Consider the following 144,179-nt stretch of genomic DNA (forward strand, 5'->3'; position numbering starts at 1 on the left):
ATCAGGTCGATTCCGTCGTTCAAATTGTGTCAGTCGTTCAGATTGTTTCCGTCATTCAAATTGTGTCAGTCGTTCAGATCGTTTCCATCAATGAGGTTGTTTCCGTCGTTCAAATTGTGTCAGTCGTTCAGATTGTTTCCGTCGTTCAAATTTTGTCAGTCGTTCAGATCGTTTCCGTCAATGAGGTCGTTTCCGTCGTTCAAATTGTGTCAGTCGTTCAGATCGTTTCCGTCAATGAGATCGTTTCCGTCATTCAAATTGTGTCAGTCGTTCAGATTGTTTCCGTCGTTCAAATTGTGTCAGTCGTTCAGATCGTTTCCGTCAATGAGGTCGTTTCCGTCGTTCAAATTGTGTCAGTCGTTCAGATTGATTCCGTCGTTCAAATTGTGTCAGTCGTTCAGATCGTTTCTGTCAATGAGGTCGTTTCCGTTGTTCAAATTGTGTCAGTCGTTCAGATTGTTTCCGTCGTTCAAATTGTGTCAGTCGTTCAGATCGTTTCCGTCAATGAGGTCGTTTCCGTCGTTCAAATTGTGTCAGTCGTTCAGATCATTTCCGTCGTTCAAATTGTGTCAGTCGTTCAGATCGTTTCCGTCAATGAGGTCGTTCAAATTGTGTCAGTCGTTCAGATCGTTTCCGTCAATGAGGTCGTTCAAATTGTGTCAGTCGTTCAGATCGTTTCCGTCAATGAGGTCGTTTCCGTCGTTCTAATTGTGTCAGTCGTTCAGATCGTTTCCGTCAATCAGGTCGATTCCGTCGTTCAAATTGTGTCAGTCGTTCAGATCGTTTCCGTCGTTCAGATCGTTTCCGTCAATGAGGTCGTTTCCGTCGTTCAAATTGTGTCAGTCGTTCAGATCGTTTCCGTCAATGAAGTCGTTTCCGTCAATGAGGTCGTTTCCGTCGTTCAAATTGTGTCAGTCGTTCTGATCGTTTCCGTCAATGAGGTTGTTTCTGTCGTTCAAATTGTGTCAGTCGTTCAGATCGTTTCCGTCAATGAGGTCGTTTCCGTCGTTCAAATTTTGTCAGTCGTTCAGATCGTTTCTGTCAATGAGGTCGTTTCCGTCGTTCAAATTGTTTCAGTCGTTCAGATCGTTTCCGTCAATGAGGTCGTTTCCGTTGTTCTAATTGTGTCAGTCGTTCAGATCGTTTCCGTCAATGAAGTCGTTTCCGTCGTTCAAATTGTGTCAGTCGTTCTGATCGTTTCCGTTAATGAGGTCGTTTCCGTCGTTCAAATTGTGGCAGTCATTCAGATTGTTTCCGTCAATGAGGTCGTTTCCGTCGTTCAAATTGTTTCAGTCGTTCAGATCGTTTCCGTCAATGAGGTCGTTTCCGTTGTTCTAATTGTGTCAGTCGTTCAGATCATTTCCGTCAATGAGGTCGTTCAAATTGTGTCAGTCGTTCAGATCGTTTCCGTCAATCAGGTCGATTCTGTCGTTCAAATTGTGTCAGTCGTTCAGATTGTTTCCGTCGTTCAAATTGTGTCAGTCGTTCAGATCGTTTCCGTCAATGAGATCGTTCAAATTGTGTCAGTCTTTCAGATCATTTCCGTCAATGAAGTCGTTTCCGTCGTTCAAATTGTGTCAGTCGTTCAGATCGTTTCCGTCAATGAGGTCGTTTCCGTCGTTCAAATTGTGTCAGTCGTTCAGATCGTTTCCGTCAATGAGGTCGTTCAAATTGTGTCAGTCGTTCAGATCGTTTCCGTCAATGAGGTCGTTCAAATTGTGTCAGTCGTTCAGATCGTTTCCGTCAATGAGGTCAATTCCGTCGTTCTAATTGTGTCAGTCGTTCAGATCGTTTCCGTCGTTCAAATTTTGTCAGTCGTTCAGATCGTTTCCGTCAATGAGGTCGTTTCCGTCGTTCAAATTGTGTCAGTCGTTCAGATCGTTTCCGTCAATGAGGTCGTTTCCGTCGTTCAAATTGTGTCAGTCGTTCAGATCGTTTCCGTCAATGAGATCGTTTCCGTCATTCAAATTGTGTCAGTCGTTCAGATTGTTTCCGTCGTTCAAATTGTGTCAGTCGTTCAGATCGTTTCCGTCAATGAGGTCGTTTCCGTCGTTCAAATTGTGTCAGTCGTTCAGATTGATTCCGTCGTTCAAATTGTGTCAGTCGTTCAGATCGTTTCCGTCAATTAGGTCGTTTCCGTCGTTCAAATTGTGTCAGTCGTTCAGATCGTTTCTGTCAATGAGGTCGTTTCCGTTGTTCAAATTGTGTCAGTCGTTCAGATTGTTTCCGTCGTTCAAATTGTGTCAGTCGTTCAGATCGTTTCCGTCAATGAGGTCGTTTCCGTCGTTCAAATTGTGTCAGTTGTTCAGATCATTTCCGTCAAGGAAATCGTTTCCGTCAATGAGGTCGTTTCCGTCGTTCAAATTGTGTCAGTCTTTCAGATCGTTTCCGTCAATGAGGTCGTTCAAATTGTGTCAGTCGTTCAGATCGTTTCTGTCGTTCAAATTGTGTCAGTCATTCAGATCGTTTCCGTCAATGAAGTCGTTTCCGTCGTTCAAATTGTGTCAGTCGTTCAGATCGTTTCCGTCAATGAGGTCATATCCGTCGTTCAAATTGTGTCAGTCGTTCAGATCATTTCCGTCAATGAGGTCGTTCAAATTGTGTCAGTCGTTCAGATCGTTTCCGTCAATCAGGTCGATTCCGTCGTTCAAATTGTGTCAGTCGTTCAGATTGTTTCCGTCGTTCAAATTGTGTCAGTCGTTCAGATCGTTTCCGTCAATGAGATCGTTCAAATTGTGTCAGTCGTTCAGATCGTTTCCGTCAATGAGGTCGTTTCCGTCGTTCAAATTGTGTTAGTCGTTCAGATCGTGTCCGTCGTTCAAATTGTGTCAGTCGTTCAGATCGTTTCCGTCAATGAGGTCGTTTCCGTCGTTCAAATTGTGTCAGTCGTTCAGATCGTTTCCGTCAATGAGGTCGTTCAAATTGTGTCAGTCGTTCAGATCGTTTCCGTCAATGAGGTCGTTCAAATTGTGTCAGTCGTTCAGATCGTTTCCGTCAATGAGGTCAATTCCGTCGTTCTAATTGTGTCAGTCGTTCAGATCGTTTCCGTCGTTCAAATTGTGTCAGTCGTTCAGATCGTTTCCGTCAATCAGGTCGATTCCGTCGTTCAAATTGTGTCAGTCGTTCAGATTGTTTCCGTCATTCAAATTGTGTCAGTCGTTCAGATCGTTTCCATCAATGAGGTTGTTTCCGTCGTTCAAATTGTGTCAGTCGTTCAGATTGTTTCCGTCGTTCAAATTTTGTCAGTCGTTCAGATCGTTTCCGTCAATGAGGTCGTTTCCGTCGTTCAAATTGTGTCAGTCGTTCAGATCGTTTCCGTCAATGAGGTCGTTTCCCTCGTTCAAATTGTGTCAGTCGTTCAGATCGTTTCCGTCAATGAGGTCGTTTCCGTCATTCAAATTGTGTCAGTCGTTCAGATTGTTTCCGTCGTTCAAATTGTGTCAGTCGTTCAGATCGTTTCCGTCAATGAGGTCGTTTCCGTCGTTCAAATTGTGTCAGTCGTTCAGATTGATTCCGTCGTTCAAATTGTGTCAGTCGTTCAGATCGTTTCCGTCAATTAGGTCGTTTCCGTTGTTCAAATTGTGTCAGTCGTTCAGATTGTTTCTGTCGTTCAAATTGTGTCAGTCGTTCAGATCGTTTCCGTCAATGAGGTCGTTTCCGTCGTTCAAATTGTGTCAGTTGTTCAGATCATTTCCGTCAAGGAGATCGTTTCCGTCAATGAAGTCGTTTCCGTCAATGAGGTCGTTTCCGTCGTTCAAATTGTTTCAGTCGTTCAGATCGTTTCCGTCAATGAAGTCGTTTCCGTCAATGAGGTCGTTTCCGTCGTTCAAATTGTGTCAGTCGTTCAGATCGTTTCCGTCAATGAGGTCGTTCAAATTGTGTCAGTCGTTCAGATCGTTTCTGTCGTTCAAATTGTGTCAGTCATTCAGATCGTTTCCGTCAATGAAGTCGTTTCCGTCGTTCAAATTGTGTCAGTCGTTCAGATCGTTTCCGTCAATGAGATCGTTTCCGTCGTTCAAATTGTGTCAGTCGTTCAGATCGTTTCCGTCAATGAGGTCGTTTCCGTCGTTCAAATTGTGTCAGTCGTTCAGATCGCTTCCGTCAATGAAGTCCTTTCCGTCGTTCAAATTGTGTCAGTCGTTCTGATCGTTTCCGTCAATGAGGTTGTTTCCGTCGTTCTAATTGTGTCAGTCGTTCAGATCGTTTCCGTCAATGAAGTCGTTTCCGTCGTTCAAATTGTGTCAGTCGTTCAGATCGTTTCCGTCAATGAGGTCGTTTCCGTCGTTCAAATTGTGTCAGTCGTTCAGATCGTTTCCGTCAATGAGGTCGTTTCCGTCGTTCAAATTGTGTCAGTCGTTCAGATCGTTTCCGTCAATGAGGTCGTTTCCGTCGTTCAAATTGTGTTAGTCGTTCAGATCGTTTCCGTCGTTCAAATTGTGTCAGTCGTTCAGATCGTTTCCGTCAATGAGATCGTTCAAATTGTGTCAGTCTTTCAGATCGTTTCCGTCAATGAAGTCGTTTCCGTCGTTCTAATTGTGTCAGTCGTTCAGATCGTTTCCGTCAATCAGGTCGATTCCGTCGTTCAAATTGTGTCAGTCGTTCAGATTGTTTCCGTCATTCAAATTGTGTCAGTCGTTCAGATTGTTTCCGTCAATGAGGTCGTTCAAATTGTGTCAGTCGTTCAGATCGTTTCCGTCAATGAGGTCGTTTCCGTCGTTCAAATTGTGTTAGTCGTTCAGATCGTTTCCGTCAATGAGGTCGTTTCCGTCGTTCAAATTGTGTCAGTCGTTCAGATGGTTTCCGTCAATGAAGTCGTTTCCGTCAATGAGGTCGTTTCCGTCGTTCAAATTGTGTCAGTCGTTCTGATCGTTTCCGTTAATGAGGTCGTTTCCGTCGTTCAAATTGTGGCAGTCATTCAGATCGTTTCCGTCAATGAGGTCGTTTCTGTCGTTCAAATTGTGTCAGTCGTTCAGATCGTTTCCGTCAATGAGGTCGTTCAAATTTTGTCAGTCGTTCAGATCGTTTCTGTCAATGAGGTCGTTTCCGTCGTTCAAATTGTGTCAGTCGTTCAGATCGTTTCCGTCAATGAGGTCGTTTCCGTTGTTCTAATTGTGTCAGTCGTTCAGATCGTTTCCGTCAATGAGGTCGTTTCCGTTGTTCTAATTGTGTCAGTCGTTCAGATCATTTCCGTCAATGAGGTCGTTCAAATTGTGTCAGTCGTTCAGATCGTTTCCGTCAATCAGGTCGATTCCGTCGTTCAAATTGTGTCAGTCGTTCAGATTGTTTCCGTCGTTCAAATTGTGTCAGTCGTTCAGATCGTTTCCGTCAATGAGATCGTTCAAATTGTGTCAGTCTTTCAGATCATTTCCGTCAATGAGGTCGTTCAAATTGTGTCAGTCGTTCAGATCGTTTCCGTCAATCAGGTCGATTCCGTCGTTCAAATTGTGTCAGTCGTTCAGATTGTTTCCGTCGTTCAAATTGTGTCAGTCGTTCAGATCGTTTCCGTCAATGAGATCGTTCAAATTGTGTCAGTCTTTCAGATCGTTTCCGTCAATGAAGTCGTTTCCGTCGTTCAAATTGTGTCAGTCGTTCAGATCGTTTCCGTCAATGAGGTCGTTTCCGTCGTTCAAATTGTGTCAGTCGTTCAGATCGTTTCCGTCGTTCAAATTGTGTCAGTCGTTCAGATCGTTTCCGTCAATGAGGTCGTTTCCGTCGTTCAAATTGTGTCAGTCGTTCAGATCGTTTCCGTCAATGAGGTCGTTCAAATTGTGTCAGTCGTTCAGATCGTTTCCGTCAATGAGGTCGTTCAAATTGTGTCAGTCTTTCAGATCGTTTCCGTCAATGAGGTCAATTCCGTCGTTCTAATTGTGTCAGTCGTTCAGATCGTTTCCGTCGTTCAAATTGTGTCAGTCGTTCAGATCGTTTCCGTCAATCAGGTCGATTCCGTCGTTCAAATTGTGTCAGTCGTTCAGATTGTTTCCGTCATTCAAATTGTGTCAGTCGTTCAGATCGTTTCCGTCAATGAGGTCGTTCAAATTGTGTCAGTCGTTCAGATCGTTTCCGTCAATGAGGTCGTTTCCGTCGTTCAAATTGTGTCAGTCGTTCAGATCGTTTCCGTCAATGAGGTCTTTTCCGTCGTTCAAATTGTGTCAGTCGTTCAAATTTTGTCAGTCATTCAGATCGTTTCCGTCAATGAGGTCTTTTCCGTCGTTCAAATTGTGTCAGTCGTTCAGATTGTTTCCGTCGTTCAAATTTTGTCAGTCGTTCAGATTGTTTCCGTCGTTCAAATTTTGTCAGTCGTTCAGATTGTTTCCGTCGTTCAAATTTTGTCAGTCGTTCAGATCGTTTCCGTCAATGAGGTCGTTTCCGTCGTTCAAATTGTGTCAGTCGTTCAAATTGTTTCAGTCGTTCAGATCGTTTCCGTCAATGAGGTCGTTTCCGTCGTTCAAATTGTGTCAGTCGTTCAGATCGTTTCCGTCAATGAGGTCGTTCAAATTGTGTCAGTCGTTCAGATCGTTTCCGTCAATGAGATCGTTCAAATTGTGTCAGTCGTTCAGATCGTTTCCGTCAATGAGGTCGTTCAAATTGTGTCAGTCGTTCAGATCGTATCCGTCGTTCAAATTGTGTCAGTCGTTCAGATCGTTTCCGTCGTTCAAATTGTGTCAGTCGTTCAGATCGTTTCCGTCAATGAGGTCGTTCAAATTGTGTCAGTCGTTCAGATCGTTTCCGTCAATGAGGTTGTTTCCGTCGTTCAAATTGTGTCAGTCTTTCAGATCGTTTCCGTCAATGAGGTCGTTTCCGTCGTTCTAATTGTGTCAGTCGTTCAGATCGTTTCCGTCGTTCAAAATTGTGTCAGTCGTTCAGATCGTTTCCGTCAATCAGGTCGATTCCGTCGTTCAAATTGTGTCAGTCGTTCAGATTGTTTCCGTCGTTCAAATTGTGTCAGTCGTTCAGATCGTTTCCGTCAATGAGGTCGGTCAAATTGTGTCAGTCGTTCAGATCGTTTCCGTCAATGAGGTCGTTTCCGTCGTTCAAATTGTGTCAGTCGTTCAGATTGTTTCCGTCGTCCAAATTGTGTCAGTCGTTCAGATCGTTTCCGTCGTTCAAATTGTGTTAGTCGTTCAGATCGTTTCCGTCGTTCAAATTGTGTCAGTCGTTCAGATTGTTTCCGTCGTTCAAATTGTGTCAGTCGTTCAGATCGTTTCCGTCGTTCAAATTGTGTTAGTCGTTCAGATCGTTTCTGTCGTTCAAATTGTGTCAGTTGTTCAGATCGTTTCCGTCAATGAGGTCGTTTCCGTCGTTCAAATTGTGTCAGTCGTTCAGATTGTTTCCGTCGTTCAAATTGTGTCAGTCGTTCAGATTGTTTCCGTCGTTCAAATTGTGTCAGTCGTTCAGATCGTTTCCGTCAATGAGGTCGTTTCCGTCGTTCAAATTGTGTCAGTCGTTCAGATCGCTTCCGTCAATGAAGTCGTTTCCGTCGTTCAAATTGTGTCAGTCGTTCTGATCGTTTCCATCAATGAGGTTGTTTCCGTCGTTCTAATTGTGTCAGTCGTTCAGATCGTTTCCGTCAATGAGGTCGTTTCCGTCGTTCAAATTGTGTCAGTCGTTCAGATCGTTTCCGTCAATGAGGTCGTTCAAATTGTGTCAGTCGTTCAGATCGTTTCCGTCAATGAGGTCGTTTCCGTCATTCAAATTGTGTCAGTCGTTCAGATTGTTTCCGTCGTTCTAATTGTGTCAGTCGTTCAGATCGTTTCCGTCAATGAGGTCGTTTCCGTCGTTCAAATTGTGTCAGTCGTTCAGATCGTTTCCGTCAATGAGGTCGTTCAAATTGTGTCAGTCGTTCAGATCGTTTCCGTCAATGAGGTCGTTTCCGTCGTTCAAATTGTGTCAGTCGTTCAGATTGTTTCCGTCGTTCAAATTGTGGCAGTCGTTCAGATCGTTTCCGTCAATGAGGTCGTTTCCGTCGTTCAAATTGTGTCAGTCGTTCTGATCGTTTCCGTCAATGAGGTCGTTTCCGTCGTTCAAATTGTGTCAGTCGTTCAGATCGTTTCCTTCAATGAGGTCGTTTCTGTCGTTCAAATTGTGTCAGTCGTTCAGATCGTTTCCGTGAATGAAGTCGTTTCCGTCGTTCAAATTGTGTCAGTCGTTCAGATCGTTTCCGTCAATGAGGTCGTTCAAATTGTGTCAGTCGTTCAGATCGTTTCCGTCAATCAGGTCGATTCCGTCGTTCAAATTGTGTCAGTCGTTCAGATTGTTTCCGTCATTCAAATTGTGTCAGTCGTTCAGATCGTTTCCGTCAATGAGATCGTTTCCGTCGTTCAAATTGTGTCAGTCGTTCAGATCGTTTCCGTCAATGAGGTCGTTTCCGTCGTTCAAATTGTGTCAGTCGTTCAGATCGTTTCCGTCAATGAGGTCGTTCAAATTGTGTCAGTCGTTCAGATCGTTTCCATCAATGAGGTCGATTCAGTCGTTCAAATTGTGTCAGTCGTTCAGATTGTTTCCGTCGTTCAAATTGTGTCAGTCGTTCAGATCGTTTCCGTCAATGAGGTCGTTTCCGTCGTTCAAATTGTGTCAGTCGTTCAGATCGTTTCCGTCGTTCAAATTGTGTCAGTCGTTCAGATCGTTTCCGTCAATGAGGTCGTTTCCGTCGTTCAAATTGTGTCAGTCGTTCAGATCGTTTCCGTCAATGAGGTCGTTTCCGTCGTTCAAATTGTGTCAGTCGTTCAGATCGTTTCCGTCAATGAGGTCGTTCAAATTGTGTCAGTCGTTCAGATCGTTTCCGTCAATGAGGTCGTTTCCGTCGTTCAAATTGTGTCAGTCGTTCAGATTGTTTCCGTCGTTCAAATTGTGTCATTCGTTCAGATCGTTTCCGTCAATGAGGTCGATTCCGTCGTTCAAATTGTGTCAGTCGTTCAGATCGTTTCCGTCAATGAGGTCGTTTCCGTCGTTCAAATTGTGTCAGTCGTTCAGATCGTTTCCGTCAATGAGGTCGTTTCCGTCGTTCAAATTGTGTCAGTCGTTCAGATCGTTTCCTTCAATGAGTTCGTTTCTGTCGTTCAAATTGTGTCAGTCGTTCAGATCGTTTCCGTGAATGAAGTCGTTTCCGTCGTTCAAATTGTGTCAGTCGTTCAGATCGTTTCCGTCAATGAGGTCGTTCAAATTGTGTCAGTCGTTCAGATCGTTTCCGTCAATGAGGTCGTTTCCGTCGTTCAAATTGTGTCAGTCGTTCAGATCGTTTCCGTCGTTCAAATTGTGTTAGTCGTTCAGATCGTTTCCGTCGTTCAAATTGTGTCAGTCGTTCAGATCGTTTCCGTCAATGAGGTCGTTTCCGTCGTTCAAATTGTGTCAGTCGTTCAGATTGTTTCCGTCGTTCAAATTGTGTCATTCGTTCAGATCGTTTCCGTCAATGAGGTCGATTCCGTCGTTCAAATTGTGTCAGTCGTTCAGATCGTTTCCGTCAATGAGGTCGTTTCCGTCGTTCAAATTGTGTCAGTCGTTCAGATCGTTTCCGTCAATGAGGTCGTTTCCGTCGTTCAAATTGTGTCAGTCGTTCAGATCGTTTCCTTCAATGAGGTCGTTTCTGTCGTTCAAATTGTGTCAGTCGTTCAGATCGTTTCCGTGAATGAAGTCGTTTCCGTCGTTCAAATTGTGTCAGTCGTTCAGATCGTTTCCGTCAATGAGGTCGTTCAAATTGTGTCAGTCGTTCAGATCGTTTCCGTCAATGAGGTCGTTTCCGTCGTTCAAATTGTGTCAGTCGTTCAGATTGTTTCCGTCGTCCAAATTGTGTCAGTCGTTCAGATCGTTTCCGTCGTTCAAATTGTGTTAGTCGTTCAGATCGTTTCCGTCGTTCAAATTGTGTCAGTCGTTCAGATTGTTTCCGTCGTTCAAATTGTGTCAGTCGTTCAGATCGTTTCCGTCGTTCAAATTGTGTTAGTCGTTCAGATCGTTTCTGTCGTTCAAATTGTGTCAGTTGTTCAGATCGTTTCCGTCAATGAGGTCGTTTCCGTCGTTCAAATTGTGTCAGTCGTTCAGATTGTTTCCGTCGTTCAAATTGTGTCAGTCGTTCAAATTGTTTCAGTCGTTCAAATTGTGTCAGTCGTTCAGATCGTTTCTGTCAATGAGGTTGTTTCCGTCGTTCAAATTGTGTCAGTCGTTCAGATTGTTTCCGTCGTTCAAATTGTGTCAGTCGTTCAGATCGTTTCCGTCAATGAGGTCGTTTCCGTCGTTCAAATTGTGTCAGTCGTTCAGATCGCTTCCGTCAATGAAGTCGTTTCCGTCGTTCAAATTGTGTCAGTCGTTCTGATCGTTTCCATCAATGAGGTTGTTTCCGTCGTTCTAATTGTGTCAGTCGTTCAGATCGTTTCCGTCAATGAGGTCGTTTCCGTCGTTCAAATTGTGTCAGTCGTTCAGATCGTTTCCGTCAATGAGGTCGTTCAAATTGTGTCAGTCGTTCAGATCGTTTCCGTCAATGAGGTCGTTTCCGTCGTTCTAATTGTGTCAGTCGTTCAGATCGTTTCCGTCAATGAGGTCGTTTCCGTCGTTCAAATTGTGTCAGTCGTTCAGATCGTTTCCGTCAATGAGGTCGTTCAAATTGTGTCAGTCGTTCAGATCGTTTCCGTCAATGAGGTCGTTTCCGTCGTTCAAATTGTGTCAGTCGTTCAGATTGTTTCCGTCGTTCAAATTGTGGCAGTCGTTCAGATCGTTTCCGTCAATGAGGTTGTTTCCGTCGTTCAAATTGTGTCAGTCGTTCTGATCGTTTCCGTCAATGAGGTCGTTTCCGTCGTTCAAATTGTGTCAGTCGTTCAGATCGTTTCCTTCAATGAGGTCGTTTCTGTCGTTCAAATTGTGTCAGTCGTTCAGATCGTTTCCGTGAATGAAGTCGTTTCCGTCGTTCAAATTGTGTCAGTCGTTCAGATCGTTTCCGTCAATGAGGTCGTTCAAATTGTGTCAGTCGTTCAGATCGTTTCCGTCAATCAGGTCGATTCCGTCGTTCAAATTGTGTCAGTCGTTCAGATTGTTTCCGTCATTCAAATTGTGTCAGTCGTTCAGATCGTTTCCGTCAATGAGATCGTTTCCGTCGTTCAAATTGTGTCAGTCGTTCAGATCGTTTCCGTCAATGAGGTCGTTTCCGTCGTTCAAATTGTGTCAGTCGTTCAGATCGTTTCCGTCAATGAGGTCGTTTCCGTCGTTCAAATTGTGTCAGTCGTTCTGATCGTTTCCGTCAATGAGGTCGTTTCCGTCGTTCAAATTGTGTCAGTCGTTCAGATCGTTTCCGTCAATGAGGTCGTTCAAATTGTGTCAGTCGTTCAGATCGTTTCCATCAATGAGGTCGATTCAGTCGTTCAAATTGTGTCAGTCGTTCAGATTGTTTCCGTCGTTCAAATTGTGTCAGTCGTTCAGATCGTTTCCGTCAATGAGGTCGTTTCCGTCGTTCAAATTGTGTCAGTCGTTCAGATCGTTTCCGTCAATGAGGTCGTTTCCGTCGTTCAAATTGTGTCAGTCGTTCTGATCGTTTCCGTCAATGAGGTCGTTTCCGTCAACGAGGTCGTTTCCGTCGTTCAAATTGTTTCCGTCGTTCAAATTGTGTCAGTCGTTCAGATCGTTTCCGTCAATGAGGTCGTTTCCGTCGTTCAAATTGTGTCAGTCGTTCAGATTGTTTCCGTCGTTCAAATTGTGTCAGTCGTTCAGATCGTTTCCGTCAATGAGGTCGTTTCCGTCGTTCAAATTGTGTCAGTCGTTCAGATCGTTTCCGTCAATGAGGTCGTTTCCGTCGTTCAAATTGTGTCAGTCGTTCAGATCGTTTCCGTCAATGAGGTCGTTCAAATTGTGTCAGTCGTTCAGATCGTTTCCGTCAATGAGGTCGTTTCCGTCGTTCAAATTGTGTCAGTCGTTCAGATTGTTTCCGTCGTTCAAATTGTGTCATTCGTTCAGATCGTTTCCGTCAATGAGGTCGATTCCGTCATTCAAATTGTGTCAGTCGTTCAGATCGTTTCCGTCAATGAGGTCGTTTCCGTCGTTCAAATTGTGTCAGTCGTTCAGATCGTTTCCGTCAATGAGGTCGTTTCCGTCGTTCAAATTGTGTCAGTCGTTCAGATCGTTTCCTTCAATGAGGTCGTTTCTGTCGTTCAAATTGTGTCAGTCGTTCAGATCGTTTCCGTGAATGAAGTCGTTTCCGTCGTTCAAATTGTGTCAGTCGTTCAGATCGTTTCCGTCAATGAGGTCGTTCAAATTGTGTCAGTCGTTCAGATCGTTTCCGTCAATCAGGTCGATTCCGTCGTTCAAATTGTGTCAGTCGTTCAGATTGTTTCCGTCATTCAAATTGTGTCAGTCGTTCAGATCGTTTCCGTTAATGAGATCGTTTCCGTCGTTCAAATTGTGTCAGTCGTTCAGATCGTTTCCGTCAATGAGGTCGTTTCCGTCGTTCAAATTGTGTCAGTCGTTCAGATCGTTTCCGTCAATGAGGTCGTTTCCGTCGTTCAAATTGTGTCAGTCGTTCAGATCGTTTCCGTCAATGAGGTCGTTTCCGTCATTCTAATTGTGTCAGTCGTTCAGATCGTTTCCGTCGTTCAAATTGTGTCAGTCGTTCAGATCGTTTCCGTCAATGAAGTCGTTTCCGTCAACGAGGTCGTTTCCGTCGTTCAAATTGTGTCAGTCGTTCAGATCGTTTCCGTCAACGAGGTCGTTTCCGTCGTTCAAATTGTGTCAGTCGTTCAGATCGTTTCTGTCAATGAGGTCGTTTCCGTCGTTCAAATTGTGCCAGTCGTTCAAATTGTTTCAGTCGTTCAAATTGTGTCAGTCGTTCAGATCGTTTCTGTCAATGAGGTTGTTTCCGTCGTTCAAATTGTGTCAGTCGTTCAGATCGTTTCCGTCAATGAGGTCGTTCAAATTGTGTTAGTCGTTCAGATTGTTTCCGTCGTTCAAATTGTGTCAGTCGTTCAGATCGTTTCCGTCAATGAAGTCGTTTCCGTCGTTCAAATTGTGTCAGTCGTTCAGATCGTTTCCGTCAATGAGATCGTTTCCGTCGTTCAAATTGTGTCAGTCGTTCAGATCATTTCCGTCAATGAGGTCGTTCAAATTGTGTCAGTCGTTCAGATCGTTTCCGTCAATGAGGTCGATTCCGTTGTTCAAATTGTGTCAGTCGTTCAGATTGTTTCCGTCGTTCAAATTGTGTCAGTCGTTCAGATCGTTTCCGTCAATGAAGTCGTTTCCGTCAATGAGGTCGTTTCCGTCGTTCAAATTGTGTCAGTCGTTCAAATTGTTTCAGTCGTTCAAATTGTGTCAGTCGTTCAGATCGTTTCTGTCAATGAGGTTGTTTCCGTCGTTCAAATTGTGTCAGTCGTTCAGATCGTTTCCGTCAATGAGGTCGTTCAAATTGTGTCAGTCGTTCAGATTGTTTCCGTCGTTCAAATTGTGTCAGTCGTTCAGATCGTTTCCGTCAATGAGGTCGTTTCCGTCGTTCAAATTGTGTCAGTCGTTCAGATCGTTTCCGTCAATGAGGTCGTTTACGTCGTTCAAATTGTGTCAGTCGTTCAGATCATTTCCGTCAATGAGGTCGTTCAAATTGTGTCAGTCGTTCAGATCGTTTCCGTCAATGAGGTCGATTCCGTTGTTCAAATTGTGTCAGTCGTTCAGATTGTTTCCGTCGTTCAAATTGTGTTAGTCGTTCAGATCGTTTCCGTCAATGAGGTCGTTCAAATTGTGTCAGTCGTTCAGATCGTTTCCGTCAATGAGGTCGTTTCCGTCGTTCAAATTGTGTCAGTCGTTCTGATCGTTTCCGTCAATGAGGTCGTTTCCGTCGTTCAAATTTTGTCAGTCGTTCAGATCGTTTCTGTCAATGAGGTCGTTTCCGTCGTTCAAATTGTGTCAGTCGTTCAAATTGTTTCAGTCGTTCAAATTGTGTCAGTCGTTCAGATCGTTTCCGTCAATGAGATCGTTTCCGTCGTTCAAATTGTGTCAGTTGTTCAGATCGTTTCCGTCAATGAGGTCGTTTCCGTCGTTCAAATTTTGTCAGTCGTTCAGATCGTTTCTGTCAATGAGGTCGTTTCCGTCGTTCAAATTGTGTCAGTCGTTCAAATTGTTTCAGTCGTTCAAATTGTGTCAGTCGTTCAGATCGTTTCTGTCAATGAGGTTGTTTCCGTCGTTCAAATTGTGTCAGTCGTTCAGATCGTTTCCGTCAATGAGGTCGTTCAAATTGTTTCCGTCGTTCAAATTGTGTCAGTCGTTCAGATCATTTCCGTCAATGAGGTCGTTTCCGTCGTTCAAATTGTGTCAGTCGTTCAGATTGTTTCCGTCGTTCAAATTGTGTCAGTCGTTCAGATCGTTTCCGTCAATGAGGTCGTTCAAATTGTGTCAGTCGTTCAGATCGTTTCCGTCAATGAGGTCGATTCTGTTGTTCAAATTGTGTCAGTTGTTCAGATTGTTTCCGTCAATGAGGTCGATTCTGTTGTTCAAATTGTGTCAGTTGTTCAGATTGTTTCCGTCGTTCAAATTGTGTTAGTCGTTCAGATCGTTTCCGTCAATGAGGTCGTTCAAATTGTGTCAGTCGTTCAGATCGTTTCCGTCAATGAGGTCGTTTCCGTCGTTCTAATTGTGTCAGTCGTTCAGATCGTTTCCGTCGTTCAAATTGTGTCAGTCGTTCAGATCGTTTCCGTCAATCAGGTCGATTCCGTCGTTCAAATTGTGTCAGTCGTTCAGATTGTTTCCGTCATTCAAATTGTGTCAGTCGTTCAGATCGTTTCCGTCAATGAGATCGTTTCCGTCGTTCAAATTGTGTCAGTCGTTCAGATCGTTTCCGTCAATGAGGTCGTTTCCGTCGTTCAAATTGTGTCAGTCGTTCAGATCGTTTCCGTCAATCAGGTCGATTCCGTCGTTCAAATTGTGTCAGTCGTTCAGATTGTTTCCGTCATTCAAATTGTGTCAGTCGTTCAGATCGTTTCCGTCAATGAGATCGTTTCCGTCGTTCAAATTGTGTCAGTCGTTCAGATCGTTTCCGTCAATGAGGTCGTTTCCGTCATTCAAATTGTGTCAGTCGTTCAGATCGTTTCCGTCAATGAAGTCGTTTCCGTCAATGAGGTCGTTTCCGTCGTTCAAATTTTGTCAGTCGTTCAGATCGTTTCCGTCAATGAAGTCGTTTCCGTCAATGAGGTCGTTTCCGTCGTTCAAATTGTGTCAGTCGTTCAGATCGTTTCCGTCAATGAAGTCGTTTCCGTCAATGAGGTCGTTTCCGTCGTTCAAATTGTGTCAGTCGTTCAGATCGTTTCCGTCAATGAAGTCGTTTCCTTCGTTCAAATTGTGTCAGTCGTTCAGATCGTTTCCGTCAATGAAGTTGTTTCCGTCAATGAGGTCGTTTCCGTCGTTCAAATTGTGTCAGTCGTTCAGATCGTTTCCGTCAATGAGGTCGTTTCCGTCGTTCAAATTGTGTTAGTCGTTCAGATCGTTTCCGTCAATGAAGTCGTTTCCGTCAATGAGGTCGTTTCCGTCGTTCAAATTGTGTTAGTCGTTCAGATCGTTTCCGTCAATGAAGTCGTTTCCGTCAATGAGGTCGATTCCGTCGTTCAAATTGTGTCAGTCGTTCAGATTGTTTCCGTCGTTCAAATTGTGTTAGTCGTTCAGATCGTTTCCGTCAATGAGGTCGTTTCCGTCGTTCAAATTGTGTTAGTCGCTCAGATCGTTTCCGTCAATGAAGTCGTTTCCGTCAATGAGGTCGTTTCCGTCGTTCAAATTGTGTCAGTCGTTCAGATCATTTCCGTCAATGAGGTCGTTCAAATTGTGTCAGTCGTTCAGATCGTTTCCGTCAATGAGGTCGATTCCGTTGTTCAAATTGTGTCAGTCGTTCAGATTGTTTCCGTCGTTCAAATTGTGTTAGTCGTTCAGATCGTTTCCGTCAATGAGGTCGTTCAAATTGTGTCAGTCGTTCAGATCGTTTCCGTCAATGAGGTCGTTTCCGTCGTTCAAATTGTGTTAGTCGCTCAGATCGTTTCCGTCAATGAAGTCGTTTCCGTCAATGAGGTCGTTTCCGTCGTTCAAATTGTGTCAGTCGTTCAGATCATTTCCGTCAATGAGGTCGTTCAAATTGTGTCAGTCGTTCAGATCGTTTCCGTCAATGAGGTCGATTCCGTTGTTCAAATTGTGTCAGTCGTTCAGATTGTTTCCGTCGTTCAAATTGTGTTAGTCGTTCAGATCGTTTCCGTCAATGAGGTCGTTCAAATTGTGTCAGTCGTTCAGATCGTTTCCGTCAATGAGGTCGTTTCCGTCGTTCTAATTGTGTCAGTCGTTCAGATCGTTTCCGTCGTTCAAATTGTGTCAGTCGTTCAGATCGTTTCCGTCAATCAGGTCGATTCCGTCGTTCAAATTGTGTCAGTCGTTCAGATTGTTTCCGTCATTCAAATTGTGTCAGTCGTTCAGATCGTTTCCGTCAATGAGATCGTTTCCGTCGTTCAAATTGTGTCAGTCGTTCAGATCGTTTCCGTCAATGAGGTCGTTTCCGTCGTTCAAATTGTGTCAGTCGTTCAGATCGTTTCCGTCAATGAGGTCGTTTCCGTCATTCAAATTGTGTCAGTCGTTCAGATCGTTTCCGTCAATGAAGTCGTTTCCGTCAATGAGGTCGTTTCCGTCGTTCAAATTTTGTCAGTCGTTCAGATCGTTTCCGTCAATGAAGTCGTTTCCGTCAATGAGGTCGTTTCCGTCGTTCAAATTGTGTCAGTCGTTCAGATCGTTTCCGTCAATGAAGTCGTTTCCGTCAATGAGGTCGTTTCCGTCGTTCAAATTGTGTCAGTCGTTCAGATCGTTTCCGTCAATGAAGTCGTTTCCTTCGTTCAAATTGTGTCAGTCGTTCAGATCGTTTCCGTCAATGAAGTCGTTTCCGTCAATGAGGTCGTTTCCGTCGTTCAAATTGTGTCAGTCGTTCAGATCGTTTCCGTCAATGAGGTCGTTTCCGTCGTTCAAATTGTGTTAGTCGTTCAGATCGTTTCCGTCAATGAGGTCGATTCCGTTGTTCAAATTGTGTCAGTCGTTCAGATTGTTTCCGTCGTTCAAATTGTGTTAGTCGTTCAGATCGTTTCCGTCAATGAAGTCGTTTCCGTCAATGAGGTCGTTTCCGTCGTTCAAATTGTGTCAGTCGTTCAGATCATTTCCGTCAATGAGGTCGTTCAAATTGTGTCAGTCGTTCAGATCGTTTCCGTCAATGAGGTCGATTCCGTTGTTCAAATTGTGTCAGTCGTTCAGATTGTTTCCGTCGTTCAAATTGTGTTAGTCGTTCAGATCGTTTCCGTCAATGAGGTCGTTTCCGTCATTCAAATTGTGTCAGTCGTTCAGATCGTTTCCGTCAATGAAGTCGTTTCCGTCAATGAGGTCGTTTCCGTCGTTCAAATTGTGTCAGTCGTTCAGATCGTTTCCGTCAATGAAGTCGTTTCCTTCGTTCAAATTGTGTCAGTCGTTCAGATCGTTTCCGTCAATGAAGTCGTTTCCGTCAATGAGGTCGTTTCCGTCGTTCAAATTGTGTCAGTCGTTCAGATCGTTTCCGTCAATGAGGTCGTTTCCGTCGTTCAAATTGTGTCAGTCGTTCAGATCGTTTCCGTCAATGAGGTCGTTTCCGTCAATGAGGTCGTTCAAATTGTGTCAGTCGTTCAGATCGTTTCCGTCAATGAGGTCGTTTCCGTCAATCAAATTGTGTCAGTCGTTCAGATTGTTTCCGTCGTTCAAATTGTGTCAGTCGTTCAGATCGTTTCCGTCAATGAGGTCGTTTCCGTCGTTCAAATTGTGTCAGTCGTTTAGATCGTTTCCACCAATGAAGTCGTTTCCGTCAATGAGGTCGTTCAAATTGTGTCAGTCGTTCAGATCGTTTCCGTCAATGAGGTCGTTTCCGTCGTTCAAATTGTGTCAGTCGTTTAGATCGTTTCCGTCAATGAGGTCGTTTCCGTCAATGAGGTCATTCAAATTGTGTCAGTCGTTCAGATCGTTTCCGTCAATGAGGTCGTTTCCGTCAATGAGGTCGTTCAAATTGTGTCAGTCGTTCAGATCGTTTCCGTCAATGAGGTCGTTTCCGTCGTTCAAATTGTGTCAGTCGTTTAGATCGTTTCCGTCAATGAGGTCGTTTCCGTCAATGAGGTCGTTTCAATTGTGTCAGTCGTTCAGATCGTTTCCGTCAATGAGGTCGTTTCCGTCAATGAGGTCGTTCAAATTGTGTCAGTCGTTCAGATCGTTTCCGTCAATGAGGTCGTTTCCGTTGTTCAAATTGTGTCAGTCGTTTAGATCGTTCCCGTCAATGAGGTCGTTTCCGTCAATGAGGTCGTTTAAATTGTGTCAGTCGTTCAGATCGTTTCCGTCAATGAGGTCGTTTCCGTCAATGAGGTCGTTCAAATTGTGTCAGTCGTTCAGATCGTTTCCGTCAATGAGGTCGTTTCCGTCGTTCAAATTGTGTCAGTCGTTTAGATCGTTTCCACCAATCAAGTCTTTTCCGTCAATGAGGTCGTTCAAATTGTGTCAGTCGTTCAGATCGTTTCCGTCAATGAGGTCGTTTCCGTCGTTCAAATTGTGTCAGTCGTTCAGATCGTTTCCGTCAATGAGGTCGTTTCCGTCAATGAGGTCGTTCAAATTGTGTCAGTCGTTCAGATCGTTTCCGTCAATGAGGTCGTTTCCGTCAATCAAATTGTGTCAGTCGTTCAGATTGTTTCCGTCGTTCAAATTGTGTCAGTCGTTCAGATCGTTTCCGTCAATGAGGTCGTTTCCGTCGTTCAAATTGTGTCAGTCGTTTAGATCGTTTCCACCAATGAAGTCGTTTCCGTCAATGAGGTCGTTCAAATTGTGTCAGTCGTTCAGATTGTTTCCGTCGTTCAAATTGTGTCAGTCGTTCAGATCGTTTCCGTCAATGAGGTCGTTTCCGTCGTTCAAATTGTGTCAGTCGTTTAGATCGTTTCCACCAATGAAGTCGTTTCCGTCAATGAGGTCGTTCAAATTGTGTCAGTCGTTCAGATCGTTTCCGTCAATGAGGTCGTTTCCGTCGTTCAAATTGTGTCAGTCGTTTAGATCGTTTCCGTCAATGAGGTCGTTTCCGTCAATGAGGTCATTCAAATTGTGTCAGTCGTTCAGATCGTTTCCGTCAATGAGGTCGTTTCCGTCAATGAGGTCGTTCAAATTGTGTCAGTCGTTCAGATCGTTTCCGTCAATGAGGTCGTTTCCGTCGTTCAAATTGTGTCAGTCGTTTAGATCGTTTCCGTCAATGAGGTCGTTTCCGTCAATGAGGTCGTTTAAATTGTGTCAGTCGTTCAGATCGTTTCCGTCAATGAGGTCGTTTCCGTCAATGAGGTCGTTCAAATTGTTTCAGTCGTTCAGATCGTTTCCGTCAATGAGGTCGTTTCCGTCGTTCAAATTGTGTCAGTCGTTCAGATCGTTTCCATCAATGAGGTCGTTTCCGTCGTTCAAATTGTGTCAGTCGTTCAGATCGTTTCCGTCAATGAGGTCGTTTCCGTCGTTCAAATTGTGTCAGTCGTTTAGATCGTTTCCACCAATGAAGTCGTTTCCGTCAATGAGGTCGTTCAAATTGTGTCAGTCGTTCAGATCGTTTCCGTCAATGAGGTCGTTTCCGTCGTTCAAATTGTGTCAGTCGTTTAGATCGTTTCCGTCAATGAGGTCGTTTCCGTCAATGAGGTCGTTTAAATTGTGTCAGTCGTTCAGATCGTTTCCGTCAATGAGGTCGTTTCCGTCAATGAGGTCGTTCAAATTGTTTCAGTCGTTCAGATCGTTTCCGTCAATGAGGTCGTTTCCGTCGTTCAAATTGTGTCAGTCGTTCAGATCGTTTCCGTCAATGAAGTTTGACGTAAATGACGTCTCCTGATGACACACAGCTGTATGTGGCCGTATCTCATATATACATATATATATATATGTATATATATACATATATATATATATACACACACAATACTGTGATAAAGTCCTTTATTTTCTGTAATGCAATTAAAAAAACTAAAATGTCATACATTCTGTGTTTTTAAAGGCTCAGGGAAACCCTTGCAGGTGTTTCCAGTTAATTAGACGATTCAAGTGATTAGTTAAATGGCCTGCTAGGATACTTTTTCATGATATTGTAATATTTTGAGATAGGTGTATGCCATAATCAGCAATATTAAAATGACAAAAGGCTTGCAATATTTCAGTTGATGTGTAATGAATCCAGAATGTATGACACTTTCATGTTTTTAGTTGCATTACAGAAAATAAAGGACTTTATCACAATATTCTAATTTTCGGAGACAGTCCTGTATATCTCCTCCAGGGATTCATGTCAGTGGTTGATGATGATGGTTTCCACTAACAGACAGACGTCATATTGGGTCAGATCAATACAACATTTGTCACCATGAACTCTTCACAAGGAGCAAAGGCTCTTTAGTCCAGTCCCATCAAAAACACGTTGCCATGGTAGCTTCATTCATTTTGGGGTCAAATCAAGTCAGTGATGGCTGAAAGAGAACATTAGCAGAATGTTGGTGCAGCATTTTGCATTGGTTGATGAAGGTTAGGAAGGAAACACAGAGACACTGGAGGTGTCAAACTTGCAGACATTAGTGTTGTTGAGCTTGGAGGCCGGCTGCAGTGGAGGTTGGAACACTACGCTAGTATTTTGATGTGGACACCTAAAAAGCCAGTGTCTCAGAGCAGCACCAGTTGCTTTGAGCTAAAAAACCCTCCACAGTCCAAGCAGCTTCACAGCAGCTCCAGTCTCACCTGATCCAGTGTGCTGAAGTCAAATATGAGCATGTAGAAACATGTAGCGGTGAAATAACAGCAGCCAGATCAATGAAAACACGCCACAGAAAGAAAACCTGGGACAGATATTGTGGTCCCAAGTGAAAGTTGTCAAGTTGTGGCTCCAGCGGCCTGCTATAGCGCCACCTGCAGGAAGGCTCTGTCAGTCCTCTGCAGTTCCGTCTTTCACAGTCTGGCCACAGAGATGAAGGAAGCAGCTCCACTCACAGTTGATGTTGTTGTGCAGCACACGGACACACTGTTCTTGTGGGTCCTCATCCTGGACGCTGGGCCGTCTTTCAGCCACAGTTTACCGCCGTCTTACTGTTCATTGCTTCCCTGTGAAGCCGCTGCTGTCCTCCTTGCTGCGCAGGAACTGAATGAGAAGAACAAAAGCATGTAACATCCAAACAGAATGTGTGTATGTCTACAATGTTCCTGTGGACGTCTGCAGGGATGCATGGAAATGTCCCGCTGAGCAGCCGTGATCTAATTACAGTGTTTGAGCTCAGGCAGTGTTTTGTTTCATTGGGAACTGGGCTAAAGTGTTCAAACTCACCATGTTCTCCCCCTTTCTTGCTGCGTTTGGCAGGTTGATGAACCAGACTTCCCTGCCTCATCCCTTCTTCTCCTCATCTTTGTCCTGGCCTCGGTGGCTGTGGACAAGAGGAGAGATGAAACAGAGGAACACCCTCTCACTCCGATCACTAATATGTTGAGGCATGGAGAATGCAGCAGGTTCCTGTGTGCAGATTGAAGAATGAGCTTCTTCCATTTGGCCACAAGGCTTTTTGCAATGTGTCCAACTGCTTCATGTTTCCTTCAAGCCAAACATGTTACGAGAATAATGATAGAAACACTGGTACTCGTGGTTCTTAACATCAGAAATGACTGAATTTATGGTTTCACAGCAGTAAATATAAACACAACTGATCACACTTCTAATAAACATGAACTGCAATTAAATATCTATAGCAACAACTAATGCTACAAGATAACTCAATGTAAGATAAATGTTTAAAATATACTGAAATGCTACAAAATTAACTCTGTCTAAAGCTTCTGAGTGAAAACACAGTGTGAAATGTTTTTTTTATAACTGGATTGTAATTTACAGCATACAGCTTGATTTAAACTGACAAGAGATGATCAGGAAAGTCACAAAAACTGCGTAAAGCTGCTTGTGTATGAACTTCCTCTGACGAGTGACGCTCCGCTCTCTGTTTTCACTTCCAATCATGTATTTAGGATAAAACTTCAAACACCTTATAACAGTTCAACCTGCTCAAAGGCCCAGAACACGTCAACAATCCACCCTGGTCACTTCTGATTATTGTCCAAAAATATGTGAAAGCTTTGACCTCATACTGTCTTTATCAGCCATTCCTGATTGGAGTGTAATAAGTCCAGTAGGATGTGGCAGTATGTCAGAGTGTTTTTATATATATAGTTTCCATATTCATGCTTAATCTCAATCTTATTCCTTCTGTCTTTATTTCGCTACATAACTCAGACGCTGTTGTTTTAACTTTGTATAAACATGTGTTCTGCCTTGGCAGGGGCACTGTGACGGAGGCTGATAAGTAAGAACACTGCAACCTTGCCTCAGCTGACGTCTTGGTAGCATCCCACGCCTCCAGGGGAGACTGCCATTCTCTACAAATGTCTAGCATAGCAATGTGTTTCTTTTTCCTGTGTAAACCCTCCCATTTGTTAATCTAAATAAAAGCGCAGGAGAGTGGCAGGGAGCTCAGAGTGGGTCGGAGGTGGAACTTGGGCGCCTCCTGTTCATTCTCCTCGCGAGTAAAACCAATGTTCATTCTTGTTGTCTTCTTCTTATTTGCAGATTTAATAAATGTCTGTAGCCTAAACCTGACATTTAACTTGGTCCTTCGAGCCGGATGCCAACAACGCCTGGTGGTTCCAGCGCACACGGTCGTCGTCAGCAAGCCCACGGCCGTGGCGGGCCTCACTAGGTGAGACCCAGCACCCTTTCCAGGAACTGACACTGCTTCGTGTGCTGGGACCCGCAGGTTGAAGGCATCCAACGGCGAGAGGAGGGAGACTCCGAGGGGTGAGCATTGTTTTGGGTTAAAAAGGAAACTGTGCGACTGAGGGTTGCAGGATAGTAAAACCCTGTGAATTCTAGACTCTGACAGGTAAAATAAAAGACGCTGAGGCAAATGGATGCCTGTGAATTGTTCATGTTAAACGGACGGCGGAGTCCACGGTTGAGCGTCTACCGAAAATTCTGCGAGAAAGAAAATAAAAGTGTGCATGTTGAATGAGTGGGTGGACTGTGAACCACTAGGTTGCAGCCACCATTTAAAACAACAGGAAAGTAAGTAGTGGGCTGGCGTGGATGCACAGGCAAGAATTCTCCACCTGAAAGGGTTGAAGTGAGAATTACCACGATCAGTAAAAATTAACCACTACCCTGTTGAAAGGTCGACCAACGGTACCATAGAGTACCCTACGTAGTGTGGTCCGTCCAAATTTAAAAACAAAATGGGACAAGGGAACACCAAAAAAACCTAAACCGCGCAATAAATGAACTTGTAAAGATTGTAAATATATAGAACGCTGCAGCGAAGAAAATGTAAAACATTTGGATAACTGGATTACAAAATACGACTTCGACGGGAGCCTCAATACACAAAAATAACAGTTTTACAAGATGCGATTAAAGAAAAAACTGAAAAGGATCCTAAAAAGATGCAAAAAGGTTATGACAGCACACAAAAATGGTATGCGTTATATAAATAAAAACAAAAAGTACTCGAGTGACTGTGACTGACCAAAGGACTGTGTGTATGAAGAGAAATTATTTTCGAAACCCAGACGATCAGTAAAACCTCACGGTGTCAACTGAGCTCTATCTGGGGAGTAAAAAACCTCTTATTGCTGACTCATCAGGTGAAATTGTGGGAAAACAGTAAAGCAAAAGAAATACGGATTTAAACGAAAAACTGCAATCAGAAGAGTGTGTAAAATTAGTTATACAACTTAAAGTACAAGTGTGTGTGTTTTTGTGTGCGTGTGTATGTGTGTGTTTGTGTTTTTGTGTGTGTTTGTGTTTTTGTGTGTGTTTGACATGTCTCCACACTGAACGGCTTTAGACGAGATAACACAAAAACAAAACAAAACTGCTCTGAGTAATGTGTCGGGACTACTTTAGTGTGTTTAGTGAAGAAATAAACTTATCTAAAGTAAACTTAAGTTATTTGGAATTTAAACTTAAAAAATCTATAAATAAAATTGCTAAATTAACTGAATAAAATAAATGGATGAAATAAATGAATCAATAAAGGAATCCTTGAACAAATACTTTGGGTGTATATGCATAAATCAGAGCTCCTCCTTATCAAACAGCTGTTATGGAGACCAAGGACATTGAATGAAAACACAGATCCACAGCTCCGATCTCTACTCTGCTGGTGGAGGAATGAGAGGCTGTGGAGGCGGTAGATTGGACTACAAACATGGAAACTCTCAACGTAATGACGACATGCCGTGTCGCGACGTAAAATACACTTCAGCGTGCCAAGGTCGTACCATGAGAACACACACACACACACACACACACACACACACACACACACACATAGTGGGAGAATGAAGGGATTCAAATACACAGTGTTGAACATTCCAGTAGGAACAAGTAGACATGAGTTTAAACTTGAGAGTTTGAGGATCAAAATTAGAATTTGATGTGTGCAATGAAATTTAAGACCTTTTACAGAGGTCCAGGAATTAAATGGTTTCTAAAATCAACAATAGATTAGTGAAACTAAACTAAACTAACATGGTGACTAAAACTAGACTAAACATTTAGATGAAGTTTGGAAAGAGTCAGTTTACAAGAAAACAAAACCTCAAACAAGAAATTAAAAAATAAGAAACTAATAAAATTATTCTCAATTTTTTTAAGATAATAGATTGTTACCTTTGCATGAACAAATAATGATTAACAAACATAATCTGGCTAGTTTATGATGTGCTGCTATAAAGGGACATGGAAGATCTCATGTCTCAACAGGAGGGAAGACACACATCATAAACGGATTTCTAATCACTTGAAAACATTTACCCCAAATCACATGCGCTGTCTGTGTGTACAAGAGGTGGGAGGAGCCTCGGTGGAGCACTGCAGGCTTCATTGGTGCTGTTTCACCCACTAACATTGAAAGTACTGCACACAGTGTCTGTGATATTAAGTCAAAACAAACTATCTTATCATGCGAGACATGACAGTTTGACTGTCTACCAAAAACGTACATCCTTGACCAGATTTAAAAGGTGCGTCTAACAAAATCAGATTTAACAATATTTATAGATCATATAAAAAGAACACAGATGGTTAAGAGGTCAAAAAGCAATGTATTTGCAGATTAACCAGCCAAAGAAGTGGTAAAATTAAACCAGGAGCTAGATGGTTATCTTCGGAATACAGGAGTAGATGAAGAAGTTTTAAATATAGATATGCAAAACCCGGTTCCAAAACAGAAAAACAATATTGGAATAGAAAAATAGAATTAAAAAATGAATAAATAAATAACTAAAAAAAAAAAAAAAAATGTAGCACAGCAGAAAGAGAGTATCTATTTCTGACCAGAAGGAAAACCTCCTCCCAAAATCACTATATAAATAGGCAGCAATAATGAGCCATGGGCTTCACCATGCCTCAACAGGAGGGCTGGTACACTAATAAATAAAAAATAATAATAAAAATATATATTTTTTTTTTGAGCAGTATGTACAATCTGTACAAAACAGAAGACAAAAAAGGAGGTAAATTTCCAAAACCAGAATAGTAAGAATAGACACACGCTCTAATTGGGTAGAAATAATACCAACATAACATCCAGATACTGTAACATTAGCAAAAGCACTTTGCAAAAATGATAATCCCAACATATGGAATAGCAAAAACAATTTACAGCGATAATGGAAGCCATTCGGTAAACAAATTCACATAGAAGGTATAAGAAAATTTAGGACAAAATAAAATAAAATAAAAAATCGTTGTGCTTTTTGTCCATGAATAGCTGGTTTAGTGGGAAAATATTCAAAATAGCAGAAAGGCAAACTTAGATACATTTATCACATTGTAAAATCATCACTGCTGAGTCTCCGACCCCACCTAGCGAGCAAAAGACTGATAATAGGGTGGATTCAGACGTTTAGAGCCTGGGTAGACCTGAAAGTCAGCAGAAGAACCATTACAAGCCGTGAAGTGACTTAGCGGAAGCCGAACTGAGCAGTAATGACAAAGTCAAACGGTTGTGTGGTCCCCCGGACCCTAACCGTCGTAGCAATCGCAATAATGCTTTTTATTGCCTCAACACAGCGAAAGAAACCAAACCAGATCAAACACACGACCAGCCATTATTCTAAAATAATGTTTTTAACTGATGTAGATTTAATCTAACAAGTAAAATAAATGAAAAGAAACATGGTTAATATAAATTGATTAAATTAAATTAAATTAAAGTCATGACTTTCAATCAGCAGGTTTAGTTAAAAGAACTAACAGAACAGGTTCTAGTTAATACTGTCTACCTGGCAGACTCTGTCGTCTCGTTTAAAAAGGATTTGAAAACATGTTTACTTAGAAGAGCTTTTGGTTGATGGGTATTTTTTCACTAGTGTCACTTAAATTTTACACATGTATATACATTTTATATTGTTGTTTTTTACCTTTTCTCCTGTACAGCACTTTGTGGTTTTTATCTGTGAAAAGCGCTTTATAAATACATTTTACTTACTTACTTACTTACCAGGAGTAAAAGTTTCAGAAAGAGACCTTGTGGGTCTCGTACCAATTTATATCAAAAGAACTGAACTAAAAGTCCAAATAACAAACCATCAGATGCAATTTAAACAGACCACCACCAGGGCAATACTTTCAAACTCCAAATTTAGTGATTCAACTTTCTACAGGAAAAAGTGTATGAATAAAGTTAATAAACCAATAAATGAACCAACCAGGAAATAAATAGAAAATACTTTAAATCAAAAGTAATGTTGAATTAAAGGTAGCAGATTATTTAATGTTTTCTATTTCTGTTATAAAAAGGGGAATGTCAATAAATATATAAAAGCAATAAAAAACATGATGAGAGTTAAAAGATAATCTTCAAAAGAGACATTTGGTAATAAGGAGCACATAGAATAAATTCTAATGACAATAATTTAAAGTCAGTATTTCTTTGGTGGTTGATCATTAATAAAATTATCGAACTGTCTAATCTGATGTGAGATGTTGCAGGTGGATCCTGAACTGATGTTGCTGCACCGCCAACAAGATCAACTTCAATTGTTTAATATTAATAAATTCAGTTTCAATAACTGTTTAAGGAAAAACAGATACTTAGTTTGCATTTATATTTTTGGGGAAAATAATTGTCGAGGCCGGGACAGGTGCCTTAGATAGGAGGTACTTTTGATTTTTTTTTATTTCTCTTTAGACTGTCTCATTGTCAGCATATGAAAATGTGCTGTACTGTTATTCCAAACAGAACTACCACCATAATTTTGCAGCCACAAAACCTAGAGTGGAATGGGAAAAAAGGGGGGTTATGGTGTGCGGTGGTACTTAACTAATGACATAAAAGATACCAGCTGGGGAACTTTAGTAGCGGAAGATGTGGGAGCAGACTGGTCGGGGTACACAACTACTACATATCCAAAATATCATCAGTCAATCATCGTGATTCAGGCACCAACCGCATCCAGCACAGCAGTAATCATAACAGTAGACTTAACAAAAAACAGGACGATCGCCCCTCCCATGTATTCAAGACATGAAAATGCAGTGACATGTTGGGGGTTCTATTTATGGGAGTACAAAGTAGGGAAAGACGTGCCTTTCCAGCTACACCTATGCGACTATAGTTCCAAACAAACTAAAAAACAGACCAAAGCTTGGATGACCTCAGCAGCAAAACATGTAGGGATAGTGGCGATTGATCAGGATACTGGAGCTGATGATTACTTTAAAATTACCACAGGAATCTCAGGAGATAAAAACAACTGGTTGTTAATGGTAGAACAAGCAGCAAAAACTTCACAAAATCCAGACAAAGGGTCATGCTTAGTTTGTATGGTAGCTAGACCCTTACTTAGAAGAGTTCCGGCTCCAGTAAACTCGACTTGTGTAATCAACCTGATGCAAGAAAACAACCCTAACGCAACCTGCAAACACCTAGACAGAACCTTTCCACTCACAACCATGACAAAGCTCAAGCCACTCTTTCATAACACCGTAGCACCTCAGAACTTCACCTGCATAACCATCACGAGCACAAACCACAAACATTTCCTTGGAAGCCTAAACAACTCCTGGTGCCTTGAAACAGTTCAAGCTCCAGCCAGATTCACACCATGAGCACGAGCAGACGTGTGGTGGTGGTGTGGCCCAAACAAAATCTATGATAGCCTTCCTAAGCCAGCTCAAGGATTGTGTGCACTCATAACTTTAATCATTCCAGTAGACGTCCTTCCCCTGGATGTAACTCAAATCTCTGAGAAATTGTTGCAGATTGATGTTTACATGATTTTTCCTATCATGAAAAATTCTAATAAAAATGTTGACAGAATAAACTACATTCACTATAATGTTCAGCGTTTGGGGAATTGGACAGAAGTGGGTTTTTCAGCAGTTCATGAGCGGCTTTCAGCAACATCGACAACGGCTTTTTCAGACGCGTATCGCAGTTGATGTGTTGTTGGCGGAGAAGGGGGGAGTGTGCGCAAACACAGCAGCAGATGGAACGCTCACGCGCGCCTTGGAGGGTCTTCGTACTTTGAATAAAAAGATGAAAGATCACTCTGGCGCCGACACATCGATGTGGAATGGTTGGGTTGACATGTTTGGGAGATACAAAGCTCTAGTAATGTCTGTTTTGATGTCCCTGGCTACCTTCACTGCCATTCTCACTCTGTGTGGTTGTTGCTGTATTCCATGTATCCGCGCCCTCCTCACCCGCCTAATCAACACTCCTATCTCTCCCATGAAACAGGACTTGGCGCAGGCTTATCCGTTGTTGGGGAATGCTGACCATAACTCTGAAATTAGCGAGGATGACAATTTTCCATCCTTGCCCGACCTTTTCCCAGACTCTGAAGATTACGAGTAACAGTAACATTTGTGTTCTTGCAAAAATGATCTTACAGCTGAAAATCCATAGAGAAGTGGCTGGTTATAAGTGATGTGAGAATGTAGGCAAGAATATGAAAAACAGGGGGGATATGTCAGAGTGTTTTTATATATATAGTTTCCATATTCATGCTTAATCTCAATCTTATTCCTTCTGTCTTTATTTCGCAGCGTCACTCAGACGCTGTTGTTTAACTTTGTATAAACATGTGTTCTGCCTTGGTAGGGGCACTGTGACGGAGGCTGATAAGCAAGGACACTGCAACCTTGCCTCAGCTGACGTCTCGGTAGCATCCCACGCCTCCAGGGGAGACTGCGATTCTCTACAAAAGTCTAGCATAGCAATGTGTTTCTTTTTCCTGTGTAAACCCTCCCATTTGTTAATCTAAATAAAAGCGCAGGAGAGTGGCAGGGAGCTCAGAGTGGGTCGGAGGTGGAACTTGGGCGCCTCCTGTTCATTCTCCTCGCGAGTAAAACCAATGTTCATTCTTGTTGTCTTCTTCTTATTTGCAGATTTAATAAATGTCTGTAGCCTAAACCTGACACAGTAGCAGTAGTAGTAGTATGTAGTTAATCCTACTGATATCATCTTGCTATTTATTTTCTCAGGTTCTATTTAGTAGATAATGTTTGCCTTCACATTTAGAGAAAAACAAAACAAAAACCACACATTACATCATGAACTCCTCATTGAAAATGAGTCCAGAGCCACGGCTCCTTTAACGATGAACCCTGATAAAGTATTTGAGGAAGAATCGAACAAAAAAAGGTACAATTGACATCCAAGCAGTTCGGCTGCATTGGGTTGCACAGGCGTGTCTATGACTTCTACGTCTTCCTAGAATATCCGGGCCGTGAGTTTGCAGTAGCTGTGTAAAGATTAGTACCTCAAAGTTAATGAGCAGCGACCTGCTGAGGGAGGACGGGGGCCGGCTGGGTGGAGCAGGGCGGCGGGTGTCTGTGTGGCTGGATGTGACACAAACACACAACACAGGCCGCTGGTTAGTGCTGAGGATTACACGGAGTTCATCTTGGCCACACGTTGATTATAAATATGGAATTGTTTGCAGGCCTCAGTTCAGCTTACGTGCTCCTCAATCACAACTTTCTTCATAAATCACACTGTGGATATCAAAGAACACAATGATGGTGGGTGACTCACCTTTTAGCTTCCAGACCAGTCTCTGGTTGTCGCCAGGACTTTAGGAGGTCTGTGGCCGTCTGGAAAAAGACACACACTATTATTATTTTCTCTGATATTCAGGGTTCCAGCCCTGAAAGTGCTGGAGGATCCTGTTGAAACCCAAGAGTTTATTACTGACATTCACATTCACATTATCCTGTGAATTAATCATCAGGCCCGACGAAAAATGTGATAATTTGGAGGAATCACACATGACTGGCTCAATGCACCACCTGCAAAATCCTCAAAACGCAGCCCCAGAACCACGTTTCACCCAGAGCTGTGATCATCGCCATACGTATGTAACATTGCAAGACGCACAAAACAAGAGTCTCTTACACACGTGCCGAAAACTCAACAGGAAGTCCACAATTTTGAAATATATACTGGATTTTCACCAATCTCGGACCAAATTGAATTTTCTAAAGCAAAGTCGTCCCGGGTGGTAATTCCAATTGACCTAAACATGGTCGTGGTGATTGAAAAGGAATTATTGAGCAAAGCGTATTACTCTGATATTATGCGTGGCCAAATATTTAGGTTTTCATCATGTAACAGGAAGTGTCATGTAAAAACAGGAAGTGTAGTACAACATGGCTTGACAAGTTGTACCAGGGATCCAGTCCTCATCAAAACTATATGATGACTGACCCATAGCACCATTTGAGGGCGTGGCAACGGCCAAGCACACCATGAAACATGAAGACCAGGTTGTTTATTATCCTCCTATTCTCGGACAGCAAAGTGTTTGGTTATAAACCAGGAGATTCCCAACTGGGAGCTGTGCCATGTTTCTGTCAGCTCCCTGCTTCTGGCATCAAAGCATTTTAACAGGGTTATCTTCACAATAGGAGGTTTTCAGCCGTGTAGAATGACTTCCTATGAGAGCTGTTAGCTTGTATTTCAGCTTGAACAATTGGTAAACACATCTGTTTTGGTCATATTTGCTAATTGAACACCAAGTGTTAAGAGGGGTGAGTGTGGGTGTCCTAACCTGAGGTTTGTCCGGTGCAGAGGGCAGGAGGTGACCGGAGGAGGGAGCAGCCTTTGCACCGGTGCTGCAAGATGAGGTTGGCCCAAGTCCTGGAACAGCGATAACAAAGGAGATTAAACATAATTTGAACATTTCTGAAGTAGTTTTGAACGTGACTGCTGCTCGGTGTTGACTAGTATCACTTCTGGACAACATGTACATATTCCAAAAGTGTGTCTGAGAGAGATGATACATATATGTGTGCAATTATAACAATAATAGTGGAAAGGTATCAATAATATTCCAGTAATCATGAGAAAGTAGAGTAAAAACGGCAGATGTGCATGCGTGTTGTCATGGAGACCAAGTCCAGCGCGTCACAGGTCAGCTTCAGCAGCCAGCGGTCAAGCCTTCATTGGATTTGTAGCCTCAAACTAATGATGTAGGCCTCAAACAAATAATTAAAATAATCGGCCTCAAACCAATTTGAAGGATTTTTGAACTTACAGCGTCAGTTTTACAATGTGAAATGTTACTTTCCCTCTATCTTCGTCAAAACTTTAATTATAGTGAGTTTTTTAGTATTTTAGAACTAAAACATTTCGCATCAGAGTTAAACCATCGAAATATCAGACATGTGGAGTCAATAAAGTGTGAGTGCAACTAAAAACATAAAGCATCATTCATAAACAACACGATCTCACGTGACTATGGAGCAACATCACGATTAAGTGACATGAGTTGATCAGACGAGTAAAGAAATAAAGTGTGTAAATTCGCTGTGCAAAAACTTACTGTGATTAGTGATGCCTCCTTTCTGTTTTCGCTCGTTTCTCTCGGATAAAATGTTGAAAAGTGGCTCCGCTGATCTCCGTGCTGCACTGACGGCTCCGGCGACGCTGAATGCTAGCGGGGATGCTAACATGTAGCAGCGTCACAGTGGAACGTCAGTTAACGTCAAACTGTACGTTCCCTTGGCAACAGCGTCAACATGTCCACGGCGAACGTGTCAAAAACATTGATTATGTGTTACTGCGAAGTCTTATTATTATTTACTAATTAATAATACGGCTTTTTTTTATATTTAGGCCATTTTAATGTTTGTAAAAAAAAAAAAAAAAAAATTACCAATTTTTAACAATTTAAATATTTCAAGAATTTGTAGATATATGTGTATATATATATATATATATATATATATATAATTATATGAATTGTATCAAATAATAATTAGTTAATAATTAATAATAATTAATAATAATAATTAATTAGTCAGACGATAGATACCGGTAGATAGATAGATAGATGTATACTGGTAGAAAATTAGATAGCTACTGGTAGATAGATAGATAGATAGATAGATAGATAGATAGATAGATAGATAGATCGATAGATAGATAGATAGATAGATAGATAGATAGATCGATAGATAGATAGATAGAGATTAAAAAAAATATTAGGTCATATGGTCATAGGCCCTCACTAAATATATTAAGTGCTATGTTGTGTGACACTGATGTTTAGTATTGGCTGGTTTTCATTGTTGCTCTTTAAATTAGATGTTGCTTTTATTTTATGATAAGTAAGCATTAAAGTCGTAAAAACAGTGTTCTGTATCTGTTTTATTTAATGAGGTTTTAAGGAATGTTGTAAAGTTGCCCGAGTGGCTCAAAATGAGTTCTTTTATTTTAAAATGTGACGTCATCAGAAGAAAAGCTAAAGGATTAGGAATCTCCCCATTCTCGTTTGACAAACTAAGGTTCTCCAAACAGCTTCTCGTCCTGTCTATGATTGAGTGTTTGCCCTGTTATGGATCAGTTCCCTTCCTTTTGCTTAATGTCAGCAGAGATGAGCTCCAGCTTCAGACGCCTCTGTTCAGATAGGTGAGGTTTCACACTGCAGAGTGGAATTGTTTGTTTTATGTGACAAGTTTATATAAGTACTTAGTAGGTCTATATATCTATAGTCTTTCACTATTGTTTCACAGTTTATGCTTGGAATTGATCTTCATCACACCGCTGACAGATTCAGTCATAAGTGTGACTGCTTGAATTGAATGATTCATGGTTTCATCAACCCTGGCTCCTTCACCACCCTGAACTGGCACAGTGGTCCTGCTGCTGCTCTCCTCTAAACGTCCCTGGCATCCCCTGGGGGGGGTTTCGCCCACACTTTGACAACCAGAGGGTCATTTGGGGATTCTAAAGTAGCCTTACTTGTTAACTTCACGACCAAATGATTGTTCTTTGTGTTGTTTGGTTTTTTTTGCAGTGTAAGACCTGTGGAGGACATGAGGACCTGTCAAAGTGTAAACGTTTCTTCTTCCAGAAAAAAAGTGCACCGAAGGGAAGAAGTTTTGTTGTATTTTTGTATTGTATTTCCTGAACACTCCATCTGAATAACATATTTTGTTCTACTCTGTTCTGGTTTTTTTCACACTTTCTTCATTGAATAAAAAAATCCAGACATTCCAATGTATGGGAGAAAATGGATTTCTTACTGTTGTTTAAACATTTTTATTATGATAAATTCAATGAACAAACATTTTTATCATGATAAAGTATTTTGTGTTTACCTACAAACTAATTCTGTCCAAAGCAAAAGAAGTATCTTTAAAAAATGTAAGGGTCAAGAAAATGTATATCCCGATTTATCCGTTTGATGATGCATTAACCTTGAATGTTAAAAAGTATCGGTATGGGATCGGTACGGGCGATACTGGCTCTGTATTTACTTGGTATGGGATCGATACCAGATCAGAGATGGTTTCCTGCAGGGGACAAAAAGCGAGAGATGATAATGACCTGAACTCTAAGAAGAACAGCTTTTATTAGTGAGTGTGTCTGAATGGATTCAGCAGCCACTCTCAGGGTGTCTCTTCTCCTCAATATTCTCATGATAGGGCAACAGATTCTCACCTCCTCATCTTGAGACGCGTCTCCAGTGGGTCTGTGGCCTCCCACTGCATGATGGGAATCTGTGGTCCCTTTGCTTCTCCGTCTGATCAGCCAGCCGACGTTCATCGTTGAGCCGTCGTTGTTCGTCCTGCTCCACCAGGTGGCGCTGATCAGCTTGATGGTGCTGATCAGCCTGACAGTCCCTGGCTTGATCAACTGGATCATGATTCTCGGCCTTCTGAGGCTCTTTAGCCGCCTGAAGCTGCTCGGCCCCCTGGTGGTTCTCGAGGTGTGGCTGCAACTGCTGCTGCTATTTGAGGAGAACATGAGAGGAAAGACACCGTTAACGTCCACAGAAGGACACAGAGAGGAAGAAGTCACAGTGATCTTCTTCAAAATCAAGGGCAGACCTGGTTTGGGCTTTTTTTTACTTCATTTTATTTTACAAAGTTCTAATTAGCACAGCATATTTTTTGATACCTCATCATTTATTTAAACTGCATGAAATGTTCATTTAAGCATTTATAATACTGGTCTACATTCTGTCTTGAGCTCACATACTCGTCATAAGTTGTATTTCCAGGTCATTATTCAAATTCTAAACAGCACTTCCCCGTGGAACAGGAGATTGAGCCTCTGTGACCTTCTGCTGAGCAGAATCAGGGAAGCACTCCGCAGACTGGGGGACGCAGCATTCAGCACACTGAAAGTAAGACAAAGTCCTGGTTTCCAGCGTTGTCATGGGTTGTTGACTGTCGATTCTATACTATTAAAAGTCTAAACATCACTAACCTGAGGAACATCAGACTCAACTTCCTCTGTGACACTCTGCTGAGCACAATCTGGGATCAAGCAATCAGCAGACTGGGGGACCCACCACTCAGATTGGGGGACCCACCACTCAGACTGGGGGACCCACCACTCAGACTGGGACACCCACCACTCAGACTGGGGGACCCAGCATTCAGACTGGGGGACCCACCACTCAGACTGGGACACCCACCACTCAGATTGGGGGACCCAGCATTCAGACTGGGGGACCCACCACTCAGACTGGGGGACCCAGCACTCAGACTGGGGGACCCACCACTCAGACTGGGACACCCAGCACTCAGACTGGGACACCCACCACTCAGACTGGGGGACCCACCACTCAGACTGGGGGACCCAGCACTCAGACTGGGGGACCCACCACTCAGACTGGGACACCCACCACTCAGACTGGGGGACCCACCACTCAGACTGGGGGACCCAGCACTCAGACTGGGACACCCACCACTCAGACTGGGGGACCCAGCACTCAGACTGGGGGACCCAGCACTCAGATTGGGGGACCCAGCACTCAGACTGGGGGACCCAGCACTCAGATTGGGGGACCCAGCACTCAGACTGGGACACCCAGCATTCAGATTGGGGGACCCAGCACTCAGACTGGGACACCCAGCACTCAGATTGGGGGACCCAGCACTCAGACTGGGGGACCCAGCATTCACCACACTGAAAGTAAGAGACGTTGTGACAAGGTGATAAAACTCGTTCAAAATGTGAGGAGCCGATTCCTGTTTTTATGTTGAATCTGGTTCCAAATCCCAACCCTCTGACAAGGCCTGTTTTTTGTGTTGTGCTTTTTCAGGGGACAAAAAGAAGATCAAATAAAGTGATGCATAGTTCTAGTAGATTATCAGCAAAAGGTGATGATTAGTATACGTTCAGTATAATTGCTTTACATCCTGTTGAATCATATCACACCAAATCACTTTGTATTGCATTGTGTAGAATTGAATCTCTATCAAATTAATATCAAATCGTATCGAATCGGGAACATGGTGAATCAGATCGGATCGTATCTAAGCTATGTATACAAGATTCTTAAATTTGCTGTGTTGTTAAAGTGTCACAGAAATGTTTAAAACCTGCTGGTTAGGAAGGTTTTACATGAACTCAAACATGGATGTTACCTGACCACCGTTCATCATTTTATATGTTGTTTTTATTTATAAATATGTATATATATATATATATATATATATATATATATATATATAGTATATCAAGTGTAGTGAGGCTCCAGCATGAGATCGTGACCTGCTTTCCCCAGTGCAGGCAGTGGGGAGGCACTGTATACATCTCTGACTTTTACATACAGCAGTCCACATGCTGGGTGAAAGCAGGAAGTGTGGAGTCGCCATGTACATGATTGACGTCACCACATATTAACATAATAGCCTCTGGGCAACAGTGGAGTGGAGGACACCACACCTTCCTCCGTGTTGCCACCAGGTGGAATATAAGTGCATGTACATGTCACTAAAACCACAATGACTATCTTTTCACAGTCCAGATGTGACCTGAGAAAACTGCTTGTTGCTTTGAGGATGTTTGTGAGTCCGTGTGTTCCTCTGTTTGGCTTCACATTGTTGCTGAGTTGGAGGTCAGACTGGATGTGAGGATTATCTGAGGGGTTCGCTCAATCAAAACAATTCTTAACTGCCTAATGTGAAATGTTACGTCTTCAAGATTAATCTCACTAAAACATTAACTCTCCATCAAGACGGGAAACAATTCAGTAGTGGTTTAATAGAAGGTTGACCCAGTCTTTCTAGGTACAACAGACAAGTTCCAAACAACTCAAAAATACAAGATATTTTGACTTTGGATCAGCTTTTTGGCTTTTTGGCTCTGAATGAATTCAGACACATTGATTACTAAAAGCTTCTCTTGTCAGAGTTCAGGTCAGCCAGTTCATCATCTCTCGCTGTTTGTTCCCCTACAGGAAGTTCAGTGGACCCTGGAGAGCAGCGAAGCCACCCTGGACCACGTGGACTAGCACCAACAGGGCCTCCACCACCTCCACCTCTCCACCCCAACACTTCCATAAAAAATAAACAACACTTATTTAAAGTAATTTGTGTGGCTAAATTTGCATCACCAATGGTTTGATAACAGTTTTGACAAATATGTATTCTATGTTCAATTATATCCACGTACTTTCACAAGTTTTACAATAATATTAATGTCACGATCCATTTCTGAGAAATATTAGTGTTTTTATCTCGTAACCACTCCATTTCTGAACCACTACTTTACTTCGTCCATCTCAAACAGAATCCAATCAACTTTAAAACGTTGTTTAACGTGTAGATAGAGAGCTGACTCGGCTCCCAGCGCACCACTGGGGTTTGGCTTCACTAGAATGTTTTGGTGAAGGCCAGATAGACCGGTGGAGGCTCCAGGGTTGTAATGAAGTTGAAAACCACTGCTCTGACTGACCAGCGCTTTATTTACTGTATATTTGATCATCATTATTGCTACCATTATTAGTAGTACTATACACGAGTATTATACACTATTACACATTATTATCTGTATTATTATATAATGCCAACTTCTAATGGCTCTGCCACTGCAACTTAATATTTATTTATCTTGCTTTTATCTCGTGCTTATTTCCGTTCTGTGTTTTACTTTATACCCAGATATTTTTATTTTTTACTTTTATTTCTATTCTATTGTATTCTATAATATTTGTATATACCATATTGCTGCAACAAAACAGTTTTCCCTTCGGGGATGAATAAAGTAATTATCTATCACTTGTTTCTTTCCATGGGTTTGAGAGCGACCCTGGTTCAGAGTGACTCCAGGTCTCTGCTGTGTTTTCTTCTTCAGAGGTTTGATGGCCCCCGCTCAGTGTGGAAGTTTACAACCTCTTTAAACTGTCATCAACGATCCCTTTGAAATGGTTCTGACAAGAGGAATATTGATAGATTGATTGATGGATAGATGGATAGAGACTGAACGCAGTCTTCAAACTGTGGTGCAACATCTCCCCCTGCTGGCTGGAATCGAGCACTGCGCCTCACAGCAGAACGAACCCAATCGTTAGAATTTATTATATATTACTTGGACTTGACACCTAAAATGAAATGAGAGTTTTCCAAAAGAAGAAATGGCAACATTTGCAGGCACTGAGCAGGATTTGAGCTTGTACCGTTCGCCCTCTCTTTTCTACTGTCTTCTCCAACAATTGTGCACAAAAGACATAATTACTACATAAAAAAAGGAATAATTCCAGAGGCACTCAAGGCCAGACCAGGCCAGGGGTTTGACAGCTCCGGTGGTGGGCGTTGGTTGGCTGTTTGAGCAGGAGGGACAACGGGAGCCTTTGGTCCCACCGCACTCGTTTGATTTACATTTAAGGACTCCTCACAGGGTTACTCAATATATTGTGTTCAACTTTATCTCAGACCTTGAAGTCTCACGTCAAAAACATGAAAATCACCAGACAAAAGAGCAGGATGCCTCTTGTTGCAGAAACCTGAACATGCCCTTGGCCTTTATTAATTCATGATAAAACACCATAATAAACAGAGTACTGTGCTACTGGAGCTCCACAGACGTCCCGTCATCATTCACTCAGTAAGGCTGCAGACCAGGAAGAACGTACAGTAACAGTCGCTGCAGGAAGGGACTTTGCTTTTGGCCTCGATGACCAAATTGAGTGAGAAACTGTGTGTCAGTTTGTAACAGATTGTTTACAAATGACGCAAAGATTTAATGCCACTTTGGAATAGTTAAAAAAAGAATGAAAAAAACCCCAAGACAAATCAAGAAAACATCACTGTTTGAAGTTACGTTTCTACATTCCTTTCACTTAATGCAGGCTAAAGGGCACCTCAGAAGAAATATCGAAAACAGAACGAAACCCAAGGCAAAGAACAAGAAGAGCCCAAGATGCAGCTTTAAAAGAGGTATTTGGAAGATGTTAAAGGATGGCATCCCTAAAAGAAAAGTAATTTCAACAGCTGTAGAAGTACACTTGGGCATTTTGAAACAGCGCAGAGAAAAGATTATTCACATCTTGTGTTTGAATTAAGACACACGACAAAATATCCAACCACCACTGCACAGCTTGGCATAGTAACAACCCACCACGGTTTAGAATAAACGTTTTAAAATATTATATTTGTACAAAGTATAGCTTTGGTCCACTGTTTTTATGTAAAGATGTAACGAACGGAAAGAATGCTCAAAACTGGTATATAGAGAGATATCTGTCATTAGAGAAACAATATAGCAGTCATATGCACACAAGAAGGTTAAAATCATCACAGAACAAGAGATTCAATAATGTCAGAAGTGGTGGAACAGCGATAAACTGGCTAAAAGTAAGGTTTAATGATTAAAATCCTGAGTTAAACAACATTGATGGTCATGCAGAAGCTGTGTGACCTCTGACCCTGGTGATGTCTCTTTGGTGAGCATTTGATATTTCCAGTTTGTGCACAGAGCGGAGGTGGTGGAGCCTCGACCACAGCCTCCAGCGGCGCCTCATCAATGTGTCCGTCTCATCAGGCTGGTCGTTCCTCCAAGTCGGGCGACGTTTCAGACGCGACTCCAGAGAAACGTGGAGTGATCACACTGAGCACTCCTCCCGGCTCGGCTCAGTCTCTGCTTTCAGATGTTCTCGGCGTCCCTCTGCGGGACCTCCCTGATGCTATCCTGGTTCGCTCCTCGGCCCGCCGGGCGCCGTCGGATGCTCCGTCCCGAGGCGATGAGGTCGGCGTAGCCGCGGGAGTGCGAAAAGGCGTAGGCGGACCGGCGGGACCGCCCGCCGCGCTGGAAGGCGGAGGGCTTCTTCTTCTCTTCCCGTTCCAGCTCCATCTCATACTTCTTCCTGTTTCTCTGGACCTGCAGGATGAAGGAACATCAGCAGAGTCATTGCAGAGACACACGTCCAATATTTCTTCTCACTCCCACAAATACTACTGAGGTGGTTTTAAAGGGCCGGGACACAAGTTAATGTCACTGTGGTGCATTAAGGCCGGATTGAGCGTCTGCTGACCGTACGCACAATCCTGTCCAGGCTCCACTTCTGGCCTTCAGCACTGCTTGTCGCATGCATGAGCATTGGTCCACCATCCCCGTCGGGAGGAGCTCTGTGTTGGTTTGGTGCATGTACGGGTCACGCCATCACAAAATTGGGGCTGCACACGGTCCACTGCAGAGGGGCCGGAGCAGGTCCTATAGCACACGGTCCACTGCAGAGGGGCCGGAGCAGACCCTATAGCACACGGTCCACTGCAGAGGGGCCGGAGCAGGCCCTACAGCACACGGTCCACTGCAGAGGGGCCGGAGCAGGCCCTACAGCACACGGTCCACTGCAGAGGGGCCGGAGCAGGCCCTACAGCACACGGTCCACTGCAGAGGGGCCGGAGCAGGCCCTAGAGCGCTCAGGGGCGGGGGACCATTTCCACGTTCCATGTACTTTATGCACACGCTGACTTGGAAAGCATGGAGGGCCTTTAGAGGGAAGTAGTGAGTCAATACCTTTTTTTTGTTTGTTTATCCAAAACCTTCAGCATTTGTTGTGTTTACTGTTCAATCTCACATTTTGTGACTGGACTAACAGATGACACTCAACTTTACAAGCTATTTAGCTTTCTAACAATTCAGTATGAAAACTTTAAAGAATGGGAAGTTCTGGGATTCACGCTCTACAAAGTTTATCTCTCTGGTTTTTCCACCAAAACTCATTGGTCATATGATCCTCGATCAGATCGTCTTTGTTTTGCAATCCAGTCAAAGGATTGCTGAGATGTAAGGGTTGCACCGACCCATGTTTTTTCACTTCCAATCTGATCCCGATACCCGATTTTGGATATCTGCCAATACCGGCTCTCTGTTTTCTGTAATATTATTATTATTATTGTTGATTTTATATGAGGCAGTAAGAAACTCCTCTCTACAGTAAAGTAATAAATGTAGGAATGTTTGCATGTATTCTGTCAAAAGACAACTTGAGGTCAGTAGAAGGTGAGAAAAGGAAGCAGTACAAAGTATTTTATTCCATGTGGACAATGTGGGGGTCTGAGTGACGTCATCACCTCATAATAAACTAGTTCTATCTTTAAAACCTCACAATCACTTTATTAATTCCTGGAGACATTATTTATCAACGCAGCACAAACTGCAGTGTTTCCAGCTCTAATGCAACACAAACTATTGGGACTATTTTCAGTGAGTTTAGCGTGGAGGAGGACGCAGCTTCACGGAGGTGTGAATCACCTGTAGAGGAGCGAGCTCATCATTGTTGTGATGCAGCCTTCAGTGAAGTTCTCCTCAGCGAGCTGGCGTTTTAAAACCGTGACGTCTGGCGGCAGAGCATCTGCCTCGCGGTACAACGGCTTTACAAACATCCACGTTGATGTTTGCTTTGCAGTGGTTTGAGTGTAAAATACGTCCAAACAGCAACATGTCATGAAAAGTCAGATAGCATAATGCTAACTTCCCGAGCTACAAACTGTGGAATAGATTTCCTGACTCATACTGTGCGTCTCATTAAAACCCGCCTCCGTTCAGGAAATCCATCCCACATTTTGCAGCCAGCGGCAGAGAAACACTAGTGGAGTCATTTCAGCAACAGTAAAACACAGACGAGGCTTCATGGATCAGAAATCTCCGCAGGTTGGATTGGACATTTTTCGATACGTGAATTATGTTCATATCAAAACCCGAGACTGGATCAGATCCATCCCGAATTATAATTCTAGCTGCTGGTAAGGAAGGAAAAGGAAATCACATCCCAAGCCCACCCCCCTGAGAGGGTCTGAGTTGGTCCCTGTCTCCATCAGAGATCTCACCTTGTCTCCTACAGAGGGCCAGATGGTTTTGTGGAGGAACTGGATGCAGATGACCGGCAGCAGGCTGATGCCCACAGTCAGGATGATGGTTAACCACAAGTAGGGCTGACGCAGAGCGTTCGATGCGGCGCCTACAAACACAAAATACAGGAATGTTGACAGGAGGATGGCGGCTGCATCACATACTGAAGATCTCCTGGCTGCAGGAACAGGATGAACAAAAAGGAGGGTGCATTTCTGAATTCCACCAACTAATGGAGACGGATACACCCTCTTTTGTGTTTATCCTGGCGCTGTAACAGTTACAGCCAGGATTTATTTTCAGGGAGTCTTTGAGAAATTGCTTCGAGCCATCAAGTCAAAATATGTTCCTACTAAGAAGGAGAACATTTAAGCAAACGGTATAAAGATAAGAGGTTAGAAGAATAGAAAAAGAATAGAAAGATGATACAGGGGCCTCCATGTCCTTCAGCGTTCTGAGACAAGCTCCTTTAAGCTCTCTCCTGAAGCAAAGACTTCAGTTGTTGCTGCTTTCAGAGCAGAACCCAGTGTTGGAATCAGAAACACACTACAGTCCACTCATTTCTTCTTCCAACTGTACAACTGCCCTCCGAACCCTGGCTGTGGAAAAGGAGGTGTCCTGCTGGGAGACACATGTGATCTGGCCCTTCCCTATATCCCAGCAGTCCACAACCTCCGGGCCGCGGACCGGTCCGTGAGTCGTTTGGTACCGAGCAGTAACTGTGGCAACACTGACAATGACGTATGGACCATCAGGGTCAAGTACTGATGGATCAAGTTCAAAGGGAACACCTCTCTGTTTAACAATACCCTCGTCCTGTCACAGTATCTTGACTGGAAGAAACGTCCCATCCATTTCTTGATACGTGACACTTCAGAGGTGTGAAGCAGACGTCCCCCCCTTAGACGTGGGAGATCACCTTGTAGTCTTTAGTACTTCATTTACTACCTTGGCGTTCCAGGAAATGAAGGAGACCTTCTACTACTTATTCATATGTTGAACTTTCACCGACATACCTGAGCAGAGCGAGATCGAGGTAGGAATGAGGCGGAGCAAAAAAGGGTGTGTGTGTGTGTGTGTGTGTGTGTGTGTGTGTGTGTGTGTGTGTGTGTGTGTGTGTGTGTGTGTGTGTGTGTGTGTGTGTGTGTGTGTGTGTGTGTGTGTGTGTGTGTGTGTGTGTGTGTGCGCGTGCGCGTGCGCGTGCGCGTGCGCGTGCGCGTGACATACACCCATTCAAACATACATTCACTCAAGACAAAGGTCTAAATAGACCCGTTCCTGAAGGCACGGTCACAACCCACCCTGCTTATTTTTAATCTGTACGTTTTCTGGCGAGGCGACGGCGGCCATGTTTTTCTGACAACGTGGGGAGGGAGTGGCAAGGGCAAAGAGGGAGTACGTCAACGCACGTCACTGACATGGTTGAGCAAGGTGTAAGTTTCTGGCCCCCGCGCCACGCCAGGCCGTGAGCGGTTGCGTGCATGGTGCGTTGCACACGTGGTAAGTGAGTTGTACGTGCTCACAACGTGCTTACAACATACCATCACCGTGCGGAAGCCACGTTATCGTATGGAGGCTGTACTTACACGTGCTGCTCGTGTATGAAGTCCTTACTCACTCACATGTTGTAAGTGTGTGCAAGTGTGATCAACGTGAGTTTTTCCGCACGATGTCGGGGGGGGGGGGGGGGGGGGGGGGCAGAGGACGACCCTTCCACTGCAGAGACTTCGGGTTCTGATGCTGCAAGAGCAGCGTCAAGTGGCAGTGCATGAGCTGTCATGATATACTTAATAAAAGACAACAGGGACGCTGGTGCAGGAGATGACGGTTCCAGTGGCGCTGCCAGGATTCAATTTCATAGTACGCACCCCCCCCACCAGATGTGCGGCCCAAGAGTCGCTAAGCAGCAGCTTGTGTGATTCGCAAACGAGCCACAAGAACGCTCCGCTCCACTCCGCTCCGAGGACTGTAACTGTCACCTGGTTCAGAACCCTGGACAGCTGCCAGAGCAGGAACTGGAGGTGGGAACTTCATGCACTTCAATCCTTGACATGTAGGTCAGAAACTTTAGTTTTTGATTAGCCTCCCTGTTAATATAAAGTTCAAATTAAAATGAAACACATAGGAGCGTTCTTTTTAGTAGCAACTGAACACAGGCGAAGATCCGACGGAGAAAGCTGGACGGTACTGGATGTGATCTGAGCAGACTGACCAGTGAAGGTGAACACTGAGGGCAGGAGGACATGGATTCCTGCGCTGTGGATGTCAAACATGATCCCAAAGTAGATGGCGATGCTTCCCAAAACCGCAAAGCAGTTGACGAAGGTCCAGTACGACGTGTCCAAGGAGATCTGATCAACCAGAGGTGAAGGACAAGACACATAAAAAAACAACATCCATACATCCACATACAGCCGCATTCTGCAGTCTTTAAAAAAGATGCTCTACAGCTGTGGTTGCATGGACCAAAATTAATCAGATTAAATGCCAACCCGATTAAATTTGCACCATATAAACACTTCATTCTGATCATATTCGCACCACCCGATTGAAAATAGGATTGGATCAGAGGGCGTGTTGTAGTCCGGGCTTTCATTTGATCATAGTCCAAGTATGTTTACGGCACAAAATTCGGATTATTTTGTTCAGTGTTCATGTAAAGGGGCCAATGTGATTATCTAATCCGAGAGAATTTAATCTGATTAATAAAAAAGTGACCATGTAAATGCAGCTATTGACTGAAAACAGAAATAAAACTTAAATTTTTCACATCTTTGAGGCAATAATACAAAGTACATTTAATCTCAAGCAGACTGAATAAGAACCCATGAGAGTGAAATGTCAGGTTGAGCAGAACGTCTGACCTGCAAGTTGACGGTAAAAATCAAGGAGGAGGCGGTGACCACTGCGAAGGACTGGTAGTCTGAAGGTGCCTCTCCGTCCTGCCCCATGGTTTGCAGGAAAGCTCCGTAGGGGATGAAGAAGATGATGAGCGAGACGAAGATGCCATGGAACAAGCTGATGAAGAAGTTCTTGTAGTTGAACAACAAGCCCTGCTGCCCAGGAAGGTAGAGCTTCGGGAACTTCAGGCTCAGTCTGTCATTAACGTCCTTGAGGAGGAAGAAGAGTGTCTCTCAGAAAAGAAATAGTTTGAGGGCCAATATAGTCATATGATCTTACTTTGTCACGTTTGTTAGAAACACTTCACGTTTTGTCTCATTATGGTATTTCACATTAGCAATAATGTAGACGTTTGAAACCAATGTCCTTTCCATGTTTAAGAGTTTCTTTACCTGGTCCAGAAGTCCAACCAGCAGAATGGGCAAGCTGCTGTAGCAGAGATTGTAGAGAGTGATGAACATGTCCTCAAAGACGACCTGCAGGAAGAGGAGAGTGTTCAGTTCGCATGAACCAGCTGAAATAGCTAACATGTCACTGCTGAGCATTTTCAAGTGCAATCACTGTATGGAGACAAGGATGTATACAACTGTCCTCTGTGACTAAGACGTAGTGACGCTACATTAAGGCAGGGATTCACTGTGTTCACAGCTTGTGTACAGATGGCAGGAGCAGAAAACAAGTGCTGACCTGTGCTGAATATCCATTGAAGAAGGAGTACCAGAAATGAACCAGAGTGAAGGCAAAGTTCTTGAAGAAGAAGAAGCGCAGGAACTTGCACATGCGGATGTAAGACCAGCGTCCGTGTACCAGCAGGAGGCGCTCCAGGTAGCGGAACTGAGCGAAGGCATAGTCGCTGGACATGACGGCCTGCATCCCCTCCTGACCACTGATACCCACTCCAATGTCTGCAGCTAGATTGACAAAGGAGGACGGACACAGATCAGAATGAATGAAACATGGAACTGCTCAATAAACTGGAGTCGTGTGGCGTGAGGTCCTCACTCTTGATCATGTTGACGTCATTGGCTCCATCTCCAATAGACAGCGTCACGGCTTTCTTGTACTTCTTCACCAGACTCACCACATTAGCTTTTTGTTTGGGTGTAACGCGACAGCAGATGACTGCCTCGCACTCACAGGCCATGTCAACAAAGTCCATCTGTGGGATCAGACACTCTTGAAGCCAAGCAGATACTTTTCCTTTCACCGTGTATCGGTAACCCTTCATGTGAAGCGTTTGCTGTACCTGTCTCATCTCTTTCTCCCACTCATTCAGGGGCTGTCCATCCTGAGGGTTGCTTGGAGGCGGTCTTCTTCCCAAACGACGAAGACGGAGACGACGGCGTTTCTTCTTCTTCTCATAAAGAATCTCATTCTGAAGAAATGCAGCAAGAAAACACCAGGATGAAACTTTCATGCAGGAGTGATTCAAAAAATATAATATATAAATATATAATGGTCACTCAGGATTGATTTGGATGAGCGAGTGTGTCAGCTCCTTCTCTGAATACATTTTCATGACAGAACCAATGCTGGTAAAGCTTGTATGTGATTGGACCTTTGTCCTGAGGAGGTCCTGCGGGTCATTGTAATGAATCAAAAAGCTCCATTGCTTTATTTTCTGGCACTTTTTGAATGATCTAGATAACAAATGGCTGAAGGATTGATGATTATGCTGAACATCTGGGTTAATATTGGGACTGAAACCCACCAGCCACCCTCCAGTGATGACCAGAGCGTTCTTGCCGGGCTCGGGGAAGAATGGCTCCTCCGGTTTCTTTTTCCTGCGGCTCAAAGTTGGGAGAACGTTTCTCCTGGTGGCCTGTCGGATCCTCAGCTTCTCACTGCAGATGGAGACATCATTACAAACGGCTTACTGTTGCTTGTGAAAGAGACAAAATGAGTAGCGAGGGATGAACCCTCTGCCCATTTGAGCAACTCAGACTCTGAAAGTCTTATACTATCAGATTGGTCTTTCATTTTTCTAACATAAAACACACCTATTTAAATCAGTACTAGCATCTCTAATGTAATGGTGAATGGATTTCACGCTCTTCAAGCGTCCTAATTACACACTTACCTGTACGTATGCTTCTCTCCCTCATTCAACTGATTTATGTAACATCAAATGAAACTACAATTGTAACCTTGCAAAAGAAACCACAATAAAGCAGCAGAAAAGCAGAAATGAGGCCCTTCCAGCTGTCTCCATTGGAGTGCATGATGGCGTGAGCGTATGTTTGAGTGTAACACACGTTGAGGTTGCACTTAATGACTCATGATCACATGGACACATTCTCCCTCACACACAAATGGGACAGCTGCCATGCAAGGTGTTCAGCCACCAGTGACATGCTGGGTTTTAGTTCTGCTCCAGCGACTCCCGTTGTGCTGCATTTGCATGGTTACAAACATTTCCTGGTTTTGGATACAACATGTTGAGATGTGAGCGTTGTACTAAGTGTTTGCGTTTAACCTGAGAAAAGTTAGATTACCGTATTTTCCGCACTATAAGGCGCACCGGATTATAAGGCACACCTACATTGATTGACATAATTTACAACTTCATTCATATATAAGGCACACCGGATTATAAGGCGCATGGAATAGACCAGTGGTCAGCAACCTTTATAGCTCAAAGCCATTAGGTTACATTTTCCACTGATTCTAACACCCAGAGAGGTGCACGCACTTTATTTTGATAGTCCTACCTGCAGCCTATGCCAGGACGACACTACACACAAAACCTTCTTCACTGCTGGTTGACAACTTACAACTACCGGTAATAAACTAAACTACATGAACTAAGCAACAAAAACACAACACAACACAATTATTACCGACACCACAAACCAAATAGAACCCCCAATAATTGCATTTAAAACACCACAAACAGAAACTCCCATAATTCATTGCAGCTATCGGCTGCACTGAGGAGCTCAGGATGCAAGGCATGATGGGAATTCATGTTTTGTGTTGTTGGAGGTTATTGTGGGTTGTTGTTGGGCTTGGTGTTGTGTTGATTGTGTTTATGTGTTTTTGTTCCCCAGTTTAGGGAGTCATTATTTCATCTAGTTTATTTTGGTTTGTTAGAATGTTGGTGTGCAACCATGAGTGATGAAGGTGTTGTGTGGAGTGTCGTCCGCTCTGAAGATCCGGTTGCCAAGTTAGAGTTGTCAAAATAAAAGCTTCTGGTTGTTCAGCTGTCAAATAGCAGTCTTGAGTAGAGCAATTCTTCCATATATAAGGCGCACCAGGTGATAAGGTGCACTGGCAGCTTTTGAGAAAATTTCAGGTATTTAGGTGCCTTATAGTGTGGAAAATACGGTATATTCTAGCACTTTTCATCAGCTGGATAATGTTCCATGTCCCGAGTGAAAAGCTAAAGATACTGAGGACATGTCACCTGTCCGTCACTGGACTAAACGTCTTTGAGAAACATAAACAATGTCAGATTTAGGAGCTGGATCATTAAAGGTTAACTATTTATTAACCAACCACAGATTTGAAGTTAACTTACTTGACATCTTCTCCGTAGTGAATGCTCATGTCGTCCGTCAGGAGCGAGCAGGAGTAGCCAATGTTTTCTGCCGTTTCTGATATTTCATGTGGAGAGAAAGAAATATGAGCCGTCTATCAGCAGAGGCATGCTGCTTCACTCCTGGCCTCTCCACTAAATTCTACATGCAGTCCTCTCTGTAGTACCTTTCTTATCTCCAGTCAGGACCCAGATCTTGATGTCAGCCTTGGCCAGTTTGGCGATGGTCTCTGGTACTCCGTCCTGGAGTTTATCCTCAATAGCAGTGGCTCCAATCAGCTAATTATAGAAAGACTGATCTTTAGACTGAACAGAGTTAACAATAGTCCCTGAATTCGATTGGAGCTTGGATGCTTTAGTTATGTAATAAAATGGACTTTAAATGTTTGATCCATCTTCCACTCACCAGCAGGTTGTTCTCGATCTGCTCGTACACACGGTCCAGAGCGGCGTCTCGGTCCACCATGGTCACCTGGGCGTCTTTGTGTCTCCTGGACCAGGCTTCATACTCGTCCCTGGTGATGTCTTTGTAACACAAGCAAAGCGTCCGCAGGGTCTCGTTGGCAAAGGCCTGCGAAGCAGGAATACAGAAACTTGTTTCCATTCAACAGGCAGACGATCCAAACGCAGCCGCATCAAGTGGAGGAAGACCCTGAACACAAGAGAGAAGGTGAACTCACATCCAGAGCCGTCTGTGTGCTCTCCTTGTATCTCGTGTTTGGAGAGAGTCGCTCATACACAACAGTGTCTGCTCCTTTACAGTACAGACGAATACGACCATCAGGAAACTTCACTGGAGGAGAAATGACAGGATGAGGAGTGGAGGATGAGGGATGAAATGGCACCCTTGAAAATATACTGCAGGGTGTGTGTGTGTGCGTGTGTGTGAGTGCGTACATATGATGGACATGCGCTTGCGGTCTGAGTTGAAGTCGAGCAGTGCCAACATCTCATAAGTTGTTTCTTGCTCCATCTCCCTGATGGTGATGGTGTCTTGTGTGCGGGAAAGGAAGACGTAGCCGAAGTTCCTGGCTGCCGTCACCAGAGCGCCCTCGTCAGGAGACGCTGCCTGGTACACCAGATCGCCTGACAGAGACGCAGGAAACTCATTTAAAAAGTGATGTATGGATCAGTTTTACAAGGTCTCCTGTACAGTTTTACACTGAGCTTCTCTGAATGCTCATGGTGGAAAAGCGAGCCAGTGATAGCATCAGTGGATGTTCAGGTTTTAGTGAATTAACACGTGTTAAACATGCTGCCGACCTGGAATCTTTCTCACCATGTTTGTCTAAATATTACAAGTGACGTGCAATAAAGACAACGACAGCATCTTTACAGCCCTATGCAGGGTAGTTTGGGTTATCTGCCCTTCAGTGGGACTGGTTTCTTCTCTCAAACCGTAATGAACTGCAGTATTCACCATCTTTGTTTTCCACCATCACCGTGTGACAGAGGGACAGCAGTTTGAAGAACTCATTGGCCTCTTTATCCTTCTTGGATCGGACATTTGCTACCAGTAGATGATCCATGAAGGGGAACTTTTTGTCAGCCAGGCGGTTCCAGCTCCAGTCCACCGGCTGATGAGACCACAAAGGTTTTTGTTTTTAAGATGATATTCTTTCTGTCAAACTTAAATCATCCTTGTATCTCACCCTTCCTCGGTCCAGAGACACTCCCTCTGCTGTGGTTGGATCACCTGTGTTGGAAGAGAGACAACGTGGAATGAAAACCTGCGGAGGTGTTGACGAGAAGCTAAACCAGAACTGGTCCAGAAGTTCTGCTTACACAAATAAACAACTTGTCTCCATTAGTTCCTAGCCTGCTGCTCCTGTCTTTGTCAGCTTGAATTGTGTTGCACACAGTAATTGAATCATATGTGCTTTGTCCCACCAGACGTCCTTTGTAATGCATCTTTCAGCTCCCTTTAACCTGTTGGCTCTGCTTTCCTCACACAGATTACCACTGGAATATGTTTCTCCTCCTTGCAACGATGCAGGCTGCTGCAAAACAGATTCTTTGCTTATTATGAACCAAAAGTAAAAATGTGTTTATATCTAGAAAGCAATACATGTGACCACTGTGGGCCAATAATAGGACCAACTGTCATTGTAGCCGCAAAGACATGATGACATTCTAATGAAAACTCCTCACATCAATACACCAATACAAATACTGACACTGTACTTGAGCTGTGAGGAGTGACGCAGTTCATCTTTCAGTAATGATACTTACTAATGTGTCAAAAACCTCATTTCATTGGAAAGAGTTGAGGTGGTGAAGCTGACTGAGCTTCATGAAAGTAGATAAAGATAATCTTTGATTCGGGAACCAATACAACATTTTCACAGCTAAATCTTGTGTTTTGGGGTTTATTGAAGGATCCGCATTGTGGATGAGAAATCCAAGTCTTTTGCTACAAAACACTTTCATAGATGAGAGAGGGGTGATGGATGGATACTTTATTTATCCCCACAAGGAAATTCACAGTCATTGAAATCATCTTTTATGTTTCACTTCCTTGCAGGAGTTAAACAGCCGCATGAGGGAGGAAACGTTTCCTCAGTGTCAGTGGAGCAGGACAATAACAGCAAACCACCACTGACACTGCTCCTTTGTTTGGACATGGTGCTGTACAGTGGATGCACTGGGTCGTCCATGACGGACAGGAGCCTGTCCACTGGGTCGTCCGTGACGGACAGGGGCCTGTCCACTGGGTCGTCCGTGACGGACAGGGGCCTGTCCACTGGGTCGTCCGTGACGGACAGGGGCCTGTCCACTGGGTCGTCCGTGACGGACAGGGGCCTGTCCACTGGGTCGTCCGTGACGGACAGGGGCCTGTCCACTGGGTCGTCCGTGACGGACAGGGGCCTGTCCACTGGGTCGTCCGTGACGGACAGGGGCCTGTCCACTGGGTCGTCCGTGACGGACAGGAGCCTGTCCACTGGGTCGTCCGTGACGGACAGGAGCCTGTCCAGTGAGTCGTCCATGATTTTTTTTTTCCCCAGCACATTAATTAAAATATTTACTCAAATTCAGATAGCAGAATCTCTTCGATTAATTTTTCCAATTCCCTTTAATTTCATACAAGAAATAATGAGAAAAAAACCTACTTGATTTCCCAGTATAGATTGATGGTCTGAGCTTTTATAGTAAATATACCTGTATCTAGTACCGTATTAGAAAGAGGTCAAACATGTGACGTTAAATTACAAATTCTGGTCAATTGAATGAAAAATTGGATTTAGGATTGAATGAAGCTCAATTTACAGAAAGAAATAATTATCAAAGTAATATTACTGCTTTTAGCAGTGTAAACACACACTGTATATATGTTTCAATCTGAAATGAATTCCCTTTATTGTTCCTGCTCAAGGTCCCTGACGGTCGGATCAGTACTTCTAGCCAATGTGTCATCTCTGGAGTGTGAAGAAGTTTGGACAGAAAAGTGACATCTTCAGTACCGTAGCTGCGTCCAGCGATGGTGCACTTCTTGAACTGCATGACGTTCTGCGTGAGAGTGCCAGTCTTATCAGAGAAAATGTACTCAATCTGACCCAGCTGCTCATTCAGGGTGGTGGTTCGAGCCTGAGGAGGAGGAGAAACATCACGATCAGACACTGGAGCTTCACTCACACACTGACTGAAAAATATAAGTGTAGGCTTTTCATGGGCAGAATGTTAAAATGTGCATGTACTTGGTGGATTTGATTGTTTTACTGGATAAAGTTCAAGGTCAGAAATTGACTCATTGTTTAATTGTAGTTAAAAAAAAAGTGTTTCAGTAATGCATCTTTTCTAATGAAAACTTCACAAAAAGTGAATACAATTCGGACATGGATCATGTTTAATATTTATTAATTTCCTTCATTTCCAGCATTGCTTACATTAACATCTTAGTCATAGTGAAATGTCATTGTATCTTACCTATATTTCTGTGTACAACTCCTTTTTGTATTATTTTGAGCTATATTAAATCACTTCTGTAGAAATCACATTAAAACTGTAAAACTATTAAGAAAAAAAGTACGAGAAAAGCTCCGCCCAATCAGAGCGTGTATATCAAGTGGTTGTGCAATAGGAGCTTACATAATGACGAGGGAAAGAGGAAGGCGGTTTGGGAAAGAAAAAAAAAAAGAGCACAGCTTTTAACATTTAGGCAGTGCTGCTTCCTCCGGTGCAGATTAGTGTCAGTCTCACGTCAATGATGTGGAAGTTGCATATATGCGACTTGACTGTTCTGTGAGCGGTTGCACTGAATGACATCAGATACAAATCCGATTTGGTACCACATACGATCGAGGGCTGGGTCTTGTGTGCAAAAATTGGAATTGCAATGTTCACGCTCTCACAAAACAGACGGGAAATGCATCAATTGTGAGCAGAAAATCAGAATTGGGTGGCATCTGCCTGCAGTGTGAATGTCGCCTTAGACATCATCAGAAAACTTCACCTTGTCGAAGAAATTAAGATTTTGATGTGGTTTGATGTGGTTTCACATCTTGAATAATATTGGTATGATTACAAGGAGCACTTCAACCTCCTAAATATGTCAAAGTAAAAATAAATAAAAAAATCTCCATACCTTGGCTGGTGTGTCCTTCTCTGCAAAATACATCTGCAGGTCCCAGTTGATGAACTTACTCTGACCGAGACGAATCACCTCCACACTGTACACAAAAACACACAAAACAAGAGACTTTATGAATGAACCAATCAAACTTGTGTCTTCAGGTGCATCATGTAACGCCACCCTGTGTCCGTCTCTGTCTCTCTCGCTCTCTCAACTTTGTAGAACAAAAAAGAAGATAAGTTATTGGAAAACAGTACAAGGGGGTGGAGTGCGTTGTAAGCTCAGGGAAAGGAGCCTTGATGACCACCTCAAACTTCTTTCGCTGCCAACAGTCCTTACAACAGTCTCCTTGCTTTCACTGAGATGGAGCTCAGTGAATCCGACCGGGATGAAGACCTGTCACTGAGTGGGTTTGGAACCCATTTTGAATGGACGGATATAGAAGGGAAAACAATTCAAGGGATTCCAATTGGAGCCTTGGTCGCTGATTCCAAGCTGCAAGGTCCGGCGGTCTGAAGGCCCTTCCATGCTACCAATGTCCGCCAGTACGCGCGGTACTCGTGACCTCAACATCGTGCAGACCCAAATTTTGTGACCGTGTGTCCTGTGCACGACTGTACACGCTGGCTGCGCATGTGCCAGAGCTTGTGTGAGGACATCCTCCGACTCCCCATCTCAACAATCACAATTTAAAAGCAAATAAAGAGCCAGAGGCTCAGAACCACTGAAAAATTAAGTACTTTAGGAAAGGTGTAGAACGCCGGGCAGCAGAATTGGAGATATTTTACGTAGCGTTATGGAAGGCACACAGAAGTAAGCCCGAGTGGAGCATGGCCACAGTCTCGGACACTCACGTACTTGCGACACTCGGACATTGGTAACATGGAAGCGTCAAGTCAAGTTTCAAGTTTATTTGCCATTTGTGGTATGGGAACCACATTGGAAAAGAGTGTGCAAAGAGTTCAGAAAGTGTGCTGTCAACATTTAAATGACAATTCACGATAAGAAAACAAAAAACAACAAACGATCAGTGCCACATAAAATTTCAATTGTTAAAATACAGTGCAATAAAAGTCCCTGTAAAATAAAATGCAAGTGTCTAAAAAAAATACCCAATCAAACAAACAATCCGTCAAAGCCTTATAAAAATGTATAGATTAAAACCGCAATAAAATGTCCATACAAAATTAAAGTGCCTTGTTTAGAGTCATCACTGCTTGTGGGAAGAAACTGTTTGAATGGCGAGCAGTGGAATATTTGATCGAGCAATATCTTTTCCCTGAAGGAAGTATTTCAAAGACGGCCCTGGCAGGGTGGCCTGAGGCCTCATTTACTGTCCGGAGAGCTGATTCAAGAGTCTGGCTCAGTGTGTGACCTCCAGGAGTGGCAGAGAGCAGCCAATAGTGCGGCTGAACAAACTGAACCACTTTGTTCAGTCTTTTTCTTCTTTGAGGGGGAGATTTTCAAACCACACAGTAATACAATTCGTTAAGACACTCTCGATAACACAATAGTAAAAGTTTAAAAGAATCTTTGTATTTTGAGAAAAATCGCGGAGCTTGCGTAAAGAGAAGAGGGGCTGTCTGGATTTCTTAGCGATGTCTCTGGTGTTTGAGCTCCAATCAGGTCATGAGAAAGAGTCACGCCCAAGACTTTACATTCCTCTTCAATCTGTACCTCAGAATTGTTGATGGTAATTGGTGCCTGATTCTTATTGTGATGAAAGCCGATGACAAGTTCACATGTTTTTGAGGTGTTCAGAAGCAAGTTGTTTTCTGTACTCCATTTAACTACCTTTTCCACCTCGTCACGATAATGTGACTCATTTTTGGAGCCAATAAGCCCTATGACGGTTGTATCATCTGCATATTTTATTATCACATTGCTTTCATGAGATGCTACAAGGTCATGAGTATACAGTGTAAACAACAGGGGGCTCAAAATACATCCCTGCGGGGAACCAATACTAGTAAACAGCTCATCAGAAATGCAGCCATTGACCCTTTGTGGTCGGCAATTAAGAACATTTAAAATCCATTTACAAATGGCATCGTCAAGTCCAAGGTGTTGGAGTTTGTGAATAAGATTTGTTGGGAGCATTGAGTTAAAAGCTGAACTGTAGTCTATAAATAGCATTCTTGCGTATGATTTCCCATTGTCCAGATGCTGGTAAGTCAAAGCAAAGGAAATGGCGTCCTCAACACTTCTGTTGTTTCTGTATGCAAATTGGAGCGGATCCACAGACACAGGGATTTGATCTCTGATAAAATGCAGCACCAACCGCTCAAAGGTTTTCATTAGTACGGATGTGAGGGTCACTGGCCTATAGTCGTTCAGACACGTCACAGGTGTCTACTTGGGCACAGGAATTCTAATAGTTTTTTAGAACTAAATGGGACAGTGCACTTCCTGAGTGACATGTTAAAAAGATCTGTTAAAACGGGGGCAAGTTGCTCAGAGCACAGTTTAAGAACACGGTTTTGGGATCTCACAAGACCACAGAAAATGTGTTCATTTCTAAGGAAAGACCATTTTTATTTGTCATGATATATGAATTCGGAAGCGGGAATGTGATTGACCATCATACCCAGTGGTGGGACCTTTTGCCACAGTAAAACCTCCCCCGCTTTCTGCTCACAAATGGCACTTCCCCCATGCACTCAGCCAGTCACTGATTGGTTGAAGCTCTCAGGATTTGACACCTTCGAATCCACACACTTTCAACAAAAGCCTGCCCAAAAAAAACAGTCTTGCTGAGAGTCTCTTGCAGTGAGTCTTCCCCGAGTAGGTGGGTTGCTGGAGGCAGCTCACCCAGCGTTAGCATACAGCTAACACCAGAGGCCTGCAACCAGGGGCCTTCACTTCTCAACTCTTCTGCTGACCCGACCACGAGGGTCAGACCTTCCCCAGATCCAGAGATCCGCATCCAGAGTCTGATCTCCCATCAACCAGGAAAACCATCACAGACCTGAGCGACCAGCTCCTCAGTCTGAACAAAGGAACAACCAGGGGCTGTAAAGAAGGACTCCTGAAACATCAACTCCATCTTCTTCTCCTCAGCCTGCAGAACCAGCAACCACAGTTAGCAGGAGGTGCTAACTACAGGAGAAGACACCAGCTTCCCTCCAGCAGGACAACAACTGAACTCCTTCAAGGAAGTGGTAACAACTGGGCATTACCTGAGATTAGTTAAACCTGATGCTATGATAGAACTGTTTAACTTCATGAAGATGTGTTGATTCTGTTACAGTGATTGAGTTCTTTTGATAATGATATTACCGTATTTTCCGCCCTATAAGGCGCACCTAAATACCTCAAATTTTCTCAAAAGCTGCCAGTGCGCCTTATCACCCGGTGCGCCTTATATATGGAAGAATTGCTCTACTGGAGACTGCTATTTGACAGCTGAACAACCAGAAGCTTTTATTTTGACAACTCTAACTTCTCAACTGGATCTTCAGAGCGGACGACACTCCACACAACACATTCATCACTCATGGTTGCACACCAACATTCTAACAAACCAAAATAAACTAGATGAAATAATGACTCCCTAAACTGGGGAACAAAAACACATAAACACAATCAACACAACACCAAGCCCAACAACAACCCACAATAACCTCCAACAACACAAAACATGAATTTGTCGCTGCAAGGCATGATGGGACATCCTGAGCTCCTCAGTGCAGCCGATAGAAACTCCCATAATTCATTGCAGCTGTTTGTGGTGTTTTAAATGCAATTATTGGGGGTTCTATTTGGTTTGTGGTGTCGGTAATAATTGTGTTGTGTTGTGTTTTTGTTGCTTAGTTCATGTAGTTTAGTTTATTACCGGTAGTTGTAAGTTGTCAACCAGCAGTGAAGAAGGTTTTGTGTGTAGTGTCCTCCTGGCATAGGCTGCAGGTAGGACTATCAAAATAAAGTGCGTGCACCTCTCTGGGTGTTAGAATCAGTGGAAAATGTAACCTAATGGCTTTGAGCTATAAAGGTTGCTGACCACTGGTCTATTGCATGCGCCTTATAGGGCGGAGTGCCTTATATATGAACAAAGTTGTAAATTATGTCAATCAATGTAGGTGCGCCTTATAGTGTGGAAAATATGGTAGATTCTATTACAGTGATTGAGTTCTATAGATAATGATATTAGGAGCAATTATCAACCTGCAAACCAACCTTAGCTCTTCCACAGACACAGGGTCTGCATGCTAATCTGCTTTACTAACTCGTTAACTCACAATCCTACACATATCACACCAAAGACAACATCACACAGTAACTGAACACCATCTGACGACTCCTAACGTTTTACAAGACAAGTCGATTGATCTAGATACGTAGATATAAATATATTTATTATGAATTCAATATGTTTTGACATGCACATAGAATTAATGTATCTAGATCTGTATATATTCATTGATCCAGCTATCTGTAGGTAAATCTCACAGGAAAACCTTCTCACCAGTTCTCAGGGCTGATCTGGGGCCAGCACTACGACCCCAGATAAACATATCCAGTGTTGGGATCTCACAGGACCACAGAAAGTTTGTTCATTTCTGGGGAAAGACAATATTCATTTGTCATGAGACGCAGTCATGACATATGAATTCTGACCCAGGAATGTGATTGTCTTTCACACCCAGTGGGGGTGGAGGACCTTCTGCAGGACCTTCCTCCCCCCCTTTCTGCTCACAAGACTCTTCCCCCATGCATTCAGCCAGTCACTGATTGGTTGAAGCTCTCAGGCTTTGACACCTCTGAATTCACACACGTGGAACAAAAGGCATTCAGCCAGCCTCCACTCGCTCTCTTGCAAGACTTGACCCTGAGTAGGTGGGTTGCTGAAGAGCTGCTTCCCAGCAGCTCAACTCATCCAGCGTTAGCATACAGCTAACACCAGAGGCCTGCAACCAGGGGCCTTCACTCCTCAACTCCTCTACTGACCCGACCACGAGGGTCAGACCTTCCCTTGACCCAGAGACCAGCACCCAGAGTCTGCTCTCCAGGGAAACGACGCCTCACAGAACTTCTTTGTGTTTTTCCTGAACAAGCAGGAAAACCATCACAGACCTGAGCGACCAGCTCCTCAGTCTGGACAAAGGAACAACCAGGAGCTGTAAAGAAGGACTCCTGAAACATCAACTCCATCTTCTTCTCCTCGGCCTGCAGGACCAGCAACCACAGTTAGCAGGAGGTGCTAACTACAGGAGAAGACACCAGCTTCCCTCCAGCAGGACAACAACCGAACTCCTTCAAGGAAGTGGGAACAACTGGGCTTTACCTGAGATTAGTTAAACCTGATGCTATGATAGAACTGTTTAACTTTATGAAGATGTGTTGATTCTGCTACAGTGATTGAGTCCTATAGATAATGATATTAGGAGCAGTTATCAACTTGTAAACCAACGTTAGCTCTGCCACAGACACAGGGTCTGCATGCTAATCTTTGCTTTACTAACTAGTTAACTCACAATCCTACACAAATCACATCAAAGACAACATCACACAGGAACCGAACACCATCTGATGACTCCTGACGTTTTACAAAACAAGTCTCATTCACATCAACTCATTCTAGAAATGGCCCTCAAAGTATGTGTCTTATTTCACATCACATATTGCATGTGATGCTCTCAGCTTGGAATAAGGCAATCAAGCTTTGGAATCTTGAAGACTTTTCAAAATTTTACATTGGTTTGCATATGATTCTGAATTTACCCCCAATAATTATGACAACAGATTTAAGAATTGGATCTCAAAATGCTAAATTAATTAGTCATTTGTCCACAAGGGGGCACTCCAAAGCTTTGAAAATCTAAAGCAAAAACATGTGCTGGGCCATGATGACTTCTTCAGGTACCTTCAAGTTAGACATTATTTTACCCAGAACATTAAAGTGACAGAGGTTGTCCAAGGAGTCCTATCAGGCGTTGTTAGCTCATAGGACTCCCGAGGCAGCTGACAGGTACCGGCAGGCCAAGCGAACCGCAGCCCGGGCTATGGTGGAGGCAAAAACTGGGGTCTGGGAGGAGTTCGGGGAGGCCATGGAGGAGGACTATCAGTCGGCCCCGAGGAAATTCTGGAAAACCGTCTGGCAACCACTCTTGCAGCACGTCGGCACACCAAATTCACATGTTTTTCTTCAAACCAAAGTTGTGAAAATGTCTTTATCGTCACGAGTGCCATCATCCCGCCTGTTAACCCACCAACTAGCTGGAGAGCGTTGCGGCTTTGTATCAATTGACTGATGCACTATGAACGAACGGAGGAGAGGATGTGGCCTCCACAGTAAAACAGTGCAGGAGGGAAGGACTTGTGCAGCCTCTGCCATACCAGAAGATAGAGGTGTTCAGCCATTAGGGCTATGAAAAGCACAAAATGCTTACACTTACAAAACAATAGGTATTGTAGGCTACCTGCAATTTTTTAATAAATTCTAATTATTAAAATAAATAATCAAAATGAATATTTGTTCATTTCTATTCACCCGTGGGTAGGTACTGCCTACCCCGACTGCACATCACTGCTCATGAGAAATTTCTCCACGCCATGGCAAAGCTGGGCCCACTGTCCCCAGACAACCGCTGGAGGAACTGCAGCACTGGAGAGATCAGGAATCACACTGCTATATTCTGGACACATTCTAAATTACAAAGATTTTGGGGAAAAGATCTTTGAGGCCGTTGGAGAAATCTTGATTTTTCTCATATAGACTGATGTGTAATTCTACAGTCTGTGTTCAAGGGTGACCTTTGTCAGCACTTCTGGAACCTCTGTGCTTCCATTGGTGTCTTTCAGTGCAGTGGATCTTTCTCAAAACAACTTCAGCCTTTAAGAAGACGCCGTCTGACTTCAGAGTTAGGCAAACTCCTGGACGGTCATGCAAAGGCTGTACTGTGACTTTGTCTCCCTCTGCTTTTTTTACTAGGAAAATTCTCCTGACAACTTTGTCCTGCGAGCCAGATTCCCACATCCCTCTCAAGATTTCAAGAGTGTTGGCGAACACTCCCATGAATGAGAACTGGGTGAATGTGGTTTCTCTTTCTTTCTGAAGTGGGTGCGAGATATTTCAGTGGTGTCCGAGTGTATACACATACTGCCTGTTGGAGTGTGGCAAATTGCTGAACGGTCTGGTTGCGCGGGACATAATTGCCATACAAACTTAAGACTGGAAAGCATTTGTAAGCACATTGACTGGTCTGGTTGCTCGGGAAGCAATTCCCATACAAACCGGTGGCTACTGAAAGGGAGAAAATATGGAAAAATATTTTAAAAGAACGAGTAAGTCCTCAAGGGGAGGCAACTAACATGAGAAGTGATGTAAAGTATGATGTAAATAAATTCAAAAAGCTCGACTTTCTTTTAAAATAATTCAAATATAAATAGTACCTGTTATTTTGAGACATTTTACTGAACAATGTTGTGTTTAATTGTGTCTAAATCTAACAAACGAGGCTGACAGACTGACTGGTTAGAGGAGGGAAGGAGAGAGAGCAGAGAGGGAGTTCATATCGTGAACACGCCTCATGGCTCAGACACAGAGCGAACAAGAACCTAACCCTCGCAATACTTCAACAAAATATTACAATAGATCCAAAAGGCACATACTTGGGTTTATACCAACAGATATTAATAAAAAAGCTCAGAAATATCGCTTCCAAATTCACCTACAACAGCAGTCAAATGTATCACAATTAAATGGTGAAACCTGGAACCACCAATCTTCCAAATGGAACAAGTAACATTCTTTAGGGCTCCAAAAATACGTTTTTGTTGAAAGATGGAGACCAATTTTGCAGCTACGACCACAGGCCCCTTGGCTGGACCCTCTGTGATACTCACATGGACCCGACCACCTCGCGGAAACCCTGATGTTGAGGAGATTCCTCAGGAACTCACTGACCTGACGTAGAGGGAAATGGGCACCATGGTGTTGAGGATGATGATGTATCCCCAGAAGCTGAGGAAGCCCCGCAGGGAGGCGTCCTGGTTCTTGCCGTCATACAGATACCAGGCCTTCGAGCCAATGTCGTCATACCAGTAGGTGTGACCGATAGCCAGACCAGCTGCTACCAGGATGAGCATCACAAAGATCTACAGTGAGGGAGGGACACAAACACATTCATACAATGAAGGTCTATCAAAGCATCCTAATAGATATCTTCTGGTTTTATGTTACAGAGACTCAATCAGAAAGAAAACGAGACCTTGTTTTTGTGGTATGCTAATATTAAGAAAGAGGTAAATAACATCAAAGACGAAATCCTAGTTGTGATCCAGACTCACTGTGTAAACCATATAGTTCATCAGCTCATCAATTTTGGTCCTCTTGAACCTTGTCTTGCCTCCGTTTCTCATGATTTTGGTATCAGCTCCTGGGGACACATATTGATTCATTCAAATATTCAAGCTGACAAGCTACCAACATGCAGACATCAAAAAAGAGAAGCTGTTGACGCATAAAAGCTTCTGTGAATACAGGCTAATGTCGCTAATAGTCACACAGGTTTCTTGTTGCTGTCAGGAACAACTGTTGAGCGACAAGTTTAATGAACTTTAATAACTGACAGTTTTGTGAACAGGACAGGGAGAGACAGCAGCTTTGCACCTCTGCAAAAGTTTGTAGTGATGCCAAAACTGACAAGTTATTCAAATAAAGTCCAGTGTCCTCATTCGACGGAACACTCCAACGAGCATGTCATCATCGCGACAAGAACCTGCCAAACAAGACGATGCGACACGTGAGGAAAATTCCATCAAACATGACCGTTTTGACGAGAGAGAACAATGCTCTAATTCCCCCCCGCAATTTCAAGCGGCGTTTATCATTGAGTCAGATGGCACAAAATCATGCTTCCGCATCAAACTATGCCTCCTAGTGTCTAAAGCAGGGGTGTCCAACATGCGGCCCGGGGGCCAGAAGCGGCCCGCCACAGGATCTATTTCGGCCGCCATGTGATTTTTTTTTTTTTTTTAAGTACAAATATGAAAACTGACAGAGGCTGATCTAAAAACACTAGATTGGCAAAAATGACATTGAAAACCGGCCTTGGTCAGAATTAATTAATGCATCTGTGGAGGTCACACAACGCAAGACCTTTCACAATAAAGGTGTCCAATTTATGTGAAGTGCTACTTCAGACATGTAAACTCAAAACTTTTTTTCCAGATGATGACAAATTCTTTTAATCCTGAATAAAAATATGATACCAGATACAGATATTGTGGGGGTTTTTTGCAAATATAATATCTGATTTCCTTGAATATGTAAATTTCAGAATAGACTGGCGAATTCTTGCAGTTACAAAAGGATCAAAAGAAGGAAAGACTTTGACATTTGTCCGTATCTGCAGTTTAACATGTTACGTTTGACTTGTTAAGAGCTAATATTTGGGGGAGTGGCCTCAAGGGGGGGTGAGGGTTATGGATCACTAGTTAATTAGCCGGGTCCCTCCCACTTTTGACCCCACCCTAGGGTGAGGGTTAAAGGACCAACCCTAGCTCAAAGTGTCTTGCTTTGCTTCACCTCAACACCACCCCACCATCCACGCCCACGATAGTAGATCCTTATCTTTGGAAACCAGAAAAATGAGGGTTTGGGTTAGGTGGTGGTCTATATGCCATGAGCTACATTAGAGTTTAGTTGGTTTCCAAAATAAAACACCCCACATCTTTCAAAAAGTCCCTTTTTGTTAAAACCTTCTAAATGTACATTTGATCAATATTTAAAAGAGGCCAGACGCCACGATTAGGCCGAGCCCGACGGGCCAGAGTCCAGAGTGCGAGATCCTGAGCAAGGCTGCTTGCAGGTTGAATTCTTTTATTTCTAACTGCTATGTCATCAGATTCAAATTAACTTTAGCAGTGATGAACAGTGTTTGACTAATAAAAAAGGTGAGGCACTGTGTTCTAAATGCTGGTACACAAAGCTCACCAAGCTTTAATTGTACTTCCAAGAACTGTGTTGTCCGCAATGAAGCCGTCTGGTTGGTCGTACCTGCAAAGATGACCAGGCCGTGACACGCCTCGGTGTTTCGGACCTTGCAGCCCCGGAGCAACATGTTGTCCAGTTCCAGAGGGTAACGCTCTCCTTTCCACAGCATTGTTCCAATGAACTTATCCAGACGGTTGTTTGGCTCCTCGCACTCAATCAGAGCTGTGAATCAAAAACAAGAGAAACGGGGAAAGCTTCAGTCTGAATCTCGGTGAGTTCACGCTGACAAAGCTCCATGTAATTTATATCAATGGTGACATATTTCACTCAAGGAAGGATCATAACTTAAAGGGGTCTGTAGTAGAGATTTATGTAACACCTTGATGGTAAATAGACTTTACTTATATATAGGGATGGTATCAAATTCAGTACTTTTATAGGTACCAACCTAATTCTGTCGGTACGACCAAGTACTGATTCACATAAAATCAAACGGTACCATGTTTCGGTATCTAAACACATCCATGTGACTGTGAGGGAGCGGAGGAGTAGGAAATTTTCTGAGCTGCACTTGAACACAGCATTGCACACACATGAGCATAATGAGGTCAGTAGCTGCAGCTTCATACAACGGAGGCTGCGGAGCAAGCATGGCGGAAAGAAGGTTCACCAAAGTACGGCTCCACTTCTGGAAATGTGATGTAGATGATGCTTGCAGCAATATTTGTGATGCAAAGTGCAAGGCCAGTGGCGGGAATACTTCTAATCCCAGGAAGCACCTGGCCGAGCAGAAGATTTTTCTCCAGGCTGAGAAGTGCACAAGTTTCACCAGCCTCAGATCTACCATCACAGATCTACCATCACGGATCTACCATCACAGATCTACCATCACGGATCTACCATCACGGATCTACCATCACGGAGCTACCATCACGGAGCTACCATCACGGATCTACCATCACGGAGCTACCATCACGGAGCTACCATCACGGATCTACCATCACGGAGCTACCATCACAGATCTACCATCACGGAGCTACCATCACGGAGCTACCATCACGGATCTACCATCACGGAGCTACCATCACGGATCTACCATCACGGATCTACCATCACGGATCTACCATCACAGATCTACCATCACGGATCTACCATCACGGAGCTACCATCACGGAGCTACCATCACGGATCTACCATCACGGAGCTACCATCACGGAGCTACCATCACGGAGCTACCATCACGGAGCTACCATCACGGATCTACCATCACAGATCTACCATCACAGATCTACCATCACGGATCTACCATCACGGATCTACCATCACGGAGCTACCATCACGGAGCTACCATCACGGAGCTACCATCACGGAGCTACCATCACGGATCTACCATCACGGATCTACCATCACGGAGCTACCATCACGGAGCTACCATCACGGAGCTACCATCACAGATCTACCATCATGGATCTACCATCACGGATCTACCATCACGGAGCTACCATCACGGAGCTACCATCACGGAGCTACCATCACGGATCTACCATCACGGAGCTACCATCACGGATCTACCATCACAGATCTACCATCACAGATCTACCATGTACAAGGTACCCACCCCTACTTGTACAGCGCTTTCCCACTACTTGAGCGGTCTTCAAAGTGCTTTGCATTGCATCACATTCACACACACAGCGTCAGTATTTGGGCTTTTTTAAAATGTAATAAAACCATTAACCTAAAATTTTGCCAATAATGCAATAACACATTTACATTATTGAACATTAATGAACCCTCATTAGCCAATGATGGGACAACAGACGCCAATAAATATTTAATACATAAATCATTCTGCATTGGTTGGAGATAAATTAAAAAATAAATATGGCAATGGATAGTTGACATATTCTGTCATTGAGAATACAGACTGTAGGTCTTGCTTTAAAATACGATTGTGAATCTTTATGATGTGACTGGCTTTTAAAATGTCCAAAATGACAATGCTATTGGCGGGTATTAAGTCACTTGCCATCATTAGGTTATTGGTTGCTACAAGGTCAACGCAGTTTCATTGTGCTGCGCTTGTCTGCTCCTAAAATATGTTTGAAATACGTGGTCATCTTTTAATTCATTTTCTCCACATTGTGCCAAAACAGCTCACTTCAAGCCAATGACAGAGTCAGGTTTCTGTTCACACCTTTTAGGAGAAGCAGCAGATACCTGGAATATTCAAGAGTAACTTGGTTCATGTACAATCGTAATCTTGGGACAAAAGAGCAGTCCAATGGCGAAAACAAACCAAACAGCATCAAGAGATTAAAAGTCATACGGTTTTCGGATTATTTGTATTTTCTGATTTGGAGTTTCCAATGTCGGTGTGTTCTCACCATCAAATTCAGCCAGCTGCCGCTCCTCCTGCAGCCTCTCATCAGTCACTCGCAGGCCCAGTTTAAACTTCAGGTTGGTCTCTCTGCATGACGACAGTGAAAGGTGAGAAGCTGTTAAGCAGAGCTGGACACCAGGGGTCCTGTGCACAAAGGGTCTGCATGCATAAAAACATGGTATACGTTCTTTTTCTCCGGCGATTTTCAGATGCATCAAGGTGTGAAACAAGGGTGCAAATGTGCCTCACGCCAGCGTCATGGCAGGCATGTGCACGTTTCTAGATCTGTTGATGCGTCGGTGACATGTAGAGGTGAAACTGGGAATAAATACTGTAAATGTGATACGCCGGTGACGAACTGGTCAACATAAAAGCATCATTTGCAGCGAGAACATTTTTGTTTTATGTAATCTGAACCATCGACTGCATGTCAAGAGGAAATGTCTTAATGTCATCAATGTACAGATCATAGTTGATTCGCAAATGCAATCAACACACATTGTGGTGAGGTGTGGCTTCTTGTTGAGTAAATGTATTAATTAAATCATGCTAATATTAATCCCCATCAAATGAAATGAGCATGTCTTCACTGCATCATTACTAGTTAATGGTTAAAGTTTGTGGCTGGCTAAACTACAGCTTCAGATCTTTCTCACAAGCCCCTGATCATCTCTGTGTACTTACAGTATATCAAGAACCCCCAGTGTGATATATCCATATCTCACACTTTCCCTGGCACACCACTGCATTCATTTGCAACAATAATATTTGATTCATGCAAGTGGTGTATAACAATGATTCAGTGTGTGTGTGTGTGTGTGCTTTTGCATTGACAGCTTCACACACAGCCTCCCATTCACTCCTCTTGCATGATGGAGCACCTGATGAAAAGGTGGAGTAGCCACTGGGAGCTAGTTGACCAAATAAAACAAAGAAAACAAAAAAAGACTAAACATAACTGCGTTTTGGCCGGGAATTGAACCCGGGACTCCCACGAGTGATATTGCAGTTACATCATGTGTACTTGGCGCCACGGCGGCGTTATCACGGATTAAACTACCTCATTCTCTCCCATTATTAACTTCAGGAAGCGACTGATTACATCGTTCCCACGCATTATTTTTATTTTTTTCTCTATAACCACTCTGGGGCTCTGCATTCATTGTAGATTGGTGAATGTTTTTAAAACACACTCTGGTGCTCCGGCCCCCTATTTTAAACCAGTTGTTACAAATCTTGGGGTAACGTTCGACAACGGTCTTAAATTTGATAAACAGATTAGTTCTGTGGTCAAAGCCAGTTTTTATCAGCTCCGCCTCCTGGCCAAAGTGAAGCCGTTCCTGAATCAACAGGATCTTGAAAAGGCAACACATGCTTTTATTAGCTCCAGACTGGACTACTGCAATGCCCTCTATGTCGGCCTCAGCCAGTCTTCTATTACACGTCTTCAATTAGTGACCCTGGCAGGGCCCTGGTTCTTCTTACCTGTCTGATATTTTAACTCTACGTGACCCTGGTTCTTCTTACCTGTCTGATATTTTAACCCTACGTGACCCTGGTTCTTCTTACCTGTCTGATATTTTAACTCTACATGACCCTGGTTCTTCTTACCTGTCTGATATTTTAACTCTACGTGACCCTGGTTCTTCTTACCTGTCTGATATTTTAACTCTACGTGACCCTGGCAGGGCCCTGGTTCTTCTTACTTGTCTGATATTTTAACCCTACGTGACCCTGGCAGGGCCCTGGTTCTTCAGCTCAGCTTCTTCTAGACGTTCCAAGGTGGAGATATAAACAGCGGGGTGTCGCTGCTCCCAGACTGTGGAACAAACGGCCCCGCGACATTCGCACCACTACTGATCTCCGCCTTTTTAAATCAAAGCTGAAAACTCACTTTTGTAAGTTGGCTTTTAACTCTGTCGAGGGCAGTGTATTTTATTCTGTATGCTCTGTTTCTAGGAATCTCTAGAAGGCTTCACCAACCTGCAGCACCGTCGCTCCTCCCACAGTCACACCTGTGTTTTATTTATGGTTTTTTGTTTTTATGTATTTATTCTCGTATTTTCTTCTTAATGTATTGTTTTAGCTTTGTTGTAAAGCACTTTGGATGTCACCGGGTGATTATAAAGGGCTATAGAAACAAAGTTTGATTTGATTTGATTTGATTTGATAGTTTTCAGAAAGCCGGTTGAACCTCTCTTCCACCTTGTCAGTAGTGATAACTCCAGCGGTAACTCCGCCCCCCCATGATGACACGTCAGGCTCCAGCCTGGTTCCTCTCTGGCCCAACAAAGAAGTGCAGCCAGCGTAGCACCAGGCTAGCTCCTGTTTAGCACCGGCTTTGGCTTTGGCAAGACAAAGAACTGGTGCTAAATCTAGTCCTGGCTCTGATCTAGAACCTGGTTCTTTCCAGTGGAAAAGCTCCCAGAGAAGATGCTTCTGCTCAAAACTTCTTTTCAACTTTGCATTTTTATTGCATTTTTATTGCCCCATGAAGGGTGAAGCATCCATCCGAAACGCCTGGTTGGTTGTTTTAAAGGCATTTCTTAAAAAATAGTCACATAGGCTCCCTGCAAATGCTCTGTACAAATGTAATTTTCTCTTATCGCTGAGTAATTGACTTAACGGTTGAGGTTGAATTAAAAGAACACTGCACTGTCAGACACACAAAGGTGACATTTTCCTTTTTCCCACTGAAATAATTTAAACGTAAAAAGAAAGGACCATCGAGACATTACCCATCGAGCTCTGCCGTTTCCACGTAGCACAGACTGTTTGGGTTGGAGCTGGACAACAGCAACACATCAGCCTGCAGGGAAAACACATTAATGACAGAACATTTAGTAAAACTAAAGGTTTCACCTCTGGAATGCCCTCCCCCTCCCTGTTAGACAAGCCCCTCACTGTCCGTTTTTAAAACTCGTCTTAAAACACATTTTTATTCTTTGGCTTTTACCTCAGCGTGAGACTCTGGTCTGGTTTTAGTGCCTTCGTTTTTTTTGTTGTTGTTTTAACCTCATGTTTCGTTTATTGTTTTAACATCTTATTGTTTTGATTGTTTTAATGTTTTTATTTTGCGACTTATATTTTTATTTATTTACAATGTACAGCACTTTGTTTCAGCTGCGGCTGCTTAAAAGCGCTTTATAAATAAAGTTGATTGATTGATTATCAGGAAAGGATAATAAATACTAACAGGCAGAACGAAAACCAACTATTACAGTAGAACTTAAAACCTTTGAAACATATGATGATACATCGTTTACAGTCCAACGTGCTAAAGTTTTAAGGTGAAATGTAGCCATAGAAAATGTTTCATATTATAAGTGGTTTTTAAAAGAGGGGAAGGCCTTGTGAGTTTTGTATTGCTAGTTTTTGCTCCACCAGATGAAGAAATTATTTTATTGTTGAGAACAGATTTATAAGAGTTGCGAAGTTATGCTAAATGTAAAAAATTTAAAAAAAACCTGAACGCATGAATATTTTACTCCTCAGATAAACTGTGCACCATAGTGTAGTGGGCAGGACGTCTGTGGTTGCAGTCAGGACCCATGTCTGTCCTGCTCAACCTCCACAGTAGAAATAACAAATATGAAGCTCGTTCTTGATAACAATTTTTCTCACAGTTGTGAATGTGTGTCACTGTTGAGCTCTGTGGGCAGGACCTTTAAAGAGTAAAACACAAAACAGGCAAATACTAAATTGCACAATCCCCTCGTGGACTAGAAATGTGCACAGTTGTCAAACGGTCATCCAGTTGTTCCTTGTATCGTCGCCCCGTCCCAATTTTTATGAGACGTGTTGCTGACCGACATGAGCTCACATGTTCAATGCTTCTTTTTCAAAATTCAGCGTATGATTCATGATCTTGTAGGAATACAATTTGTGCAGGTGAATAAATATTTGTGACAGTTTGAGCCAGACAGACAGATAGTTGACAGAATCTTTTCGGTCAGTCTGCCTCAGGCTTTGACGTGAAGGTGGGAAAGACGCACAACTGCTGAAAACCATGTCATCTGCGCCTCTCGACCTAATAATCCCATGACCCTCTCCACAACATCACTTAACACCAACAATTTACATGCTCCACGTTGTGCTGCAGAAGCGACTGATGCCATTTGCTTTAATAAGGCCAGATGTTGGATTTGTCAATTTGTCCAGATTTGGTGTTTTTCTGCAGCAGCGTTGCAGCGTCACCTATAGGCCTGGCATATGACCTTACATCATTTTGAGTAGTTTTCATGGACGCAGATATTTCCCATGTGGAGGGGAAACATTTTGAGAATGACTTGGAGAAAAAAAGATGTTCTTGGCCCGTCGTGGACAGGGCATCAGTCATGGTCAGTCTGTCACTGTCTGTCTGTCTGGTTTAGCGCAGTAACAATCCTCACCGGGACAAAGTCGTTTTTCTTGAGCCGGATCACATCTCCCACTTCGATGTGCCTCCACTTCGACTCTTCAAACCTAAACAGTTTAAAAACAGTTGAAAAATTAGCAGTGTCTATCAGTGTCTCGGTGTAAATACTTGTTGGGGCAAGATTTTATTACAGATCGAGTGATATCACTGAATTTCAAAGTAAAGTGGGCGTGCAACCTTTGAGCCACATTATAACAACCTTGGAAACAGCCTTGGAAACACCCAATCAAATGAAATGTACATTAAATGAAAAGAAGTCACTGATAGGAATTGAACCACATCATGCAGATGAAGGCTGTACCCCTCGACCACCAACTTAAGAGATTCTTAGAAACTGCTGGTCACCGTCACTCAGTTTACCACTAGTTACATTCAGTTTCTCACCTAAAGACAGAGTTTCAAACTCGTACTTGTAAATAATCAACCTAATTAATTTTGATTCTTAACTAAAACTAAAACTCTGGCGGCTTACAAGCTGGTATTTGTGACGACACGCTCCAGGTCTGTTTTAATCAGACAAGAAAATATTGTAGATAATCTGAAAGAATAGTTTGCATGCAGTCCTTTCTGATGACACCAGGTGGGGCTGAGTCCCACCTGCCCCTAATGAGCAGTCGGCAATGGTGCCTATAAGTTTTTACAACCGATTCAATCAGGTGAGTTGCGTTTCAGTAAGTCATCTTTCTTCTGACCTGCCACCTGAAAGAACATCACATTTCCTGTTGTTGATCTCCTTGTCCATCCTGTGGCGAGCCTGGAAAAAAGGAAAAGATTGAAAAGGTAAACTGATGTTTTGCATTTCATTCCCACACCACCTTTGTTGGCATTAGCCATCTAATGGATCATGGAATGCACTTCCAAAAGTCCTTTATTTCCGGGAAAATACTCAAACTTGAGACGCCGGCTCAAGATAAAGTGCTTGTGAATGGATGCATTTCTTTTAAGACTGGCCAGAATAAAGGCTGATTATTGCTAATCAATGCGGTTTGTTTTTCTGTTTTAAAACAAGTGGTTTTATACACACCCAGGCAGGAGGCCGGATGTTGATCAGAACTGGATCTGGATTGGCTCAATGTGCATGACCCTCAGCAAGTCACCATCCAGTGTATACATTTCTTTATCCTTTATACAACCTGAAACGTTTACAGTCATTCATAGACCTTCTCAGATGTTGCCAAGTTGCATGAGCCTTTAAACGGCTCGTCAACAACGTCATCCAGTACCCTGCAGTTGGCTTTTCATCCCCCGGGTTGATTCCATGTAATGGTTCATTCTGCACACCGGACACAATTTAGCATAACACCAGATGTGGATGAAATGAACACACAAATGGCTTTGTGTGCATCTGTAAGCATTTAAGCTTTCATGGCAATCATCACAGGGAGAAAAAAACAAACTGCAGCCAAACGAGCAACACTTTATCAACATCCTGAAACCAATCATTGATCTTGGTGTCGGCTACATATCCTCACTCATACCTCAAAAACTCATACCTCAAAAACTCATACCTCAAAAACTCATACCTCAAAAACCTCATGAAAATATTCCTAATTTTACCTTTTTTTGTAAAATGGTCAGTAAACCAATGATGGTGAGTTCCATAAGCCTGAACTCGCATGTATGTTTGATTTTTGTAACGAATGGTTTAATGGCATCGAAACTGATGCTACGTTCAACACATAATGCACCACAGCTCAGTCTAGCTGACAAAAGGACAATTCTTACCAGATCATCGACCAGGTCTTTGATAGCTGTGATTCCCAGAACCACGACCAGAGGAATCAGCGTGGTGTACCAAGGCAGCGTGGAAATATCAGGAATAACCTGAGAAACAAAAGTCGGACCCTGAAATTCTGCTGAAAGAAAAGAAAGACATTGATATTTTTGCCTGTGATACCTGCAAGATGAGTAAGGCCAGGAAGTAGCAGTTGGCCGCCCTCTTCAGCTGCTCGAACAGGTTCAGTGGGAGGAACGTCAGGGCGTTGTACTTGTACGTCCTGATGGCGTTTGTCTACAAAGCACAGGAAAATGCATCATATCAGAAACGTTGGCGTCTCCTACTTAGACAGTCAAAAATATTGCTCAAGAAACAGAGTTGGATCCTGTCCTGGTTAAAGTGAAGCACTATGTGATGTCTGGATGGCCAAAATATGTTCCAGATGAGGCGATGCAACCATATGTAAAGTGAAAGTTTGAGCTCACAGTTGAAGATGGTTGTGTGCACTGGGGTTCCGAGTGGTCATTCCACAGAAGCTACAAAACCGCTTATTACCAGAGTTACATGCCAACCATTGGGGAATGGCAAAGATGAAGTCTCTCGCCAAAACCTTATTTTGGTGACCAACACTTGTGAGGACATTGAAAGCGAGGTGAATCTGTGGGGCCTTTGTAAACAACAGCATAGCCGGCCCGCCACAGCACCTGTGCATGCAAGTTTTGAGGAATCTATTTGCAGCATATGGGTTGCCTAAAGTGGTGGTGACAGACAATGGAGCTCAATTTACATCAAGTGAAACTGTTAAACACATAAAAACTCCCAGTTATCATCCTGCTTCGAATGGATTGGCTGAAAGATTGGTTCAAAATTTCAAAAGGTCTTTGGCCCAGAATAGAGCACTAGGTGACATGTACTGTATTGCTAATTTCTCGTTCAGTTACAGGGATATGCCACATGCAGCCACCAAGCAAACACCAGCAGCACTGTTTAAACCGGCCTGTTCGTACCAGACTGTCACTGGTCAAACCAGGTGTATCTCAGTCTGCCTACCCAGAGAGTTTTCCTACCAGGCCAGGCTGTAGAAAGATACTCAGACCTTTCTCTGTAGGTCAGGCGGTGCTGGTAAAAAAAAAAAAAAAAAAAAAAAAAAAACTACAGGGGAGGAGAGAAGTGGTTGGATGATGTGATAGCTGAGGTTGTGGGTCCTGTAACACATTTGGTGTCTGTAAATGGAACGCATGTAAAACGACAAGTAAATCAGATGCTGGATGCAAAGAAAAGGAAGGAGTCACTCGAGCAAACTGGGACTGCCACTGAAGGAGACTGGTATTACAACATCGATCCTGATGATGATGTAAAGGACACTGACGTCTGTGAGGGGAAACCTGATGATCACCAGAGCTCAGTGGAGCCTGAGCAGGCTCGGAATGAACCTTCACATTCAGGAGGCATGCAGCGGCCTAAAACAATTGTGCCCACCCAAAACGGTTGGCTCTGCAACAGACTAAACTGTAAGGATGCTCAACATTGCACCTGATGTACATATGCCCAAATTTGTAAAGGAAGTTCATTTAGAGTTTTTGTAAGTTGTGGTTTTACAAAAAGTGTTTTATCTAGTTTTGTTGGTACAGTGAGAAAATGGTTTAAGAAAACAAAAGCAAGAATGTGATGTTTAAGCTCCAGGGGAGGAGCTGTGGTGCTTAAGAGAAACAAACAGTAAAGAATACAAAGGAAATGGCATTTGTTTGCAGTGAAGCCAACTGTTCTGAGTGCATTGCTATAACCTGTTTAGGTCTATTGGTGGCACCTGGAAACCACAAAGGGAGCGCCAGGCAGTTAGCATGTGTTCGAAGGGAGCGGACCATGCCTGCCTGTTGGTTTTACCTGCCGTGTGCTAATAAAACTGCACAAGTTGCTAGTTTTGTCTCTCTGTCTGTAGACAACAAACAACAGCAACACATCGCATTGTTGATGAGTGTGTGTGTGTGTGTGTGTGTGTGTGTGTGTGTGTGTGTGTGTTCGGTAAGGCTCACTGATTGTGTGACGTTATGCTTCATTATATGAGATCCTGAAATTACAGTAGCCAGAAAGCAGCTAACTGCTAATCTGGGTGCGTAATGTCCACAATGTTTAGTTGTTTTGATTAATTTGGTCCCCCGTTATTGTTTTTCTGATGAATATAATTTAAATGGCATCTCACCCGTTTTGTTTAGGTATTGTTTGGGCGATACCCACTTTTGTCAGTAGAGGCCACTAATGCTCTTTTGCTCTGGGAGATCAGCTGTTATCCTGGCAAGAAGGAAAGCCAGCCAGATGCGCAGCATTGTGGTTTTGCAAAGGACTGACCAAATACTGAACAATTGTCTGTTTCTTCTGTGTTTGCAGGTGAGTGAGTGACACAAGCACCTTTCATATTTCGTTGCAAGTATCTTTCATGTTTGGTGCCATGTTCCATGGTTGCAGGAGGTTAAATGAAGGAAAAGAGGGAAGCTAACTACCGCTAGCACCGGATGCTAATGTAGGCCTGTCAGCCAGCAGGGACGGTACTTTAATTATTTTCAGCCATATTGATTGTGTCAAGTTGGGTACATGTAAGCCATCATTCGGGTTACAGTTGTGTTTATTATTTTGCATTGAGTAATTTCATGTGTTCGATAGTTATGATTGAAGTGTGGTTATCTGTGTATTTAGAGGATTTGTTTACAAGTGTTATCCTGGCAAACAAGAAGGAAAGCCAGCCCGACACGCAGCATTGTGGTTTTGCAAAGGACTGACCAAATACTGAACAATTGTCTGTTTCTTCTGTGTTTCCACACCGTTATTTGTCTAAAATAAATGTGAGCCCACCTGGATGACCATAGTCATCATTGTGTGCACGTAACACTAGCGCTTGAGGCTAGCACTCTCATCCATGACTAAAAGCTCCTGCGGCCAATCAGAGCGGACCCAACATCCGTACCAGTGAAAATCTTGCATGTACACTTGTGAGAGACGGTTGTTGTTGGAAAAAGCGTTAGACCGAGCTCCATGTTCGATTGTGTTCATAATGAGTTTTAAGAATTGATTTAAAGACAATTTAAGGGAGATGGGATACATGACAGTATCCAGTGGTGACTCCTATAACAAGTAGTTCACTTTAGCAAGTAATTGTAGAGATACGTCGTGCAGAGCAAGCTTTCCAGTTAATTGCATTTGTCCTTCACCTAATTCATGGGGGGCCACAATCAGAAATGAGGCTGCTGCTTCCTTATATTAGATACAGTACATGCTGGTAATCTGTCTAGTTACACTGGGATTTATCATAAATTCACTACGTTCCATCTTACTGCTCAATGTTTAGTTTAGATTATTACTTTAATTATTTTCAATTGTTTTATGTTCAGTGCCTCTGAGTGTGTGTAATGTTTCACCAAAAGCTGGGTCAGTTCAGCTGGATGATCAGGTTTCAGTCTCTGAACACCAAACGCTTCAACAAACTATTTGTAGTGTACACACACTTTAAAAAGAAATTTAAAAAAACACCCACGGCACTCGGATGGAGTACTTTGAATACTCCAACCAGATTTAGATTAGCAAATGAGCTGGTCTATGAAGCAGAAATGTGCAAAACACAAAGAACTCGTCTCGTTTTATTCACGTGGGAGAGAACACCCAATGATGGTTCAGACTGTCTGTATGTCACATCAAGTTTCACTCAACTCTGCATTCACAAAGCTGTAGTGATATTTTTGTTTTTTTTAAACTTCACAAGTAGTGTTCAGAAACATGAAATGAAGGGTGTATGGAAGAATAAGACTGGACAGTAAACATAGTTTACATAGCCAGCTGAACTTACCGAGTATCTGCTCTTCTTTACGCACAGAAAAACCTTCTTCTGAAACTCTGGTAGATGGTGATATGCTCTATCGTTGGCTTTTACCTTCCAGCCCATTTCTGAAACACAAAAACATGGTTAAAAATAACTGGTTGCTTCTTAATACATCAGCTGACAGGGTGTCTGTCTGGTTGATTAAATGTGGGGTATCACTGAAACTGAATCATCATGAGAGGTCAATACAGTTTCAAATACTTCCAAATATGTATATAATGGCAAATATGAACAATGTTGGTGTCAAGGGGGCGACCGTGGCTCAGGTGGTAGAGTGGTCGTCTTCAGAGTGAGAGGTCCGAGGTTCGATCCCAGTCTACACTGGTCTATGTGTCGAAGTGTCCTTGGGCAAGACACTGAACCCTAAATTGCTCCCAGTGGTCGACTAGCGCCTTGCATGGCAGCTCTGTCCCATTGGTGTGTGAATGTGAGCGTGAATGGGTGAATGAGCTGATATGTAAAGCGCTTTGGGACTACCTCAGTGTGGTTAGAAGGCGCTATATAAATCTAGACCATTTACCATTTACCAAGGGAAATTGGAGTTCATGAAATACATTTGTATAATGCATAAAAAACAAAACAATGACTTTTCTAGTGCACACAACAGTTCGATATCTCAGGTCTCTATTGAGCATGGCCAACATTTTGTAATGTTACAGCCGTATTCCAAAATGTATCAAATTCTTATTTTTTCTCATTAATCTACATGCAATACCTCATAATGACAAAGTGAAAAACGTTTTTTAGGACCTTTTGCCATTTCACTAATAATGAAACACAAAAATATCACATGTACATAAGTATTCACACTCTTTATTTGATACTTTGTTGAGGCACCTACAGCAGCAATTACAGCATGAAGTCTTCTTGAGTAGGATGCTACAGGCTTGACACACCTCCACGTGGGGATTTGTTTCCCACTCTTCTCTGCAGAGCCTCTCAAGCTCCGTCAGGTTAGACGGAGAGCGTCACTGCACAGCTATTTGAGGTCTTTCCAGAGATGTTCAATTGGGTTGAAGCCTGGGCTCTGGCTGGGCCAGTCAAGGACATTCACAGACTTTTCCCAAAACCACTCTTTAGTGATCTTTGCTCTGTGCTTTGGGTCGTTGTCCTGTTGGAATGTGAACCGACACCCCAGCCTGGGGTCCTGAGGGCTCTGCAGCAGCAGGTTTTCATCCAGGATGTCTATGTACTCGGGCTGCCACAATTAGTCAACCAGTCACGACTATGTTGACTATTTCATTTTATTGCGAGCCCCATTAGTTCCTGACTTTTTCCAGGAGTTATTTTGTCTGGGGTCTCCAGGCTATCGACTATTAAAACTGTCGACAGCCAATATAATCGTCAACGCGTCTTTTGCTTTTTTTTTTTTTTTTTAAATCTGTTTTTTTTCCTCAAAACTGCTGTGGAACCTTCCACTGCCACGTCTGCCTTTCTGTCCTTCCATCTGGAAGGTTCTCTCATTTGCTCAGAGTAATGTTGAAGCTCTGTCAGAGTGACCATGGGGTTCTTGGTCACCTCCCTGACCAAGGCCCTTCTCCCCCGATTGCTTAGTTTGGATGGGCAGCCAGCTCTGGGAAGAGTCCTGGTGGTTTTGAACTTTTCCCATCTATGAATGATGGAACTCCACTGTGCACTTCGGGACCTTCAATGCTGCTCCAATTTGTTTTTGTATCCTCCTCCAGATCTGTGCCTTCATACAATTCTGTCTCGAAGGTCTAGACCAGGGGTCTCCAACCCTGGTCCTGGAGGGCCCCTGGCCTGCAGGTTTTTGCTCTCTCCCAGTTGCAACACACCTGATTGCAATGAGGGGCTCGTTAGTGGGCTTTTTCACAGCCTTGGTGATGACATCATCATTAGATTCAGGTATGCTGAAGCAGGGAGAGAACAAAAACATGCAGGACAGGGGCCCTGGAGGACCAGAGTTGGAGACCCCTGGTCTAGACAGTTCCTTGGACCTCATGGCTTGGTTTCTGCTCAACAATCACTGTCAGCTGTGGGACCTTAAATAGACAGGTTTGCCCCTTTCCAAATCAAGTTAAATCAGGAGAATTTACCACAGGTGTGTTTCAGTCAAGTTGTAGAAAGATCTCAACAACAATCAGTGGAAACAGGCTGCATTTGAGCTCAGAATTGAGCGTCATAGCAAAGGGTGTGAATACTTATGTACATGTGATATTTTGTGTGTTTTATTTTTAATGAAATGGCAAAAAAAATCCATTATGGAGTATTGCTAGTAGATTGGGGAGAAAAATTTAGAAATTGATCAATTCCGTAACATTACAAAATGTTAAAAAAAGTGAAGTGGGTTGAATACTTTCCGAATGTAGTGTACGCGGGTCTGCTGGAAAAAAGTGAACTCAGGCTATCAGGAACATGAAGTCCAATCAATCAAACCAGATTTGAGGTGAAATGTCTTCTTATCAAAGAAAGAACCAAAAAACCTTCACTCAAAATAATCTCTTACAAGATTTTTTGATCGGCATCACACAGTGAGGGACTTCCGGGTTATTTCCATAAATTAATATATCACAGTACATTGTTGGGCAGTCTCTGCACAGCATTTAAACGTATTGCTGCAGTCTTTAGAAGTCTGTGACTCTAAAGGTTGTAGAGTGAGTCCAAGTAGAAAAACAGGAAAGCTTGAAGGATCCTCTCAACATGGAGCAGGACACCAACATTTGGATGTACATCAAGGAAAACCAAAGGACAGAGAGTTGCTGCCCACCAGCCGAAGCTTGGGTGATGTAACAGACGATGAACCCCAAAATACTCACAATGGATGGAATGAGCACCTTGCATGGCAGCCGCCTTCACTGGTATGTGAATGTATGTGAATGTGATTAACGGTGTAAAGCGATTTGGGATCGCTCAAGCAGTTCAAAAGAGCGACGTAAAAGAAATCTCCCCCGGTCAGAAAACCAGTCAAGCCAGATCGACCCCCCCCCCCCCCCCAATAAAGCAAAACTGCACATTTCAGAGTGGTCTTTTATTGTGTGACCCTCAGAGACACCTGTGTAATAATCATACTGTCTGATCAGCATCTTAATAAGACACACCTGTGAGGAGGAGGGATTACCTCCGTAAAGAAGAAGTGCACAGTAACACATTTAGACGCATTTGTGAAATATATTTGAGAGAAATAGGTTTTTGGTGTTTCCAGAAAATGTTTTATATCCGAGTTCAGCTCATGAAAAATGGGAGCAAAAACCAAAGTGTTGCGTTTCTATTTTGTTCAGTGTATAAAACCACTGCCCACCCTGCCCTGGGTACTCACCACTCGGTCTGGTCTCCACTGGGGGTTGTGGGGCTCCCGGAGGCTCTTCGGCCTCTTCCTCCGAGGTAATGTCCAACTCATCATCCGTCTCATCGTCACTGTACGGCATGACTTCATCGTCCGGCCCCAGGGAACCCTGGGAGCCCGCGCGCCGCCGACTCATGGTTGCAGCTCAAGTGTCTGAGAGGGAAGAGAATATTTTTTACATCACTGGCATGACGAACAAATCACTTCTGAAAACTTCCAGACAAACTTTTTCTTGGCACTCAAACTAACTCTTTCAGAACGCTCTCACATCGTGTGAATACAATTTAAATTAGCTTTGTTTTGTTGGTTGGTTCGTTTATTACGGATCCTCAGTAGCTTCCGCTTTGCTAGAAGCTATTCTTCCTTCTTCCTGCAGCTTTTCAGTGACAATACATTTCACACAGTAATATTTCTATCAAACTATACCAAACACTTCATAACTTATATCATATTGACAATAACAAAACAAACTTAAATAAAAATCCTCAAAACAAAAACAACAAAAACAAAAGACAATCAACAAAAAAATAACCACAAAAACAAACAGACTGTCTGATTTTCAGCATTTAAGAAATAATCAGTGTTACATAAGAAAAACATGGTTACATAAAATAAGGTCCCATCAGTACTGACTTAATTATTTTTTTTGCGATAATGTTCCTGAAGTCTTTTGTTGAAACTGTATGCAGTGCTTTGTTGTTTAACCTGACTTGGGACAGAGTTCTATTCCAGCATGGCTCTGTATGTTACCGAGCGTTGAGCTGCTGATGTTTTCGACTTGGGGAGAATAAAACAACCTCCTCCCGCCTTGTTGGATGATGGTGTTTGTCAGTACTGAAGGAGAATCTTCTATACAAGTTAAAGGGAGTTTGTTTTTTGTAATTACGATCTGTAAGAAAACCATCAGTGAATACAGTCATCAGTCTTTAACTTCAAACCAACCGAGGCATTCGTGCATTTTAATGACATTAGAACATTAGATCTTCACCCACATGAGAGAGCGACTCCTGCAGCTTAATTCTGGACCAGTTGTAATTTGTTTCTATTAGTTATTGAAATACTTGACCAGACCACAGAGCAGTAATCCAGGCAAGAAAAAAACTAATGCCTGAATGATTTGTTTCATTTTTGGCCGTATCAAGTTTTAGCACACCTTTTGATAACAGACAGAGAATTTCCCATTTTTGTTACAACTTTCTGGACATGATAACTCCCAATAGTTTGAATTATTCTACTTGTTTTACTACTGACTGAGTTATAGTGAGGTCAAGCTTTGGTTTAGAGCACAAGGAATAATCACTTCCAATGACTAAACTATAAGTTTTAGATTCATTTAAAATTAATTTATTACTACTGATCCAGTCTCCCACTGACTTTAACTCTCTCTCTAAATTATTATTCAAGTCATTGATGTTTCCTTCTGCTAAATAAATGGTTGAGTCATCAGCTTACCACGGTTATTCATTTATTAACACATCTAACATCAAACACATTGTACAGACAACCACAACAACAATCCTCTATGTTCTCTTACTTCAGTGAACTGAGCAGTTTGAACTCGCTTGTTTTAAATGAAAAATACTGAGTGTGAACAGGAGTCACCAAGTTATCTCTGGTCTATTTCCTAACCTATGGACTTTACCTTAACCCCGTGGATGACATCACGGTCTTAAGGAAAGGTATTAGGAGGCTTCCTAAAGGAGTTAGTGAAAGGCAATCACGTTGGTGTGGCAGTGGGACCGTACTTTCACTTGGTGACGTCATAATAATGCGACGGCGGTACAAGTTAGTAACGTCTGCCGTGGCGGGAAAAGAACTACAAGTTTATGAAAATGGACTATAAAAAGCACATTTGGATTTTAGATGATTTAAAGTTGTTCAATACAGATTATTACTTTGGTAACTGACATGATCTGCTGCTTTTTCCGACATTGTGAGTTTCCCAGAACGCTCCCTTTAAATGTTGTCACTGCAAGGAATTGTGGGGCAGCATGAGCTCGCCTCCTTTAGTAAAGGAAGCATCAGTGTTTCCTAGGCTAAAGGAGGCTCGAAAGGAAGCAACGAGCCTCCTTTCCTTTGCTTATTGAGGATTCAGACAGTCCTTATCACGGCCGCAACACAAAACACTTCCGGGGTTCAGTGAAAGTGGATAGATGAGGAGGTAGGAGGGACTTTTCGGACGTACTCGGTGTCTCAGTTCATTTACAAATGATATTTCCAGTGGGCGGAGTTCTGGGTAGTAAAACAAAGCTCAACAAGCGAATCAGAAGAAGCAAAAGCAGAAAGAAAATGTTGAAAAATAGTGAAGATTGTAACATCTCAATGGAAACAATCAGCTTATGGCCAAAAAACTGAAGGGAATCTCACTGAACAAACTGGTGTCTTAAAAAGAAAGCTGTTAGAAACAAATGCTGATTCTCAGGTGAACTCTGGTTCAGATGAATTAATCTGGAAGTTTTGATTGTTTGAGCAAGTAGAGAAATGTTGCTTGTGACAACAGTCAAGCCAAGTCAAACACTTGACTCATGTCACACTCCTGTCATGTCCTTGTCATTCAATCCCGCGAGATCAACGTGCTCAAAGGTCATCCAACATCTCAATATGCCGTTTCCATTGAGGTGACGTGTCCATCCAAACAGAGGACTGGACCCATCCACAAAGACCTGCAGATCCGGTTCTTTCTGATTTGACAGACAAAGTCAATGACGTAAAGAGCTGCATGGGTGCTTGTGTGATAAAGTGCCATGTAATGGAGGCGTAGCCATACGAATGAAGAATGTGAGCACTCCCTTCTGACTCGCCTGACCTTCTGCTTTGTGTTGTGTCTCTGTGCCAGACACACAACACAGATGTTCTGCAGATGTTCTGCAGGCAGTTTTCTGCAGAAACTTGACACCAACCGCTGTGGATAGTGGAAAGCCTAGCATACCGTTTCAGACTGAAAGCTGGAGAGAAACCAGGCGGACACGGTCACGTTTATAAAAAGTCTAAAAATGGCTGTGCTGTGATGGAGTTTCCTCACAGGTCTTGTGTAGTCCAACAAGACGAACAGGAAAAACTTGTAACCGTGATTCTAATACCGTTCAACAACAAATGCAGTTCACGGACTGGTCTACAACAGATGTATCACGAAGCCCATAAACCCTCAAATAAATCTGAGTCAAAGACCTGCCTTATTTTTAAAAAGGCCTTGGTGAACCACATTACCCCGCTCAATGACAAGTGGCCCCCGAACAAAAGAACTGCTCATGTGTCTCAATCCAAAACAGTTCCCAGCTTAGACTGCTTCGTTTTGAAGATTATAACTATAAATACTTTGCAGCAAACATCACCATAATGATGTTATAAAAACATGAACCATCTGATAAAAACACAATCTTACATTTCAAAGTGTTCCATCTTTTATGGGCAGCAACCAAAATAAGTTCACACATGGAGAAAACCTGCAAATATCTGCAGTGATGAAACATCGAAAAAGTGGTCGTTACAATTTTCCACATTTGAGGACAAACCAAAAGCTGTTATTATTGCAGTTTGACAAAGTGCAACAATCCAAATCAAGTTTTAAGATCCATTTTTACTACAGTAAAACAGCTGATGTAGGGATGCCCTTTAAATCCAAGTGCAAGAGTCCCCTGACCAGGTGTCCTCTGTTTGGAACGGACAGGTCACAAGGACAAATAGGACCATTGATATAGGTTGATAGGAACACCAGGTGATGTTGGACAGGGTGTCCCTTATCACCGGGTCCAAGACAGAGGTTTTACTGTATTTCAATTTGCTTCATTAAATGATATTCACCTGACTTAAGAGAGATTGTGCATTGCGTCCCGAAATATGGGAATCATACAGGTAGAAGTCCAAAAATTATACTACTGTGAACAAGTTCTATATTTTTTGTCAGTCAGTTCAGACAGTGAAACAACAACGACAACGTATTATATAGAATCATTACACTTAGATTGAAATATTTCAAGCCTTTATTTGTTGTCATTTTGATGATTATGGCTTACAGATAAAAACTAAAATTCAGCATCTCAGAAAATGTTAATATCACACAAGACCAATCAAAAAAGACTGGGGAGGCACAGAATCCGTGTTGCTTGAAATCCAATACAGGACATAAAGGATTTTGAGCTTACAGCGCAACAAATCTTTACTTGCCTAAACTTTAATGCAAATTTCTAAGCTTGGGGTAATGCATGAATTCCACCAACATAACTTTTTACTTAAAAACACTTGTAGTTTCTTTAACAATCAAGATATCTCAATGAAACTTTCAGGGAAGGTGTATCTTTATACTCTTCAATCTGAAGGAATAATAATATATATACTTTAACTTTGTTCTTCACAGCAAAAAGCCCAGAGTTGAATTAACTCCCACAGAGTTTATTTGAGGCTGACCTCTGGGCTTTTTGCTGTGTTGGTCTGAAATATATTCGATAGTATTAAGATTGGAGCCGCCACACCCTAATAACATATAACTAATAACTACCACACCATATTTATTGCATTAGTCACTTTGGATCCATATACATGTTTATTGTAATAACATGGTAAATGTGTGTCATGTATTTTTATACGTGATACACGAGAATCAGGTGATGGCGCTCTCAGGGCGAGAAATAGCCGCGCCCGGTGATGGCGTGACCCGTTGGCGATACCAAATGATGTTTGCAAGCTGGGTAGCCGATTCATTTGCCCGAGCGAAGCTTTTACTAGCCCCGGACGTTCGGACAAGCCTTGATGTCCAGCCCTGCGATGTGAAGTCTCCACTGTTGGTCCACTGTGTTTTCTGAAGTCCACACTCAATGCAGCCGTCTACCAAGAAATGGAAGAGCACTTCATTCTTCCCTCTGCTGACAACTTGCATGTAGATGCCGATTTCATTTTCCAGCAGGACTTGGCACTTGCCCACACTGCCAACGGTACCAACAGCCTGTCCAATGACCGTGGTGTCACTGTACTTGATTGGCCAGCAAACTCCCCAGGCCTGAAGCCCATAGAGAATCTAGTAGCTTTTGTTGGGAAGCAGGTGAGAAACGCCAGACCAACAATGCAGAGGACCTGAAGGCTGCTATCGAAGCAACCCGGGCTCCCATTACCCTGAGCAGTGCCACAGGCTGATGGCCTCCGGGACACATTGCCACAGTAATTCATACAAAAGGAGATCCAACCAAGTATTGAGTGCTTGGTTAAGAACATACTTTTCAGAGGTCTGACATTTGTGCTTAAAATATCCTTTTCTGATTGGTCTTATGTGATAGTCTAATTTTCTGAGACACTGCATTTTAGATATTCAGTATTAATAAGCCATAATCATCCAAACTACAAGAAATCAATGCTTAAAATATTTCACTGTATGTGTAGTGAATCTATAGAAAATAACAGTTTCACCTTATGAAATGACTGAAAAAAATATTGAATATATTGAATATTTCTTGATATTCTTTTTATGATGTACTTGTACATTGTAGGAGTTGATTTGAGGGTATCCTCTGCAACTGCTCTGTTCCAGTGGTATTTGATCATGTGTGCACTTTTCAACGCAAATAAAACTTCATTTGTAGAGAGAGAGAGGCACCCTCAAGATCTCTAAATCAAACCAGAACAGCTTGTAAATTATGAACACAACAAAAGACTTGTGTCCAAGTTTGAACCATCTTGTTAGGATCTTGAAAGGTCAATGAACACTATGACTGCCCTTTGATTTCAAAATGACTTTTTGTATCAGTACAGCTGAAAATCCGTGATAACTTCCCAAAAATGTTTATTCTTATAACCAAGTATTGCTCTTTATTGTCCTTAATATTAACCTGTATGGGCAATATGGTAAAAATATCATATCCCAATTGTTTTGTAATAAAATCACGATTATGATTTTATCAGAATTCTTTTTTTCATTGATTTTTGAGATTATTTGCAAGTTTCTGAAGAGTGTAACGAAACCATTTACTGATGTAAAACAGCCCCAACAGGAAAAGAAAAGACAATTTAGGCCAAAGAACCTTTCTGGACATATTTTCATTTTGATAATTTGTGCACTTTAGCAAACATGTGCAAACAACGTAAACATACTAAAAAGGTAAACAACGACAAGACTGATAAAGGGCACTCTTGCAACATAGAGTAAAGTGTGCCTGGCTTTTTAAATAGTTTTCACATGAACTGTAAAACATGAATATAAATATAACAATTACAAAGCAAGCTATCAAGTAATACTTAAGATGCATTGTCTATTATCCATCTTATCTATTGCTAATAATTAAATATCATATAATATACTGTTTGGCTAAGTCTTCTTATATATTGGGATGTTGACACAAGCAGGAAATACAAGAATATTTCACCTGATATATTTAAGGCTGCAGCGGGTTGTGATGTTTAGATGGGACTTCAAATGTTCTGAGCTGAACGTTTTTGTCCATCTGTAGAATTTAATGCACTACTTTAGTCCCCCTCAAATCGGAGGACATGATTGCAAGTAGAGGACACACTGGTCTGTGCATCAGTGCATCAGCATAGAGAATGTCTTCGACATACATTCTACGATCTCTCTGCTTTGTCAGCTCTTCAACAGGTTCTAATCCTTCACGATCCAGTATCGCCATATCACACACCCCGACTGTATGGAACCCAAACAACCTTGTGTTAAATTTAAGAAGGTAAGCACCAAGTGAGAGCCAGAAAGACTTCATGGAATTCATTACCAGATAAGTACACGAGTCTATTAATCAAGTAGATAACTGCAGTACTAATGACCATCTTCCAAACATGGGTAGAGTCAGTTACACTGAGAAACCTGTCAGGACGTCTGACTGCTGTCGCCAAGCCTCGGCTGGTGATTCCCAGCAGGTTAATATTTAATGGAGGGGAGGAATCCATTAGTGGACCTGATAAGGTTCAATAGTTCGGTTTCCAAGAACAAGCAACTCTAAAATGAACCAATCAGTGCCAGGAGAGCAGAAAGCAATGGAGAGAAAAGAGAAGGAAGACATCAGGCGTGTTTCCACCACACAAAAAGTGCAGGGACGCAGCGGAGTCTTACGGCAAAGCGTAACCGGAGCCAGATGTGGTGCCCGTTTCAACTGCAGGAAGTAGGTTAAAAAGTAGGCGGGGCTTAGAGCTCCGCAGATATGTGACGTTACAACAGTAATCTTAGCCGGATGGCAGATCTGGACCTTATGAATCCTCTGTTGTTGTTGTTGTTGTTTACACAGAGCCGGTGCCGGGACACAGGAGCCGAGCTGAGCACCGAGGTGCTTTCCGCCCAAACGTGGAAGCCAAGGCAGCCATGTCCAGCGACGCCGACCGCCTCCGACGGTCACATCCAGCGGCGCCGCTGGATGTGACCGCCCCAACCTCCACGCCTGAGCAGGAAGCACGGAGGCGGGGCTTAGAGCCTCTGCGGAGGCACAGTTGCATGACGCTGCACTTTTAGCAACATAGAAATACCCAATTTTTTGTACCTCCACACAATTTACTCCAAATTCAGAGTTTAAAAGAGCTCAGTATGATCTTTTAATTGTGAAAGATACAATTCTAACAATAGGAAAACTTAAAAAAAAAAAATAAAAATTATTTCTCCACAGATGTTCTCAGAGATTGTAAATTCTAAAGACAGACCTATAAAAGCTCCTCAAACAAACAAACAAAACCTGACGACTTAAAAAGTCCCTGAAGTGCACTACATCTACCAGTCATTTGAAATGCTGGACTCCTGTAAGGTTGCACTTTGTATATATCCTATATATATATATATATATGATTATATTTTATTGCAGAAAATTAGCTCACAAAAACCTGGTACAAATTTTTTAATCAAGTGATTGTTCAAGTTTAGAACATTTTCCATCAAATAGTGGTCCTTGTGAAGATCAACCGTCACGTGATGATTAGATAATTGGGACTTTTTGAGAGAAAAAGTTGTATTTGAGCCATTGAAAAGCAAATTTGATTTCAACAAAAAAGTGAAAACATATGAAGCCAAGTCATCCCATAGTTGTTGATAAAAAAGGCTAAATCCATCCATAGACAGGTCAACGGAAAGTTAATCCCCGATTACATGAGGTCAGTTCACTGAACAAACTCCTAGAGAAGAAAAACAATATCTCTCAGCTTGGACTGGTAAAGAGGTGAAATTGTAAGTGAAAGTACCAAATGGGCATTAACCAGTGATTGTGGAAAAAAGAGTAGTCATTCAGGGATTTCGATATGCCAACATTTTTTACCGGACATTGGTCCAGTAATCATGCAGTTTTTACTGGACCAAAGTAAAGTTTGATGAAAATATTTTTTTTTTATATGAGGCAGTAATAAACTCGTCTCTACAGTAAAGTAATAAATGTAGGAATGTTTGCATGTATTCTGTCAAAAGACAACTTGAGGTCAGTAGAAGGTGAGAAAAGGAAGCAGTACAAAGTATTTTATTCCATGTGGACAATGTGGGGGTCTGAGTGACGTCATCACCTCATAATCAACTAGTTCTATCTTTAAAACCTCACAATCACTTTATTAATTCCTGGAGACATTATTTATCAACGCAGCACAAACTGCAGTGTTTCCAGCTCTAATGCAACACAAACTATTGGGACTATTTTCAGTGAGTTTAGCGTGGAGGAGGACGCAGCTTCACGGAGGTGTGAATCACCTGTAGAGGAGCGAGCTCATCATTGTTGTGATGTCAGCGCTATTGTCCTGGCGAGCTGAAGTTTTAAAACGGTGACGTCTGGCTTTACAAACATCCACGTTGATGCTTCGCAGTGTTTTGAGCGTGTAAAAATACGTCCAAACAGCAACATGTTGTCATGAAAAGTATGACAGCCGCAATGCTAACTTCCCGAGCATCTTAGCTGGCTGCAAACTGTGGAATGGATTTCCTGACTCATTACTCCATGTCTCATTGAGACCCGCCTCCGTTCAGGAAATCCATTCCACATTTTGCAGCCAGCAACAGGGAAACGCTTGTGGAGTCGTCGATCTGAAATCTCCACAGGTTGGATCGGAAAGAACGTCAAAATATCGCAAAAGAACTACTAGCCCGTTCGGGCAAGGTGGGTCGATGATTCAGTTGCCAGAGCAAAGCTTTTACTCGCCCCAGACGTTCAAACAAGCCTTAATGTTGAGCCCTGAGAATGACCAATGAAAAATTCAGACACGAGACCTGATTTAAGAGGATATTAACCGGACCAAGCACATTTTTAATCGGTAAAGATTGACTACCCAACATATTTCACGATCACTGGTCATTACAAAGCTGATATTTTAACAGAGCGATGGAAGAAGCCGAATGGATGAAAAGATTAAAGTGAATCTTTTTATAACGTCTTGGATCAAAATATGTGCATGAGACAAACTCTTTGACATGTTATTTCATGATTTACAGCATTTTGTTGTAGTAGTATTTAGTAGTGTCTATATTGGGGCTGCTCAATTAATCGAATTTTAGTAGTGATTACGATTTTGACTCCAGAAGATCTCAAAATTCATATAATCGAGCAAAAACGATTATGTGGGGCATTTCCGGTGCAGCCTCCACTGACGACACATTAAACCAAACGCGCAGGCGCAAGTTACTTAGCGGTAAGTTGCTACATTTAAATTTCCGAAAAAGTTATGAATGCATGTTTTTTGGCGTGTGCCCACCGTTTATACGTTTGCCGTAAACAAACATTTATGATGTACATAACAGCGTGTCACACCAGTGGTTTAGGTTGCGTGTCATTTTGAAGCCAAGTAATGGTAACGGTGGCTACTAGCATTAAAGCACTGTTTGTTTACCTTTTTTCAGTACTTGATGTAAAGTAACTTCGTATATCTGATGGGCGAAACCGTTTGTAAAGAGTACAGCGATAAACCCTTCATAAAGTAGCTAATGCATGTGAATGAAGTAGAAAATGTGTTTTTCTCAGCTTGTGAACGTTTTAGAGAAGCCAAAGTATCAACATATGTAAAGCAACATGATTCATTACTGTAGTTTATATTAGTATCTAAAGTTATTATTTCTTGTTTTCAAAAGATTGAGTGCTGTACAACAGTTGATTTTTTTTACTACTACATTACAAGATATTTTTATATATTTAACAGGAGAGCTTTTTAAAAAAAAAAAAAGTTCAATTAATTCTGTTCCAAATGCAAAGACATAATCGTGTAAATAATCCTGGTTATGATTTTTTCCATAATCGAGCAGCCCGAGTCGACATCATTTGTGTGTTGAATGTATCAGTGTTTGTTTATGCGTGGATGTGTGTGTGTGTCGTATGTGTGTCTGTTTTGTGTGCGGGTGACGAATGTGTGTTTTCCTCCCTTGCTCTTCTTTGTGACAACTGTGCACATGATGCTCAAAATATGCCAGAAAAATATAGCAAACAGTATTTATGGATAGTTTTTTTTGCTAAAATGCGAATAAAAAGTGGGTTTTCTTTACATCCAAGACTCTGAAAGAACAGAATAATCCTGTAGTGTGTCTTTGGCAGCTCTTGCAGCAGATGGGTACAATGACAGGAGTTATCCTCCTGTTTGTTTTAGGTTGTTAACCGTCGACCTGCTGCTGAGTGGAGCCGACTTTTCATTATCAAACATCAAATGGTTGACAATTGGTTCGATCACTGCCAGATTAAACAAAATGGAACCACACCTTAACACACCAATATTATGCTTCTTAGAATAGGCCTGAATTTACTCATTTAAAAAATAAAATGGGGGGGGGGGGCTAGAATTTCAACACTCAAACCCCAACCCAACAAAAAAAAGTCCAAACAGAACATTGAAACAAACAACACTGTTTCGACAGCCCGTCTCAGAGAACAGGGTTAGTGTCTGAACCTGCGGCGTCACCGTGGCAACCACGAGGAGGTCGCAGGAGGCCAACATAAGACAAGAGTGAAACTTGAGGAGGAAGAGCTGAAAGACGGGGTGGGGGTGGATGGGGGATGGTAATCAAAGAAGAAAATGACGAATGAGGCCAAAACCTAAAAAAATACAACATTTTAACAATGTACAAACTATTTCTCTCAGACTGACGCTTAGTCACAGCTGACAGACAACACTTTAACATGTAGACAAAACAAAGTAGCCCAGCTGAATTGTGGGTAATGTAGGCTGAATGTTTTGACAGAAAAATGTAAGCCACACACTTCCACACACCATTGGCAACAACATTTGTGACAGACATGCGGCTCAAAGACACTTAACACAGTGGTGTTCAACAGAAGGCCCCTGGGTCAAAACCAGCCCACAAGAAGCTCCAAGAGGGCCGAGGAAATGACCAAGCAGCTATGGACACAATTTTCTTAAGAGCAGGAGACACAACACTAAGATCTGAGTTGAAATACCAGTTTGTAAAAACATGTATGATGCAACAGCTTTAGAAGTTTTTGTTTGGGACATTTTTACTGTAATTCGCACTGGAAGGTTTCATTAAAATTGGCTTCATGTTGAGATTGTAAACATTTTCAGTAGTAACTGTTCGGTTTTGCAAGGTCTTTTCATCATCTGTGCCACAAGACAAAACGGGTCGTCGTGATACTATTTTACTGGTCTGGACCACCTGAACCATTTGTGAGCTGGGCTACATAATATAAAGTCAAATACCAACATGAGGTTGATTTGCCAATTCCACCCTGAAAAGAGTCAAACACTAGTATCCGTTAGAAGAGCTTTATTGGCAGGAGAAGGTTGTTTGGTGCTCAGACCCCAGTGGAAGCCTGCGAACAAAGAATTCATCTTCCCCCCAGAGTCTGGACACTGATGGGGGCGAGGATGAGGATTTGGATGAGGCCTGAGGCGAGCAGGGTATTCAGTTTGACTAAGTATGTGGCACTGGAAGGACAGTCGTTTCAAGGTGCTTTTAAATGGAGTGAAACCCGAGAGATCCACGTGAGCATCTCTGGGAAGGAACGACTCCCTGGAGCAGGAAGAAAACCTTTGTAGAACCAGGTTCAGTGGTGGAGACTTTCTGCTCACCGGTTGGGTGGAGGATAGAGAGGGAAGGATCAGACAGACAGGTTGGGTGGAGGATAGAGGAGGATGGATCAGACAGACAGGTTGGGTGGAGGATAGAGGAGGAAGGATCAGACAGACAGGTTGGGTGGAGGATAGAGGAGGGAAGGATCAGACAGACAGGTTGGGTGGAGGATAGAGAAGGAAGGATCAGACAGACAGGTTGGGTGGAGGATAGAGGAGGGAAGGATCAGACAGACAGGTTGGGTGGAGGATAGAGGAGGAAGGATCAGACAGACAGGTTGGGTGGAGGATAGAGGAGGGAAGGCTCAGACAGACAGGTTGGGTGGAGGATAGAGGAGGAAGGATCAGACAGACAGGTTGGGTGGAGGATAGAGGAGGGAAGGATCAGACAGACAGGTTGGGTGGAGGATAGAGGAGGAAGGATCAGACAGGCCGGTTGGGTGGAGGATAGAGGAGGAAGGATCAGACAGACAGGTTGGGTGGAGGATAGAGGAGGAAGGATCAGACAGACAGGTTGGGTGGAGGATAGAGGAGGAAGGATCAGACAGACAGGTTGGGTGGAGGATAGAGGAGGAAGGATCAGACAGACAGGTTGGGTGGAGGATAGAGGAGGGAAGGCTCAGACAGACAGGTTGGGTGGAGGATAGAGGAGGAAGGATCAGACAGACAGGTTGGGTGGAGGATAGAGGAGGGAAGGATCAGACAGACAGGTTGGGTGGAGGATAGAGGAGGAAGGATCAGACAGGCCGGTTGGGTGGAGGATAGAGGAGGAAGGATCAGACAGACAGGTTGGGTGGAGGATAGAGGAGGAAGGATCAGACAGACAGGTTGGGTGGAGGATAGAGAAGGGAAGGATCAGACAGACAGGTTGGGTGGAGGATAGAGAAGGGAAGGATCAGACAGACAGGTTGGGTGGAGGATAGAGAAAGGAAGGATCAGACAGACAGGTTGGGTGGAGGATAGAGGAGGGAAGGATCAGACAGACAGGTTGGGTGGAGGATAGAGGAGGAAGGATCAGACAGACAGGTTGGGTGGAGGATAGAGGAGGAAGGATCAGACAGACAGGTTGGGTGGAGGATAGAGGAGGGAAGGATCAGACCGACAGGTTGGGTGGAGGATAGAGAAGGAAGGATCAGACAGACAGGTTGGGTGGAGGATAGAGAAGGAAGGATCAGACAGACAGGTTGGGTGGAGGATAGAGGGGGAAGGATCAGACCGACAGGTTGGGTGGAGGATAGAGAAGGAAGGATCAGACAGACAGGTTGGGTGGAGGATAGAGGAGGAAGGATCAGACAGACAGGTTGGGTGGAGGATAGAGGAGGAAGGATCAGACAGACAGGTTGGGTGGAGGATAGAGGAGGGAAGGATCAGACAGACAGGTTGGGTGGAGGATAGAGGAGGAAGGATCAGACCGACAGGTTGGGTGGAGGATAGAGGAGGAAGGATCAGACAGACAGGTTGGGTGGAGGATAGAGGAGGAAGGATCAGACAGACGGGTTGTGGTAGGGATTCTATCCCAAGTTCAGGTAGCATATGGACGCGACTGGATGATGAGCGCTGATGGTGGTGTAGACATGAGGCCAGGTGGAGGAGGGGCAGAGACGGGTAACAACTAGGGATGAGCGAGTTCACCACTATCTGTATCTGTTCAACCACCTAACTGGCCTGAGCAAGGCTAATGGGGCGGGACAGCTGGACTGGGAGAGCAGTTCCCTCCCAATCAGAAATCGATTCCTATCTCTGCCTGCTTACACACCGATGTGTCTTTGGGCAAGACACTGAACCCCAAACCGCTCCGGTTGGAGTGACAGGGCCTTGCATGGCTGCAGCCTCCACTGGTGTGTGGGTGGGTGGATGTGATGAGATGTAAAGTGCTTTGGGGCTGCTCACACAGCGATAAAGCTCTATACAAGTGAAAGGCTTTTACCGTTTGAACACGGGGCTCAAGAGGTGAAACCTGGGCAACCATTGGCTGAGGCAGAGACGATCTGCACCAGGAACTGGCGACCGCATGGGGGAGTGGCAGGCCAAAGTAACCAATCCTTCACTCACCAACAACTAACAGGCCAATTTGAGGTGCTTACAGAGACAGTACCACACAACTTGGAACTAATCACATGTCAAAACTATATTTTTTCTAAAAGATATTGCGATTTCGTTAAGTCCTCATGATGTGAAACTTCCACTTTAATTTTACTTTTCTTAGCAGGTGTATTCTGTCCTGATGCGGTCCCGAGTTCTAACCTCACTTGGACTGCAACTAACGATTATTTTTATAATTGAATAACCTGTCGATTATTTTTCCGATTAAAGGTATACAGGAGGATTTTCCCGAATTTTAGGAAAGACCCGCCCTCTCCACCTTTTGAAAAAATGCACATGCGCAACGCTCTCCCTGCTCCGGAGACGGAACGCCTACTAAAACACACAAGCTCACTTTACAAGAAGATTTGCACTTACAAAACAGACTAATCAACCCTGGAAAGTTACAATCTAGACGTAGAGAACTTTTACTGGAAGTGATTTGAAATGGATTTCTCCAAATAGAAGCCAAACTTTCCCTGTGGAGTAGAAACTTGGCGACTGAAGCGTCAGTGGGAAGCCCAACCTGGGCTTTCATCGTGTGAAACAATCTCCCAAAAACACTCTGGTCTTGTTTCTCTCTTCCTTTAGAAGCCTTTCTCTTCTTCTCATACACTTGTTCTCTTGCGACCCTCTGCCATTTTCAAAGTACCCGGTGAGAACTGCGAGCTCGCTGAAGGCGTAGCTCACCATAGACACCTGGAAGCGCGCATGCGCAGAAAGTGAAAACTAATAGATCCACGCTACCTGGGGACGAGCACGTACGACGGCCTTACGTAATATATCACCAGAATGATTGACAATTGGGAGCACCAATAGTCTTGATGATCCACCCGGAAGTATAACATCCTCCTGTACACCTTTAATCAATGAGTCGGTTAAAAAAAAAAAAAAAAACATTTCAAATTGTAGGACCACCAGTGCTGAAAATGATTACAATCTCAACAAAGTCAATTTTAATGAACCATTCTGGTCAAAATACAATGAAATGTCAAAATAAAACTAGTGTAAATTACGGTGGCCCTGAAGTGCAAACCACAACAACAAATCACTAAACACAACAACAAATGGAAAAACACAACTGCAAATCAAAAAACACAACACAAATGAAAAAACACAACTGCAAATCAAAAAACACAACACAAATAAAAAAACACAACTGCAAATCAAAAAACACAACACAAATGAAAAACACAACTGCAAATGAAAAAACACAACACAAGTGAAAAAACACAACACATTAACTTAAACAGAAAAGGTAGGAACCAGTTGGCAGAAAGAGATCTCGCTGTTTGGACGACGGGACCCTGCCGCTTTATGAAGCGGAAGTCATTTCACTCGTGGCGCGTTTGGATTTGAGAGGAGAAAATACCAAGGAACAATGTTTTGTCCAAGCTGCGGGAAAGAGTTGGTGGAGGAGTCTCCAAACTTTTGCAGCAGCTGTGGCAAAAGTTTGGCGACTCCTCCACCAACTCTGCGATATCTCTTTCTGCCAACTGGTTCCTACCTTTTCCGTTTAAGTTAATGTGTTGTGTTTTTTCACTTGTGTTGTGTTTTTTCATTTGCAGTTGTGTTTTTTCACTTGTGTTGTGTTTTTTCATTTGTGTTGTGTTTTTCAATTTGCAGTTGTGTTTTTCAATTTGTTGTTGTGTTCTTTCATTTGTGTTGTGTTTTTCAATTTGCAGTTGTGTTTTTCAATTTGTTGTTGTGTTTAGTGATTTGTTGTTGTGGTTTGCACTTCAGGGCCACCATAGTAAATCCTCTATAAGCTCCTTGCTTGGTGGGACCAGGCTGGAGCCTCTTGGTGGGTTTTGGTCCACAGCTCTTATGTTGAAAGTCAAACTGACAGAGAGGAGCTTCACAGAGCAGCACTGCACTGCAGGAGGCGGAGATCATTCACATCTCAAAACTAATCTCCTGAAACCACAACGTCTGAATATTACAATAATCACTATTTGGCCATTTAAGTGTCGCTCAGCATGAAATTCACCAGGAAAACCTGTCTGTTGCCCTCGTCCGGCAGGTTGTCCTTGTTAAGGTGTGTCAACAGTTAAACATGTGTCGGTGCTCAGTGACGTGTCGTCCAGTACAGGGTGTGGTTCTACTGGACCGCCTCAGTCTCACTCTGTTCACTTTTTTCAGCCAGCATTAAAAAGCTCCAAAGGTGAAGTAAACATGGCGAGTGATGCATAAATCACGCTACACAACGAGTCCATAATGAAATTCCTTGCCAACACTTTTAATAATCGAATTTAATCGATTTTATAGATTCATTGTTGCAGCCCTAAACCTCGCCCTAAAGGTCCGAAAGGGTTCATTACCCTTTAGGACCTGAATCCCAGCATTCCTGTTTTCCCTGTGAAACTGGGAGCAGTCTTATTGTCTTCATCAGGGCTTTGGGCAAGTACCTACAGCTTGACCGAAGTTTAATGTAAATGTATAAGCTTGGGTAATGTATGAATTCAACCAACGTAACTTTCTACATAAAGACTTGTAGTTTCTTTAACAATTGCAATGTCTCTTTATACTCTTCAATCTGAAGGAAGAATAATCTATATTTTAACTTTGTTCTTCACAGCCCAGAGTTGAATTAACTCCCATGGTGTTTATTTTAGACCAACCGGCCTCAAATAAACATATAATAATATGTATAATATAATAATATGTATGTGTTGGTCTGAAATAAATATGCTAGTATTAACAGTATTAAGATTGGAGCTGTCACCCTACTGCTACATACAAGCTACTGCCACACCTTATTTATTGTATTAGTCACCTTTTATCCATATACATTTTTTAATAACATGGTAAACGTGTGTCAGGTATTTTTATCATATTAACCAATCAAATCCTGTTCCTCTTCCTGCTCAGTCAACTTTTTTTATGAACCATAAAGATTTATGAAACTTCGGGATTAGAAAGTCAAAATAATCAAAACTACATATTTTAGTTGAAGTTGTTTTTATGTGTTGAAGTCGAGTGAATTCTTAATTTGTTCCGGTGACAATCTGAATGTTGACAGAAGTGAAAAATTCTAAATGGAGGAGGAGGAGTTTCCCCGACTAGTAATTGGAGGGAATCCTGAGGAATCAGACGAGGCTATCCAATCACAATGCTTATTTTCCAGGCAAGCCGCAGCGTCACCGACATGAATACGGATCACGAAATAGGAAGAAATAGCGACTGTGATCGGCGTCCAGCGTTTCCCCACGCTATCATCTCCTTCACATGAGAATCAGGTGATGGAAATGGTCTCGCCCTGCGGTGGCGTCATCCGTTGGTGATACCAAGTGATGTTTGCTGAAAAAACCAGGAGCCAGTTGGTCCCGGTGAGCAGAGGATTCAGTTGCCTGAGCAAAGCTTTTACTGGCCCCGGGCGTTCAGACAAGCCTTCATGTCCAGCTCTGACCACCATTCCTACATGTCACGTACTGAAGCCATTTTATCTAACAGGTCTTTAAATCCATGACATCCTATATAAACCACTCGTGTTATCGAATGAGGGATGGAAACTTATTGATTATGATTAAATTTTCCCCACATTTTTCTGGGTTGTATGGTATTACCCTTACGACTTAAAACTCACTTTAAGTACATACCGTTTCCTCAATCATAGACGGGTCTCTTGTTAGAACAATGCAAATCACCATGTTTCACCACATAACAAAATCAATTGCACTAAAATGTTGGAAATTTAGAATGTGTGGTCTGCGCATTAGGTTCAAATTGTTCACATGGGCACGCAATTTCTGACAAAACCATCTGAAAATAGTCAAATGTTATTCATTTATGTGCATCTTTATAACAAACCACCAAGAGCTTGTATTCTTTTTTGTTTTTTAATAGAAAAACTTAATTTAATAGGACCATTTATCGGTTGTCAGAATTTTTATTTTCCTAATATCGGAAGCGGCACCCAAAAATCCACATCAGTCGGGCCCTTAAAAAATTGTGCACCACACAAATCCTATATATTTTTTTTTTTATCAGATGTCTTTTTTTCCCCACTAAAGGCTGGTCTATTGTTACTAAATGATGTATGTATATGTCTAAACAATAGTTTGGGCAATAATGTTTTGTAGGCCAGCACAAAATCACTGTTATGCAATAAACTAAGAAAAACATGTGAAAGCAACAATCTCGCCTCACCTCTGACACTTCAGGAGAATCCCACTGCACAAACAAACTGAGTTTACATGAGTGTTATTGTAGCACCTGCCCTTAAAAAACAGGACTGGTGTCTTGGTTCAGGTGTGCTACGGCCGGCCAATGGAGGACCGTCGCTTGCTTCACGACTCCAGCACCTGACCACACCTCTTCCTCAGCTGAAGATGACAGACTGGAAATCTTAGACAGTCAATACGTCTTCACCTCAAATGACCATCGCAGCGATTTGACTTTCAAGACATCATTCAAATTTGCAGTCATTGCTTTCGGGGTGGGACCTTTTCCTCCTGGCGGAAACATTTCCCTAAGCAGAAACACTCAGACCTGCTTTGTCTGCACGAGAATAGCCTCATTCCGTCTTTATGGAAAACATGTACAGGGGTTAGAACCGTCCGCCAGGCTGCTGCCACACCGTGTCCACACACACACCAGTCCTGTTCACCTGTCCACAACACGGCTCGCTTTCGGTTCATTCTTTCACAGGTTAAACAGAAACAGACGATCACAAAAGCGCACCAACACACAGACTATTTTGAGTTTCCAATTGAGGCAACAAGCAGGTACCTGTGACAAGCCAAGAGGAGAAAGGGTGAGGTCTACACAAAGACCTGGGGCCTCGTTTAGAAAGCTTACCGACACACAAAGCGGGTCCTGGAAGATGCATACGCCACTTCCCATGCAGTTTGTGATCTATAAAAATAAAGTTTACAGCAGAATGTGTGTATCGGTACGCACACTTTGAATCTTGTGCAGCACACTTTGCAGACGGGGACCCTGGTAGCGCCCACTGTGAGGTCGTGACTTGAAGCCAGATTCATCTCATACATTTAATATCTTCAAATATCAAACTTATAGATCCACGTAATGAGAAACAGCCACGCTGCAGTGTTATAGACGTTTCTTTAACGGAACAACTTCCGTCTTCAAATTATACAGAGGATAGAACTGATTGATTATCAATGGTGACAAAGTGTAACAATCAGTCTAATTTCAAAGTGAACACATAAATAGCGCAGTGACAGCCGTGCGTAAAGCTGCACTGTGGAGTGTTGTGCCAAACATGGATGAGACCGCACACTGACTGGCTGCTGCTGGGGACGCCTGGTCTGTTCCAGCTGCTTGTATTAGGATTTACAGCTTTAACGTCCAAATCTACTAAACTGTATGAAGACGGTAGCAACTAAAGGGAGTCTCTGGGAAAGTCTCATGCAAACAACAAACTGCAATTGAGATGATTTACATGTCAAATGAAGAAATTATAGATTATATGTTGCTTATTTTATCATTATACATACAGTTTAGTATGTCTTTACGTTATGGCTGTAAATCCTGATAAAAGCCGGTCGCAGTACGGTCATGCACTCGGGACACACTGCTGCTGGAGACAGACGACCTCCTCCACCCTCCTCCTCCACCTCCAGTGATTGAGGATAAAACAGAAAGTCCACTGAGGCTTTTCAAAAGTCCCTGTTCACAAATCTAACGCGTCTCCACCAAAATGTCTCCTTCCCTCTCCGACACTCCGACACAGCATGGGGCCTGTTTTGGTGTCCAGTGGGGGGCTGGGGTGCTGCCCCCATGATGTCACTCTCCCCCATGATGTCACTCTCCTCTGACCTCCACCTTCACATCAGATTCTTCTCCTCCACCTCTGCAGTCACTGATCACACTGTGGCTCTCACACCATTCACAGTGGTGGCGACGCGCTGACAATTGCTTGTTGTATTCTTTTATTACTGACTCCACTAGTGTGACACCAAATAATAGAATTTTCCTGACCTCCACCTCCTCCATGACCATTTCGCTCCCAGTAAAATTCCTTTTCTTCGTCTTTTCTGTCAGGATTTAGCATCAAATGCCGGCGATCAACAGGCTGAATGAGATGCAAGAAATATTGACGAGGCTCTTGATCGAAAATCTTTTGGGGCGCCTACCATTTTCAGCTTTTGGGCGGACGTTCATTTCTAGTAGGAATCCTACACGAGGTTTTATAAATGAGGCCCCTGGTCCAGAATCAAAGCGAGGTTGTTCCAGATGACAGTGCTGACCCGATCCTGGTTATCTAAATGACGAGGACAGTTTTTGGCAGTACCAGTGGGTCTCATTTCGTTAGTATTCCATTGCTATCTGGAAAGTGAGGCAAAATGTCATCTTTTATTTTTGTGCTTGTTTTTAACATTAATCTTACTTTCTCAAAGAAAGGAATTGTGGAGAACCTTTCAAGGCTGCAAACGTCCTCCACTTAGAGGAAGGAAATTCAACCAAACCATCCGTTTACTAACCATTTCACTTAGTCATCATGACTTGGGCACCTAAGTGCATAAATGAAAATATTTATGCACTCGGGAGTTGGGAACAGGTACTTCGAGTTTACTGCGTACAGCAGCACACATCTGACCTGATTTGAGTCTGACGCCAAGCAGAGCTCCAGGATTAGGAAGGAAATATCAGAAGTCAGATTCAGCCCCAACAGTTTGTCATACTTGATTGTTGCAAATTAATTCAGGATTATGGATCTGATTGGAAATTCAATGCCCGTTACTTGAGGTCTAATGAAACAACTACAACTGGAAGTCAATAAATGGCACTGCAATTAAAGTTTGGTTTTGTACAAACATAAATAAGGTGGTCAAGTAAAAATGCTTGATAACACTGATCAACAGCCAAACAACTGTCTGGGTTTTTTACAACTGATGAATCCAAAAATAGCATCGGTTTAGCTCAAGCAGATCAACTTTAACTAACCCATTTCCATGTTTTTTGACGTTTGTGTTTGCATGTACAGCTATTTTCACTTTGTATGATACAATAATCTTTCTTATTTCTTGAAATAATGGAATTCTGAAGAGTTTGCATGCGCCAATCGATGAAGTGGTATTTTTTAACGTTACTGGTGAATAGAATGGCTTCGACGAGAAGACGCTGCAAAAATAAGCCTGACGTTTTCTGCTACATCTGCGGCGAATACACCGTTGGTCCCAACAGAAATCAAGTCTCACAAAGCGTGCTTTCCATGCTTAGTTTGGTATGGCGTTTGGGCGCCACACCTGGTATGCAAGGCATACACCGAGTAGCTGCACCAATGGACCAAAGGCAAGAAGAGTTGTCTGAAGTTTGAGTTCCCTGTGGTTTGGAGGGAGCCGACAGATCACGTCACTGACTGTCTTCTGTATCATTGATGTGCCTGGGATGGACTGAAAGAACCAGAGTAGCCTCAAGTATCCTGAATAATAGCCCGATATTAAGATGGTGACATTTTCTTAGATATAACTGTGCACAAGCCCCGGGCAGAGTGAAGTTTAAAGACGCTTAAAACGTTTTTTTTATTTAATGTTGTTTAAGCACTTTTGCACCAACTGCAAAATGTAATTTTATAAAGTAGTGAGGTTTGTTTCTTTGAGCTCACCACATCTTTGTAAAACTGCATTGACCATAAACTGCATTTCCCACAATGCACGCCGATTATATTATCTTTATAATACTCAAGATGTAAATTTGCAGTTTTGCTACAATCTGGCACATTTACTATTTGTGTACAAATTGAATATGATCATTAATGCGTGTTGTCCCGATCAAATGAATAAATAACTATATTCGATTACCCATGAAGATTGCAGAGTATAAACATCAATACCATTTTCAACAAGTAGAATTGAGAAATACAAAATGATCCCAAAATGTCCAGCAAGAGAAAAATTGATGCAGATGAAAGGATGTTTCATGAACGACGGGAAGGAGAATACATGTTGTCACATGAGATAAAACAGTTTGTCTTCTGTGTTCTGAAGGTGTCGGTTGTCAAAGAGACAATAAAGTCCACATTTTAACACCAAGCAGAGTGAAGTAGGTCAAAGTTAGACTTAACAGAGCAGCTAGCCAATATATTGTTAGATCTATGCAAATGTAGTATTTGTAATACGAGTATATAAGTCATAAAGTCAGAGTTATTTAGAATTGAGGAGTAGTTACATTTATTTCACATTATATTTGTTTCCATTTAGTTACATTTACACTGTCTTGCAGTTACATTTGGCCGTTCGAGGGCAGCCATGATGCTGATGTGGCCCTCGGTGAAAATGAGTTTGACACCCCTGCACTACAGTATTGAGGAACATTTCACAATGAGTCGGACCTCCGATGACCGAGCTTGCGTCATACAAATCTCCAGCTTGAGATCATTTACAGTTAAATGCACCGACGAGGGAATGAAAACACGAAATAGAAATGTCACCGTCTGCAAGTGTTGCTTCAAACATGTCGCATACAGGACAGGAAACACGAGCAACATGAGCATGTATCCCCTGTGTGAATAAAGCCCACTAGAAACTAACACCAGCAAAAAAAACAAGTCTATCAAGAAAGCTTTGATAGATCTATACTGGCACATTAAAAAAAATGTAATAAAAATCTTCTTTTAATGCCCAAAACACATTCCGAAACCAAACCTACACCAAGGCCCAAACATACCGAACAGTGGCCAACCTATCCCACTATACCCCGAACCTCTGCAGGGTTCAGGGGGGGCTGTTGAGTAGCTAGTCCAATTAATGTTCTGAGACGGAATGAAGTTACACAAGATTTTAACTTGTCCAAGTATGAAAACTTAAAAAAAACAAAAACCAGCATGATGACCGAGTCATGTGGGCAGGATGGCTGCTGGTTAGGGGCTCTCTGTTTTCACAGCTTTCATTTGTTAAAAAAAAAAAAGTTGTTTTGATTTTTTTTTTTTACACCTGGAGACACTCCAAAAGCTGTGGCTGCAGGCAGCAGCCCTCCACATGAGGACGAACACGACGCGACATCTCCTGACCCGGCAGACTTGTTTGCCGAAGTTGCCAAAATGAGCGCAACCCTTCAAAGCGCCGCTACTGATGTTTCTACGATACAGCAGACAACGACTGAATTGAACGCGTTGGTCGCGATGCAGGAGGGGCCGACGGAGGCCGAGTCACGTATTTCCCACTCGGAGGACGCCTCGGAGCGGCGACACACTGCCGATGGCGAACGCAGCAGGCTGGTGAATGCCACGCGGGGCCGCATCGAAGCACTCGAAAGCCAAAGTAAGATGAATGATCGAAGACTTGTTGGGCTGAAAGAGACTATCAGTACAGGCGGGTGACTTTTGAGCGGTGTTCGGAGGACGCTGGCTGAGGGGCTCGGAGTGAGACGCCGCCGAGTTCGAGCGAGCTCCCGGGCCAGTGCTTGTTCATTTTCTGCGGCAGTCAGCGTGGGACAAAGTCACAATGGCAGCTAAAGAGAAGCGCGGCTTTGAGTGGGAAAGATGGCAGCCGTCTGTGTTTCCGGACACGACTAACGGGCTGGCAGACAAGAGGAGGGCTTTCACAGCGGGGAAACGGAACCTGCAGGAGCGCAATGTTAAACACGCCCTGGCGTTCCCAGCGACGCTCCGGGGGAAACGGAAGGGCAAAAACGTGAGCGTTGACTTGTCAAAGGCAGCGGAGAAGTTCTTCAACGACGAGAATCAGGAGCACGGGCAAGAGGAGGACACCGCAAATACGACTGACGGACCCGATGAGGTCTTTCTTTGTCCCAGGCTGCATTCGGCAGCTCTAACTGGGAAGGTTCCAAGTTGTCCATTTTATTTTATACTCCGTTTTTTGTTATTGTGGTTTTTACACAATGGAAATGTTCTTTTTCCATGGAAAACGGTTTTATTTTGTCTGGATGCACTCACACTCTTCCCCAGGGGTCAGGGATATGGATATGGTGGTCTAAAATGCATGGTTACAGGCTTAAATATATTGTAAAGTGTAATCTGTAATGAATGGGAAATACTTAAATGATATATCTTGGAATATTCGTGGGTGTGGGAATCCAACCAAGAGGCGTTAAATATTGTCATATTTAAAAACAAATCAAGAAGACATAGCATTCCTTCATGAGACTGGCATAAATGAGGGGGAAGAGTTCAGGTTTAAAATGGTCGGTTATATTTTTATACAGGAGTTCCTATTCAAGTACTCACAATGGTGTAATCATTCTCATTTAAAAAAAACAAAAAAAAACATGCAATTTTCATACAGGGTGTAAAGTGAACACTTTGTAACATTGATGCACCCAGTAAGGAAGACGCACACTAATGTAAACACAGTGCTGGGAGAGATGGAGGGACAGATACTATGAGCAGGTGATTTTAACAAGTGATGGATCCATTCTTGATAAGAGTGCATCTAAAGCAGGATCTCAAAGTCCCGGCCCGTGAGACGACATTTTGTGGCCCCCACCTTGATATGAGAGTGTAATATGAGAACGGCCCTCTAGGGGGGGGCGGATCTCAGCCGGCGGCGTGACGCCAAACGGAGCACGAGGAAACGCTTCTGCTACTTGCTGAAGCCGTCGGCTGCTGTTTGAAGACGTGACGTCAGTTGTTGTCAAACACATCAATCAAACCAGTTCCACACAAGGGAGGTTGTGAGTCATGTAAAAGCACACGACCAGTTCAGCTTCATGCCTGCTGTACAAAGCAGAAGCTTTTACTTTGACACAACAATGGGAACACCATGGCAGCAGGACAGTGCACATAACCCCTCCTCACTCCTGGTTGAACTCCCACAACTAAAAAACCCAGCTAAACTACATGAACTGACCAACTACATGAACTGAGCAACACAAACACAACACAATCATTACCAACACCCCAAACCTCATATAAGCCCCAATAATGACATCTAAAACACGACAAACAAACTCCCATGATGCATTGCAGCCATTACGGAGCTGATCAAGGAGCTGACAGCGGCAATGTATCATTATTATTGTGTTTGAATTTTGATTCAAATGGAAACCTAAAGACATGAAATATCTCAGGATTAGACTCAGTGAGGATTTGGGCGATTGACCTCTACTACATCTTAAACCATGGTTATCAAATATTAAAACAAATTGATTAGTGGGAAAAATTCAAACATTGTGAGGCAAGATCAATATCATTAAAATGATCACAGCGACTCAATTTAACTATGCGGTTATGATATCAATTACAATCCCACCGCATATATTTACAAAGTATGAAAGTTTGATTAAAGTATTTTTGATTTCCTGTGGGGAGGTAAAAAGGCGAGAATAATTTTAGAGGAATGATCTGCCCCCAGAGAAAAAGGAGGTATGGGACTTCCAGATTCCCAGCTTCACTCCTTGTCATTTGAAATGGCTCAAGTTGTGAAATGTCGGGAGGACAATGAGAGTGGACAAGAACGGTCAAACATTGAGGTCGAGATTTGCTCACTGTTTGATCCAAGACGCAACAAATCCAGTTTTGATTCCTTCTTGTGAGGGTTGGTCAAAAATACATCAAATGTTAACGCTGTCTCACTATGTACAGAAATACGCCTCCCTCTGGAACAACCCCGATCTCTGTATTGGCAAAACTCCTGTTTTTTGGGCACAGCGGCATTCGCATGGCATTTGTACCGTCGTGGATCTGTAAAAGGATAAACAATTCATGTCCTACGAGGACCGAACCCGGACATTTAATTTGGAAGGTATGAAACATTTCTGGAAATATTTACAGATAAGACATTTGTGTGACTTCTAATTTTAGTGGCAGTCAAAAATGGTATTTGAGATTACATTGGGATGCTAGACAGCTTCTACGTTTTAGAATTTCTTCAATCATAGTTTGAGTGGTGAATCATCAAACAGTAAACTCTTTTGGCAGAGGGAACTGAAGACAGTGTAAACATGAGAAATGGCTCGTAATTCTATCAGATAGTGGCAGATATGTAAAGGAGGCCAGAAGTAAATTCATACAGTAGAAACTGTTCCATAGATATGATCATACTCCTGCCAGACTCGCACAGAGTGAAACTCACGGTGGACAATTTGTGTTGGAAATGTAAAAATTAAGTTGGGACCTATTTACGCTGCCTTTGGGAATATTCTCTGGTCACACCTTTGTGGACGGACGTCTTGGAGGTTCTAAGTACCTGGTCTGGGACTGAAGTCCTTCAGACTCCAGAACTGTCTTTTGGGAGACAGATCGCCGACTGTGTCTAAAGGAGACTTTTCAGTCATTCTGGCCGTCCTTGTGACAGCGGCCAGGATGACTTCCAGACACTGGTAGAGCATGTGAGCCCCCAGTTGAAGGAGACAGAGACACTGATCAGGACGGCTTCTGGAACTCTGACAAACTGAGAGAAGTGTGATGGAAAGCCTCTGTGTTGTTTGCAGCGATATTGTTTAACGTTTTGAATTTTCCACATTTCTTAATCGTCCCAGCTAATTGCAGATAGTTGTTTTTCAGATGCATTTTTACTGTAACCATTTATACGTCGTTATCTTGGGAATAGGGAGGTGGGTGCATCAGCCTTTATGTTAATGTGTGTTGATTTTTGTTCCCGTTTCAAAAATGTTTTAAAAGTCAATAAAAAACTTAATTTCCTAAAAACATGACTGTTGGATAGCATAAAAAAATGAAAACATTTTTACATGTATAAATGGAAGCTCTTTAAATTGTACAAAAACAGACAATCGGCTCAAGAAGTGCAGAACATTTGTGAAGGTCTCAGAAGGTGATCAGGTACAGACGAGTCACCCTGAACAGAAAGACCCACCCAGTCTTTGTTGATTTACATTGTATTGCTTTTGTCTTTTCTAGAAGGCTGGACTCATCCAGTCAATGCAATGACAAAATGCAAATGGTAAAGACAAAGACAAAACAGGAGAAGCATTGGCAACATGGAATAAGCAAAGACAAGATAGAAAAAGAATAGGACTGCCTTTGTATATTTACTTCATTGTATTATTGATTCTCTTTATATTTCCACATGCATTTCTTTTTCATATTGGCCCTCCTGTGATTCCATAATTGTGTTTAAGCAACATTTCTGAGATATAAAGAAGTTCAAGAAAAGAAAACAAACTCAGCCAAACAAGGGTTTACATCAAATAAGTAAAATTGGTCCTCATGTCCTTTTCCAAACCTTATAAACTAAAGACACTAAATAAAAAAAAATAAAAAAGTAATTTTCCACAAATGAATAATCACCTAATGTAGAAGAGCGTGTAAATTGGCTTATAGAACGAAATTTTAAATAATTCCATCAAGCTGCCGTGGGTTTTGTTTTCCCACTCCAAACACAGCGTCCCCTCAAGGAAAGGTGAGTGCAACAGACAAAGGTGAGCCTCCGGCCGGAACAAACATGCCCCTCGAGTAAAACCACAACCCAGAAACACCTGTGGCGTCTTTTCCCGGCTGGACTTACTCGCTGTGCTCCGCAGGTGAGTAGAAGTCAGGTCGAAGCGTCAGTCAGTCGGTGTCCGGGGCGCACTGGCATCGCACCATGTTGGACTCCTCTTCCGGGTTTTGGAGACTCTCCTGCCGCGGCTCCACGCCCTACTTCGCCCTACTTCGCCCCGCTTCCCCCTCCTCCCGCATCTCCCGCCTCCTCTGCCCCGCGGCAGCCCGCAGAAACCCGCTGAACCGGTCAGACGCGTCCTGCGCTCCAAACAGCAGCCAGCCGGGTAAAGGACGCGTGGCGTTGAGCGGAGGCGCGCGCTGCTTCTGGTCACCTGTCCGCCTGCACAGGTGTGTCGTCCACTTCTTCACTCACGGTGGAGGAGGGAAAACCACTTCTTTTCACTTCTTTGCTGGTCTTATGTTGTGACCTTGAGATATTGGCCTGGTCCTGTGCAGAATGTCCATCCATCCATTATCCCACGCTTTTTGTTCTACAGTGTTCAGAAACTGTCACCGACACACTGATGAGTGCAAAAATAATCTCGCCTATTTTTCAGTTCTGTTTCGAAGCGGATCCCACCTGTAATCAAACCCTGGCCGTGTCATTTTTCCAGGCCAATTTAGTCCGAATAAACAATGACAGTCTCTCTAGTCACATAAAGCTTTGTTTCACTAATAACAACCAGCTGTAATGTTTAGACCAGTTGAGCTCATTTCAGTTGAGGGGCCACATCAACCTGACCTGACCTCTGGAGGGCCAACAAGTCAAACGTAACATGTTAAACTGCAGATATGGACAAATGCAAAGTCTTTCCTTCTTTTGATTCTTTTGTAACGGCAACAATTTGCCAGTCTATTCTGAAATTTACATATTCAAGGAAATCAGATATTTGCACAAAAATAAACCCTCAGTCACCTGTATCTGGTATCGTATTTTTATTCAGGATTAAAACAATTTGTCATCATCTGGAAACATTTTTGAGTTTACATGTTTAAGTATCACTTCACATAAATTGGACTCGTTGTTTTATTGTGAAAGGCGTTGCGTTATGTGACCTCCACAGATGCATTAATGTCGGGGGTCAAATTCTGACCAAGGGCGTGTTTTCAATGTCATTTTTGCCAATCTAGTGTTTTTAGATCAGCCTCTGTCAGTTTTCATTTTTATACTTTAAAAAAATCACATGGCGGCCGGATTAGAGCCTCTGGTGGGCCGCTTCTGGCCCCCGGGCCGCATGTTGGACACCCCTGGTTTAGTCTGTAAAACAAGTCATGTGTTTGTGTGAGAAAAAAAAATTTCTTTGACTTGAACCCAGTCAATGGGTTTAAACCTGATTTGCAGCCCTTGAACTCAACCTGGAATTTATTGATTTTTTCGACCTGACCAGATCTCTTCCAAGCTTCTTAAGAGACTTCTCCCACTTCAAAACAAAATGATGTTTCTTTCCCCAGAGCAGCCATGAGAAGGGGAGCTGGCTGCAGTATCCATGGCAACCTAGTGCCGGCCAGCCTGAAAGCGTCAGGAAGTGTCACAATGCCAGTGGACGGATCATGTGACCGCTGCAGTTCTAGTTTATTCCGTCTGATTTTCTATTGTAATCCTGCTCCGTAATCTGTTTTTATCCAATATACCTGTAATGAGATTACAAACTTTTTATGTACTCTAACGGATTACAGTTACATTTTTTCTCCTCCTAATTACAGAATGCCGTGACATGTAATTCATCACTACCCAACCTTGGATGTGGATGATTATTACCAGCAGTGGTGCCACCAGCCACGCACCGTGCCTACAATTAGTTTGGAAGGTGTTGGGTCAAAAAACTAACAAAAACAGCCTGGGCTGCTGTTTCTGTACATGCAGCCCCCGCAGCCCCCCATGTATTCTGTCAAAAGACAAGTTGAGGTGAGAAAAGGAAGCAGTACACCAGCAGGACAACGGCTTTACAAACATCCACGTTGATGCTTTGTGGTGTTTTGGGCATAAAATACATCCGAACAGCAACATGTTGTAATGTGGAAACGTGTTGAAAAGCTGGATAGCCGCAATGCTAACTTCCCTAGCATCCTCGCTGGCTGCAAACTGTGGAATGGATTTCCTGACTCATTAGTCCTCGTCTCATTGAAACCCGCCTCCGTTCAAGAAATCCATTCCTCATTTTGCAGCCAGCGGCAGGGAAACACTTGTGGAGTCATTTCAGCAGACAGTGAAGCAGACGAGGCTTCGTGGATCTGAAATCTTCGCAGGTTGGAGCGGAAAAAACATCAAAATATATATATATATAAAAAAAAAACAGTAGCCCATTCGGCTAAGGTGTGTCGATGATTCAGTTGCCCAAGCAAAGCTTTTACCAGCCCGGATGTTCAGACAAGCCTTAATGTTGAGCCCTGAGAGGACAAATGAAAAATTCGGACATGAGACTGGATTTAAGAGGATATTACCCGGACCAAGTGCTTTTTTTTTTTTAACACAAATTTAATGATAATTTATTTTTGTCAAACCATAAACCAATACATAAGATATTCGTGCCATCTCCAAATAATACAAATTTAATGAGTGTACTTACTTTACATATGTCATTGACGTACATTGTAAATAGTCAGGGTTGGGCAGTAACGGCGTTACGTAATTAGGATACAAAATAAATGTAACTGTGCGAAATGTAACGGATTACTGTTACAGTACATAGAAAAATGTGTAATCTCATTACAGGTATATTGATAAAAACTGGGATTACTTAGCAGGATTACAGTAGAACTCAGATGGAATAAACTAGAACTGCAACTGTCACATGATCCGTCCACTGGCACTGCCACACTTCCTGACGCTTTCAGGCTGGCTAGCGCTGACACGTTGCCATGGATACTGCAGCCAGCTGCGTGGCCACCCGTTATTAAGGCGTGGGAACGAGATAAATAAGTCGAGGCCACGCGTTATTAAGGCGTGAGATATATAAGACGTGACCTTGAACTCATCATCATTGTTCCTTTAGCTGCTTGCAAACATGGACGAGTTTGAATACATTTGGTTTTATTTCAATCTGGGAATGAATTACAATGATATTCTTCAGGCGCTTGCAGTTAGACATGGAGTCGTTCTTAGCAAGAGACACTTAATCCGGCTGCTCAAAAAGCATAGGCTCACACGCTAACGGTATGCTACGGAGCCCCTCTGGTGCTAAAGGAACAATGATGATGAGTTCAAGGTCACGTCTTATATATCTCACGCCTTCATAACGCGTGGCCACGACTTATTTATCTCGTTCCCACGCCTTAACAACGCGTGGCCACACGTTATTAAGCAATAATATTTTTTTCACCAATGTCACCAGAGGGGCTCCGTAGAAACACACCTGGACTCTGTCAACTAGTGTTATTAGCTCATAACCTGCCAGTAACCTGCCAATACCAGTACTGGTGCTGATGGTAGGAATGTTTCAGGTATTAATTGGGGCGACATGTGCCATAACTTTTTTTTTTTTTTTTTTCTAAGTTTGCTCATTGACTGAGTAGCGGGTTGTTCAGTTATTATCAATCAGTGGTTCATGTTGCCAGACACAGCCTCTCATCAAACATTCATATTTATACCGGGAGAGAGAGAGAGAGAGAGAGAGAGAGAGAGAGTTTTGGAAAAGATGGGCACATTTTCTTGAATAGAAATTAAAAGCTTTATTTGTTTTGTGGTTTTGATTCTTTAAAAAATAAATCAGTGTTCCACACCTGATTGGTTACTGAGTTTTGATTTAGTTCAAAACTTGTTCAGTGTAATTAGTGTATAAGACGTGTCAACACACTGAGCAGACGACACATTCTATTCTTTCTTGTCTTTATTTTTCATGTTTGCTGGTGAAGTAATCCAAAAGTAACTAAAAGTACTCTGGTACGTTACTTTTTTCTTTTAGTACTGAGAGTAAGTTACTGATGACATTTTTTGACAAGTAACTTGTAATTGTAACAGATTAGAGTTTTCAAGTGGCCTGTAAATAGTTCAGGTCCCAACCCTGAGCCCTGTGGGACGCCACACAACATATCCACACGTTCAGTCCCCCAGCTTGACAATTGTTTCCTGTTCTCCAAATAGCTTCTCAGCCAGCCCAGTACCAGTCCCGTTTCCATATTCAGCCAGGTTGTTGATGAACATATCATGATTCATTGTGTTGAATGCTTTTTTTAAAGTCAATGAAAACTCCAGCAGTGATTTTTTTTTACATTTTTTGTTGTTTATCGAATTTGTCATTTCTTCAGTGAGTTCAGTTCATGCTAATGATGTTGACCGGTTAGATCGAAATCCACATTGACTCTCTGATAACAGATTAGACAAATTCCTAGAAAAACACGACCTGTCATTGGAGAGTTTTTCAAGGATTGTGGAGAATTGTGGAAGAAGAGAAATAGGTGTGTAGTTTGTGAAGTGGTGTCTGTCGCCGTTCTTATCAAACTGGAATGACTTGAGCGGTTTGAATTTTTCTTGGAAATTGTCCTGTTTGAAATGATAAATTAGATAAGTTAACGGCTTGGAAATACCATGAATGGCTTTTTTTCACCACTGTCATGTTGATTTCATCACAGTCAGTGGATGTTTTGTTTTTACATTTACTGACAGTTTCTTTAACCCCTTGTTCATCAGTGGCTTCCAGAAATATTGAACTTAGTTTTTTTTTTCTATCAGTACTTCATGACCCTGCTCTGTTGATAGAGAAATCATTTTATCTGTACTCTATTGTAGTGATCCTAAATACATTTGAAATGGTAACAGAATATTTCCCGAAAACGAAATCAGAAAAATGTACTATTTCAAAATGGAAAGTAATACAGTCAACGGGGGATTATTAAAAATTGTTATCAGATGACTTGGGTGAATTTTCTCAGTTCCACAACCTTCAAACGTGTGAGGTATCTTCTGGTCCTCTCTCGCACAGTGCTCGAGGAGGACATCTAGTGGTCAATAAAATGAAGTGCAATGGAGACGTGCCATTGACTGGTTCAGAGATTGCTATGAATTTGATTTAACATACGTTAAAGGAGTCATATCGCACAACCTTTCAACACTTGAAAAAACATTGTATTCAAAGGTTTTTTCCCCCCAAATCCAGCTTGTCCCTGATTCTCAGCCAGTTGAATATTTGATGGTTGAGCCTCATTCAGGATCTGCTGGTTTCAGGAGCTGGACTGGCTCCGCCCACATGCCCATATTGGGAAGAGGAGGAAGTGCTTCCTCTCCTCGTGCCATGTGCTATTGTTTACATTCTACCTGTCACTACATTATGGAGAAACGCAGTGTTACATACCACCGTGACCGGTGTTTATGTGGGTGTGTCACAACAGTGACGTGTACCTGTCTTTGCTGTTTGTAAAAAGCCCGCGCTCCTGATGGATGCTGGGAAAAGTAGTTCAGTTAAATAAAGCCGTTGTTCGAAGGCACACAGTCGTGGTCCTCCTAATTAAAACATAATATTGGCGACGAGGATGGAGTTTTTTCCACTTTCACCACTTTCTGCGTTCCTCGCTTTGCCGGGCGAGCCGCCGATCCCGTGGCCCCGCTGGTTTGAGTCTTTTCAAACTTTTATCGCTGCCGCCGGGTTAGCTGATGCTAGCGACGCTAGGCTAATGGCTCTGCTCATTCACAACCTGGGAAACGAGGGACAGCGTATTTTCCGCACGCTTGGACCCGCGGTCAAGTATCAGGACTGTGTCGCCTTACTGGCTGGACATTTCGCTGCTTCACAGAGCGTCATCGTCCGCCGGATCTTCTTCAGACAGCGCCGACAGCGGCCCGGTGAGCCCGTACACCAATACATCACAGACCTCCGCTGTTTGGCCAGTGTCTGCAAATTTGGAGCCTTGGAAACTTGGAGAGTTTATTCGGGATCAGGTAGCCGAACACACAGCGGATCATAAACTACGTGAGAGACTGCTTATGGCACCGGATGATACGACTCTGTCTCAGGCAGTGGACATGGCTTTTCAGCTCGAGTCGGCTGCTCAGCTAACATCGCGGCTAGCGGCTACAAACGCCCCTTCCTATTCTGCTCCGCTGGCACAGACCGTGGCCCCGGCAGCTCAGGATCCCGGCACCACTTATCCTCACAACGAGCTCGAGGTTAACGTCGCGGGACACCAGGATACCTCACCACGCCGGCCATGTGGAAACTGTGGCTCGTTTTCCACACGAGCACAGGTCTGTCCAGCCACGGGACAGAGATGTCAGCGGTGCGGTAAGCTCAATCACTTTGCTAAAGTGTGCCGCTCTGCACCTTCTACTACAAGAACCCAGCGCCGCTCATCCCGCCCATCAAGCCCAACCACCATTCACTCAGTGGGTGCCAACAACAAGCCCTTCACCTGGTGCACGGTGGAGCTGGATGATGTGTGTTTACCACTACTACTGGACACTGCTGCCTCCAGGTCCCTTCTCAGTGAGTCCACAGTCCGGCAGCTCTTTCCCAGACAGACTATTAAAACAGGAGCAGAAGAGCTGTACGGCTATGGACACACTAAAATTAGAATGATCGGTACGGCTACCTTCTCTGTCCGTTATGGCTCCAGAGTCCTCCCAGCGTTCACGTTCCAGGTGTCACAGCATGGCGCCAACCTCCTGGGATTCGACTTGTTCTGCGCCCTGGGTTTCTCCATCTCTGATAACCTCGGTGCTACCATCCTGACAGTGACCACGCCGTGGCAGCAGCGTTGGCCATTGCTTTTCACTGGGCTGGGCTGCCTCACCGCCTTCAACCACCAGCCGCTCATCGACCCAACTGTGAAAACAGTCATCCAACCTCTGCGCAGGCTACCCCTCACCCTGCGCGATGATGTCACTGCTGAGTTGCAGAAATTGATGGAGGCTGGCATCATCGAAAGAGTAGACGCCTCGCCCTGGATCTCCAATCTGGTTGTAGCAAAGAAGAAGACAGGCGGCCTCCGCCCCTGTGTCGACCTCAGACAGGTTAATAAAGCGGTGGTCCCAGACAGATACCCACTACCCACAGTAGAGGAGCTCTCTGCGCAGTTTTATGGCGCAACAGTTTTCTCAAAACTCGACCTTCGCCAGGGCTACCTGCAGGTTCCCCTACACCCTGACAGCCGCAACCTCACTGCCTTTGTGACCCATATGGGGGTCTTTCGGTACACCCGGATGCCCTTTGGACTCAGCTCCGCTCCCAGCTGTTTTCAGAAGATCATGGCCACCATCTTCGCAGGCATTCCCGGGGTGGTTGTGTACCTGGACGACATTGTGGTACACGGAGCAACATCAGCCCTGCATGACGACCGCCTCTCCAGGGTGTTGATGTGCTCGCCGGTCACAACCTCACACTGATTGGGGAGAAGTGCATCTTTGCAGCTCCTGTTATTGAGTTTGTGGGGTTTCGTCTGACCGCTGAAGGCCTGAGCCCGCTGTATTCAAACGTCGACGCCATCCTGCGCCTACCCGAACCATCCTGCCCGGCGCAGCTGTCATCGTTTCTTGGGATGACTGCATATTACTTGCGCTTCCTTCCCCAGTACTCTGACACCACTGCACCGCGACGTGCCCTTCTGAAGCAGGATGCACCCTGGGCCTGGTCTCCTGCATGCTCTGCCGCAGTCAGCCGGCTCAAATCCCAACTCACCTCCCCACCTGTACTTGCTCACTTTGACCTCGAGAGCCCCACATTTGTGACCTGCGATGCCTCCAACACTGCAGTCGGCGCAGTCCTGTCTCAAATCCACAAAGGGACTGAGCGTCCGGTGGCGTTCGCTTCAAGGGCGCTAACTCCAACTGAGCAGAAGTACTCTGTAGGGGAAAGAGAGGCACTGGCCTGCGTCTGGGCATGTGAGCGGTGGCACATGTACCTGTACGGGCGACATTTCACCTTACGGACCGATCACCAGGCCCTCACAGCCCTCCTGGTCACAAGCGGATCTGGCCACAAACCGCTGCGCCTCTATCGATGGTCTGAGAGGCTACAAGCATACAACTTCTCCACAGTTTACCCCAGGCAGGGAGAATGTTGTAGCAGACCTCCTCTCCAGAGCCACATCCACTTCTGCACCTGACACCAACCAGGACTCCTCAGAACCAGAACTGATCCTCTTGCTGCACGCACCCCTCGAGGCAGCTGTTTCCCTGAAAGAACTTCAGGCAGCTTCTGCACAAGACCCTGTTCTCACCCAGCTCTGCACTTTCATCTGCAATGGCTGGCCTGCCAGGGTTCCTGAAGATCTAGCACCCTTTCACCGGGTCAGAAGTGACCTCTCCTGCTGGAATGACGTCTGTGTGGCGAGAGGGCTGTGCACGGTGGTCCCAAGCGCTCTGAGAGAACGAGTCCTGACCATGGTCCATGACGGCCATCTCGGCATTGTAAAAGTCAAACAACGCTGCAGGGGACTGGTCTGGTGGCCAGGTATCGACAGAGACATTGAAGATCTGGTCAAAGACTGTGCAGCCTGTCTCACCAGTGGTAAAACCGGCCCTCCCCCGCCTCCACCCTTACAGCCCGTGCCATGGCCTCAGGCACCATGGACCCACATACAGGTGGACATATGTGGTGAACTTCATGGCACTCCACAGCATCAGCGCTTCCTCCTGGCCTACGACCTTCACTCCAAATGGCCAGAGGTGCTTCCTGCCGGGTCTGTCACCACTGCAGTGATCATTAACTTTCTCTCCTCCTTGTTCGCCCGCTGGGGTGTCCCTGACGCCATTACCACAGATAATGGGCCCCAGTTCATCTCAGCCGACTTTGCAGCTTTTGCAGAAGAGAGGGGGATAAAGCACATCAAAACTGCCCTTTACCACCCTCAGGCCAATGGAGGTGTGGAAAGGTTCAATCAGACCCTGAAGAATGGGCTCAGAGCTCACATGGCAGACGGCCTGTCATTCTCCACATCACTGCAGAGCACCTTACTGCACTACAGAGCCACACCCCACATTACCACTGGCAGCTCTCCAGCCCTACTGATGCTAGGGCGGGAACTACAACTTCCTTTGGACCGCCTACGCCCTCCGGTGAGAGACACTCCAGTAGCAGCGCCCTCACCAGGCGACCGAGTGGCACAACAACAACGTACCATGAAGCAGCGGTTTGACAGGAAACACCGTGTGAAACCACCTGCCCTCACTGTATCGGACTGGGTCCGAGTCCGGCGTCCCACTCCTTCTCACCAGCTGCTCTCTTTCTGGTCTGCACCAACGCAGATCACAGCACAACTGGGGCCGGCCACCTTCCGTGTGACCGATGGCTCACGCTGGCACGTCAGTCGCCTCCGACGGGTGAGGCAACCTTCTGTGTCGGCCCAGCAAGCTGCGGCTGATCATCATCACACCGATGGGGTCTGGGACCCTCCAGACATACGGGTGGAGACTCCGGCGAGACAACCCCCTCAACCACATGTGCAGGCTGAACCCCTGCAGAACAGGCCCCGCCCACTTCGGGCCCGCCAGAGGCCCTTGTACCTCAATGACTACGTTACTGACTTTTGAGACATTATCACAGTGTATAGCCTGTCACGTGGCAGAATAACCCACAGGGCTATACTAGTAAATCGGCAGTCGACCCGGTTTACTTAGTTAAGCTGGCCGTTCGGGCCTGAATGTTATTTTTGTATATTTGGGGTCTTGGTTTGCGACCATTGTTCTGATGTTTAAATGGGGGGGAGTAAATGTTACATACCAGCGTGACCGGTGTTTATGTGGGTGTGTCACAACAGTGACGTGTACCTGTCTTTGCTGTTTGTAAAAAGCCCGCGCTCCTGATGGATGCTGGGAAAAGTAGTTCAGTTAAATAAAGCCGTTGTTCGAAGGCACACAGTCGTGGTCCTCCTAATTAAAACATAATACGCTGTTCAACCAAACCAATAAGAACCAGAATGACCCAGAAGGAGAAACTCCTGAACAAGTTGTGACTCTGCTGCTGCTGCAGGATGTTTCAGAATGTTAGTAAAACTTATTGTGTCTCAATATGTTCATCATGACTCTGACCTCCAACTATGTGAGATCAGATCATTAATGATCTAATGATCATTATTAGTAGCAGACAGGAGAAAATCCTGAACCTCCATTTAATCATAGTTATATAAAAAGATCACCTCACAATGATCAAGCCCACACACACACCTCAGACTCTGCAAAGCCTCCATTTGATCTACAGTCTCTATCAGCACAACTTAGTAGGCATGAACCTCACAATCAACAATACCTCACAATCAACAATACCTCACAATCAACAATACCTCACAATAAACAATATCTCACAATAAACAATACCTCACAATAAACAATACCTCACAATAAACAATACTTCAGAATAAACAATACCTCATAATAAACAATACCTCACAATCAACAATACCTCACAATAAACAATACCTCACAATCAACAATACCTCACAATAAACAATACTTCACAATAAACAATACCTCACAATAAACAATACCTCACAATCAACAATACCTCACAATCAACAATACCTCACAATCAACAAAACCTCACAATAAACAATACCTCACAATCAACAATACCTCACAATCAACAATACCTCACAATAAACAATACCTCACAATAAACAATACCTCACAATCAACAATACCTCACAATAAACAATACCTCACAATAAACAATACCTCACAATCAACAATACCTCACAATAAACAATACCTCACAATAAACAACACCTCACAATAAACAATACCTCACAATAAACAATGCCTCACGATATAACCCTAACCCTAATCCCTGTGACGGGGCCCCCATAGCTGTAGGCTGTGGCTCCTCTCGGTGTGGACGCCCCCTAGTGGTGGTTTCTCTCCTGGAGCATCAGTGCCTCACCATTCTTATATCATTCTTATGTGTGCGTCTCTATTTTATTTTTATTTTTAAAGTTTTGTCTTTTATGTGTAGCACTTTGTGTTGCATGTGTGTTTGTATGAAAAGTGCTCTATAAATAAAGTTTGATTTGATGAGTAACAATTAAACAAGCCAGAGAACAAGAAGACACTTCTGGAGTGACATTCCAGGTATGGGGACGATGATCACTGTAGGAAAACCTTTACAAAGTCCATCTTGCACGACGTGGGACCATTAAACGACACCAAATGATGGTATGGTTTCTCTTTTTTTTACATTTTATTTTTTATTTGGAAATATCAATTCTCCACAGTTATACATATAGTGTAGAAATGCAGATATGGGAATATTTCCTCTTTATTTCTGTGCATTTTTAACTCACTTCAGCCTCGCATTCACCAACCCTTTATCTACACAAAGTTAGGCAAAGTTGATTTGCATATACACAAAAACAAAGGAGCTGCCTAAGAATTACTGAGACATAGAAAGTCTGACACCCTGAACTATTTACAAAAGTGAGGAGCTTACAGTATGGAAGGAGACAAAAGCCTTATACTTTAGAAAACATTCAAAGAATTCAGAGAAGTCATAGAAAATCTATTCTTGTTGGGGTGATATAGTTGATCCATTTATGCCTAATGCAATCCATTTATGTGCATTATGTAGGTTAATGTCTCCATTTTGAAAATTTCCAGAATAATGTCAAGGCCACAGGTGAGGATGGAACCTTGATTGGCCATTCAAACCAGTTTAACCTGACTGGGGCATGTAAACTTTTCATCAGGGTCATTTGGGTACTTTCTTCTGTCATTCTGATTTAAAAAGAGTCAACACAGTCGTTTGCCAATGAATAGTTTCACCCAACCATTAACCTTGAGTGGAAGAAAGTTTAGTCATTCATATTCTCTGAAGAATGGCCAAGAAGTCATACATTTCTCGGGGGGATGTAAACTTATGAGCGCCACAGTATAGTCCAGAAAACACAGCATGTATGGATGGATGTATTCTACCAACGTTTCACAAAAACTATACTGACCCGGATGACATTAACTTGTGGCTTCATCCAAGGACCACTTGATTGTGGCACTTTACCACTCGTACTTACTGAGCCCACCTTGAGTCAGCTGGCCTCCACTCAGTTTATTACAATGGAGGACTACTGTGGCTTGGATGGACTCATCGGAGCTTTCCCCCGCCGTGCACAAGCAGTCGCCCTCGATAGAATCTGGATCTACGACGTGGAGCGACCATGCATTTGGAAGAGTGGAATTACAACTCTGCATTGGATGTCAGCTGGAATGATTCATATTACAAGTAGTGGATTGTTAAAACCAGGCTTTTATTGTCAAGATGTGCATCACTGTCCAGTGTTTCAGTTTAACTGGAGACCTACTTCTGCCGCCAGCCATTCGTCACAGCTGATATGAATTTAAGACAAACTGACCACACACACTGGAATGGAAATGAGGAAACACGGTGACCCCCAGGACAGCTACAGGATTTTAACGTCTGCTGTGACGGGACACTCCAGGAAGCCGGTCACCAGTGGACTAGGAAACCATTTCATCCAAAACACTGGTGGTGTGTGTTGGTCAGAGACCCTGAGTCGTCGCTCCCGCTCAATCCTCAAGCCGGACAAGGCCTGCACCTCGCTGCTCCACAGGTTTCATTTCTGTACATATCGCTCCGTTTGTGAGCATTCTTGTTGTGGTCGGGTTTTTAAAATGGTGGGATGAAGAAACCGATGTCCTTCGTGGAGGAGAAACCAGGAGAGCACACGGTATCAGGTAACACACAATGGACAAGCCTAAAAGGCGAGTCGGGACAAGTGGGAAAACGGCATTGGGTTTTGGAATGAACGGGTCCTGGAGAGGTCAGATATTTCCTACGATAACAGTATTCCAGTATAACAGTATTACACATTACACCATGGTGAACACTTTGACTCAGGTACTGGTTTACCTGCGTGCCCCCGCTCAGTGATGTTGCTATCTGACGGGCGAGTTAGCGTCGGCATGAGCTAATGGCTAACATGCAATAAATGCTAACAGTTCTGCAAACAAAGTTGGTAATGGTATACACTCCACCAAGTGCAGGTTCTAGCTTTTGTAGTGACAGGATTACTGTGAGGCTCCTTTATATGTGAGGGCTCATGTTGCTCAGTGCACAAAAGGGTTGTCAAAATATATACTCTGGTTTGGAAGCACGAATCAGACTTGTTGAAATGGCACCTTTCTGTTGATGTTGGTTTCACCCCTTTGGAAATTATGTTTTGACAGACTGAGTTTTTGTTCAAAACTTGCATAACCAGTCATATTAAATTAAACCCAACTGACGTGGAGATTTGAAGCAAATGTGTTAAAGCTTTCTTGTTTGGCCATGTTGACAAACTGTTACGGACCTGCAGGACTTTTTTCATTTCTGCTTCTGTGTGGAAAGAAAAGTGCAAATTAACAGAGTGTTTGTCTTTGCGCTCCTGCTGTGGTCTCACCGTCCGTCACACAGACGTCGTCCTCCAGCAATGAAACACCAGTCGTCTGCTGGGCAGCTGAAGATGTGCTACAAATGTTGGTGTCAGTCCAAAGAAAAGAAGATCCAGAGCAGGTCATTGTGTTTCTGTGTGGGAAACCCTTTAGAACAAAGTGTCTGCTTCCAATACATTCACAGCGTCTTGTTTGGGTTACAAAGTGAACTACCCTCCTGCTCATCAGGTGAACTCCTAATGCTCGCTGTGGCTTTCCCCCCAGAGCATTCACTCCCATTCCCTCTGAAGCTTCACATCAATCCACTTTCTTTGGTTTGCGATTCTTCCACATGATGGCTGCAGTGAAGGCCCCTGTGGACGACAGCAGGCAGACATTAACGCACGCAATGTTACATTTAGAGCCCACGTGGTTTAAGGCGAGTCGGGAGGTGCAGCAAAGACGTTACAACGTAATAATGCAGAGAATATAAAAATAGCATGATTTACTTTCTTCGTTGTAATCTTTACCTGCCTGGTAAATGTGAGCTCACAACACTGACATCTAGTGGCTGGATCCCACGGCGTAATACTCAAGGAACTTATTGTTCTTTGAGTTGTACAAAACGTGGGAGTGCAGCATTGCCATGGAATGAAAGTGTGGCTGAAGCAGTAAAAAAAAAAAAAAAAGAAGAGCTACATAAGTCAAATTAATTAATTAATTAATTAATTAAATGTGTCATTAATTAATAAAAATTGGAATTACATATATAAATGTGTCAATTAATGAAACTATAAAAAAATGCATATATATATATATATATATATATATATATACACATACATATATACACACACACACACATACACTGCTCAAAACAATAAAGGGAACACTTAAACAACACAATTGTGGGGTTATATTTGTGCCAAAATTCTGAGCGAGCGATGGGAAAATTTGAGCGCAAAAAAATTAATTGTGCAAGCGCACTAATAACATTTTGAGGAAATATTTAAATTGCGCAAAGACAAACTTGAGATTGCGCGCTCAAAAATCATTTCTGCGCTCAGATTCTTCCTCTGCGCCCAACCTCTCTCTCTCTCTCTCTCTCTCTCGCTCAACCTCTCTCTCGCGCGCTCAAATCTCTCCACGTCCGCTCAAGTCCTGCTGTGCGCTAGCTCAAAATGTGTAAAGCCCAAGTGTGACAGACACGGTTGTCCACCAATCACAGAAATTTGGGGCGGGTGTTGAACTCTGATTGGTTACTTCGGATTCTGGAAGTGCCTCATAACCAACGAAGAAGAAAAAGAAGAAGAAGAGGGAAAAACAAACTGCGAAGGAAAACATGTTGTAATCCAGGATCATTATCTTTAGTTTTCCTTATTTCTGTTTTCCTTCGCAGTTTGTTTTTCCCTCTTCTTCTTTTTCTTCTTCGTTGGTTTTGAGGCACTTCCAGAAACCGAAGCAACCAATCAGAATTCAACGCCCGCCCCAAATTTCTGTGATTGGTGGACAACCGTGTCTGTCACATTTGGGCTTTGCACATTTTGAGCGAGCGCACAGCAGGACTTGAGCGGAGGTGGAGAGATTTGAGCGAGCGAGAGAGAGAGAGGTTGAGCGCGAGAGAGAGAGAGGTTGAGCGCGAGAGAGAGAGAGGTCGAGCGAGAGAGAGCGAGAGAGAGAGAGAGAGAGAGAGAGAGATTGAGCACGCAGAGGAAGAATCTGAGCGCAGAAATGATTTTTGAGCGCGCAATCTCAAGTTTGTCTTTGCGCAATTTAAATATTTCCTCAAAATGTTATTAGTGTGCTTGCACAATAAATTTTTTTGCGCTCAAATTTTCCCATCGCTCGCTCAGAATTTTGGCACAAATATAACCCCATACACAATGCAACTCCAAGTCAATCACACTTGTGTGAAATCAAACTGTCCACTTAGGAAGCAACACTGATTGACCATCAGTTTCACCTGTTGTGCAAATGGAAAAGACAACAGATGGAAATTATAGGCAATCAGCAAGACCCCCCAGTAAAGGAGTGGTTCTGCAGGGGGTTCCACAGACCACTTCTCACTTCCTCTGCTCTCTGGATGATGTGTTGGTCACTTGTGAATGCTGGTGGTACTTCACTGTAGTGCAGCATGAGACCATACCAGGAGACAGGCCAGGACACCAGGAGACAGGCCAGGACACCAGGAGACGTGGAGGAGGCGGCAGGAGGACAACCACTCAGCAGCAGGACCGCTACCTCCACCTTTGTGTAAGGAGGACCAGGAGGAGCTGCCAGAGCTGCAGAATGACCTCCAGCAGGACACAGTGGTGCATGAGTCTGCTCAAACTGTCAGGAACAGACTCCATCAGGGTGGTGTGAGGGCCACGTCCACAGGAACAGACTCCATCAGGGTGGTGTGAGGGCCACGTTCACAGGAACAGACTCCATGAGGGTGGTGTGAGGGCCACGTCCACAGGAACAGACTCCATGAGGGTGGTGTGAGGGCCACGTCCACAGGAACAGACTCCATGAGGGTGGTGTGAGGGCCACGTCCACAGGAACAGACTCCATGAGGGTGGTGTGAGGGCCACGTCCACAGGAACAGACTCCATCAGGGTGGTGTGAGGGCCACGTCCACAGGAACAGACTCCATCAGGGTGGTGTGAGGGCCACGTTCACAGGAACAGACTCCATGAGGGTGGTGTGAGGGCCACGTCCACAGGAACAGACTCCATGAGGGTGGTGTGAGGGCCACGTCCACAGGAACAGACTCCATGAGGGTGGTGTGAGGGCCACGTCCACAGGAACAGACTCCATCAGGGTGGTGTGAGGGCCTCATCCACAGGAACAGACTCCATGAGGGTGGTGTGAGGGCCACGTCCACAGGAACAGACTCCATCAGGGTGGTGTGAGGGCCTCATCCACAGGAACAGACTCCATGAGGGTGGTGTGAGGGCCACGTCCACAGGAACAGACTCCATGAGGGTGGTGTGAGGGCCACGTCCACAGGAACAGACTCCATGAGGGTGGTGTGAGGGCCACGTCCACAGGAACAGACTCCATGAGGGTGGTGTGAGGGTCACGTCCACAGGAACAGACTCCATGAGGGTGGTGTGAGGGCCACGTCCACAGGAACAGACTCCATCAGGGTGGTGTGAGGGCCTCATCCACAGGAACAGACTCCATGAGGGTGGTGTGAGGGCCACGTCCACAGGAACAGACTCCATCAGGGTGGTGTGAGGGCCACGTTCACAGGAACAGACTCCATGAGGGTGGTGTGAGGGCCACGTCCACAGGAACAGACTCCATGAGGGTGGTGTGAGGGCCACGTCCACAGGAACAGACTCCATGAGGGTGGTGTGAGGGCCACGTCCACAGGAACAGACTCCATGAGGGTGGTGTGAGGGCCACGTCCACAGGAACAGACTCCATGAGGGTGGTGTGAGGGCCACGTCCACAGGAACAGACTCCATCAGGGTGGTGTGAGGGCCTCATCCACAGGAACAGACTCCATGAGGGTGGTGTGAGGGCCCCGTCCACAGGAACAGACTCCATGAGGGTGGTGTGAGGGCCACGTCCACAGGAACAGACTCCATGAGGGTGGTGCGAGGGCCACGTCCACAGGAACAGACTCCATCAGGGTGGTGTGAGGGCCTCATCCACAGGAACAGACTCCATGAGGGTGGTGTGAGGGCCCCATCCACAGGAACAGACTCCATGAGGGTGGTGTGAGGGCCCCACGTCCACAGGAACAGACTCCATGAGGGTGGTGTGAGGGTCACGTCCACAGGAACAGACTCCATGAGGGTGGTGTGAGGGCCACGTCCACAGGAACAGACTCCATGAGGGTGGTGTGAGGGCCACGTCCACAGGAACAGACTCCATGAGGGTGGTGTGAGGGTCACGTCCACAGGAACAGACTCCATGAGGGTGGTGTGAGGGCCACGTCCACAGGAACAGACTCCATGAGGGTGGTGTGAGGGTCACGTCCACAGGAACAGACTCCATGAGGGTGGTGTGAGGGCCACGTCCACAGGAACAGACTCCATCAGGGTGGTGTGAGGGCCTCATCCACAGGAACAGACTCCATGAGGGTGGTGTGAGGGCCCCATCCACAGGAACAGACTCCATGAGGGTGGTGTGAGGGCCCCATCCACAGGAACAGACTCCATGAGGGTGGTGTGAGGGCCACGTCCACAGGAACAGACTCCATGAGGGTGGTATGAGGGCCACGTCCACAGGAACAGACTCCATGAGGGTGGTGTGAGGGCCACGTCCACAGGAACAGACTCCATGAGGGTGGTGTGAGGGTCACGTCCACAGGAACAGACTCCATGAGGGTGGTGTGAGGGCCACGTCCACAGGAACAGACTCCATCAGGGTGGTGTGAGGGCCTCATCCACAGGAACAGACTCCATGAGGGTGGTGTGAGGGCCCCATCCACAGGAACAGACTCCATGAGGGTGGTGTGAGGGCCCCATCCACAGGAACAGACTCCATGAGGGTGGTGTGAGGGCCACGTCCACAGGAACAGACTCCATGAGGGTGGTATGAGGGCCACGTCCACAGGAACAGACTCCATGAGGGTGGTATGAGGGCCACGTCCACAGGAACAGACTCCATGAGGGTGGTGTGAGGGCCACGTCCACAGGTGGGGGTTGTGCTTCCAGCCCAACACCGTGCAGGACGTTTGGCAGAGAACACCAAGATGGGCACATTGGCCACTGGTGACCTGTGATCTTCACTAAGAGAGCAGGTTCACACTGAGACCATGTGACAGTCTGGAGACACCGTGGACAATGTTCTGTTGCAGCAAATCCTCCAGCATGACCGCTTTGGCAGTGGGTCAGTAATGGTGTGGGGGGGCATTTCCCTGGGGGGGCACAGTCCTCCATGTGCTCCAGAGGTAGCCTGACTGCTGGTAGATTAGGTCCTCAGACCCCTGGTGAGACCAGATGCTGGTGCAGTTGGCCCTGGGTTCCTCCTAATGAGACAATGCTGGACCTCATGGCTGGAGTGTCAGCAGTTCCTGCAAGACGAAGACATTGATGCTCTGGACTGGCCCCCCCGGTCCCCAGACCTGGATCCAGCTGAGCACATCTGGGACATCACGACTCTCTCCATCCACCAAGGCCACGTTGCTCCACAGACTGTCCAGGAGTTGGCAGGTGCTTTAGTCCATTTGATTTCCAGTGATAGTTTTTGTGTGATTTTGTTGTCGGCACAATCAACTATGTAAAGAACTAAGCATTTAATAGGAATAGTTCATTCATTCAGATCTAGGATGAATTATTTGTGTTCCCTTTTATTTTTTTGAGCAGTGTATAATTATTTCACAACTTATTTCATTATTTCATGGTCCAGTGTTACATGGATTAATTTGACCTGTCAAACTCACTCATCAAACTGAGTGGGCGGGTCCTGACACCTGATTGGTTCCCCTGCACCTCCAGTCAGAACACAGCTCTCAGGTAAAGGATCGCTGCAGAGCAAGTGAATGTACTCGGATACACTGGGTGCTAAAGTCTGTTCCTGACTCACTGTGAAACTACAGACTCATCACGTTTCCACCATCGACTTTATAAAGAGTAGACCGGCCTAGGCATATATTTGTGATTTAATATATATAAATATGTATTTTTAAATATTATATGCTATGATTTCTACTATCAAATGGTGTATATATATCACACACACATATATATATATATATATATATACACACATATGCCTGAAATGAGTTAAAATAAATAAAAATAATTTTCTGATTGATAACTTCGCTATTGTCTTGTATCTTACATATAGGTTTATAATGTATTCATATTATTTTTCAACTTGTTTAAAAATCTGTGCAGTGCACACACTGCTTCATCATGGTGTGTGTGTGTGTGTGTGTGTGTGTGTGTGTGTGTGTGTGTGTGTGTGTGTGTGTGTGTGTGTGTGTGTGCATTGTTTGACCTATTATTTAGTCAATGTTTTTAACATTAAAACCATGTGTCCAGTATCAGAACTGCATGTCTGAAGTGTGCAGGGGAAGATCAGTTCAGTATTCAGCGAGTTGTGACTGATTGAAGTCTCTGACGCGTCATTGCTCCTGTCCACCAGGTGAGACTGAGCGAGAGGACGACCGGGCCAAGATGGATGCGGCGTCTATGAACGTGTCTAGAAACGGTAGAATGCGTTCTCGTGGTTCGCTTGGTGACATTTGGATCGTGGTCCCAGGCTGTGGTCGTGGGAGCTGCTCTCAGGAAAGGTTCATGCAGATCCTCCAGTAACGGAGCGTCATGTTCACAAACTCTCCAGACCAAAACAATGGATTGGACTCCATCGCTTTAGCCCCGCCCACTGAGTGTGATGGGTCAGTTTGACAGATAACATTTATTCATGAAGCCATGCAACAGTGGACCATGACATAATGAAATATATCATGATATAACTACATGTTTTTACATATAAATTCATATTTTAATGAATGAATGACGTAAGAAATGTTGCTCCATACAGGAGACCCATTGTGACGTCCTTTATGGAGGCGTTACTGGTGAACAAAGATTGAACACTTGTAAAAGTGGAATTAGTAGTTGTGTCCTGTGAGATGCGTACCGGGCGAATGTTTTACTCTCCACAACACAATACAACCCCACACTCACACACTCACACCTTCTTAATTACAGGAGCACAAATCCTGTTTTACGAGTCACCGACTAAAAAACTGACAGGCTCACAGTTTCCTACAATTGTTGCAGTAAATTAGGTGACGAATATATTTGTGGAGAGGGTATTAGATAGTATAATCAGTAGAGAGTACTTTGTGTTCAGTTCTCCCTGCTTTCAACACGTTCATTGAATCCATGGCAGCAGAGACGCGTCGTGTTTGTAGCCACATTAAGAAGTTAACTCCAATGTGAAGCTGGAAAAAAGTCCCGGTCCGTCACTTCTCTCTTCATTTTCTGCTTCAAAATGGAAAAAAGCTCCTCTCTTCCGACAAAACCCTCTCTAGTGATGGACTGTGAAATCAGTCGATCTCGCGCCGCCTTTTCCTCCATTGACTAAACACAGGGAGTTTTTCACCACATATCTCAGAGCCACCATTGATTTGTGATTTGCAGTTGAAGGAAACAACGTGTGACTTGTGGGGAAACACCTCACATGGATACAGGTACACAAACACGTTATTCATCCAATTTAATGCCACAATTGTAGGAAAAACAGGAGCCTGTCACCTTATTAATCTGTGACTTGTAAAACAGGATTTGTGCTCCCGTAGTTAGGAATTCTACAGGTAATCTACAGGTACACACCTCACTTTTACAAGTGCTCAAACCTTTTCACCAATAATACCTCCATACTCCTTCCTCATTATGTAGACGACAAGACGCCGCCAGACCTCTCAAGGTATCTGGCTTCAAGATGTCAGCAGCAAAGGCGTGAGTGTACTGACCGACACAGAGGAGCAGGACGACTGCTGCCAACGCGGGCAGGATCACCGAGTACTCTCGAGGGAGGAAGTACTTGTTCAGTGCGTGGTCGCTGTCCACAAAGGGCTGCAAGAACATGTTATGTCAGTCATTAGTTGCAAAGACGTCAGTAAAAGAAGCTAAACGGTACTTCCTACTTCAAATTATCGCTTGATTTGTGGGAGAATGACACTGTTATACTGCTTTAGGATGTAAAACACCAATAAAAGCAAAATGTATATGGTTTTTAAGGGCTCATATGGGACCTACCAACACAACGACCCAGACTGAGTAGTACGTAAACAGCAGCAGGCTGAAGAGCACGAGGCTCATGCCAGCGGCCTGATCCACACCCGACGCCTGGAAAACAAAACACACAAACTCATCAGGTGACGTGTTCAGCTGAAAACGAAACATATCTGAAGTAACTCCGGGCACGTGAGAGTATGTACCCCATATTACTGTTCAAATTAATAGAAGAAAATTCAGTCGTTCCACATTTCGTCAACAAAGTGACATGTAACATGTAACCTCCACTCCAAAGATGACGTCTTCCCGGAACATGGGAACCCTTCTTTTATTACTACTATTTTTGTATTCACTAACTCTTTCTTTATTGATGCAGTTGTTTAGTACATGATATATATATATACACACAAGCCTGACACCTGTTTGATTTGGACTGTTTATCATAATGTTTCTATGAGTCAAGTATGACTTTGTTTTGTTAAGCTTTCACAAACCTAATAAATAGATTTCTCTAAATCTGAAACAAATGTTGTAAACTGGTTTTATTTTAAAGGCTCCTCTGATGGTGAAAATGTGTCCATCGCCATTTGACTTATCTTGAATTTGTTTTATTTTTCAATCTGAAATCCAAGAAGTAATCTTAGTGACTCAAAGGTAGAACTACATTGTGTACCACTGACGTCAAGGAGAGTTCTGGACATAAACGGACAAATTCCAGATTTGTTCAGCTCATAAATATATTTTTTTCTCAGGAGGAGCTGATCGTCACTACTACAATCCATAATGTCCTTTTTATATTGCGCAAATGCTGAAATCAGGGTTTTTTCAGATTGGTGAAGGGGATGTGAGGTCATATAGTACAAGTTGAGAGTGAAGTCTTTTATGTTTAACGTCCACTTTAGACAATTTTCAGGTTGTTTATTTTTTTTTTATGGGATAGGTGGTTTGATGACGTCTTTGCACCAAACATGTCCAAATGAACAGCTGATCCTCCTTACAAATGTTGTCAGATCACAACCCTCTTGGTACACAAACCAGACCCATTAACCTCATTCTATAGGGGGAAAACCTCCTGAAGTAGGCTGGTGAGGATAAACGGAGACAATCAATATGTTTACCATATTTAATAAGCTGCGTTTCTTCGGGGTTTTGATACGTTTTCTTAATGTTTTTATGAAGTTTTATCAAGAACACGAAAAGGGCTTTGTAACTAAAACGCGTATTTAATCTCTCTTAACGCAACTTCCCGTCGCGGTCAGCTCTTCAAATCATAAACCAGGGCATCTACCGTACAACATCTGATGGTTTAAATGAGGTATAAATGTATTTTAAAAGTAAAATCGCTTTTTTTTCTTCTTACCATTTTCTGTTCTCAAGCTGCTGCTTTTAATTCCGCTGATTTTTCTTCTCTTCAGCCTTTGATGACTTCCGGCTCAAAGCGCCTCACCCCGCTTCTCTCGCGCCCCCTGCTGGGCGCCTCGCTCACAACAACTAGAAGTCCATATAGAAATTCAATGATCTCTAAAATGTCTTTGTTAAATAATTAAATAATACATTTTTGCAATTTGCACAGGAACAAAATGGTACAGTTAAATTTTTCACATGACTTTTATCTGTACCAGTGAAAATTGTTTCAAACTATTATGAAAGCAATATTTACAGCTACAAAATTAGACAGAAGGAACAACGCTTTATTTACGTTCAATATAATACAGGTAATGGTGATGTTACTACTGATTTTTAAGCTCAGAATTACAACCTTTAGAAAATAAATCTGAGTATTTTAGTGTTTTGCAATCTCAAATACCAAACTCTTTCCCTCCTCATGAACTTGACTTTTTTATTTTTAACTCTCAGTATTTCCTTTTTTATTTTTTTAATAAACAGGACTTGCACAATTTAAAAAAAGGAAATCAGAATTAAATCTTTTGAAAACAGAAGGACTCATTTTCTTTTAAGGATTCAGACGTTTTAAAAAACAATCTCTTGATTCAGATTTGATGAATTTTTTTTTGAAAGAATTTGAACTTTATTCATCACAAATTTCTGGATTTTTTTTAATCTTAGAAATAAATCTCTTTTCCCAGAATAATCTTACAGAGGGGGAACTTCCAGATATCGTAATTTTTTGTCAGTTTATGCAGATTAAAGCACCTTCATCGGTTTTGTTTTCATAAAGTTTTTAACAGAACAAAAACGATTCGACTGCCACATATATTTTCTGGCAGTGTAACACAAGAAATGAGGATTTCATTAAATTCAACTTTATTTATATAGCACCCAATACATTACAGTCATTCTAGGTGCTTTTAACAGAGAAAATAGAAAAGCCCAACATTTCCACATGAGCAGCAGGTTTATTTGTGACTGGAAAGAAAAAGTCCCTCTGACAGGAAGAAACCTTTGTAGAAACCAGAGTCAGAGGTGGAGGAATTCTGCTGACCGGTTGGGATGAAAGGATAGAGGAGAGGAGAGGAGGGGAGAGGAGAGGAGAGGAGGGGAGAGGAGAGGAGGGGAGAGGAGAGGAGAGGAGGGGAGAGGAGAGGAGGGGAGGGGAGAGGAGAGGAGAGGAGAGGAGAGGAGGGGAGGGGAGGGGAGGGGAGAGGAGAGGAGAGGAGAGGAGAGGAGAGGAGAGAAGGGGAGAGGAGGGGAGGGGAGGGGAGGGGAGAGGAGAGGAGAGTAGGAGAGGAGAGGAGAGGAGGAGGAGAGCAGAGGAGAGGAGGGGAGAGGAGGGGAGGAGAGGAGAGGAGGAGAGCAGGGGAGAGGAGAGGAGAGGGAACTTGAATTAATAGTTAAATTAATTACAATTACCAGAATTAACAGTAAAGCTTGAAGGATTTTGGAGTTCTTGACACAGAAGAGTCGACATTTCATTCACCTTTGTGCTCATTAATAAAACAGCAAGTATGATTCCAAACATTGTATTTATTAACAATGAAAACAAATAAAACACAGATTCTAACTACCTATATACAGCTTGGTGTGTGTAGGTGTGTGTGTGTGTGTGGAGAGAGAAAGAGAGAGAGTTGGAGGGAGTGTGTGAGTGTGACGTGTGATGGAACTACAAAACAAGATGGCGGATCACAAGAAACTACATTCCAAATGGAGGTTATCCGAGAACAGGAGGTCTGTCCTGGGTCTCCACCATGTGCTGATAGCAATGGAACAATAGAAGCTAGCCGTAGCATCTGCTTCCTGTGTGTCTCTGCTAAAGGACCATTTCTAGAATGAGTTTATGTGAATGAGACTTGTTTTGTAAAACGTCAGGAGTCGTCAGATGGTGTTCAGTTACGGTGTGATGTTGTCTTTGATGTGATATGTGTAGGATTGTGAGTTAACTAGTTAGTAAAGCAGATTAGCATGCAGACCCTGTGTCTGTGGCAGAGCTAACGTTGGTTTACAGGTTGATAACTGCTCCTAATATCATCATCAACAGAACTCAATCACTGTAACAGAATCAACACATCTTCATGAAGTTAAACAGTTCTATCATAGCATCAGGTTTAACTAATCTCAGGTAAAGCCCAGTTGTTCCCACTTCCTTGAAGGAGTTCAGTTGTTGTCCTGCTGGAGGGAAGCTGGTGTCTTCTCCTGTAGTTAGCACCTCCTGCTAACTGTGGTTGCTGGTTCTGCAGGCTGAGGAGAAGAAGATGAAGTTGATGTTTCAGGAGTCCTTCTTTACAGCTCCTGGTTGTTCCTTTGTCCAGACTGAGGAGCTGGTCGCTCAGGTCTGTGATGGTTTTCCTGCTGGTTGAGGAAAAACACAAAGAAGTTCTGTGAGGCGTCGTTTCCCTGGTCCGTCCTGGAGGAACCGGTTGGTTTTCCTGGTTGATGGGAGATCAGACTCTGGGTGCTGGTCTCTGGATCAGGCGAAGGTCTGACCCTCGTGGTCGGGTCAGCAGAGGAGTTGAGGAGTGAAGGCCCCTGGTTGCCGGCCTCTCGTGTTAGCTGTGTGCTAACGCTGGATGAGCTGCTCTCCAGCAACCCACCTACTTGGAGTTTTCTTTGCAAGAGAACCTGGAGGCTGGCTGAAGCCTTTTGTTGAACGTGTGACTTCAGAGGTGTCAAAGCCTGAGAGCTTCAACCAATCAGTGACTGGCTGATTGCATGGGGGAAGAGTCTTGTGAGCAGAAGGGGGGTGGGGGTCCTGTGGAAGCCCTCCACCCCCACTGGGTGTGATGGTCAATCACATTCCTGGGTCAGAATTCATGTCATGACTGCGTGTCATGACAAATGAATATTGTCTCTAACCAAAAAAATTAACAAACTTTCTGTGATCCTGCTGACATCCCAACAGTGGGGAGATACAAACCTTGATTCGGGTAATTGGCAAGAAACAGACGCTGGTCCGGGCAGACAGAGGGAGAGAGGTAGAAAGAGAGAGAGAGAGAGAGAGAGAGAGAGAGAGAGAGAGAGAGAGAGAGAGAGGTAGTGAGAGATAGAGAGGAAGAGAGATATAGAGAGAGGCAGAGAGCAGAAGAGAGAGGTAGAGAGAGTGGTAGAGAGAGGTAGAGAGAGGTAGAGAGAGTGGTAGAGAGAGGGAGAGAGAGGGAGAGAGAGAGGTAGAAGTAGAGAGAGAGAGAGGAAGAGGTAGAGCGAGAGGTAGACAGAGACGTACAGAGATGCCGGGAGGAGGTGTTTTAAAGCAGCCTTAACTTTAAGCTTTAATAAATAGAAAAGTTTTGAGTCTGGCCTTAAAAATAGAGACTGTTTCAGCCCCCATAACTGAAACTGGGATCTGGTTCCACATAAGAGGAACCTGAAGGCTCCGCCTCCATTCTACTTTTAGAAAACCTAGGAACCTCCAGTAAGCAGCACTCTGAGAACCAAGTGTTCTTCTGGGGAGATACGGGACTAATAGATCCTTAAGGCATGATGGGGCCTGGTTGTTCAGAGCTTTATAGGTCAGAAGAAGGATTTTAAACTCTATTCTAGATTTAACAGGGAGCCAATGGCAAGAGGTTAGTATTGGAGTGATGTGATCTCTGAGGCTGGTGCTTGTCAGCCTCAGAGATGAAGTGAATTAAAAAAAAAAAAAATCTTCTGTGTGATTTCTGAAGATAAAAGTGTAAAGGAGTAGGATTAAAACAGTTATGCTTCTTCCCCCCCCCCCCCCCCCCCCCCCAACACACATTGTAAAATTGGAGTGTGTGTGTGTGTGTGTGTCGAGTGATCACTGGATTACTCATTTAGATGAGTGTATTTTGTTAAAATGTTTCTTTCTCTTTCTTTTTCTTTGTACATGTTTGGAAATAAATAAATAGGTTTGGTAGCAATGAGGCTGTTATCTTTCACAGCTCGGGTCTCAGTGTTTTGCTTTGTCCGCTAAACAAAATCTGTTTTGGTTTCGAAATTAAAAAAATAATAATTCCATAACTACTGAACCCAACCCTGCTGCAGATCCTTGTACTCACAGTACTACAATGGAGAACGGTGTGTGATTAGGTTGGACCAATGGAAAACATACAAACTGAGGCTGCATGAAAATAAACAAACACATATATGCAGGCCCGCCCCTCCCTACACGCAGAACACGCGCTGTGCGTAGGGCCCCGCGATCCATGGGGGGCCCATTTTGCGCAAGTGAATTGAATTTCCCTCGGGATCAATAAAGTATCATCATTCTCTGCACATGCGCAAAGGATGCGCCAGCATTTTGCCGAGAGGCGCGTAGAACACCGCCACCAAGTCAGCCCGAGGCAGGAGAGAGAGAGAGAGAGAGAGAGAGAGAGAGAGAGACGCAATGATGGAAAGCGCGAAGCGTCACCATCTGACCAATCAGCGGTCAGATGGGCCGGCAGGCAGTTGTTTACAGGGAGAGAGAGAGAGAGAGAGAGAGAGAGAGAGAGAGAGAGAGAGAGAGAGAGAGAGAGAGAGAGAGATGGCTTCCAAACATCAATACAATAATAATAATAGTAATAATAATAATAATTATTATTATTATTATAATGTTATTGGAAGGGGGCCCCCAAAATACAATCCTGCTTAGGGCCCCCACTTGGCCCGGGGCGGCCCTGCATATATGATGTTGTCTGTTAAAGGTGTACAGGAGGATTTTCCCGAATTTTAGGAAAGAACCGCCCTCTCCACGCCTACTAAAACGTGTGCGAGAGACGTGCACGAGCCCAGTTCTCCTCGTGCACGCTCTGTTGACAAGTCACAAGTCGGCATCGCTCACACAAGCTCACTTTACAAGAAGATTTGCACTTTTTCCACTATGCCAGACTCGCCACCGGTAAGTGAAAGTCTATTTACGACAAGCAAACATTTTTAAAAGAATATGTGTAAAGCCAACCGTAATCAGGCATTACTGAAAGCGGACCTGAAAGCGCGCATGCGCAGAAAGTGAAAACTAATAGATCCACGCTACCCGGGGACGAGGACGTACGACGGCCTGACGTAATATATCACCAGAATGATTGACAAGTGGGAGGACCAATAGTCTTGATGATCCACCCGGAAAAAGAACATCCTCCTGTACACCTGTAAATTAAAATGACATTTTTTTCCACCCTTCACCCTTCAGCTAACAGTGAAATCACACAACTCTAAATGTGATTTCATAGCAAACACCATCACACAATGGAGACAAGAGAAGCTTCCTGTGCACACGAGAGGGTCACACTGCGGTAGCGGCTGAATACTGAGTGAACAGCGCCACTGTGTGGCTCCGCTCTGTCATTGGCTCCAAGTGATTCCAGAGCTTTCTCTTGGTCCCTGTGCGTTGAGCCCACCAGATGAAGCAGGTCTCTCCAGAGCAGACTTCCACTTAAAATAACTTTACATTTTCTTCCTACGAAGTTGAAATCAGCGCCTGTGAAATGAAAGTTTTTGGTGTTTCTTCCAATTCAAACTCACTAGATATTCATTTTACACTCCAGCAATGTTGTTTTCTTCCATTTTCTACAACATGATCTCTTGGAGGACCAGTGGAATCTATAAAAACAAGCCACCTGTCAGGAGTCACACACCTCGCTCCAGCACCGGATCCTCTCTGGCACTCCTGCAGGCAATCAGCTAATTGATTGTCAAGCAGTCTTAAGCCCTGCAGGGAGGAGGGTCCGGGTCCAGAGGATTGCTAGTCTTCACTCCGAGTGGAGGTGAGTCGGTGTTGTCCTCCCCGGGGGGTGAGTGTCCTCCCCGGGGTGGTTCCCGTTCCCGTTCCCGTTTCTGTTCCGACGCCGGCTCCAAGAAGTTCCCCGTCCGGGTCCCGTCCCGGCTCCAAGAGTTCCCCGTCCGGGTCCCGTCCCGGTTCCAAGAGTTCCCCAGTTCCCCGTCCGGGTCCCGTCCCGGTTCCAAGAAGTTCCCCGTCCGGGTCCCGTCCCGGTTCCAAGAAGTTCCCCGTCCGGGTCCCGTCCCGGTTCCAAGAAGTTCCCCGTCCGGGTCCCGTCCCGGTTCCAAGAAGTTCCCCGTCCCGGTTCCGTCCCAAGAGGCCCCCCTGAGATTCCCCCCGGGTCCCGTCCCGGTTCCAAGAGGCTCCCCGGGTCCCGTCACCGTTCCAGCTCCCCTTTCCCTGTTCCCTCAATAAAACATTTACAGTTTGCAAACAACTTCCTGCTTGAGGTCTGCTTTTGGGTTCTAGCTCCACGCGCCGGCTCCCAGCTGTGACACCACCAAAGCAACCATGTAGTGCAAAACATCTTTTTTTTTTTCCTGGAAATTGTTGCTAAATTTGAAAATAATTGACAATATGCTGATGTCTGACGTGTGTTGAGGGTCTGTTGTCCTGCCCAGTGTCCTGACAAAACCATCAACAAACTTTTTTCTTTGAACCCACTGTATGTATACAAATATGTTCTTCACTGCATTCTTCACTATATTCTTCAAATTCCTCCCTGGTGAACTGGAAGCAGCAAGACAGGCAGAAAAATGACAGAAATTCCCATCCTGCGCCTCACACTAGGAGAGAGACAAGTGGGACGAGGTGTGCTGGGCCTCTGCTGGTTCTAGAGCTCTAGATCCCAGATTGAGTATATAGGGAAATTATGGAATTTATGGCTTCAGGCCCACTGGACACTCCTGAGTGTTGTGTGGGTGGAGGGGCTCCATCATTATTACTGTTCACTGATGCTTTCATATGGCGAAACCACAACTTTTCACCTTTGTTGCCTTTGACTTTGGCTTCCTCTGACAACCCTGTCGTCCACAGGACAGTGTGGAGACACAGGGACTTCAACACTTGTCCCATTGTTTTCCACACAGCAGCCCTTTATCTTGAAAAGAAGCCAGGAATTCAAATAGGGGGGTCCACTGGGGATTGCAGCTCATGTTTTCTCCACTTGTCACACAAACTACAATAATACAAAAAAGATCTCCACCAGGAGACGTCCTCCTGCTCCATCAGGTCTTTTTCTTTGTGTTCTTTGTTGTGTTACAGCGCTTTAGCTCCTTGTGCTTGGTTTGTCTTACACTGCTCTGGACTGGAAGTGCTTGGCCATGATCAAATATTCTCTTCACAGAAATGTGATCAACTGGATTCCCACCAAAGGTTTTTGTCATTGTTAGAGAAAATGACATGTATGAAGATGTTTTGGTTCCAATTTTAATCGTGAATGTGATTAACTCTTTTTTCAGCCTAGGGGGTGAACAGTGACTTTGTATTTACACAGTATTTTTAAATAATAGCTGAGAGAAAGAAAATCCAAGAAAAAAACACTTTTATTTCCCAGTGTGATGTGTCAACTGAGTAAAGTCCCATCCTAACTTTGTCTTCCTCAGCAGGAACAGAAACTGAGCTGCTTCTCTTATTTGTCTTCCCATTTTTAACTCCAGTGGACAATCTATCAAAACCCTCAACTGTGTCCAACTCATAACTTTCTTTTACTTTTGGCATCCAAACAAGCTGATTCATCCAAATCTCCACAAAGAGCCACAACACTGACAAAACCCGAGAAGAACTGACGGTTTAAGGAAGTTCATTAAAGCAATAAATGATCAGCCATAACCAGCAAGAAATACAGGAAGAAAATTAACCCTTTGAGCCAAACAGAGGAAGAAGTTCAGCAAATAACATCTGATCCACTTCATGATGTGAAAACATTTAGTGGCAGCCTCCAGCTTTTTCTACTTTCTTTACAATGAGGCCCTGTCCACACAAATGAACACATCTATATCTATATCAATGAATATAAATACCCTGTGAATACACACACATATTCACAGGGTTGTTCATGTTGTGTGTTTTGCCCACATACAAAGAAAAAGAGGAATTAAAGCTGCAAGCAGCGTTGGCCAGGACCTCGCTCAAGCCTGTCGGGGGCCACGATCCTCTAGACCGCTTAGTGATCATTTTTTACGTTTTTTTTTTTTTTTTTAATGACTTCTTTGGAAAAAAACGGCATCAAAACCAGCTAATTAGCTAGTGATTCGTGACCGCAGCGTCCCCATTATCCTCATATTGTTGTGTTTTCACACATAACATTGAGCGTTATTGTATTATGCTTTTTATTACAAAGACTTGCATGTTAATAAATGCTTAAAGAACAAAAGAGAGAGAAAGAGAGAGAGCCCTTATGTACACACCAATAACAAGCATATCTTCCATTTTGAGTTTATTCTATTCAATATAACTATTTAAGGCATATACACAAAAGAAAAAAGGTTTAATACTGGAAGTTTAAAGTGTAAGAAAAAGTGTGAAAAAAGTGATGTTTGAAATGCTTGAGAAAAGGTTTCAACCAGTGCAGAGGGTCCATCAACAGCAGGACTGGGAACTGTGGTGTAGAACATCAGAGGAGAAACCAGCAGGGAGCAAAGCTATTTGGTTGAATTTTTGTCTCCGTCTGTGTTTTTGTACTCGTCTGCAACATTCACCAGCTGAATCGAATGAAAACATAATACACGGGAAAAAAAACTAAACAAAAAGACAACAAATGACAAAAGTTGGTGATGGTGAAATCATTAAACCGATTTTATATCCATGGTGACACCCCCTTGGTATCACGGGTCCCAGATGTCTTTATAAACACGACATCTCCACCTTCTGTCAGAAGAAGGACCACGTTGTCTCCTTCTGATGGTGTCGACCCCACCACCTCCAGGACGGAGCGCTGGCCCACATCCTGTTGGACGATGACGGCACAAACTAGTGGCCACTTTGAAAGAGAAGTGACCAAATACAGTAGAAAACATGGAAGAGAGAAGGACCTTGAAAGTGGTGAAGTTAGTGGTGTGCAGCTGGAAGCCGCAGTCGTCGTTGACGACCTTCATGTGTCCCAATGACCACGTCTACCAGCTTCACAGGATGGAGGACGGCCTCTCGCCAAAGAGCCACGCTGACGACGGTCCCATCCTGTGGAAGGAACATAGCTGAGACGTGGACATACAAGACATCTGTCTCACTCTGTGTGTGTGTGTGTGTGAGTTTCTTCTGTCCATCCCGGTTAGTGTCCACTAACCAGTCGGTAGTGAATTGAACTGGAAGCATGTGTGTGACACACCTTCTTCAGTGACAGTTTGCAGAGAGGGATCCTCCCCGTCCTCCTCCGCCCCTCACCAGTTTTGTACGAAGATCTGCAGAAGAAGAGACGTAATGTCAGCAGTGAATATTCAGGTTCATTGAGGCGTGTTAACGCTGCTTGCTGAAGAAATGAATACCTGTACCACTTCCCCCTCCACGGTCACGAGGCCCGTACGGCCTTGACGGGCAGGTAGAGGTGTGGTGGGTGAATGAGGGTGAAGTAAAACGCGTGCTTCCTCCACAACCCGAGCCTCTGACACGAGTGGCGCTGTACTAGAAAACTGTGTGGCCCCACTGATGTTGATGTGCAGTGGGGGAGCATCTCCCCTCAGGGTGGATCCCCTGAGGAAATACGTCTCCCCCACCTTCACTTTGTGAGCCCACTGCTCATAAAGAGTGACTGTTGTGCAATTGTATTTTTTTCTGGTCACGCCCGCAGTCACTTCAAAATTGCTGCCGGTCCATGTGGAAACACACTGCCTCTGATGTGTGGCCACACAGAGGACCTTCACAGGTGGTGTCGTCCTCCGGCTCTCTTGCAGGTCCAAGATGATTTTTCTCAAAGACACTCTGGAATGAGAACATGAAGAAAAAATTAGAGGACGGAGCTTCATTTACTGAAAAATAATCAATGATCATGACCGAGTTGCCAGTTTGACTCCTTTCCTGTTATCTTTATGGGACACATCAATGCCTGATATTGATTTCTGGATATTCATGGGTAGAATCAGCATTGTGATTAATAGGGCCAGTCAAAGTTACGTGTCCACAAAGTATAATTCAGAAGTCAGAGTTTTAGTCTGTCATTGTCATGCTCACTGAAAAGAGTTGATGTGTTAATAAATGATTGGGGTGAGAGATTACTCTGCCAGTAAATCATAGTGGCATTGTTACTCTGCAAATTCCAGGTGACTTGAATATATATATTTTTTTTAATAAATCTTTGAAAAAGTTTAGGTCACAGCCGGACGAGAACCCATAACCTACAACCCCCGGTGTGCTGGACAACGCTGAAAACCCCCAAGCGTCATACGGTCAGGCGTCTACTTCAGAGCATTTTATTTTCAGGCACAATCAAATTTCCACGGGAATTTTCTAGTTTTATTTTTCTTCATCTTCTTTTTTTTTTTTCTAATCAAGCTGAAGCGTTTAATGAGCGCAGACGGTTCAACCGAGCCGCTCCTCCGGCCCACACCCTCCAGCCTCCCCGACATTAGCTCCCCGGCTAGCCTGCTGCTAAAAGGGCCGGCGAGCAAACAAATAAATAACCCAACACAGACAGCGGCTCAAATGTGTGTGTTATTCCAAAATGGCAAACTCTGCCATGTAAGAACAAGTAGATCACTTCTAAATGAAGGTGATAATTCACGTTATTAGCGACATACATTGGGGGGAAACAAGCTTTGAAGTTCCTATTGATATTTTACGAGTCTTTAAACGCACCATTGGAATTCATGCCCTTACGCATATTGACCACTGGGGGTCGCTAAAAAGAGGTCACACAGTAAAATCAAACAAGCAATCAGAAGTCATTTAACCCTCAACAAATAAACTATTTTCAATCAATTCAATATAATTAAAATGAACTATTAAATTAATGATTCATCCGTTTACAGCAGGGGCCACATACAGCCCCATTTCATCTTAAGTGGGCTGGACCAGTGAAATAGTGTCATTATAACATTTAAATTAAAACTTTAAAGTTTGTTTTGTTGTGGTGCAGAATAAATGTGATCAAAATTATTAATATTTTTGCAAAACCAACTAAAAATTAAAGCTGCAAGCAGCGTTGGCCGGGACCTCGTTCAAGCCTGTCGGGGTGGGCACGATCCTCTGGACCAGTTAATGATCATTTTTTAAGTTTTTTAATGACTTTTATTTTGAAAAAACGGCATCAAAACCAGCTAATTAGCTAGTGATTCGTGACCACAGCGTCCCCATTAGGCCACCTACCAAATTTCTGCTCATTCGGACAAACGTGTATAAATGTCAGAGGTTCTACTGTATTATTGGTTCAAGCATCACTTTCAGTTACATTACTTTGTAACACACACACACACACACACACACACACACACACACACACACACACACACACACACACACACACACACACACACACAGACACACAGACACACACACACACACACACACCAATCCGGCCAGCACACAGGCAGAGAAAGACACGAATTGAGCTTTTTTGGGGCATAAAACAGATAAATCACCTCCAAACTTCTCTACATTTAAACCAGTTCATGTCAGAGGGACATTAGCAATAGCAGCTCATGACAGATGCTGGCAAGAACAGCTGACAATTAGAGCTGACAACTAAAAACAGCAATGAAAGCTTGTAATGAAGCTGAAACTTGACTTTATACCATCTGAACAGTTGTTTTTTTTAATTAGCCTGTGAGCAGAAGTTAGCTGCTAGCTCGTAGTTCGCGTCATGAAATACACGGTTTTTAGAGGATTATCCTCCTCATCACACACAATCACCTTCCAGACACAAGATAACTTCTCTGGAGTCAGTGGACCACCGCTGCACGGTGATATATGAAGCTAAAACACTGCCGTGCTTCGGACCATTCGGCTGAAGGTGTTCACTTACCGAGTGCAGAGCTGAGAATGACGGGACTAGTCACTGGACAGCGCCAGCCGCATTCACTGCCAGTGGGAAATTGGCGCACTTTCCGACGTTCAAGGCGGTCGCGGCGTAACGCCATCTTGGATGAGTCTCCCAATGCTCCAAGCTTGACGCGCGACGCCATCTTGGAAGGGTTTCTCTGCCATAGGCATTAAAACAGCGGGATGCCGTCTTGGATATGCTTCCAGTGCGTTCCACTGAGGAAGGCGTAGTCCGTCTGTAATGATCATCACTCGCCGGGTTTTCACACATAACAATATGATCGTTTTTGTATTATGCTTTTCTTTTTTTTTTTTAACAAAGACTTGCATGTTAAATGGCATGTTAATAAATGCTTAAAGAAAGAACGGGCGCGCAGCCACTCTGAGAGGTCAGTGCGGGTCATGAGAGTGACCGTATGGGTGCCCGGCGCCGTATGAATTACAAAAGGGACCAGCCGTTGCTTTCGCGAGGTCCCTAAATATGAGAAGTCACATTCACTTCAGGCCCTATTACTGATTAACCCTTTATAAACCGTCCTGTGCCTGCGTGGAGAAAAAAGCAATAGTCCTGATAAAATATTATAATCACACGGATCTGACTATTTATTGCATATTGGATCTCAAATGTAAAAGAATGAAATCAATAATAGTGCTTAAATTCCTATATACTGGAATAATACTGTAATCGGTTTTAACCAGTTAATACGAGTCAAGCTATTTATCTAACAGTTTCTAACAAGACAAATGATTTATTCTGACTTTTCCTACAAAGAAACTCCTTCAAGGAGCAGCAGAAGTAACTTTTATTTGAAAGAACAGACTGGAATCAAGTAGAAATTTGTTTGTTTTAAGTGAAACATCAAAATGGAAAAGTGTCATCTCTTTTTCATCAAAAGCTTTATTGCCCCAGTGGGACATCTTTTGAGACAACAGAATACGTTAAACCCTGAACACTTCAGCCTGTATTCCTGGAGACGTCACTGGATCCAGACTGGTCGGTGTCCACATGCATCAAGCCCTCGGGATAACTCAGTCCAGCTGGAGCAGGACGATTGGCAACAAGGTGGGCAGTGTAAACAGTGTAAACATGGAGACAGCTTCCATCTCCCCCCTCTCCTGTGAACCTCTGCTCCAGATCAGTGAGAAGGACGTCTCTGTTCCAGTCCACAACCCCCCCCCCCCCAAACCTCACCTGTGAGGGAGTTTGTCAAAGCAGCGACATTGAACCTCAGTCAGCTGAAGCAGTTTTTAACCACTAAAGGTTGAAGGCAGCTTCCTTTAGAGAAGCAGCAGGGAACACAGAGACCCCCTGCTGCTTTGTTCAACAGACTAGTGATTTCAAACCGCTTGGTCGAAACCCTATCAGGAAGAACAAACATACAGTTTCTCTAACTAATCTCACCACAGCGGTGCGTCAGCCTCAGCCTGAATCCAGTCGCGATCACGTTATGCTACAATCTGGTTTACTAAATATTGGCTCTCTGTCAGGTAAGTCACTTTTAATCACTGATTATATTTCGGTTAAATAACACAAACCTGGTTAAATGAAAACAACAGCAACTTGTTGATCAGCTCCTCCACACTTCAGCTTCTCGGTGAGGTCAAGGTGTTGAAGAAAGGAGGTGGAGTAGCAACCGTCTACAGAACAAACTTCTTTGATATCTTTCACAAACTCTCTGCTGTATGTTTTCATTATGACTGTTGTTATAATGGCTGATTTTAATATTAATTGTGATCATCCTGAAGACTACAGTGCTCAAGAACTTCTGAACATCTTTGAACATTTTCTGACTTTTCCAACATAAAAAAGTCTAAACATTAATGACGTGGTGGTGAAAGATGTGGCTGTTTCTGACCGCTACTCTGCTTTATTTAAAGCAGTCAACAAGAGTTGATCAGGAAACATCACACTGATGAAAACACTCAGACATCAGACCTCACTAGTGTTTATTCTGAATCAATCCACCTCTCAATAACATTTTTGTTGCTATAAAAACCATGTTTTAATGCAGAAATGCAGTATAAAGAGCAGTTGAATCACATATAGATATTCCTGTAGCCTTTACTGATTACAAACATCTGGAGAGCACAACTCTCCTTCTACTGCTGCATAAAAAGCAGTTCAACTTCTGGGGGTCCAGAAGGTCATTGTCTTGAAATGTGTGTCGGGCAAATAGCCCAGAATGCTGCTGTGGAGGTGGTTGTAGTGCACAAGTAACTTGCATCAGACCTCCGTGCACTCGGAGTGCTGCAGTGCGTTCAATGACCTGTTCAAAAGTCTGTCTTGAAAATGGATTTCACAATAAATCTGCAACCAAATCTCTTTCTCTTCTTATTTAGCCATTGTAGGTTGACAAAACTGCTATTAAATCAACACAACTATGTGTTGGCTAATGCTAATTTCTTCACAGACCTTCACAGAAGGCCTACAGGCCCTGACTTCAGCCCCTGACTTCATCCAGACATTCACAAACATCATTGATAGCATAGCGCCAGTCAGAGCTAAAGCAGTCTGTGGTGTAGAGAAAAGCCCACAAAAGATTTTGAAAGGTGTTTTTAACTGTTTAGCTCCAGATGTACTACAGATAGTCAACAGCTCTCTTCATACAGGCATTTTTCCAGAAGCTCTAATGTGTTTAATAAGTACAGGCCCATAGGAAGCCTGTCTTATATAAGATTATTGAAAAGGCAGTTTATATACAATAATGCTTTTCTGGCACAAAATAAATAACGTCAAGGTTTTCCAGTCTGGAGGTCAAACCACAGCACGAAAACAGCTCTTGTGAAAGGGATGCAAGTCATCTATGTGAGCAGAGGCACCCCAAGAGTTTCAGTTTTAGTATTACTGGATCTTCGTTCTGCTTTTGACACAACTGTCAACATGCTGCTGGAACAACCTGAAAATGTTTGGCAATTCCTGCCATTGCATCAATTTGGTTTAAAGTTTAATTTCAAGATGGGGGACTATTCGCTTTGTTCAATAGCTAATTATGAATCCGAGTGTATGAGAATCACTTATGGGGTTCCTCAAGGCTCCATCTGAGGTTGTTTTATTTACCATGTAGATGCTAACTCTGGAACGTTAGGACATTTCTTATTATAACTGTGCAGATGACACACAGCACTATAGTTGTTTTGTTAACCAGTTTAGGTTTTTTTGGTTGTTGTGCGTCCGAAGCCAGAAAAACAAGTTTTTCTAAGATTTTACTTAAAAATGGCAAGTTAGATCCCCGTCAAAAATTGTTGAAATCATCAACATTTAAATTGCTCTTCTCCAGCAGGGGCCTCACCACCGCCCCTTTAAAGGCAGCAGGGAAGACCCCCGTCTGCAGAGAGCAATTCAGCATGTTTAAAAGCTCGTCCCTAAAAGATCCATAACATGTTTTAAACAACGAGGTTGGGACCGGGTCTTAGAGACATGTGGTGGGCCTCACTGAGGAGAAAACTTGATCAAGTGTCTCAGCACTACCCAGGACAAAAGTGTGCCATGTGTCCTCTGGTAGCGATAGACCCTGAGAAGCACTTAAAACAATACAATGCTGAGATGATGAAAAGTTACATCTAATAGTGTCCATCTTCCCCCTGAAGTGGTCAGTAAACTCCTGGCAGAGAGAATCTGAGGGAGTGTCACTGAATGCTTTGGGATCATGGTTAAGAAGGTTGTCTATGGTGGAAAAAATTACTCTTCTATTATTGTTATTGTCCCATATGATTTTGGTGAAGTATGTATTTCTTGACTTTCTAGTTGTGGTTCAAGTGGTTCAAACAAAACAAATGATCTCTAATTCTGAGTAAAAGCAAAATGATGATATTCGGCAACTGTAATTCCAATTCGCAGGAAGCAGTTCAGATAGAGGGTGTTGTTATAGAGCGGGTGCATGAAATCACATTCCTTGGAGTTATTATAGATGATAAGATTACTTGGAAATCCCCCATCAAATATATATCTACGGAAATCTCAAGAAACATTGCAATAATAGCAAAAGCAAAGCACATTTTAAATATCAAAGCTTTACACACCTTATACTGTTCTCTGATTTTGCCCTATTTATATTATTGTACTGTGGTTTGGGGTAGTACTTATAAAAACACAGTAAAACCAATAGTAATGTTACAAAAAAGAGCTATTCCATTCATTCATAAAGTTGGTTTTTGGACCACACAAACTCGTTATTTTTAAAATCAAAAATCATGAAGTTTAATGACATTGTTGAGTTCCAAGCAGTACAGATGTTATATAAAGCAAGTTACAGATTGCTACCAAGCCAAATACAAAGAAGGTTCCCAGATCATACTGGTCGTTATGAAATACGTGATAAATTAAACTTTAGGACTCAGAAACATAAACACAACCCTGAAAAGTTTTAGCCGGACAGTTCATGGTGAACGATTGTGGAACAAATTGGAGATGGAGTTGAAACAATGTCCAAACATCAACCTGTTCAAAT

At 43.5% G+C, this 144,179-nt stretch overlaps 2 protein-coding genes across 2 annotated transcripts; both read right to left on the reverse strand.

Annotated features, from left to right (window-relative positions):
* Positions 1-38,258: 38,258 nt before the first annotated feature.
* atp8b1 (ATPase phospholipid transporting 8B1) lies at positions 38,259-105,790 on the reverse strand. Its single transcript, XM_080509749.1, has 30 exons — positions 105,697-105,790; positions 78,233-78,412; positions 74,923-75,020; positions 71,268-71,381; positions 71,096-71,194; positions 70,063-70,124; positions 69,345-69,417; positions 67,692-67,762; positions 64,958-65,040; positions 62,634-62,792; positions 60,923-61,011; positions 60,540-60,730; positions 52,646-52,730; positions 51,525-51,648; positions 49,716-49,759; positions 49,484-49,640; positions 48,961-49,149; positions 48,744-48,856; positions 48,470-48,634; positions 48,231-48,342; positions 48,046-48,121; positions 46,237-46,369; positions 45,772-45,900; positions 45,528-45,684; positions 45,213-45,436; positions 44,918-45,001; positions 44,489-44,734; positions 43,837-43,975; positions 41,603-41,733; positions 38,259-39,650 (listed from the first exon to the last, which is right to left on the reverse strand). Exons 2-30 carry the CDS (start codon positions 78,393-78,395, stop codon positions 39,417-39,419), a joined length of 3,744 nt encoding a protein of 1,247 aa, XP_080365875.1. The 5' UTR covers positions 78,396-78,412; positions 105,697-105,790; the 3' UTR covers positions 38,259-39,416.
* A 12,028-nt stretch (positions 105,791-117,818) lies between these two features.
* On the reverse strand, positions 117,819-128,064 carry dpm2 (dolichyl-phosphate mannosyltransferase subunit 2, regulatory). Its single transcript, XM_080509719.1, has 4 exons — positions 128,008-128,064; positions 126,669-126,758; positions 126,383-126,485; positions 117,819-119,330 (listed from the first exon to the last, which is right to left on the reverse strand). Exons 1-4 carry the CDS (start codon positions 128,008-128,010, stop codon positions 119,275-119,277), a joined length of 252 nt encoding a protein of 83 aa, XP_080365845.1. The 5' UTR covers positions 128,011-128,064; the 3' UTR covers positions 117,819-119,274.
* Between the last annotated feature and the right edge of the window lie 16,115 nt (positions 128,065-144,179).

Source organism: Blennius ocellaris (assembly GCF_963422515.1).
Source record: "Blennius ocellaris genome assembly, chromosome: 15".
In the NCBI taxonomy this organism is placed as follows: domain Eukaryota; kingdom Metazoa; phylum Chordata; class Actinopteri; order Blenniiformes; family Blenniidae; genus Blennius; species Blennius ocellaris.

Coding starts and splice junctions, on each gene's coding strand:
- atp8b1 (XM_080509749.1), bottom strand. CDS start 78,395: ATGAGTCGGCGGCGCGCGGGCTCCCAGGGTTCCCTGGGGCCGGACGAT. Junction 75,021..78,232: donor AGTGGAGACCAGACCGAGTG/GTGAGTACCCAG, acceptor TTTGTGTTTCAG/AAATGGGCTGGAAGGTAAAA. Junction 49,641..49,715: donor TGTCTCTGGACCGAGGAAGG/GTGAGATACAAG, acceptor TGGTCTCATCAG/CCGGTGGACTGGAGCTGGAA.
- dpm2 (XM_080509719.1), bottom strand. Junction 126,486..126,668: donor CAGTCTGGGTCGTTGTGTTG/GTAGGTCCCATA, acceptor ATGTTCTTGCAG/CCCTTTGTGGACAGCGACCA. Junction 119,331..126,382: donor CGTCCTGCTCCTCTGTGTCG/GTCAGTACACTC, acceptor TGTCGTCCACAG/GGGCCTTCACTGCAGCCATC.